At 36.9% G+C, this 144,179-nt stretch overlaps 4 protein-coding genes and 1 long non-coding RNA gene across 15 annotated transcripts in view; 1 reads left to right on the forward strand and 4 right to left on the reverse strand.

Annotated features, from left to right (window-relative positions):
• Nucleotides 1-506, reverse strand: part of LOC141350362 (uncharacterized) — a 6,496-nt gene extending 5,990 nt beyond the window's left edge. The window contains exon 1 of the long non-coding RNA XR_012358471.1: nt 370-506. This is a non-coding gene — a long non-coding RNA (uncharacterized lncRNA). The remainder of the gene's footprint in view (nt 1-369) is intronic.
• Nucleotides 507-10,396: 9,890 nt separating this feature from the next.
• Nucleotides 10,397-94,227, reverse strand: col12a1b (collagen, type XII, alpha 1b). The gene is made up of 77 exons (XM_073856431.1): nt 94,067-94,227; nt 92,600-92,702; nt 89,467-89,583; nt 87,630-87,773; nt 86,250-86,306; nt 85,077-85,340; nt 83,739-83,903; nt 83,351-83,524; nt 82,982-83,272; nt 82,295-82,897; nt 81,937-82,215; nt 81,561-81,836; nt 77,016-77,285; nt 73,663-73,929; nt 73,299-73,491; nt 73,069-73,193; nt 67,478-67,627; nt 67,207-67,326; nt 66,959-67,123; nt 66,620-66,766; nt 66,354-66,496; nt 64,896-65,025; nt 63,200-63,345; nt 60,694-60,823; nt 60,467-60,603; nt 58,938-59,067; nt 57,149-57,288; nt 56,902-57,036; nt 56,736-56,754; nt 55,880-56,019; nt 54,361-54,490; nt 53,937-54,085; nt 53,451-53,580; nt 52,418-52,557; nt 50,830-50,959; nt 49,576-49,715; nt 49,002-49,131; nt 48,788-48,927; nt 47,108-47,237; nt 46,894-47,033; nt 46,592-46,724; nt 46,360-46,499; nt 46,133-46,262; nt 45,905-46,044; nt 45,686-45,815; nt 44,064-44,206; nt 42,387-42,516; nt 42,016-42,158; nt 41,647-41,776; nt 41,437-41,559; nt 41,123-41,271; nt 40,927-41,038; nt 38,489-38,638; nt 38,331-38,405; nt 37,359-37,498; nt 36,936-37,059; nt 36,266-36,409; nt 35,776-35,940; nt 35,624-35,662; nt 35,399-35,537; nt 34,964-35,106; nt 33,823-33,932; nt 26,641-26,799; nt 26,282-26,359; nt 23,037-23,123; nt 22,817-22,870; nt 22,631-22,726; nt 19,470-19,523; nt 17,874-17,927; nt 17,698-17,751; nt 17,507-17,578; nt 16,432-16,467; nt 16,277-16,343; nt 15,953-16,135; nt 14,112-14,189; nt 12,722-12,892; nt 10,397-11,184 (listed from the first exon to the last, which is right to left on the reverse strand). Exons 2-77 carry the CDS (start codon nt 92,667-92,669, stop codon nt 11,078-11,080), a joined length of 10,668 nt encoding a protein of 3,555 aa, XP_073712532.1. The 5' UTR covers nt 92,670-92,702; nt 94,067-94,227; the 3' UTR covers nt 10,397-11,077.
• Nucleotides 94,228-96,579: 2,352 nt separating this feature from the next.
• On the reverse strand, nt 96,580-100,038 carry cox7a2b (cytochrome c oxidase subunit 7A2b). The gene is made up of 4 exons (XM_055186034.2): nt 99,894-100,038; nt 97,123-97,212; nt 96,956-97,040; nt 96,580-96,723 (listed from the first exon to the last, which is right to left on the reverse strand). The coding sequence occupies exons 1-4, from the start codon at nt 99,909-99,911 to the stop codon at nt 96,665-96,667; spliced, it is 252 nt and encodes an 83-aa protein (XP_055042009.1). The 5' UTR covers nt 99,912-100,038; the 3' UTR covers nt 96,580-96,664.
• Nucleotides 100,039-101,329: 1,291 nt separating this feature from the next.
• filip1b (filamin A interacting protein 1b) lies at nt 101,330-134,196 on the reverse strand. Of its 6 annotated transcripts, XM_073856433.1 has the most exons (8): nt 131,180-131,622; nt 117,272-117,532; nt 114,464-114,637; nt 114,166-114,344; nt 106,227-108,954; nt 105,996-106,060; nt 104,688-104,745; nt 101,330-102,529 (listed from the first exon to the last, which is right to left on the reverse strand). In XM_073856433.1, exons 2-8 carry the CDS (start codon nt 117,524-117,526, stop codon nt 102,509-102,511), a joined length of 3,480 nt encoding a protein of 1,159 aa, XP_073712534.1. In that variant the 5' UTR covers nt 117,527-117,532; nt 131,180-131,622; the 3' UTR covers nt 101,330-102,508. The 6 variants fall into 6 exon arrangements, with proteins under 6 accessions (XP_073712534.1, XP_073712537.1, XP_073712533.1 ...); XM_073856436.1 differs by lacking the exon at nt 105,996-106,060 and having other exon boundaries at nt 101,331-102,529; XM_073856432.1 differs by lacking the exons at nt 101,330-102,529; nt 105,996-106,060 and adding an exon at nt 134,125-134,196 and having other exon boundaries at nt 104,222-104,745; nt 131,180-131,450.
• Nucleotides 134,197-136,525: 2,329 nt separating this feature from the next.
• hmbox1b (homeobox containing 1 b) overlaps nt 136,526-144,179 on the forward strand; it is a 12,355-nt gene continuing 4,701 nt past the window's right edge. For 4 of the 6 annotated variants that reach the window (XM_055186491.2, XM_055186492.2, XM_055186490.2 and 1 more), the window contains exons 1-5: nt 136,527-136,698; nt 141,351-141,872; nt 142,006-142,091; nt 142,199-142,309; nt 143,315-143,468. In XM_055186491.2, the coding sequence (XP_055042466.1) occupies nt 141,352-141,872; nt 142,006-142,091; nt 142,199-142,309; nt 143,315-143,468 (872 nt within the window). In that variant the 5' untranslated portion in view covers nt 136,527-136,698; nt 141,351. Of the gene's footprint in view, nt 136,699-141,350; nt 141,873-142,005; nt 142,092-142,198; nt 142,310-143,314; nt 143,469-144,179 lie in introns of all 6 variants that reach the window. The other 2 variants (XM_055186488.2, XM_055186493.2) reach the window with 2 other exon arrangements.

The raw sequence follows: 144,179 nt of genomic DNA on the forward strand, positions 1-144,179 counted from the left end.
ACATATTAATGCCTGATTCTGCAAAACCTTATTCTACATCCTTAACCCTCCCCATTTCTACCAATACTCAAAATTTATAACTTCTTTAGTATTAGTTGTTGGAGTATATTGAGGCAAAAGTAGTTAATAGTTAGTTAATAAAGAGAATTGGACCCTAAAGTGGGACCATAGTAATTGATGTACTTTTATTTATTCGAGCCATTTCAAGCCTATCCTTGTATCATGTACTAATAGGATTTAGCAAGTAATAAGTAATAAGTAATTAAATACTTTTTGGAGAGAGTAATTTGTAAAATAATCTAATTACATGATTGAAGGTGACTAGTAACTAGGTAACTAGTAATTAATTACTTTTTTTGAGTAACTTACCCAACACTGCTCACAGCACAGCGTCAATCCCAAAATCCACAGCCTGATAGGTCGCAGTGGGACGTGACGATTGACGCGCGTTGTTACCACACGCAGCAAATTACTGTCGCACGCGATCACGTGATTTTATGAGGCGAACAGACCGAACGGCATATGACGTCAAAGTAACGCGAGAGCGACCTGAGAGTGGGCTGCTTCCGATGCTTTTGAATCGTTCTCGCGGTACTTTGACAAACACATAATAACTGCACACACAAACGCTCTTCAATACAAACAAACATCAAACACTGTACACAAACTCTCTTCTTATGAATAACTGAAGCATTTATCTAAAATTATGATTACAAATTATGATGATAACAGTTTGTGTACTTAGTATTTTTAATTTATTTGATAAAAGCAAACACAATCAAGACAAAAGTCATAATATATCATGTTGTAGATATTCTGTGTTCTTTGGCCACAACATTAGACACAATAAGAAATCATGTGAACAATCACGTTATATTTCTGTCCGCTCATAGATCTGCATCACAGTTTTGTATGAGACCGAGGCTTTCATAATGATTACCAGTAAAGAGCACGCATGGGTTTTGCGTACAAAGATAATGAAGGGATCACATGGGAACAATCGTTCCTTTAAAACTGTGAAACTTTAAACAAAACCCCAGTTTTTTATACGATGAGATTATAAAGTCCTGAGAAAATTCTCTTCCCACAATGCACCTGCATACAGCTGTGCCTACACATCAATTTTTCATGCCAAATTATGAACATAAATGCAGGATAATGACACAGGGGAAGCCAGAGTAACATGAATAATCTTACTGGAATGACTTCACGTTCCCTGCTGTTCCAGCTTGGGTTTAAATACAATTTATAAGCAATCAGTGGTAAAAGCGAGCAGGTGTTTTGATGGCACATGAGTTTAATTACAGCTAAATGACATCATCACTTTAAAACCATTTATTTTTGACAGGTGCTGAAGTCTTAATGAGGCGATGACAGAAAGACCATTATAGGCCAGTGGTTCTCAACCTTTTTCGGCATGCCGCCCCACTTACGGTGCGGTGCATCCTTTTGTGGCCCCCACTTAGAAAATGTATGACATAAACAGTGGGGGCTGTGAGTGTGACTAAAATATGTGTTCGGAGTGTCGTGTGTGTTGCTCGTGTTTTCAAAATATGTGTTTGTTGCGTCATGTGAACCATGTGCACACGTGTCGAAAACATTTATGATAGAGGCGCTTCTGTTCTTCTTCCAAGTCGTGCTAGGGACATGAAAAACTATTTATAGAAATTCATGATGAGTGACACGAAAAAAGGCAGAAAATCATTTTATAAATGAATCAAAAATTTCATGATTATATCACAAAATGCCTTATAAAGAGCTAAGGGAATTTATGTAAACAGTTTTAAAACGTTGCTATGTGGTTGCTAGGCTGTTTTGAATGATAACTGAATGAGAGTGATGAGCACTTTTTAGTTCAAATTAATACTAGAAAACAACAATAATGATGGTTGCTACCATACCAAAGGAAAAAGTGCACGAAGACAGAATAAAAAACATAAATTTGAAGAAGCAAACGACAAACAGATTGTGAGAGTCTACGATGAAGTCCTCGTTCTAACATAAATGAGTTTTGCCAAAGTGCAAGATGTCAAGCATATATCTTCATAACAAGAGTAAACATATAAATAAAAATATTACTGGGTGACATTTAGTGGGAGTGACAAGTAATTGAATCTGGCTTTTTCTTTTTCTTTTACGACATTGTTTTCCAGAATTATTTTAACTCAGACCGGCATATGGACCTTGTTATGAAGCACTTGGCTCAATCAAAATGGGCCAGTTGTTTATTTACATATAAGAGTTTTTTATCTGATGATATATCCCAACCATTTTAAAAGAAAGACTACCTTGGATCAAAACCTAGCGAGCCGCCTACAGACATTTAAATGAATACTAAAAATAATTTAAGTTCAGTTTTTTATAACTCCCCAAAGCCATGAAATGTAAGTAGCGATTGACTTATTTTCTCTGTGGTGACATACATACAAATGAAGCGGCTTCTGAAATGATAAAAGCAGTGTTTGAATTATGTCAAAGAATATGGGGTCCCCTAGCTAAACCTATAGCCACCCCCCACCATTATAGGTTTTTTAAAGCCCCTAACCCTGAAGATTACTAAAGATAATAACTAAAGATTCTTATGACCAACGAGGTGAAAATAAGTCACACGCATTAACTTGTCTGTCAATTTCTCCAGAAAACAGTGTGAGGCAATTTGGTGAGTCTTTTGGATTAGTTTATTGTGAAATTGGGACAAGTAATAGACAGTATTTAAATTTTAATAAAAACCAGTGGACCCCCCAATTTATATTTTTTATGCTTTATAGGGCGTTCCTCAATGCTAATAGGAGGTCCAGAACCACTCCAGACCCCCTTAATTCAAACACCGTATAAAACGTAGGGCTGAACTTGAATTCCTCCACTGAGAACTGATTGGATCCTTAGAAGTTGGTTCACGTTTTACAATTTTTAATTTCAATTTTATTGCAACTTTAAAGAGCACCTATTTCATTGCTTAAAACAAGGTTATTTTGTGTATTTGGTATAAAACAATGTGTTTGCATGGTTTATGGTTTAAAAAACACATTATTTTCCACATACCGTACATTTCTGTACCTCCAGATTTATACTTCTTTCCTCAAACCCACTGATTGTTACCATTGACTTTCATAGTAGGAATACAAAAAATATAATGGAATTGAATGGGTACCATCAACTGTGTGCTTACACTCTAAAAAATATTTAACCCAGGGCTGGGTAACTATAGGACAGAACACATTTCTGGGTTAAAATGACCCAAAAAATGGGTTGTTTTAACCCAACTGCTGGGTTATTGTTAATCAACCATGTTGAAACAACCCAATAGTTGGGTTAAAACAACCCATTATTTGGGTCATTTTAACCCAGAAATGTGTTCTGTCCTATAGTTACCCAACCCTGGGTTAAAAACAACCCCGTATTTTTTAGTGTGTACCATCATTTATCAAAATATTTTCTTCATCATTTATCACAATACTTCCAAATATTTTTTCCTACTATGGAAGTCTATGGTCACTTTCTGCTGTGTGTTTACCAACATTTCTCAAAATATCTTCTTTTGTATTAATCAGAAAAAAGGAATTCATACAGGGTTAGAACAACATGAGGATCAGTAAATGATGACAGAATTTTCATTTTAAAGTGAACTATCCCTTTAACATGTACTAATACACACATGCTTAAACAAAATAAACAACCTTTAAACATCATTTTGTGAGTGTTTATAGATTCTGGTTAAACACCAAGGCTGCCCACTACTTTCCAACATCAATAAAATATCACATTTTCTGTAATCAGCAGTGATTTGTTAACTCAAATGATACGATGACATTCACTACTGAGTTTATGGGTCTTAAATACAGCACTTTAACACATTTAATAGCTCGTATAGATGCTCTTCAGGCAGTTTTTTTAATGGACCATAGCGAAGAGTAGTTCAGATCATTATTCACCCATCATTAGTGCATTATCACACATCAGTTTCTGTTTAAATCAACCCTTCAAAATTACTACATTTACCATAAAATGACTACAGTATTAAAGCCAAACTCTGCTAATGTGGGCTAATCTAATGAGAGATGATTGCTGCTCATGTTTTGTTATAATAAGAGTATGATGAGTTAGTAACCAGAAGTTTTCACACATAATGTAAAACACCCAATATAAAATGTTAATAGAGATTCATTCATGTTGACTTGGACCAGCAGCCACAGCCAATCAAATTGAAGTGTGTGATATTCTGTCATTTCAAACAAGACCCTCATCTCATTGTTACAGGTGTGTGTGTTTGCTTACATTGTCTATCATCACTAAATAAGCCATGTCTCATTCGCTCACAGTATAACTTTCAGCAATTCTGTTATTTATCATCATCTGATGTTGAGACAGTGAAGGTCAGATGACTCTGAGAGCAGACAGCCCACAAAAATCCAAATTTGATCAGCGTTCATTTATTATCTCCCATGTGCGTGCATTTGGTTGTAAATGGCTTTCACACATCCCAGATGTTAAGGCTCATAACAGAGAAGAAATCCTGCAGGTCTGTTGGATGAAGAGTCCAAAACAGGATGACGAGGAAATGAACCCTGAGTGATTTCATTGAGACGGGATGTTATAGACCACCCATCAAACACCAGAAGCACGGTTAACTCCTAAAACCTTCATGACTTCTTTATTCAGCTTCTTTTTAAAGAATTCACACTATTCCTAAACTTTCATGGTGATCATGAACACAACATTTCGTATTTTTGTAACTTGACAGAAGCTTTCCTGGGGCTGTACAACATCACGCCACCAATATGTCAAAAAGACATGCTTAAATATATAAGATGCATTTTCTGCTGTTAGATTGTCTTACCTCATGTAGATGTTAATGTGTTTTTACAAACTGAGCGACAATTCTAGATGATTTCTGTTGTAATCGATAGCGTTGAATCCAAAAGATTCTTTGACACTTTGTGTACTGTAAGTGCAACCCAATTGAATTATATTACATCTATTTTAATTTGTGTTTTACAGAAGAAAAATGATTGTAAAGCATTGTTCATGAACACAGAGACCATAAATGTGTATTGAGTAAGTAAACAGAGCAGAATTTGATTATAAATCTGCTGCTCACACCAGTGAATCATTCATGATCAATCTCTATGACAGCTATCAGTTTCTTTAGTCATTTTAAAATAACCACAAAGCCATTTCTCAGACAGTTTTCTTTTAAATGAATGCTTGTTATATGTGTGACCTCACTGTTCTGCTACTGAAGTCACATTTTTCAAATTTTAAGTTTGGTTTATTTCTAAAGCTCAAACAAACATGTGTTGAATATATGATATATGAATATTCTTTTTGCTTTTCTGGACCTCCCACTTGTCTTTACTGATACAGGTATGTTTTAATGTAAAGCTGCTTCTCATCGATGCCAAATTGTAAAAAGTGCCACAGATGAAACTTGTACTGAATTGAATCCCCTACAGTCACCCACCAGCACATTCAATTCACACGAGAGAGAAAATCTGGGAAATGAATTGATGTTTCTACTCCTTAAGTACACAGTCTCAAAAGTCTCATTCACACTTATCAGACAAATGCCAACAAGCCTTAAAGGTGCCAAAGAATGCATTGTAATAATCGGTTCAATTATTCTCTGACATAGAAGGTTTGTGACTTCATTAAGTGCAAAAATGATCCAGAGTCAGTTTTTCATGTCCATATAGGATTTGTCTTTATAATGAAATGGTCTATTATTACCTTATTTGAAAGGGTCATGAATAATAATGTTGAGCTCTGCTCTGATTGGCCGTTTCTCCTTCAGTAGCTCTCTGTGTGTGTGTAAACAGATCTTATGTTTGAGTCTGTATCAGATTTTGAGGAATAATCAATTGTTTGGAGATTGTTAATGGACGTTTCTGAGTGGTAAGTTTGTGTTTTTTTAGTATGGACCTGCAAAACGTTAACGTCAATAGTAGAACTTCAGCCTAAACCCTAGCATATAGCATTAACTAGCATATAGCATTAACTAGCATATAGCATTAACTAGCATATAGCATTAACTAGCATATAGCAGTAACTAGGGGTGTTACAATTAATTGTGCAAATGCGCATTTTCTCAATGAATGAATTTTAATGAATTACGGTGAAATCCCGGCACATCCCAAAGTCAGGGGGCGCTCTCGTGCAGAAAATTCCTTTGTGCCACAGAAGAAGTACCATTACAAATGCTATTCCAGGAAATGTCTACAGGAATATTTATATCGCTGTTCTTCAAATTGTTTCAGGTATTTTCATGATAATAAAGAATATTTTGAATGATTTTTTTTAACAATCGTTGCTTTTTTAAATGCACTTTATAATCAACTCTGACTCATAATGATTTTAGATTGATAAGGACTTCCTATTAAACAAATGCCGTACTGTAGTACACGCACAAGCTATGCAAGAAACAAAGAATCGCAGCCTTGCGATTCAGAATTGATTTCAGACAGGTATTTTTAATGGGACACACGATTAATCGTTACAGCCCTAGCAGTAACTAACATATAGCATTAACTAGCATAAACTAGCATGTAGCATTAACTAGCATGTAGCATTAACTAGCCAACTCTGTATAACAAAATTATGTACCTATAGTCACATAATTTTGTGAGTGTTTTCCGTGACACTGACACATTTTACCACCTTTTCCGTGAACATGTCACTGTATTTGTTACTCAACTGTTTTGTCCTATTTTCAAACCATTGACGCTTCGGTTTCAGATGCTTTAATGCTTATGTGAGTCTCTGAGGTAATTTAAAGGAAGAAAAAAAATGAAACAAGTTTAAGATTGTTTTACCCCGTATCGCTACTGTCAGTCCAAATGGCTGAATCTGAGCCCTTTTGTAACCCGTTCAGTCAGTTGTGATGATGTTTGCACGGCAGGAAAGATCTCGATCCACAATGAAACATTGGCAGCTAATTGACCGTAAAGCCGGCTTCTACGTTTAGGTACTTTTCCTGTTGTGTAGATTGTGTAACTCTTGGCCTTTGAAGTTGATGATCTCGCCCACCTTCATTCACCTCTCAGTGTTGTGCACGACATCTTTAAAAACGGTAAAATTCACATTGGAGAGAACCCCACAGTGAAACTAACGGTGCGGATGTTGTGTAAATGATCGTAGCTGCCAGATATCTTCTATTCTTTCCATGAACTCATGTTTGGCCTTTGCATCAATTTTGAACAAAACAAATAAATGCCTTAAAACTAAGAGAAACATTTATTTTGTCCACAGAAAGCATCCGTCATTGCTAAAAACTCTCTGCAGGAGTGCCTTCATATTAAATATAATGTGTGGTGTTCAGTTCATCTCCAAATTTACTACAAATGCTGGGTATTTTCAACCCAGCGTTGGGTCAAAAAGGGACCAATTGGGTTATAATTTAACCTATGCTGGGTTGTTTTAACCCATTGTTGGATCAAATATAAACATCTTCTGGGTTCATTTAACCCAAAGGCTGTGCTTGTCATTTTGATCCAACACTGGGTTAAAAATAACCCAGCATTTTTAAAGCGTCCTATTTGCTAAAATTCATAGAAAGTTTGGAACAACATAAGGGTAAGAAAGTTCATTTTGGGGGGATCTGTTTGATCATGTTTTGTATATTCATGTGGTAAAAGGAAGAATGGGGACATCCTCATCATCTCATGATGTTGTTTAATTCAGCAAATGTTCAGCAAATGTCAGACTCAGATCAGATGTTTTATATTTTGACATTAAAGGTCAAGTCCTCTCTTCCAAAGCATTCCTCTGACGGGCACGTCTGGATGAACTTCAAAGTGCATGTGTGAGAGAAGTCCACTGTCCTACCATCAGATTCTGATTCATACCTTTCAAATGAAATTCCAGAGCAGCGCTGCTGACGATCAACAGTTATGAGGTTCTCCTTTAAATCACTGAAATGAGCTGCTGAATGTGGACACATATTTTCTGTGTGTCTGAACCAAATTAAGTCAGTGCTATTGTGCAACGCTTTGGCCATAAATCAGTGAAGTGCCTCACAGAAGCTTCCCTTCGTTCTTCAAGCGGTTCCTCGTGGGAGAAAGGCGTTTTTTCTACAGACGTATTTAATATTCGTAATATGAAAATTAGTTCTCGGTTTGCGTCGACCACAACAAATCAAAAATGAGCAGCAGATGAATTTGTCCCTGATCAGATCAACATACTTGAGTAAAGCTCACAGCATTACATAATCTACCAACTTAAAATAATGAGTACCATTGCAGAAATACAAAAAACATTCAAATATCAAAATTATCTGATGAAGTCATTCATAAATTCTGCCAAATAGTCTTCTTTCTTAAATCTATAGCATTTAAATGGGGGGGGCTATTTCATGCATTCTGTCTTATTAAAATAATTAACTATGCTAAATCCTCATGCTAAACAAATGCAAAGTGTTAAAAAAGCAGTTGAAACAGAGTATTTCTGTTTTTTTTAACATGGTTAACTGTTATGTATCATGGACCCCTTATTCCTTTTATGGGCACTTCACCCACACGTCAATCAGAGTGAGAGCGCTCATCATTTATACAACTTTATACATACACAACTTTGTTATATATCAAGAATTAACAATGGCACACAAAGTGTGTTTTTGGAAGTAAGGAGAAGAAAAACCTTATTCAGCTTTCCAAGTATCTCTGTCTTAAGACAACAAAGGATGTTTTTTCCCCAGACAGCAAGGTAATTGTAAATGGGTTAATGTTTGTTACCTGCATTTTGGAGACGATTGCTTTACAAACAATGCCCAGTTTGATGCCAGATTTGTTCATTGTTAAAATACCCTGTTCAGGAGTCAAAACCACAGGCGGTAAGTAAATCAAAATCAAAGTGTTTTGTTTACAATCGGCACATAAGTGCATATAAACGTAAATGAACATATAGCTGTGCTGTCCTCATAACTCATTATCTCCTCCCACCATAAGCTTCCAAGAGTTCGGCCTTTTTCGGAAAAAACTGAAAGGCTGTTTTGTATTTTATACAGTCCCTCCAGAAAAACGCAATTACTGTATGTGATCGCATGAATCAACGCATAATCAGCCAATTATTCGGGGGCCGCATTTTTTTCAAATACGCTACACTTTCACAGCATAAATTGCAGATTTCCGTGCACAAAATATGCGGGGCGTGCATGATTTTATAATCCCCGCATTTTCATAGCAAGAATCACATATATCTTACAAGAAAGTGGAAAAATTTTGCATTTACTTCACACAAGCGCAGTCATGTCCCCTGTTGAACGTTATGAAATGACGTGAACAATTCAACATCATTGAAAAGCTGCAAATAGTTTTTGCAAGTTGCCGCAATTTCATTGCATTTTCATTACATTTTTGCCCGCAACAATCACAAAAAAACTGTGTTTTTCTGCAAGGACTGTTTATAAATCTTATAGCACGAAAAACTCATGGACATATGAAGGATGAAATACTACTCTATAGGTACTCAAGATTAACATGAGATTGGCAGAAACTGTGTGTGTTATGTGATCTTTAGCATCTATAATCAGCCTTGTAAGAAAACTGATAACAGCCTGACAGATATCACTGAAATATCACCTTTCTGTCAGAATGTAGCCCCACATAAGTGCCGTTCACACTATGCACGATAACGATTAAAATATAGCTTAAAAAATATTTCTATATTGAAGAGAATAACTATAAATATACAATGAACGATATCATTGGGGTGACTTTCGAATATTTTTTTTCCCAACTGATGAATGATAAACATTGACAATCAATCAGATCTATTTGAATTTAAAGTGCCTTGCAGCGAAATCGATTATGTAATGTTTTATTGTACTACATTGACTACACAAATATATAAAATAGTAGTTTACACAAACTAGATTCACTGTTTAGAGATACGCAAAGCACAGCACATCTGCTGGTTATAGCCGCTATAAGTACACAATATTATGAAATATTACGGATGTTCACAATATTAGTTAATGCCATTAAAGGTAAATGATTTGCAGCGCACAAGCAAATTAACAAAATTATCATAATCATATTGTGGGGTGGACGCTAATATAGTTATCGTTATAGTTAACATTATGGTTATGGTTAAAAGCGGAGTGCACAATGTTTGAAAGCCAATGTTGATATTTGAAATCACCTAAACATACACACCATTACCCCAATAGAATAGACCCGCCCCACACATACGCAACCCCGGCAAGGATGTTGGTTAGTAGACACGCCCCTTACTGCTGATTGGCTAGAAGTGTGTTTTAGTAGTCGCCCGACTCCCTTTCCCAAAGTGTTTTTCAAACATTGTGCACTTCGCCTGTAAAGTTTGAACTGCGCTTTATAAATCTGGGTCATTTGTCACATTGGCAACATACTTTTTAAATGAAAAAAATAAATAGCAGAAACCGTTCTATTTTCAGTAGTTTTATTGAAAAATGCCTCCTCTGATTCAGAAATAAATAAGAAAATAAGGCTGTGGATTCACAATGTGCAGTAATGAACATAAAGCAGCAACACTATGTCTATAGTCTTGCACGCATATTCGGACTGCATTTGATAATGATAAACAACAATTATAACAACTATATTCTGGATTAAAAAAGAAAAAAACAAACACACTACAATTCAAATAAAACCAAAACATCGTAAATATACACCACAGACATGCAATTCCACCTTTGGTAAAATCAACTGCGCTGTGAAATCAAACGTTCATCCCATACGATCAATATTTGATTTACAATACTGTGATGAAGAGCAGATGTTAAGAAAACAAGAAAAGCTTTCAGCTAAAGACAGAAATGAATAACTACGGTGAGTTTGTATGAGACATAAATGAGGATGAAGAGGCGATGATCTTCAGAAACCCTTCAATGTTAATAAATTATCAAACACCTTTCACCTGCACGCAGATCAATGACTGCAATCTGACAAACGTTCAATGCCATTTTACAAGCGATGGAGTACAAACGTGAAGCTGTGAGGTTATGAGATTCATGCCAAGGGTTAAATGAACTGTACAGGACACTGGAACGTCAAGAAACAAACGACATGAAGCCAATGGATTTTGCCCTTCATCACACTATCCTTTAGGAGCCGGTGTCTGTCTGTGATCTCCTACGCCGCTGGTGAGGGGAAATCTCGAAATCTTCTCCGGAGACGGGATCTACGCGCTCGGCTTCGGGTGGAAACTGTTCTGCTTGGGAATACGGCAGCGACCAATCGTGTATCAGTATCATTGTGCAAGTAAAATATGAGCGTTACCTTTCTGAATACAATCAAATGAGGGGAAGTGCAAAGACGAGGAATTATAAAGGTCAGTGTAGATCATACAGAGGGATCCAAATCTGAGACCAAAAAAAAAACTTTCTATATTATCAACATAAAGTCAAAGTTTAACTAAAAAATTTCATAACATCCTGGTCACCAATGAGCTTTAATGATGACATTCAAAGGAGCTCTATGCATATTTTTAAAATGTTTTAAACAGCATATTGTGCGTTTCAATAAAAAATGCCCCAAAATCCTAAACCTCACTTTTAAGTCTCAGACTTTTTGGACCCCCCCTACAAACACACTGACATTTAAGAGAAACCTTCGTCTATCAAAGCTAACAGCCATGATGTGGTTAAATTCTTCTGTAATGTATAACACCAACATGACAACTAGAATGAAGAATTCAACCACAATCATATGAATGCAAAACATTACTTACAGTCAAGTCAAGGAGAAATGACCTCACTGAAACTGATCTTAGCTAATGGAAACAGACAGAGAAAATCTCCAAGGTCCGACGTATAAAATATATATATCGGCCCGGAGCAGCAGATTACTAAGATCGGCAAGCAGAAGAACACACAAGCTCACTACAAAGGGTTAAAAACTACCGGCTTTAGTGGTCTAGGGGTTGATTTACTATGCATGATTAGTTTATTTACAGATATACAGAAACGGTTGACTTAACATGCTTTTCTTAATGACTGTCGCTCTGGCTACACATCCACCTGGTTAGTATTTGTTGTAGGGTTTTATTCATGCGTCCGGTGGACTGCAGCAGCTCGTTCGGGTCGTTCTGGCTGCCGTCACTGATGCCCGTGGCTGTGAGTTGTGGTTAGTACCATCCGCTCGTAATGTCTTTTAGCTGTTTGGGTTTGTTTAGGTTTGTTTGTTTTCATTCAATAGCGTTGCTTTATTCATCTCCGTGGAGGTTATCCGCACACAGAGCCCAATAACATGTGACTTTCTCAGGATTTCAAAGTGTAAGCAGCACAGGTGCTTTAGAAAGATTATGAACCTGGAACAGTTTGAAAACTGGGGGTTAGAATTCAAAGAGCTTCCAAACGGTACAGAAACCTGGAAAATGAGGTTAAGATGTGGCCGGTAAATAACCGTGTCCTAACTGGAGACTAGCCAATATAGATTTTGTTGATTTTATAAAAGATACACAGAAATAAATCAATTAATTATGTCTATATTGAAAGGATGATCGCAAGTTATGTAAAGCAAAGTGAACGACGTTGGTCGTAGTCGCAGTTGGAATTGATTGATCAAGCCGAACCTGGTTAGGACACAGTCATGATGCCATCTAACCTCATATTCTTTAATGTATCTCTAAGAAATCAGAAACCAAAGCTACATCTGATACAGCTGAATTCATGCACTATGTTACTCTACCGCATGCCATTAATGCTCAGTCAATAGCAACGGCACAGCTGGAACCAAAAGGGACGTACCTCTGTATCCCTGACCGTTATAGGGAATGCCGACACACTGCGAGGAGTCACAGTAGCCGGAGGGACCGGGCGGACCTCGTATACCAGCGACACCGTTGCGACCGGGTGGACCGCGATTGCCCGGAGAACCGGATGGACCTGGAGGGCCGGTTCGCGATTCGCCTGGTGGTCCTGCAGGATTGAGAAGAAAGTTGGTAAGCTACTGTATACTGTAGGGACAGAAAAAGGTTTTTTAAAAGGTTCCCACGAGATCCCCTCATCTTATTTGTTCTGCATTGCAAAACAGAAATGTGAAAAACAGAAGTGAAGTTTGCCTTAGCACTTAACACTTAATAAGTCTTTTATAAAAGCTAAGTAAAGCCCAATTCCATTTCTACCCCTACACGTCCCCCTATCTGTCCGTTTAGCGTGTCCACATAAAGGGCTAGCGATTTCCCAATTATCTTTTAGTTGCGTGCCGCACAAGCCTTGAAAAGTGAAGCCAAAACGTCTCGACCCAACCAACAGTTCTTAATTAGTTATTTAATGATATAAAAATGGTGGTGTGATGTCATGATTGACAGCTGTGAAATGTGCATTCTATGAGAGCGAGGGCGGGGCCTTGCTTCCGCGGCTTTACTTCCTGCTCACTACTGCGCAGGACTGATCCCGAAATCGCTACTGCGCAGACTCAAGACCCAAGATGTCAGCGCCGTATCGGGACACTGACGGCTTCACTTTTTACCAATGGAAGAGAGCAAATGGGCGTCGTCCATCTTTTTTTTTTACAGTCTATGCTTCAAACGAAGATTTTTCATGACCTCACTTCAAATAAAAGAAGTAATACATTTTCCAAAATAGCTGCTTATGTGAGTATAATTCAAGTCATTTAATAAAGTTTTTAATGACAAATAATCATTTGTTTTGTGTTACATTTAATCTTGTGTTTATATGTACAGTCATGTAATTAAAAGAAAAATCCGCATAAAAATCGCTAAAGTTTGCAAACATATCCCACGTTACTAATTGCACAATAGTACAGAAACATAGACAAATGTTAACCTCTGGAGCGCAATTGCGTCCCTGTTCCCACACTATGATCGTGTCCTGGTTCAGAGGGGTGTGTGGTGTACTGCTTTTGGGTTTCCAGGGTAACTTTTTAAGGGTGTTACTAAACTTTTATGACCACAGGTGAAGTTGGTATTTTTTAAGTTTGTGATAAGCATTGCATCTACTTTGACGTAGGACGTATATGATGTCATATGACGGTGCAGTAGTGGTGTTCCATTACTTAGCAGAATATTTTTAACTTTTCCCCTTTCACTCTGTTTCAAGGGGCAAGGGGTGAGGTGTATAAAATAGAATTGGAATTGGGCCTAAGTGTCTCTTTGTTTGTTTTTGTGAAACACACCGGGTGGCCCAGGAGGCCCTCTATGTCCTCTCTCTCCAATGCCTGGACTCCCTCGATCACCCTTCTCTCCAGCTGGTCCTAATGTAAACACACACAAACACAACAGTGTCAGCACAAAGACGAGAGTGCACACACTCAACTCACAATACAAAAGTGCACACACTCAACACAAAAGAGTGCACCCACTTGCACTCAACACAAGTGTGCATACACACGCACAACACAAAAGTGCACACAAACAACACCATAACAAGTACGTAATAATATGACTTTTCTGAAGTAACGAGTAAAGTAACGCATTACTTTATAAATGTACACATTAATATTTGAGTTACTTTTTTAAAAAAGTAATGCAAGTTACTTTTCAGTTGAATTAATTGGATAAAAAAGTAATGTACTGAATTAAACTGAAACTTATACCACGGGCCTGTTGACTGCTTTATTCTGATTGGTTGAGAAATGTTCCATGGGTGTTCATTATTTTTTCGCACACCTGACCTGTCAAATGTCTTAAAAATAGGCACCAGAGAGATGTTTGTGGTAACCATGGTATAGGAGAATAATTGACTCCAGTCCTTATGCAGTGTTGGGTGTGCATTATTTTCTAATAATTCAACGGCCCGTTGTCAATTATTCCTTACATATTAACGTAGAATTACACACACTGAGCGTCACAGCTAATGGGCTCGTTATAGTTGTGCGTAGGTCCTACGGCGTAGGATCTGCGTCGGTTTTCATTTATACTTTTGCGTCGTCGTCCACGTCGACGTGCCAACACACGCCCAGACCGCTGGTAGGCAGTATCCACGCGTGTAACCACAGTAGCAGCACGACCATCAATGAAGAAGCGCTTGGCAAGTTAACCCACAAACGAAGAAAAAACTGCAGATTGTTGTGTGTGATTTGAGAAGACCAGCAATGATGGACGTAAATAAACAGCGACTTTTATTGCAGTTTGACTTAAATCAATTCTCAACTTGGCTCATTTCTGCACAGGCTACGGATAACCTACGGCGTAGAGCTTACACACGACTATAAATCATTTTAAGTCAGAAACAGAGATGGCAGGGCAGAGCTTGACATTTTTGCGACGGAAATATGCAATTTCTGAATGCAAAACTTCTCTCAAGCCTCAGCCTAAGAAAAAGTAATGCAAAAGTAACTTAAAAGTAACGTAAGCATTACTTTCCATGAAAAGTAACTAAGCAACGCAAATAGTTACTTTTTGTGGAGTAACTTAATATTTTAATGCATTACTTTCAAAAGTAACTTTCCCCAACACTGCACAACACAAAAGTGCACACACACACACACACACACACACACAAGATAAAAGTGCACACAATCATTTAGTTGATTTATAAGCATGAATTCTTGTAAATCATGCTAACACTCATGAGGTGTGTCTCAGAGGCTGATAGACGTTGTAAGTGAATAGCACTGTTTCTCATTAATGGCAATGTGGGCAACATGATTACACATGATTACACATGTTGCCCGCATTTTCTGAACGATTTCTCAATGCGTCCTGCAGACGACTAGAAGGCTGGAGAAACAGTTGATGAACTCATCGGGGAATAAACAGAAAGATTGAATCACGTACCTGCAAACTCTCTATTGCTTGTGCACATGATTCACTTTAAGAATTATGCAAATCACATAACGGTGCAAAAAGATCTTACCCATCAATATTTCTACATATGTACTAAAGTATACAGTGAGGGCAGACATCCAAACTAACCACAGCTCCGCTGAGACATGAGGGTTACTGAATAAAATCTCACAGCTGTTTTTGGCTCGGTTAATGTTTATGTTATGGTTTCGGTTGTTCTTTCCGGTACCTCTTTCTCCCTGACTACCGGGTAAACCTGGATTCCCTGGAAGACCATTTCTGCCTATCCGACCGGGCTCTCCACGTGGTCCCTCGGGTCCGGGAGGTCCGGGAGGGCCAGAAGGCCCTGGTGAGTTGCTATGATAGTTATTGGGGATCTGGTTTATCACTTCATTAAATCGACCCATTTGCCCTTTAGAAAAAATACAACATGAAATGTGGATTATTATAAAATGCATCGCACTGAACACTAACTGTTACAATAAAACAATACAATAAAAACACAATGAATTCATGAGGGGTTATTGTAAAAAAACAGTTTGACCCGAATTACCGTTGACCAGTTGCTCGCAGACCTGTCGTGCGATGGATCTCATCATGCTCTGAGACGCAATGTCTCCCTGACAGAAGCAATACAAGACGTCAATCTAAGTCTGTTTATTGTGAAACGATGAATACATGAGTACAGAGAAGACAAAAATCACTCACTCTTTCTCCTTTATCTCCTTTAACACCTACAGGTCCCTGCAGACGTACAAACAAGATTTCTCTTTCAATAGGCTGGCATACATCACATACATTTTGTCCTCATTTATGTTTGAAAGCACCCCATACATTTCAATAAGTAAATATTTATTAGGGCTGCATAACGATTAGTCGCCGCAACTAATCAAAATGATTAATCGCAACTTATCGTTTGAAGAACAAAAGTTTTTGTTTACATCTTACAGTATGTGTGTGTTGTGTAAAATAATTATGTATATATAAACACAAACACATACATAAATAATTTTAAGAAGAAAAAATTTATATTATAAGTATTCATATTTTTATACAATATAAATATAGAAATGTATATACACATGTAAATATTTCTTAAATACATAAATCCATGTGTATGAGTGTGTTTATATAAACATACTTATTATACACAACATACACATACGATATAAATAAAAACAATATGTCAATATGATTAGTTGCGATTAATCGTTATGCAGCGCTAATATTTATCCAATGACAAACAGTGTGGAGTGAGAATTATCTCTTTGTTGTTAAACTAGATTATTTTAGGAAAGAGAGGTCAATAGTAGGGTCGAGGTGTGTTTGGATTAAAACTGCTGTGTTGGATTTGTTGACTAAAAACTGTTAGTCTGTAAATTCATACAGAGAGAATAACATAACAACTATTGCTGATAGGTCACTCAACGAAGCTCACTTTTATTTTTATAATTACTATTAAATATTACGTTTGTCTAAGAAATTCTGAAATGATAATCCACAAATTAGTCAATTGTTATAAGATTATCGTTTTATGCCATGAGAAATGCTCACTTAAGTTGAGTTGAATAGTTGGAACGCTCCAGATAATAGACGCACAAGATTACCACGGTAAAATCTTAAAATATCCATTTGCTTCCATTTAATTAACAATTGAGATATTTGTGATTATCCTTTCTGACGGCTATGTTTATTTTACCGCAGATCTTTTTATGTGTGCCATTGAGATGTATGTCTGATTAACCCACAGGTCGCACAAAAACCCCAAGCAGAGTGTTCTTACCGGAGCACCGGTATCTCCAGTATTTCCTTCTTTTCCAGTGGGTCCCGTCATTCCAGGGGCTCCCGGAGGTCCCTGAGCAACAGAATGAAATCTCTGATCATCACAAGAACAGATGTCTACAAAACAATACAGTGTCACATCTGAGCAAAACCAAACCAATTTAACACCACCCCAGAAACTGAAGAACATACCATGGGTCCTTGAGGGCCTCTGGGTCCCACCGGGCCCTCCTTTCCTGGGGGTCCCTGCATTAACAACATACAGGCACATTGATCTCATCTATAACATTTTCAGTATAATGGCTGATTCGTATAAAAGCGTGTGATTATGTGTACAGTATGTGCGCTCAAGTGTCACCACCACTCACCCGTATACCAGCGGGCCCAGCGGGTCCGATGTTACCGGCCGGTCCCGGTGGACCCTAAGAGAGAAAATAAGAGTCAGACTTACAGCAGTTTCATATTAGCACAGGTTGCTTACCTCCGACTAAACAAATTAAATTACTTGACACAAACAATTTCCCCCAAAAAAGATCTCTCTCTCTTTCTCTTCGTATGCTTTGATGTCTTGGCATTAAATTTACAGGGTACTTAATTTATTCCAGATCTGTTTTACTGGCCGTTATAAACCTCGACTGCATTCTCTGCAAGTCATTAAACGCATGTTGTTGTTATAGCAACGCGGTCACCTGCAGGGCCGCCCGCCCGCCCCTCTCAACATGAACAGATCAAGTATCACCGTCTCTCCTGAAGAAATGATGATGAAATAATAACATGCTGTATATTCACAACACAAGTGCAAACATGTATATCTAAAATGGAAAAAGCAAAGTCATTGCCAGTCATGCCTGGTTAAAAAAACAAAGCCTTGTGATCTTCTTTTTTTTTGAGGAACACATCAGGAGAACTTCTGCAGAATCTCAATACACATCTAACTTTATAGAAAATCACCTCAGGTTAAACATGGGTCCTTGTGCATCTTATCATCACTGACGCACTATATAGTATTTAAAGGATTACTCCACTTTCATAAAAAATGATTTACTCACCCCCATGTCCTCCAAGATGTTTATTTCTTTTTTATTTAGTCAAAAAGAAATTAAGTTTTTGGAGGAAAAACTGTAAAAAACAGTTTAGAGTTTCAATAAGGGTCTAGTCTAACAAAGCGATCTTGCACCAGCCATGTGCCCCGCCAGTGTGACCTACATATTACGTAATCATGTGGAAAGGTCACGCATGATGTATGTGAAACTACCAGTTTATTGTTTACAATGGTCTGCAAGTGTGCGTTTCACATATGTAATGCGTTTCCACGAGATTACGCAACATATAAGGTCACGCCGGCGCAACACACGGCTAGCGCAAGATGAGAAGTTGTGGTTAAAAATACCAAAATAACAATTGTTTCGTTAAATAAGACCCCTTTGTCTTGGTTGGGATCGTTTAGAGCCCTTAAAGTTGCATTGAAACTGAAAACTGGTTGAGGTCCACTATATGGAGAAAAATCCTGGAATGTTTTCCTAAAAAAACTTGATTTCTTCTCAAAGAAAGATATAAACATCTTGGATGACATGGGATGAGTAAATTATAGAGATGAAAGTGGAATATTTCTTTACATATGTACCAAATATTGTTTCTGTTGTTTTATTTGTAGCAGTTATTCCAGTATGAATGAAGCTTCAAATAATCAAATGTGCTAATTTGCTTTTTTAAGAACAAAAACACTCCAAGCCATTCGCTTCCCAAGCTCTCCGAACCCAAACAGAAACCAGAGAGTTTAAAGTGTCAGAGACTTGTGATCTACAACTATAGTTTAAGCTGTGCCTCTTCTCCAGCCCGAGGACACTGAATTACGACCTAACATTAACCACATGAAGCTCATCCAAATGGGTAGCAAAACAGGACACAAATAATCCTCCCGTCTCCCTCCCAAAACACAGACTGAACTCCAGATCAACACTTACTTTCTGTCCAGGTAAGCCAGAATCACCCGGATCTCCCTTTGGACCCTGACGACCCTGAGCAGGAATAAAACACAGAGAAAACATCAGTTTGGATCAGCTTATGATTAAGATGATGAGATATTTATACATTTGCGATGCATTTTGGGAAAACCCGTCGGATGTCGCGCTGGAACATTTTCAGAAAAATAACTAAAATGTAACTTTTTTATCAAAATTGGATTTTCATTCAATTAATATTCTATAACATATAACATGTCTATCATCTCTGAAAATATTTAGGCAAAATTCGCTTGTTTAGTGCAAACAGCGATTTATAGTGACAAGCTGAAAAGACCGCGTCTTTAACACACCTGGACCACCGAGGTCGCTCATCAGTGTTGCCAGATTGGAAAAGTCCAAGGATTGTACCAGAAGCTCAAAATTGTGGAATTTGTGAGAAAATTATCGCACACAAGTCAAATGTGCAGAATACAGCTATTTATCTACACAAACAACTTTTGATAGCCTGCAGATTTCCCCAGTAGATAAATAACTAGATGTACCTTAGTGGGAGGGTCAAAACAACCATCTAGAAACTACTGACCTAAGCGGCGGGAATGTTAACTCTTGAGAGAGAATCATTCTCCATGATGATTGACCGAGAAGACGTAATGTGAAAAGAGATTAAGTAGTGGCTATAAAGGATACAGCAACCAACGAAATCTTGTGCAATCTTGCTGGGTGAGCGTTGTTTTTATCCTAATCCTACCACCAAACCTAACGCTAAACCCAACACTTCATGGGATTTCGGCCATAGCTGTATAGCATTTAGTCAGGACCGCTGTTTTCAGACTAATCCTACCCCCAAACCTAAGCCTAAACTCAACATCTTGCGTGGTTTAAGTTGTAGCTGTATCCCTTCTAGCCAAAACCAAGAGATTGAAGACTTGTGTAAATGCATTTGAGTTCTCCTCACAATTGTGATTGTAGACGTAGGATTCACAGCTAGATCAATGAGTATAAAAGCACTATGATATTGAAGTGTCAAAAAAATCAAGAAATGATTGTACATTATGGGATTATTTTCATTATTGATTGTACAGAAGTCAAAATTATGGTACAAATATGAAAATTATTGAACATCTGGCAACACTGTCGCTCATTGCTCTCTTAACACTACAAAAACAGTTCATATATCAAAATAAACCACATAACCTATAGACTGTAGAAGGTGTAACAATGCACAACTTGACCAGTCGTGTAGACTATGGCATTTTTTATACAAAGTAAACATAAGACTGCGGAGCACACAACGAGTCTAAACTAGTAGCTGTCTAATCAATCCTGATGATGTCAGTGCCCTAAACAATGTTATAATGGACTATTTCACATCAAGAGATGAAGGATCAGAGACTGAAGAGGAGGAGTCCTGATGAAGATACCCTAGTTATGTTACTGTCATGCTGATAATGTGATGTGTTTGCTATGGAGGACAATGAGACAAACAGACCCAGTTCCGGTAGATGTGAAAGTCGGCACACCTCTGATCTACTGGCCGTCCTTCAACGTGATGCCCAGCTGATGCCTGACCAACGATCACCGGCAGAACCCGCTTAATCTCCTTATCCGTTTATATGTGTGTGTATATATATATATATATATATATATATATATATATATATATATATATCTCAAGGGTTTTACCCTCCTAGGACTTTTTTTCCTCGGCTAAAAAGCCCGGGTTTTTTTTCTCCTAGGGGTTTTTTTAACTCGGGGAGGCAGCCTTCTTGGGCTTAACTTAGCTTCCTCTTCTAGACGTTACATTAGTAATACGCTCGCTTATAATGTTGAGTCATAGCAGCAGCAAATTTAACTGCTTATGCTATCGTGTATTTTGTTGTGCTATCTGTCGTTTTTCTGTGCTTTCCACTGCTTCTATTAATGTAAAGCTGCTTTGAAACAATTAACTATTGTGAAAAGCGCTATATAAATAAATTGAATTGAATTTAATTGAATGTTTGTAAAATAGTCATGCCATCTAAACATTAACAGTACATTCACCCATGGGGAAAGCGTTAATGCTTCTCATTTACTTTTAATGGGTGACGGTATGCGCTGCCGAACTGAATTGTGGATCCGTCAACTTTGCGTCAGTGCCATTGCTCGCGGAAGAAGTTGAACATTTCTCAACTTTAAATCCCTAACGCGTGCGTCAGCCAATCAGATCGCCTTATGCAAATAACCTTCTGCGAACCAGACAATTATGTTTATGCAAGACCAGAGCATGTGTTGGAAGCCTTTTGTCACGCTTTCCCCCCGTGTTAAAGTAAAACTTTACTAAAAGTAACAGTAAAATACAATAAAAGTCTATAGATGCGGTGCAGACATTATAATAATAATGTTAAAATATTTTCAAGTGTTGCATTTCTCAAAGTGACCATTTTGTATCTTTAACAACATGTACTGTAACTAATATAAGTCTTATACCACAGTAAAATGACCTTTACTTGTAACACTTGACTGTTGTGCTTTATTGCCTCTCTTTAGACTTCAGATAGCTATAACTTTTGTTTTAGACAAGTTAACATTTTTGGAAATGGCTTGAAGCCAGCTTTCATATGGTATCAAAATCTAAAATTGGTCAAATGACACTATGTGATGGGTTTTCCTATTTTCTGAAGAGATGCTGTTGCTAGGTGGTTGCTAAGGTGTTCTGTGTGGTCGCAAAGTGAATGTTTTTTGGCTCTAGTATAAACAGCTTGGAAAACAAGTTGCATAGTTTGAGGTATCGTCCGTGTTCATAGCACGAGCGTAAGTAATGAGGTCTAAACGTTTGGCCGGCCATTAGTTCAAATCCCCAATGGTGAGAACGATCAGATCCTCAAAGTGCTGCTCGCCGGAGGAAATCCAGAAAGATTTGTGTGTTAGCAGCAGGATCAGGCAGTTTATGAGAGGTCTGATGAGCGTAAAGCTCCCAGATGTAAAGGAATGCTGAATCCACAGCTCGCTGCCATAATTATGCCTTCACCACAAACCTCCCGGGATAATAAATCGCCTCAATAATTCCTGTTCAGTGTGTGGAGGAACCCAGGACTGATTTATGGTCAGCTACTGACATCTGACTGTGAGATGACATAACAGATATATAATGAAAACACAAGTAAGATGTTATAGAGACTTACAGCTTCGCCTGGGATGGAACGCCCGCTTGGGCCCTGTGGTCCTGGTGGGCCCATCGGACCGGGCAAACCCATTTCACCCCGCGGTCCTGCTGGACCCTGAAGAGATGTACAGAATAATATCAACAGCTACTCGCGTCTTTAGATCTACAATGGCTTTAATAAGATAAGTCAACAGTAGGTACTCACAATCGAACCGCTGTCTCCTTTTTCACCTCTTGGTCCTTTGCTTCCAGGTGCACCCTGGGAAAGAAAACGTGTCAAGAGATTACAGACACAACTTCCACCTGTCAATCAATCAGTGGCGAGGAAGCTACTGTGAAACTAAATTTGAATCAAATAATAACAATCATTGCTCAGATGTCTTCGTAATCGATTTGAACTACATAAGTTTGAGTGATGTACTCACCACTGGCCCCTGAGTGCCCGGAGGTCCTGAGCTGTCTGAGGTGCAGGTGCAGGCATTAGGAAGAGATGGACACTTAGATTCATCTCTCTGAATCAAAGCAAAACAAACAAGAGAAGATCAGAAAGAATAAAAATCCTTTGAAATGTACAGACGGATTGGACTTTTATTACAGAAAGAAATATATGATTTGAAAGGCATTTAAAGGGAATGAAAATCTGTTTAGTGTTTAACCAGAAAAAAAGCCTGAAGACTGAAGGATCTGAACCAATGTGAAGTGTTTCATAGACTATAAAGATGACTATGAGCTAAATAATTGATTATGAAAGAAAATAAAGCTGCGTTTTACTAAAGCTTTCACTAAGAAGCAGAATATTATATTTCTGTTTACATCTACATCATTGATACCGATGTCAAATCCGAAGTAAGTTCAAGAAGGTTTTGACCTTTATGTTATCAATCAGTCATAGATCAGACAGTCTGCATCTGATTCCTCCTTATATTTAAACGCAATGATGATTGACAGAATAAATCATCCCTTACGAAAATTATTTGGTAACATGAACTGTAAAAAAAGACTTTGTTTTGCAAGTCAATTCAACTTACTATTTTAAGTTTTGACCTGTGAATAGTTGACATAACTTATAAAAACAAGTTGAAGTTGTTTAACTTATATTTTTATGCTACTTTAACTTTAAAAAATTATGTTAATTTGACAAAAATGCTGCATTATTTTACAGTGTGGTTTTACAACAGTAACTGCATGGTTAATTTTCATTCGGGATAGCAACCTTCTGTTGTCTTGTGTGGTTTCCATTCACTGCTTTGAATGAAATATTACAGCGCGTGCTGACATGGGCACCGAAAATATGTGACGTGAAATCGGCCTTATGTTCTGCAATTTTATTAAACCACTGTATTGGCTCGCAGTGTTGTCATGTTTACGACTTTTTTGGCTTAACCAAGTGACGCTCATGAAGTGGTCAAGTTTTTGTTGTTATTAAAGTAAAAAGCTGCTGGTTGCAATATTTGAAGGTAAATCATTTGGATTGATTTGGTTTATTATGAGCTAGGTTATTATTCTTCACTGGCAATTATGCAATTTCCTGCACTGTGCATACAAAAGTCATTTTCTCCATCTAGGATTTTTATCAGAAGAGAGACCTGTCATGTCTATGATGCATATGGAAATACCTCATAAACAACTAGTTGTTCAGTTTTGTACACACTACGCAGCGTTTCTGCAAATGCGGTTAACTCAATAATAGATTGTGGTTGTCACTCATGTAAATGACTCAACTGTGTGTGTACAGGACATCAAAAAGTGAAGTGACAACCGAATTGAGCTCAAGTGTGAGGCCAGAATGAAGTCAATTATCTGTAAACTATAAAGCATTGAGGCTGAAGGTCCAGCTCTTTATGTAACCCAATGGGAATGTTTTATTTTTAAATCTCTCATTATTCACTAACATTTCTGTTCCTAAATCACATTGACACGATACAGTATTATTTTATTGCATTACTATAGAGAAGACTTATGAGAGACTGTACTGTCTGTGGTATTAAACAGAGATTATCAGCCATAAAGAAAAGCCTTACTAAGGTGGAGCAAACTATTGTAATGAAGGATTATTAAAACAACATTAATACTCTTGGAAATAACATGCACTGATAAATTATTATGCAATAAAGGGTCTATTTTGTGTTGATTTAGGGTTTTGCTAAAGCAAAGTATTATTTTCTTCCAGACACCATGTCTTTGATGACTTATAAACTTCATCGGTCTGGACATATTGATGCCTCTCTTCGGCTTTGGGTATGTGGGCAGAAGACTCGGTTATAAACACTCAATGTGTTTTGACTGACTAAAATCCCAAGAGTACATTCAAAGACTTTAATTATTTGCTTATGGAGACTAAATAAATAAAAGAAAGTCTTTGAGAACACAGCTGTCTTCATGGTTTGCATCAGTACATGCATGGTTTTTTTTCAGTCGTGGGAATCTTCGCTGTATTGAAAACACAAAGAAAACCTCTGACTGTCGCACCATTGCACCTTTTTAAAATAGAGAGGTATAAAGAGCAGTGTTGGGGAAAGTGACTTTGCATTACAATATTAAGTTGCTCCCAAAAAAGTAACTAATTGCGTTACTTAGTTACTTTTAATGGAAAGTAATGCTTACGTTACTTTTTAGTTACTTTTGCGTTACTTTTTCTTGGCTGAGGCTTGATCTCTTTCAGGCCTTGCAGATGTTTTTTATGACTGAAAAGTTTTGCATTCAGAAATTGCATATTTCATCACAAAAAATGTCGAACTCTGGCCTACCATCTCAGTTTCTGACTCAAACTGCTCCCACACAGCATAATGGTACTACGTTTAGTTTAATTGAGTCCAATTAATAAAAAAATTAACTTTTTGAAAAAAGTAACTCAAATATTAATGTGTACATTTAAAGAAATAATGCATTACTTTACTCGTTACTTCAAAAAAGTAATATTATTACGTAATGCACGTTATTTGTAATGCGTCAATAGTCTGGCTCCGCCCTCCTACGTTCTTCCGCTTAATTTTCATTTTGCTTCAGAGCAACATCTGGGACTGTTGTGTAGAGTTTCGTTTTCTCCAATCTGCAGGTCCAATCAGCGAACAGCGGGGAGTGGCTAAGAACGCAGACGTTGAGGTCGTGCGCCAGACTGAGTGACATACGTCACGACCAAATTGGTTATGGCAGATTCAGAGTGACTCTGGGCAGATCCAATAGTTTTAAACTTCAACAGAGGACCCTCCTTAACGGAAGTAACGCTTTGCAATGGAGCGTGGCCAGACTCTCTGTACAAATGAAATGAATGTACGAGAGTCTGGTTGCACCAGGCTAATGCATTACCCCCAACACTGAGTGCAATGGGAAGTGAGCTAACAATAGCAAATTGTTTGTTAAGCACATTACATGTCTTGTTTAAATGTGGTAAACAGAGATGCATTGAATACATCTGGATCAGAAATGTACTGCCACATTATTTGTAGATGTTGGAGTCTAACATGTACACAGTCATCAAAAGTGACTGTGTACCGACCTCTGGAGAAACCCTGAAGGGGTCGAGCGTCTCCCTTAAAGCCACACTGATGAAAGACGTGGTGTGAACCTTAAACATCAGTGTGGTTTCCACAGGTCACCCCTACTTGAAATTTAACCCAATGTTTGTGCTTTTAACACTGATCTCTAGATCTTTCTTTAAGTAATTTCTTACCATTGAAGGAAGGTCACAACATCTGTCTCTGCTGGTCCAGCCGAGACTGCACACAATGTCAAACATCTGGAGTTGGAACTGATGACCAGAGAGAAAACGGATGTTACACGTGTTTTTCATAAATGCTTTGCATTTTCAAACAATACGGGACTCAGGCGCCCTACTAAAAGGATCCAGGCTAGAAAGACCAAAAGCATTTAGCTCTCAAATCAATGTAATGCATGTTTTGATAGTTAAATACAAACAAATTTCTGTTGTTTGGAAATGTCTGTGATAATGTGATAAATCTCATTGGTCCACTTAACTGTACATCAAATATCATCTAATGGATTAAGTTCATGTCATTAGTTTGAACTCACTGTTGCCGATTCCCCTTTAGGTCCAATAGATTTGGACATTTTGCCGAGCGTTTGATATCCATCCGTCGATGTGTTTCCTCTTGGTTTCATCTCTTTCTCAGCCACTTCCTGGCAGTCCACATTTAGTTTAACACTCTTGGGAGACACCAGGATGTGAAGCTGAAAGAAAATAAAGATTGTTCAATGTTTTACTAATGTATGATTTGCTGGGGGATGAGGAGGATTATCCTTCTTTGCTCTTTACTGTACATGCCTGCCTCTGATTATTTTTTATCCCAGATGGGGACCAAATTGATCCTCTCATGATTATTGATACATGATGATTTAATATACAGTAAGTAAAAACACTATCACGCAATAGTGCAAACAACAGTAAAATCATGAAAGGAGTATTACTGTCAGCCCAATAGATCATACCGAGTCTACTGTAAGTTATGTCATAATCCATTTATAATCCTTGGCCGGATTTTCTTAATGTCGCCAAGCATCAATAGTCTATTTCAGCGCGAAAACAGCCAAATAATGAATGAAATGGATTCCAAGCAGCATATCATATTTAACAGGTCCGTCACAAAACAAATCTAAGAAATATTACTATTGAGATTGAGACAGCAGAAACTAGGATCGAGGGGAACTCCCAGGATGACACAGGAAAACAAAAAAGAGGTCAAAAGTCCATCACCAAACAGACTATTTCCTAGGCTATATATACCTACTTAGACAAGATGTCAGACTATTTATTGTTGTATTTTCAAATAATAAACCTCACTCCTCAACCTTAAGAAGTGCTCTAGCGACAGATGTTAAAGCTCATGGGCTTTAGCCTTCTTGTTACAGCGTCCGAATTTCATACCGTACCACAGCGGTTCCAACAGTGGCGGCTCGTGACTGCTCATCCGAGGGGCGCTAATTCAAAATAAGTGTTCAGAGTATCATGTGTGTGGTTCCCTTTTCCAAAATATGTGTTCTGCGTGTTGAAAGATCCTGTGTCAAAATAAATGACCGCTGCATACGTGTCAAAACTGTTTATGATTAAAGAGACACTATATACAATATACACGCAAGACACTCCCTTAACAGTAAACTTTGATTACGCATGAGATTATGCGAGTATATGGCAACAGGGTTCCCACACCTTGTTAACTTCAAATTCAAGGACTTTCCAGGTCTAATACCCTCAAATTCAAGGACTAAATGTGGGGACACATTTCAAGTGAGAGCAAGGTTACATTGTGTTACCTTTTAAGATACATTGTTACAGTTCCCTTTTAAGGGAACTCGTGCTGCATCACTGCAGTGACACTTTGGGGACGCCTCCAGGGGTAAGTGCATCTGAATGTGTGTATCAAATTCAACCAATGGTGAGGCTTTACGACAAAGACAGGGTGACGCAGGAGCCAGAAAGTATATCACTATCTGAAATATTGCCAAAGATGGCATTACATGGACGCAGGAAGTATGGCAAGAGAGACGCAGCGTCTCGTTCCCTTCTCAGGGAACAACAGTTACATACGTAACCCAAGATGATTTCATTTGGAATAATATGAATTTTTTTCCAGAAAACTTCTTGTATAAAATAGATTCAAGCACTTTCAATGACCTGTATCTATGTAAGTATATTATCAAAAACTTCCCAGGGCCCTGAACCCCCCCCCCCCCCCCCCCAGATTCACAAACTTTCAAGGATTTCAAGGACCCGTGGGAACCCTGTGGCAAACGCAAGCGTCTCTTTTATCATAAACCCCCTAGACACTTCTGCAGCAGGCACTCACCTTGTCATGACACGCGATGCACACACGATCCCCCAAAGCGCAGAACACATATCTTGACCACACACATGACAGGCTACATACGTACATGTTGTGACGAACTTCATATCGAGCGCCCTTGAAAAAAGAAGTCACCAGCCACCACTGGGTTTTAATCTTTCAACTGCTAACATATATATTACAAGAAATAGCTTAATATGCTGAATAATCAATATTAGCCAGTGGTTCGTAATTTATCTTCATAAGTAAAAACATACCCTCTCTGATATTTTTACAAATCGCACGCTGTGTATACCCATTAAACATTAGAAGTCTGATGGACATGCAGCTCATGTCTATATTGCGTCCGTTGGTCCAGGACCGATTCTGGACGTCTACACAACGTGCAAACTAGGTCCGCTATCTGAACGTCTAACCATGACCCCACTTGGATGTCAATATGCAGTTCAACATTTAAACGTCTGACTAGGTAACTTTATTTTGATGTCTAAGACATGTGCAGAAAATTGACATTTAATGCTGTAATGAAGATGTTGGTCACATGACAACTGGTGACTACTCACATGACTGAATGAATGTTAACTGCTTTCACCTGTTCTCCCTGAGAAAGGCATGGGCCGAAACACATTGTAGAGTTTATATACCTTTTTTATGTAGCCATCTAAAATAAAGTCTTTTTAGTTTAAAAAAGTGCCATGGTCTTTCTAAGTTTTGTTTGATGGACTAAGATTAACCCCTGAGAACTTTGACATTATATTCTTTCCCCGATGTGCTCTCTTTCATTTGGCTTTCTAAAAAAACAAACGGTGCTATATAGAACCAAAACAGTTGCTTTGGATCGTAATCATAGAAGAACCGTTTTTAGTGCCATATAGCACCGGTGAAGCACCAGTGAAGCACCTGTGTAGAACCATATAGGTGCCATATAGAACCACTATAGCACCAAATATGGTTCTACATAGCACTATATGGTTCTACACAGGTGCTTCACCGGTGCTTCGCCGGTGCTGTGTGGCACTGGAAACGGTTCTTCTATGATTTCGAGCAAAGAGCCACTTTTGGTGCTATATAGCACCTTTTGTTTTTAGAGTGTATAGTTTATTTGTGACTGATTATTCAGCATGCCGCCTTCTGAAATGGGACAACAGTTATGCACAGAGCCTAGAAAAGGTATAAACATGTATAAAGGTCTAAAAATTAAAAATTTCATGTAGAAAAGATGTCCACTATGAGCGCATTTGAATTACAATTAGCCCAGAGGTTCAGTGAAAGTTAATACTGGACGTTCGGTAGACGCTGGAAAACAGACGTTGTGTGGTTACACAATCTGCACCTTTAGGAGACTAAAATTGGACGTGCAGAAAAAAAGCACAAAAACGTTGTTTTAATGTGGGTAATAGACTCGTCCTGTAACTACGAAGATGCATTCGACTCATCTTCAGTAAAGCAAATCATTAAATACACCTCAGTGGTTTTCAAGCGTTTCGTTGATGCCAAGAGCTTCAGGACACAATTACAGATGATGGGAGTCTCTGTTGTGAAGGGTGTGTTACAGCCAGAGGTGCTCATAAAAACATTAATTATCAAACCCATCCTGACATCCTCGAGGAGGCAATAACAGTCAAGCTAATTGTAAAATACTTTTTAGAAGAGAATTGGGGAAAAATCAAGTACAACGAGCCTGTTAAATCTCCCACGCAACATATTTGTTTGTCATGGTGCATGGAGATGAATTCACAAATGTATTTCAGACAATGCTAATGAGGCTCAATGATGCTAAAACAACACAGAGATTTTTTCAATATTTACTGATAGTGATTCCAGATGTGGTCTCAGAATCTCACAGAGAAGAAGAGCTTCGAGTGTGGATCAGAAACGCGTTTGTGGTTCAAGGACAGAAGAGATTATCATCTGAAAGACCACAATGAATTGGTCAGTATGTATAAACATGGCATGCTGCAGGCCTGAGATACATCGTTGTTTCTGAAAAATCCCAGTAAACTAGAGTTCAACCGACATGATATTCATTAGAATGATGAACTGGTTAAATTGGAAACAGACCAGCATCATCAAAGCTGTTGATATGAACCAAATATGACATTACGAGATGTTCACCTGACTCATTAAGCCAAACTTCTAACGCAAGCCTTCAGGTCTTGTCTACATTGCCAAAACCTGCCCACATCTCCAGAAAGTCTGCACCTTTGTTTTCAAAAGAAAGACATCCAAAATAAATGAAGTAATTCAAACAATCGATTTTCAATAAAGGTGTTTTGTTGTATATACTGTAAACATCTAACATGTTCAGAATATAATACTCTACAGTTTTGTCTGTGGATATTTCACCACAACTATTCAAAACACTTTTTGTTAACTTTTGTTAAACTTATGCATATGTTTTTTAAACTTTCTGTGTATAAAGTCAGATCAGATCATCTGTAGTCTGTTATAATCTGGCTTCATTGTTATATAAAGTGTTGTTGGAAATGATTAAATTCCTTTAATTTCTTTATTTTGAAAAGATTATTGTCAGCTGTCTCCTTTAAACTGACACCTGTTGATGTTCAGACACTGAAGATTTCTTACAGATTTCCTTTAAACTTCATTCAAATACCCCAAGTACTGGGGGATATCTGTAAAAATCCTCATACATCTGTGCGAGACTCACTGAAACACGCATCTCATTTCATTCATTGCTTGATCTGAAGGGCAAAAATCCCTCAAATTTAAATTCTGTCACTGTTATGCAGTGCTGGGCGATTTGGCAAAAAATTAAATCTTTTTGACTGAACATTTGACTGATTCACTCGATTTTCATTTTTTTCCTAGTCAACTTAAAGTGTAACTACAACAATACTGCAGTAACTTCTCTTTTAAGATGCAAGAACATCTGGTTTAAGAAATTAAAGTTTTAATCCCAGTGAACTAAAGGAGAGTTTTTAACATGGTGTAAATATAAAATGAATTCACTTTCTTCTCTATGCAGAATTTAAGCACTGTTAAGAAATATAATGGTAGCCTAAATGTGAAAACTAGACCTGAAACCTGTGTTCAGACATGCTTATAATGTTCTTGTATTTGATTGTTTAAGTACACAGTCAAAATCTTACATCACATGTTACACGAAACAATTCAACTATTATTTCTCTTTTAGGTCTTCATAACATTCTCCCATGCTTTGTTTAAAATTTGATTCGATTTTTCATGAATAATTTAGTCAATAATTTGGATAATGCTTGCTACGATTAACTTTTTTTACCATTCTTTAAAATTAATCTGTTCAAAAAAGTCATCATTAGTTTGGTAATCATACATTTTTGGTCATGCTGTTCACCTTGCCAACGAGAGATAATGAAGAGGAATAACAACGCTTTGTTACTTCTCCCACAGCGTACAACAAACAAAAGTGCATAAACTAATACAATGTTAGCCCAATAGGCTTTATGCCCAGCTGCACTACTTCCTGAACTTCAGCCAGCTCCTTGTTTCCTGTTCACTTGCATTGCATGTGAACGGCCCCTACGCTAATAGAATTCTGTTTTTCTTTCCCTGTCTCGTCCTCGACCACGAGGACCATGAGACAAACAGACCCAGTTCCGGTTGCTGTGAAGATCATTGCATCACTGATCCACTGGCTGTCCTTCAACGTGATGACCAGCCGATGCCCGACCAACGACCACCGGCTAAACCAGTTTAATTCGCTTACCCGCCTCCTATCCCTACCGTTTCTATATATATATATATAAATATATATTAATTCCTCCCAAGGGTTTTTGTCCTTCTAGGACTTTTTCCCATTGGGTTTTTTTCCTAGAGGGTTTTTAGTCCCAGGGAGAGTCAGACAACTTTGGCTTAACTTAGCACTTTACTGTATACGTTACATTATTAATATGCTCGCTTGTACGGTTTAACCGCTTTCTCTACTTCTTATATTATCTATTGATTTTCTGTGTTCTCCTCTACATCTTCTCATGTAAAGCTGCTTTGCAACAATTAACACTTGTGAAAAGCTCTATATAAATAAAATTGAATTGAATTGAATTGTTTCCTGTCTGCCATTATTGGACAAACTGATTAATCCAGGTGTGTCTGATTATTGTTGTGGTGACTACTGAGGTCAGGCACACTTGGATCAGTTTGTCCAGTTCTGAAATGTTGCCTGGGCGGCTGATGTTTCATTTTCAATGCAGTATAACCCTGCTGTGTATTCAGATGATGTCTGCACTTTGTAACAAACTTCCATTTAAAATCTCCATTCCCCGATTAAAATATAATTAATATTGCTTCAAAATGTACATCTGAATTTTTTAAAAAAAATCTGTAAAATCCCCAAGTTATTCTGAGCCCATACCATGTATGACTTTCATTTTAGTGTACAGAAGAAGATATTCAAACGGAATTTAATTTTTAATGGACCATCCATGCAAAAAGGAAAAAGCACCATAAAACTGTAATCCAAGACAATTTACATCATGTTTATATATCTAGAGACATCTGCACGAGCACATTAAAAAAAAACACATTGCTATTCAAATATTATTTATTTCTTTCCAAACAGAGGAAATCTGTAGTAAAATGCTTGAAGGATTCCTCATGCCCAAAGACTAAATCATAAGACTTAAAAGACTTTCACTTTGCATACCAGTGAAGCTCTCTGTTTTGTTTAACATGAACACATGAACAGTATATCATTACAAAGAGGAACAATATATATACATCATACACCTCTGTGGTAAATAAAAGTGCCTGATGCCATGTGTGCACAACTAAAGACTTCCTCCTACAGATTCAGACTGACAGATCTCACCGCAGGGTTTGATCGAAGGAATCTCAGAGGCCAAACCACAACAAACAAGCCACCACACCTCCCATTCAAACCACAAGAATTTACCCTGTGGTCGACTTTGACAGACACCCACCAGGATCCAGGCCAGATAAAGAGAAACCCAATGAAGTTAGATAATAAAAGAAAAGAAGGTCTTCATCTGATCCTCTTTCTGATGTCATTGTTCGACACAAGAATCTATGAGCCAATATTTTCCAATTTCATCTGCCAGAGAAACGTTTTTACAGGACTTATAGATTCTTGTGTTATTGATTTTGTGAGTCACACCCTGACTTCTTACTCTGCTGTTTAATGGACTGTAGTAGAGTTAATGTGAGGTGATCTCAGCTTCAGCTCCCTGAAACATATTATGGTCCTCAAGAGTCCAAAATACTTGCAATACTTGCAGATCCAGTAATAATATGAGTCAGGGCTTCTTGACCTCAGGTCTGGTGTGAACGTCTACAGAATCTTCTCCAGGAAACCCATGCTGTTTTATTATCATCTCATGCAAAGCTTAGTTGCAGCACACCGTACAACATCAACCAGTTTCAAACACATGGACATGGACTGAAAAAAGAAGTTTACCTTATGGAAGCTTCCATGGAAGATTTTCTTCACTTGATCGTCTTTAAACGTAGCACGCTGGATCTCTCCGGTTGTGTCCTTATTGTAAAACGACACGGTTTGGGCAGAAGCTAAACAAATGAAAGGTAGAAAGACAGAATGTCAACCCACATTCTTAATAAATTGATTGCAAACACTTACCTCAGGGTTCCCACCCCTTAGTTAACTTAAAATTCAAGGACCTTTCCAGGTCCAATACCCTCAAATTCAAGGACTAAATGTGGGGACACATTTTAAGTGAGCGCAAGGTTACATCGTGTTACTTTTAAGATATATTGTTACAGTTCACTTTCGAGGGAACTTGCGCTGCGTCACTGCGGTGACACTTTGGGGACGTCTCCAGGGGTAAGTGTGTCTGAATGTGTATATCAAATTCAACCAATGCTGAAGCTTAACGACAAAGACAGGGTGACGTGGGAGCCAGGAGGTATATTGCTATCTAAAATATTGCCAAAGACGGCATTACAGGGACACAGGAAGTATTGCAAGGGAGACGCAGCGTCTCGTTCCCTTCTCAGGGAACAACAGTTATATACGTAACCCGAGACGTTTTTATTTGTCAAACTATGTAAAAAAGCATTTTGGTATGAATCAACATTCACATACAGAAGATATAAGCATTTAAAGCAAACAGTTTAGCATGTGTGCTTAAAAAGTCTAGAATTTTTATGATATTATCTTACACTACACAGGGAATAATATGGAGTTTTTTCCAGAAAACTTCTTGAATAAAATAGATTCAAGCACTTCAATGACCTGTATCTATATATGTATATTCTCAAAAACTACATTAAAACTATTGATATTGATGCTATGACAGTATGTTCAGTCCTGTTACCTTGATCATTTCTTTGATGTTATTGGTTAATTTTAAAATAAAATAAAAATGATACAATTTGCAAAGTGTCTTCAAGCTATTAGCACATATTTAATGCAGCTATATTTCATGTATTTACTAGATCTATGCTAAAAAATATGTCCTGTTAACAAAATGCCTCCATCCTCCATTAAGAAACCATGTTAAAAAATAAAATAGTTACCCGCGTAAACATTGTGGGGCATGGTTCCAATCTTAGATTATAATAGTTTGAATGAGACTTACGATCAATAGTGACACCAGTCTCAGGTTTGTAGTTTTTATCTGACACCTGCCAGACATCGAAAGCCTCTGTGGGTGAGTCGGGCAACAGACGAAGCGTTAGAATGATGGTATACGTGTAGGGCAGACCATCGGGATGAATATAACTGTAAAAATCAAAATGAATAACATCAGTCATATCCAGAAGGAAAAAGCTTATTCCTGCAGACATCAGCACCGGCGTGCACAAATGACAGGACTGATGTGATCCAGTATTTCTTCAGTGATCTGTCTGGTATCATCATTAGGAAGTGTGTGGGAAAAACCTGGCATCTGAAGAGTTTTACAAGCTCTACAGGTTACCAGGACAACAACCAAACTCAAGCATACTGCCAATGTCAGATTAGCAAGAACTGATGGAGATATCAGAAGAAGATGTCTGATGAAGACTGGACTCACGATGAAGGCTGAGTCAGGAGAGCATTCTTGTGCAGCCTGTAGGCGGTGTAACTGTTGAAAGAACCGGGCTCCATAGAGACGCCCTTGGTGCTAGCGTACATCTTCTCAGTCAGATTAAAAGCCTCCAGCATTCTAAATCCTGTGAAAACACACAGATGTATGTCAGTAGTCTGCATATATTTACACAGAGAGATTCAATTATACAGGCATGTATTACGGGCCTACCTGGAGATGTGAATCCATTTACATAGATCAGAGGACAAGCTGGAAAAACAGACTAAAATTAACTTCAGGCCTGAACATTATTGCTTCATTTGATGAAGAACAATAAAGATCTGAGTTATGTGGAGAAAAACATCAGATGCCATCAAACTCACAGGATGTTGCAGTTTCACAAATGAAAGTGACCAGGTTGTCCTGGATGGTGGAGAATGCGTCAAAGTCGTCCACCACAAAGACGTGACGTTCGCTCGGTTTGCTGGCAATGTGCTGCAGCTCGACGAAATCAACATCGGCCACACCGATCACAAAAACGCTGTAACCTGAAACGACACATTTTCAATGAGAACATTTATTATACTGTAAAGAGGCCAAACTCCACGTGGTATTTTTAACCAAAAGCTTCTGTCCTAATTTAGTTCTTGCCAATTTGCCACAGTTTGTATTCAATAAAAATCAAACCCGCTAGTCTCTCTGCTATCGGCATTGTCCTAAAACTTTGACTATTCATTTAGTTATTGAAAACAAATGTGACATGTACATTTGCAATACTGCTGTATAACTTGCAGACCTGTAGCATTACTAAGTGTTGATTACGCAATTCAATCAATCAGCAGGTTTTGCGGATGTGAATGATTTTGGCCGTACCAGCATGTTGTAGTTTGGCAGCATTCTTCTTCACTTCATCCTGAGAGCGTCCATCTGTTACAGCAACCACAACCTTTGGTACATTTCGTCTCATTCCGCTATCAATAGTGAAGACTTTCTCGTACACGTGCTTCAGAGCCACACCTAAGAAACAAACAGACAATAAAACGTGTGTTAAAAGAGTTTAAAGAGTTTATACACAATGTTTCTGTGTTGCTCAGTGGTAGAGCAGTTTGTTAGCAACGCAAAATGTTATGGGTTCGAACCCAGGGAACACACAAACAAAAGACCTTGTATACCCTGTATTATTTGTTCACTCTCAGATCTCAAAGTTCTTTACAACACATTAGATTTGTCAAAAACATTCTAATCAAGAGCCATTACCCAACATATACAACATATAGGGTTCTTGATTTTCTGGCTTCTTTAAAGAAAAGAAAAAAGAAAGTTAGTTGGTTTCTGGGTTCTTTAAAGCACCAGTATATAGTTTTCTTAAAAAGTTACAAAATCTTTCTTTTCTGGTCTAAATTAAATCTTGATTTTGAGAAGTGAAGCTTTTCAGAATTTCAGAAGCTTCAGTAGTCATTGCTAACTGAGATCTGCATTATTCAACATGGAATAAAATAGAATGGAGAATTGAAGTGGAAATGTATGCGTGTATAAATCTTACCTGTTTTAGTGTTTCCTCCTCTGTATCGGATGAGTTTAAGAGCGGAAAGCGAAATGCCCTTATTATCATATGAGTTGAGATTAAACTCTGTCTTTGCACTGTCGCTGTACTGCACGAATGAGATCTGTTAAAAAAATACAGAGAAAGATTTCATATCAACTGACAGAATAATGGCATATATGATTGATTTAACTCTATATTGTTTACTTAGATCCTGGCATTTCCTAATGAAAAGATGTCATGTGATTTGAGGAATTATTTATATATATATATATATATATATATATATATATATATATATATATATATATATATATATATATATATATATATATATATATAATTTATTTATTGTAGCAACAATGTTGCAGGATAAAGTTATGCAGGTAGAATAACTTAAGTTGCCTTGGTGAAGTAAGTTACCTGCATTCCTGATGGGCCGATGACGTCAAACGCTCCGACGACACTATACACAAACTGTACTACTTTACTAAAGCTGTCATCTCCAATACTCCAGGATCCATCGATGAGGAAAACCACATCTGCTTTGGCCCCTTTACAAACTAAAAGAAAAAAACCAACTCTTTAAACGGATATCTTTCATTTCTAATCAACTGAATCATTACAGAAGAGTGGAGTCATCATGAAGCTTTATATTGTGATTACTCTTGATCCAACAGTTTGGTGAAATTAAACAAGATTGAGGCACATATGAAACACAGAAGAGTTATTTAATGTTAATAATCAAACTTTCAATCAAAGAAATAATGTTATTATGAGCCGACTTCATCCGTCTCACCACAACAATGTTCTCAGCTTTGTGAAAAATAACTTTACTAAATGAAAATCTCAACACTTAAAGCCAGCTGACTTCTGTGGAGTGGAAATTGGCTCTCGTGAGATAAACAGGATTTGAGGACGGTCCAGCCGCAATTTTTTATCGTTTTCAGGAATTAAAGATGAAAGAGACTGATACTCATATTTCTTTGATTAAAACCAATATCAAAGAGCTCAAATCTAAAACATGTTGGCATGCATGTGGCCATACAAATTCTGACACTTTCTTCATTGCAATCTGGTGATTAACTATAGTTTATATATTTTCCAAACAAATGTGAGATGTCATGCTCTTGCAAAACTCACAGCTATGACTCTGTGGCTATTTGCCATTACAATTGCAAAGCAGTTGTTTAAACATTACGACTCACATAATAGAGTAAGTGGACTAACCAACATTTATTGGTGTTTTTCATAATATATATATATATATATATATTAAAACAAATCCAACCCCATAGATGTCCACCGCAATAATGTCGTCACCATAAATTCCTTTGGCCATGATAATCGTGTAGTGAAAGTCTACATGTAATATAAGTGACTGCAGATACATACCTGCCCATCCAGGAGGAATTGTGGGTGGTGGAGGAGGAGTGGGTGCTTTTGTTGGCACAGGTGTCGGTTTGACCACTAGACAAAGCAAAAGAAAAAAACTGAGATGAATGTGTGGGTTTTCTTCACTGAAGGGGTTTCAGAATCAATCTTGAACTTACAGGTTCTTTCTTTGGTGCTGACTCCAGGTCCTTCTAGATTGGGGGTCTGGACAAACACAGTAGCGCTGTAGGGAGAATCTGGACTCAAACCATCGAAACAGTACTGACTCTGAGGGGCGATGGTGATTTCCTGCTGACCTCTAGCTGATGCTGAAAAGAAATCAAACAGTACTGGCATTATTACAATAACCACAATATATGTTTTTACAGGATACACCGAGGTACAGTAGTTCAAAAAATAATACTGCAGGTTATATTATGGTACATGTAAAAGAAGACACGGTAATACCAGGGTAATGTTTTGTTGATGCTTTCATGCCCCTGTTCCACCAAGACAGTTTGAGTGCTAATTTCAATTTAGTACTTTCTTTTTCGACACCCAAACCACAGTCTCTGAACCATAAAAAGTGGTTCTTAAGTAGCTCAAAAACATTGCTGAACTGATTGGGGGCGGGGTTACTGTGACATGAAATTAGAAGGGTAGCTACATGCTAAGGCTAACAGTGCTCTGGGTACAATAAAATTAGAGTGACCATACGTGCCATTCCTCCCGGACGCGTCCCGGCCAGGATTTCGGGGCGTCTCCTGGAAGTCGTATTTGTTGACCGCATACGCCATTCAGTTTAAAACATAAGACATACAATCGTAGTTTCATTCTTACCTTAAAATGTAATGGTTGCTTTTCTGTAATAATAATAATAATAATCCTCTATGACATATGTGGTCAACAAATATGACTTCTGGAAGACGCACCCGAAATCCTGGCCAGGACGCGTCCGGGAAGAACCGCACGCATGGTCACCCTAAATAAAATGTATTATGCCCATACTGTTATTTTCGATTGTAACCTCAGTTTATATATATTACGTAGAGCTGCACATACACGTTAATTCACTGCATTTGGATGTCAATGTAGTTAAGCAATAGCCTGGTTAAAACCAGACCATTCTCAGTAGTAACTGAGTTATGGTCTGGCAAAGCTTCATAGAAAAATCATTTCCAAAGGGGCGTCAGCATCGGACGTCTCTTAAATGACTCTGTGTCAAATTGGATAGACCTAATACCAATCACAGCGATGAAGGAGATGATGTATGCAGAGCTATATCAGACTTTTGCCGGATCTTGTCGGTAAGACACTGCTAACATCTCTTTTTAGATATGAAGGCTTCAAGTGTTGTTCCTTGCTCAGGTTTTAATGAAAGGGAAAAGTTTAAATCACTTAAAACAAACGCGATAGCTAATTCGAATGAGTGATATTCCACGGCGGCATCCATCTTTGTAATGTACAAAATCTGCTTCACCGTCACTGCGCTGTCGTCACCGTTTAAAGCCCGTCCCAACGTTTCTGGTTGGTGTCGCGATTTCTCGGCATTAGAAATGGGCTTGAATGGCCTCTTTGCCAGACTACTTGCAGAGCAAATATAAATTTGCTGGAAGTTGTCTGGGTTTTCCCAGGCTAGGTAAGCAAAGCCGTGACCATTATTAATTATGCAACATCTGACTTTGTTGATGGTGTGCTTGTGTTTGGCGCTGCCACGCTAACATTGCTGAGAAAGATTCAATGTACACTATGATGTAAGACTTGGCTCTAGCCCATGGAAAAGCAAACTGGTTCTTAGAAGGCTCGCCAGGCGACCCAACATCGAACCAGCAACAGCACTAACTCTGAACTAGCACCCGTTTCTTTCTGGTTAAAAGGGGGCATTATTTTGCTTAATTTTTAAAACACTTGGTTTTCCTTTAGCTCGATTGGTAGAGCATTGCATTAGCAACACAAAGTTCACATTTTTAACTTCCGGGGAACCCACATGCTGATGTAGCATTGAAAGCACTGGAAATTGCTTTAGATAACAGCATCTGCCAAATGCATATAAAAATGTATTTAGGAACATGGGAACTATGTGGTAATAGGTTTGATTCGTGTTTAAAGAGTTTCTAGGGGTTTTCTGCAAACTGATGTAATTCATTCTGCTGAAATCCAATGGTAAGGTTGGTTGCATGTTAAATGTTATGCATCATTCTCTGGCAACATGAAAACAAAAGCTTTAGACAAACAAACTGATAAGGGTTTGAGCGAGTAAATAATCGGTCATTCTCATGGAATGATGCAAGCAGGGTGGTCCACTGTTGTTACCACAGCAAATACTCAAAGCAGTTATTTATACAACAACAGAAGATAAATGACACATCATCGGGAGGACATCCGGATGAAACTCCTACTGTCTAAACTTTCATTCATAATTCTCTCATTCATCTTCTCATAACTCTGCCCGGTTTAATTATTTACAGAGCTCATCACAATGCATTCTGGGATTTCCTTAAAAGACAAGTGATGCTGATATGTAACGCTGCTTCGGTTTTAGGCTAAACTGAGATCTGTATTCACATGATATGATGTCTCATAATGTTTTGAATTAGCTGAATTCAAGTTGACTTACGGTCCAGAGGGTTTAGCTTAATTCTGTAAGAAGTGGCGGCACGGTGAGGCGTCCATTTAATGCAGAATTTGTCATAGCCGACGTCATAAGACTCGATGTTGGTCACATTGAGGTACACTGAAAAAAACAGTCATACTACATCATCGTACTGAAAACACCCGAGTAAAATAAACATTGTATGAGTAACCGTAGAAGCGTACAGTGTTGTTCCTTGTCCCATGAGAGGTTTGCTGACACCGCCATCATATTGGGCGTACACCTGAACATCGTACGTTGTGCCAGGCAGGAGGTTATGGAGAGTAAAGGTAGTGACATCACCAACAAACACCTCCAGAGATTCGTCCCTATCTAAAGGACATTCAACACATATTTGTTAAAATATCAACTTATGAACACACAATTCTTTGGATCTTGACTCTCATTTGCATCTCAGACATTTAGTAAATATTCACTGAGAACAATAACAGGGTCAATCTACAATAGTTTGGATGATAAATCGAGATGGATCTTTATCTGTTGGCTGGTAAACCAGCTTGTAACCCATGACTGGAGACGGTGCAGGGTCCCAGGACACACGGAAACGCGTGTACCACTCATCTGACACCCGAAGATTCTGAGGTTCAAGCAAGCCAACTGAACACAAGAGAGTTAGTTAGTTTAGTTTGCTACCACTCAAGACTGGTTATTTGTGATGTTAAATTTGTTGTCGGCTTCACTGACGTGTTTTTGCATTTCCGTTCAGGGATCCTCCAGGTCCTTCAGGATAAACGGCCTCCACTGTGATGTTGTATGGGGTGTCAGGCAGAAGGTTTTGAAGGATTGCATTATTTCTGTTACCAGGAACAAACGCCTGCAGAAAAAATGTAAAATGATTGAATAACATGTTCATACAGACAACATACAGACTTGGGGCTTGTGGCAATGTCCACTGTTTTCTATTTTAATCTCAGAGACGCACATACAACAGTATACTGCATTTATCCAATCTAAATAACATTTACTCAATGAGGATCAGTTCATCTTCTTCCAAGAATGTTCTGACTGATGCAACAAATCGTGTAGTTTGGTTGAATTTGACTGGTTACTCACAAATTCAGTGATGGGGTCTCCTTTCATTGGTGCATATGAGATCTTATATTGCTGTACAGGACCCTCGGCATGATCCCAGCCGATGCTGATGGTGTTCGTGGTGGTTTCAAAGACTCGCATGTTTCTGGGTCCACCCCGTGGTACTAAAACACGAGATGAGATTACTGATGCTGGTCCCACAAACTTAACACAATGATGTTGGCGGTTAGAGACGGTTGCCAGATCTTCACTATGATTTTATTGTTTATTTATGATGCACAAATATTGCAGCACATATTTTATATGAGTGTTTATTAGTAACAGTAAGTATGAGCAATATTAAGATTGTTCGTGTTTTCTTTCTAATCATTAACTTCAAAGATATCACTTACATGTTTTTCCTTTGTCAGTGATTGCTGGACCTTCTCCGTCCGCGTACACGGCCAAGACGCTCACTGTGTACGGAGTATCAGGAATCAGTTGATCCAGGAAAGCGTTGTTGGTGTTGCCAGGAACAAAAACCTGAGGAGAGAATCAGTGTTTAGATATCATTCAGATTCAGCATTTTAACAAACATCCAGTGTATAAAAATACAGCTCAGATGTTACAAACCTGGCAAATGAAATATACATAATGATGTCACTGTTAAGCCCCTGTTTAGATTACCAGCACAAGATAACATTTCCAAACAGATATGTAATGCAAACAGATGTTCTCACTGGGTTAAACGTTACATAAATACTGTCATCTCAACGGGATTGATCCCTGGAGAGCGAGGGTCTGCTGGAGAGACTGAACTAAAGGGAAACCCGTCAGCTACCTGTCATCACCCGTCAGCATTATCATCACATCTGCTCGTTTGTTTCTCATTTGTACATCACGATTGGAGGCTGAATCTCTGACTGAAACTCATCTACATCAGACTGATGGGTTTGCAGTACTGTGTGTTATATCTGAAGGTCTCTCTTCAGTGTCCCAACTTGCACTTGGTCAAGAATGCAAAAGTATAAAGTTGCTAAACATTCATCTGTCTTTCAAAAACTTCTTATTGCCTTGAAGGAAGAGATTATCCAAGAATGACAATTCTGTCATGTTGAATCAACACTAAACCCATCTGACTTATGTTCCTCCTGCTGGTTTTTTACATACAATTAAAGTTGGAAGTGACCACAATCTATTGATCTGGGAAAATAATCAAACAAGTACTCATGCAGATTTGATGGGGTTTTATTACAGCTCATGGTGACTTGTTTGTTTGGACAATAAGACTGTGAGCATTCCTCTAAACATTTTTGAAAAGACCGGGAACTTTAATGGTGCATTTCTGGAGCTTCACATTCACATTACTGAAAAAAACAGCTGGTTAAGAGATAATAAATAGCATCCCAGGTGAAAAAGGGGCACTAAAATACACTTTTAAATACACTTAGTATATGTACTTTTCCATGTACTAATTTACGGACCTCTGTGACCTCATAGCTGGCTACGGCCAATGTTGGCTGGTTTTAAGTTTTTAGTACAAATATCTACAAAATTCTTAAATCTAAATGGATTTTTTATGAGCGAAATGACACAAGACAAAAAACTAAATTTAAGTGAATTTGTGCTCAAAACAAGCAAAAAAAATCTGACAATGGGGCAAGAAAAAAAATCTTGAACTATTTTCCTAAACACTTAAAGATAATTTCAGGAAAAATTGCTTACCCCATTGGCAGATTTCTTTGCTTGTTTTAATTCACTTAAAGTGTATATTTTTCTTTAAAAACTAGACTGATTTTCTTAACATTTATAGATGTAGGGGAAAACACAGAAAAATCGATAGATAATATAAAAAGCAGAATACAGCAGCTAATAATAAACCGTACAAGTGAGCTTAGTAATAATGTAACGTGTACAGGAAAGTGCTAAGTTAAGCCAATGTTGGCTGAATCTCCATGTGATAAAAAAAATACTCTAGAAGAAATACCCTGTGGGAAAACTTCTAGGAGGAGAAAAACCCTTGAGAGAGATACATATATCTAGAATATATAGAAAAGCACATTACTGTCGTGTGTTTGTGTGTCACTCACCGATTGCAGCGGTCGTACACCAGTCAATGGAGAATATTTGACTCTGTACTGCTGCACCTGGCCTGAGGCCGGTTCCCAACGAACATTCAGACTGTTGGTGGTGGGATTGTACACCACAATGTTTCTGGGTGGGAAACGAGGAACTGAGCGGAGAAAGAGAGAAAGCGAGTTAAAAGAAAAGCCACTAAGCAACAAACTGAGAAGAAGTAAAGAACAGCACAGTAGGAAACTCAGTAAAACTGAGGAATGAATGCTGATTGAAACAATTGACAAAACCGCAGACAGGTTTTACGATGAGAAAGTGCCAAAAAGAAAAGTCAGGTAATGGGGAGGGGCATTAACGGTAGGGTTAAACTGCTTAACATGCTTTTAAAGCAGATGTGTATAAAGCCCGGAGTGTAGTCGTTTTTTTACACAGCATTGCAAAGTATAGTTTATTTGACTCGTACATGTAAATAAACTAACCTAACCCTAACCTAACCTAACCCTAACCATACAATGTATGCAGGGTTTTTTTAATCCGGCGGTGTGCATACAGTACACGCTTACATTTCTGATAAAGAAAACTGCATCACACACACTGTCCGTGAAAAAAAATTGGCTATACTAACACTTAAATTGTTTTGCTTCTATTAAACGATTGTAGCATGCTTAAATAAAATTTATATGAAGCATGTAAAGTATAAACATCCAGAAATTGTGTGAAGTAGGAATGCACTGATACAAAATTTCAATGCCGATACTGATATTTGATTACTTCCAATGACACCGATAGTTTTACTTTTACTCCTTGTTTCAAATTGTTATGCCATGAAATCCTAGAAGTGCAGAGCGGACAAACTGTAATTCTGTTGTCATTGTCACATTGTCAATTCAAATAATCACAAGTTTGAGTTGTGATGCATTTTTCTGCCCTTTTTTATTCCAATAATATATCTGTACTGATCATCAGCTGCTTTTAACCCTTTAACTGTCACCCAGCCCACTGTTGAAATATTTATTCTAGAGGCTTAGACCTTTCCAACAATACATAGTTTATCATGACATCATTTAAATTTACATCAAAAATATTGAAGTAAACTCTTCATTCTGTATCCTGTATACAACATGGTGACAGACTGTGACAGTTAAAAGGTTCATCTACAATAACGTTTAGACAAAACTATATTTTTAATTTTTTCAATTCAGCAATAATCTTTTAAGTGCTTCTTTCAAATGAGACCAACCTTATGTTTATATACCAAAGCGTTCATGGATTATTTAAGTTTGTATAGTGCATTTTCATGAGAAAGAGGGGATGTCCAATAGTTGGATAAATATCTTTTACGTGTATCTGCTGATACTGATTATAGGCCGTACATTGGTGCATCCCTATTATAAAGTGTAGTTGTCTTGCCCTGAAACACTGTGGCAAAATCTATGCAAAATAACCTTAAAAAAGCAAGCAACCCTACAGTCCTGTACTGAAAATCCTCTAAAATCAACATCCTAACCAAAATGACTGATTCAGAATGCTCTTTACAGGAAGAGCCACACAAATAGCTCAAAAAACCCAAACCTCCAGTTTGTTCGAGCAATAGTGATTGTAATGTTGGCTTTAGAGATGTTTAAAAACAACTCACGTGTCTTTCCTTTCTCAGACAGACGGAGACCCTCTCCCTCTGGATAAACAGGAACCACAGTCACCGTGTAGGGCGTGTCTGACAGAAGGTTCCTAAGTATGGTGTTGGTGGTTCCTCCAGAAACTTGCTCCTGTTGACACACGACAGTTAAACTGAGACTTTGAGAAGATGGGTGGCACATTAAGAAAGACCGTCAAGAGACAGTAGAGCATCTCTTACCATGTCCTCAGCACCACCAGACACTGGCACGTAGAAGAGTCGATATTGGCGGACGTTACCCTCAGCAGGCTCCCAGCGGACATTCAGTGAGCTGGTTGTGGGATCGGTAACCTGCAGGTTCTTAACTCCACCCAAAGGCTCTGTGAATGGTCAGAATTTCAATTCATGTATAGGCTCGGTATACTGCATGAGACAAATATTGTATTTCAGTATTTTTTTGCTACGTACTTGTCTTGCCGTTCTCCGACTGTTTCTTTCCTTCGTCGTCTGGATAAATGGGCACAACAGTGACTCTGTATTCTGTGTCTGGCTGCAGGTTTCTCAAGATAGTACTGGTGGACATCCCGGACACTTGTGTCTGAAGAAGACATCATCATCATCATCATCATCATGTTCACACACATTTACAGACAAACTAACCAAAAAGATGGAGATGGGACAGATGGATCTTTTACCGTGCTCTCAGCACCACCAGCAACAGGCACGTAGAGGATGTTGTACTGCCGGACATCTCCGTCTGCGGGGTCCCATCTAACCCTTAAAGTGTTTACGGTCGGGTCTGTTACCTGCAGGTTCTTCACGGCTCCCAAAGGTTTTGTGTTAGTAAAACAGACATGATGAACTTTTCACAAGCCATGAACTGAGATCGCTCCAAACAGACCAGAAATGAGCGGTTTCAAGACTCACTTGTCTTTCCATTTTCAGCCTGACGTTTTCCTTCAACATCATTCTCATACATGGGTAACAGTGTGACCTTGTACATCGTGTTAGCATTGAGATTACGCAGGACGGTGCTGGTTGTGCCTCCAGAAACAAGTTCCTGTTTATTAAACAAACAAATCAAAGGTTAAAAACCATCATCACAGATCTAAGCAATCATCGTTTACATAATTGCAAATCATTTTTAAATCAGGATGAAGGATTTAGTTAGAAACACAAGTTTGCTTATGCTAATGTTATTTATAAACTAAAGGTTAATCACATCTTACCATTTTCTCATCATCTCCAGGCTCTGGGACGTAAAACACTTTGTAATTTCGAGGGTTTCCGTCTGCGTGCTCCCAGCGAACGTTCAAGGTGCTGCTTGTGGGATCAATGACCTGAAGATTTCGAACTCCACCCAATGGTTCTGAAATATCAGGAATTAATCAATTTTCATTTTTTTTCCTTTTTAGTGTCTTCAATATCCACCAATAAACTCACTTGTTCTTCCATTCTCTGAAAGAGGTATGCCCTCCATCTCATGATAAACCGGCACTACAGTCACGGTGTATGTGGTATCCGGCTCCAGACTCTTCAAAACAGTCGAGGTGGTGCTTCCAGACACTTGATCCTGATCACACAAAAATCATGCAATCTAAAGGACAGCGGCTATGTTTACATGCACAAAATGTTGTCAATCCGATTGAATTTAATCTGATTGCAGGTTATGCCGAGTTCAGACTGCACGAATTCAAAGTAGTCGGGTCACATATCTTTTCATACTGCATGACTATCTGGGGTAGCATTCAGTCACTGCTGTTTCACACTGCACAAACAGATCGGCAACAGGGGGTTTCACCAGCATGACTTTACCATAGGAAGAATCGCTGACAACTTGGTCCCGGTCCACAAACTACGTCTCACAGCCAAACACACGCGAGAAGTGACAAGGAAACAACAGATCTAACGTGACACTGCGGATTATAATTAAAAATGGTAGCCCGCAAGAAGCTTGCCATAACGGCATGTGCACTCATTTGTAGCGAAAAGAAAAAGAAAAGAAGCCCTTTTCTTAACCAAATTCATGCTTGCTGATATTATGGGCTGTACCTTCCTAACTCCTCCCTGAACTTCCAGCTGTCCTGTATGTTGCTCTCTCATTGGCTGTAGGTCATTGCCGATGTTATTTTCAGTCATGATTTTAAATCGCCCGACAGGTCCAGATATTTAGCATGCCAAATATCTCACGGGTGTCGGCGACTTGTCTGCGATTCTCTCAGAACGCGCTTTTGATAATTCACACTGTGTGATTGTCACTCGTGTGCACGAGCACCGATTTGGCTGTGATTTCAGGCATTTGTCTGGGATTTCTCAAAACCTGTCGGTGAGTCAAAATCAGGGCTAAAATCGTGCAGTCTGAACTCGGCATAACTACAGTACAGTACAGTTTACATGCACCCTAAACATTGCAATCTGATTAAAATCTTTGTTTACATGCACTTTCTATATAATTCCAACCAAACGTCTGCGCAAGTGCACAGCCAGGGTTGCCAGATTGGCGTCTCAAAACCAATACATGAATGGACATTCAAAATTAGCCAAAAAGCATCCCAATGACTATTCACTTCCCAGAAACAAAAAATAATTTTGGTGAAACATTTTGCAAAAAAGCAGAGAACTTGACAACGCAGCACACAGATAAATGTCAAAGTTGAAGAAAGTTGTTTTATATAGGCAAATAAAACACACTTTTTAAAAGGCAGACGCTTTTTTATTGCTTTTATGAAAGAACACATGAACGCTACATAAAGTACAGCACGTGACCTCATTATGTTAATAATGTGTGCTGTGTCATTGCCTTGCTATTGTATGTTTCTGTGTCAAGAATCATGTGATACGTAAATATGAGGTAAATATAAGACTTAAACTTAAGCACAATTCTTCTGCAAATGTGCACAAGGTATTTTTGTGTCTGATTGAGAAACTACTATGATTCACAGGTTTGCATGCATACTTTTTTTCTGCTGATCGGATCACAGATGGTGGACTACACCACCACCTTCAATACGATCAAAATTTGCATCTGATCGACCTCAATTGAGCCATCACACGATTACAAACTGATTATTTGATTGCATGTTAACATACCTAGTGAAATTGACAACTTTAAAGATTACTCACCACTTCTTTATCTTGTCCACCCTCAGGAACGTAAATGACGATGTATTCCCGCACGTTTCCTTCTGCCGGCTCCCAGCGTACGTTCAAGGTGTTGATAGTCGGATCTGTAACCTGCAGGTTCCTCACGCTACCCAGAGGTTCTACAGAGACAACACTCATCATGAAGTCTTGACATGTTTTTCTGATTATATGTGTTATGAGGTGTAACACTTACTAGTTTTTCCTCTCTCAGTGAGTTGTGGTCCGTCTCCTTCAGCGTACACCGGCACTACAGTCACTGTGTACATGGTGTCTGGACTGAGACTCTTCAATACTAATGTTGTAGTGCTTTCAGACACTTGCTCCTGCAAAAACAGACATGCTTTAAAGGTTTTTAGTTCAGGACAGTCCAAAGTGTAGTTGCCCATTTATATTATTAAGAGTGCCTGAAGGGATATCTGTCATATCTGTGATATCTTTAAACACAGTGACATGCCTTCGTTCATTCTGACAGAAACTGGATGCACGAGGTCCTCTTAATCAAATATGATAAAGTTAACAAAACTTTGAGCACTATTTCTTTGTGGCTTGCCAAAGAAATCTTTTAAGAGGCTTCACAGTTTACTCCAGCTCAGTCTAAACATTGGTATTCCCAGTCGAAAACTTTCTCAGCAGTTTCAAGAGTAATGAGACGAAATCTCCTTCGTCTCTCTTCCTCAGGCGATGATCCCATCAATAAAAATACACATCTTTCAGTAACCCATGTCATTAGATTTTTCACTTGTAAATTCAGATGGAGATAGAAGTACCATGATCTCAGCTCCCCCGTCGGTGGGCATGTAGATCACTTTATAACCCTGAACGTTTCCACCTGCCGCTGCCCATGTGGCGGTGAGTGTTGTAAAGGTGGGATCGATAAGACGAAGGTTTCGAACCCCTCCAAGAGGCACTGGATACAGAAAGACAATATGCCATTAAAGAGAAAAACTAAATACAGTGACTACTGTTCATCATAATATCTGGAACAACATTAACTGGCAGACATTGAAGTGGTATTTATATCAATGTATCTGTATTAGCTTGTGTCTCTCAGCTGGAGGTCACTGGGTCTCATTCACTAATAATTGCGTACGTTTTTTCGTATTTATACGCACACTTCTTACGAAAACTTTCCGCCTAATTCACAACACGTGCGTACGCACATGAATTTGTTCTTATACTTGTTCTTATGTTACTTAATTTGGAGTTTTCCACATGTACCGCTGAGTGCACGAGGTTGATAATTTGCATAAAACACGCCCAAACCAGCTCCATATAAGGGTTTTCCGTAGCGCAGCGCTGGTCCACAGAAAATTTTAGAGCAGTTTCTCACGGAAGTAAAGGAGCTCAAAAAGAAATCCATGATCACATTTATTATCGGTAAAGTTCTGTTTTACTTTGCCTTTTTTATTTGGGGTGTTTTGCTGTCGTTGAGGAAGCCAGTGCTGTCCACCAACCGAAGTAACATTAAAGTATTAGATGCGTTAACAAATAAGACATTTAATTAATATGATAGAGATGTGCATCTGTATCTAAAATAAAACAGACAGGAGATTGACGTTTGGACTTCTCATTAAATTTACATGACGTTTACATTAGGCATTAAGCAGATGCTTTCATATAGAGATTAAAAAAGTGAGGAAGGAAAGCGTGAAGATTTGTTATTACGCGCATCTTCTTTATATGTGTAGAAAAAATAAGTAGACTATAATAATGTATAATATACGTGTATAATAATATAATACAGAAAATATAATAATATAAAATATAATCATGTTAATTTTATATATCAACATTATCATACACGTTACAATTACAGCCTAGTATTTGATTATAGCGTACGTGATTATTGTGTACGAGTGGTTTTAGGTTTTCTTGAATTTTTGCATACATTTAGAAGAAGTTTTGATACAAAAGTTTTTGTTCAATCACGATTTATTTGTGAAAACATTCGTAATTTGTGCGTACGCATGGTTAATGAATGAGACCCATTGACAGACATACAGACAGAGGTTTATACGTACAAGTTCTTCCATTATCAGACTGTCGTCTGCCCTCCGTGGCGGGATAAACTGGAACTACAGATACTGTATATGGAGTATCAGGCTGCAGGTTTCGCAGGATTATGGTGGTTAGGGTTCCAGGTATTTGTTCCTGTTTACAAAAAAGTTATACATAAACCAAAGCACAGAACTGAGATAGGAGACAGGACTCATGAGGAGTGACCGGCCGATATATTGCAGTGTCTGATATATCAGTCGATTTTATTTTTATTTAATTTTTTTCGGCATTGCCCGATAAATAGACCCCTTCACAGTTCACGTCACAGGCGGTTCCCACTGCGCATGTCGGGGTTAGAAAAGTCATTACAGCAGGTTGAGTTGTGTATTATTCGGTATCGTCAAAAATGCCTACTTGGGTCTTGGGCTTTGAAAGTCGCACCAGGTCTGCCGTTAAGTTTTTCGGGATTCCTGCAGAATCTCAAAAACAAAAAATCCAACATCCGTGGCTGCAAGCAATAAAACGTGCAGACTGGGACAATGCAAAGATTTTGAGAGTGCTCACTTTATTTTAGGTAAGTCATCATTTTTCAGCCATGTTAGATTAAACTAGAAAGCCTTAATGGTATGAACAGTTTGACCCCATGCTGCGCACGCACCCGATATACATTCAATGTTTACAAACCTTGAAGGGGTCTAGTTTCAGTCAATTAAAGATGAAACGTTATGAAAATTTTACAGCACAGTTATAGTGACCAAAATCACCACAGTTATCAATATTATCATGGTTTTGTGAACAATTTCTAGAAATATAAAAAAAAATCGTGATTCAAACCAACATTCAAATTGATTTTACATGAAAGCGCACTTTTGTTTGCATAAAAGTCTTATAAATAACATCAATCATGGCACATTTGGGGTCGTGAGATAAATGTTTATCTATAGTAGTTCAGATAAAACACAAGTGAGCGAGTCATCTGTCTGCGTACATTGTAAAAACTTGGTGTGCTTTATGACCCACGAGTAAAGCTGCACGACAACCTGCGCTAACGGCCATCGTGAAAGAAACAAAGTAGAAAGGAGCTTTAAACTCATCCGATTACATCATTTTTTGGAAATGAATAAAAAAGATGGATTTGTTTAAAAAATGTTTTAAGTAAACATGTGTCAGTACAACTCAATTTTCCTAAATGTAAATTTTTTTGGGGATTTAAATTCATCACAAACACATGGGAGCAGACGTGAATGAATGTGTTTGTCTCACGTTATTGCCTAATTTGGTTGATGCTAGACAGGGGCTTTTGAGCCGTGACACTGGTACTTAAAAAATGATGCGGTAATACTAACCATTGGAATTTTTTATCGCATTTAACCATTAAACTGGTAATCATGACATTTTTACAATCGATCAATAAATCTTTCTTAAACACTCATATGTAAAGCCAAAGTCTGACAGACAGTAAAATGAATCATTTTATTTTTATACTTTCACCAATTTCTCATTTGTTATATCAATCTCATATTAGCCAATCAGCAACATTGATTTCTCAAATCAGTATTACTTCATGAATTGTATGCTGTTATTGAATAATTATTAGAAATCAAGCCTAACCATGTCCTCATTTCCTCCAGCTGAAGGCACGAAGAAGATCTTATACTGACGCACGGCTCCATCAGCAGGGTCCCATTTCACATTCAGAGAAGTCATGGTTGGATCAGTGACCCTTAGATTTTTCACACCGCCCAAGTACCCTTCAAAGAAAACCACATTTGACGGTTTTGGCATTAATTGTATGACATAGTAAGAACATAGAGTTTCTCAAGCTTTCCAAAATGTGTGTTGACTCTTAAAAATTAAAGCCTTTGAGAGTTCTTGCTACTTGGTCATTAAAGAGATATTTCACCAAAAAAGAAAAGAAAATACATCATTTACTAATATACATTTCTTTAAAAGTCAATGGTGCCCCAGATAATTTGAAGCATAACAAAGAAATTTATACAAGAATATATACAGAATTTTCTTTTTTTTTGTGATTTTTAATTTTTTTTGTAAAGCAGTTGTAAATGAAAGGTCACGTTTTTTCCTGATCCCATTTTTAAACCCTCGTTAGTGTGTAATGTTGCTATAATAGCATAAATAATAGCTGTAAAATGATCAAGCTCAAAGTTCACTGCCAGGTGATATATTTTCTTTAACAGAATTCACCTTTCAAAGCCTACAGCGAATGGCCGGTTTGGACTACAGTCCTCTACTTCCTGCTTTAATGACGTCACTAGAACAGTTTTTGACTAAAATCCGCCCACAGCAATAGGTCAGTCGCCAGCTAAGCTCAAATGGCTCTGCTAAGCTAAGCTGCTGTCGAATCACAACACACTAAACAAACGACACAATCAGAACTCAATACGTATTTCTGTAGGAGGGACTTCATAAAACAAGAAAGACATCAGACCGTTTTTAGGACAGTAAAAACAGCAGCATAGAGTTTAGTAAATTAAATACCGCGTTTTTTACACGTGAAACATGAACACATGTTATATTGTGGACTGTAAACACAATCATAGCTGCAAGGACCTTTAAATGCTTCTGCTGTGGTATCAGACTGTAAAACCATTTTATGTTCCAGTGACATTCATGAGAAACTCACTTGTTTTTCCATTCTCAGAATTTCTCTGCCCATCTCCCTCAGCGTAAACGGGTATTAAAGTGACGGTGTAAAGCGTGTCTGGTTGAAGGCCTCTCAATACCGTGGTGGTAGTCGTTCCAGATACTTGCTCCTGTTTCAAGAAATAACACGTATGATGTCCATTAAAGACGTCACAATTGTAGTTGCGCTGCCAGTTGGAAAAGGATTGGTTATTTATCAGATTGGATTATCAAAACTTTAACCCTTCTCTCGGCTTTTCTTGTAACAACCACTCAAGCTTAAGCACTTAAACTCTTAAGATCAGTTTGAGATGATCATCATTCACCCGCTGGATTCTGTTACAGCACAATCCAGCATTAATCTCTTTAATCTCAACTTCATGAAAGAAACTTTCTCTACATCACCTTCATGTCACGTCAACATCAATCGGTTGGTTTACTACAGTATTTAACTTGTACTAGAAGGATTAGGTCCTACCAGTCCTACCAGTCCTACCATGCTTTCCGCCCCGCCTGCCGCTGGCACGTAGACCACTTTGTATTCCTTCACTTTTCCTTCTGCCGGTTCCCATCGGACGTTCAGTGTGGTCATGGTTGGGTTCAAGACCTGCAGGTTTCTCACTCCTCCTAAAGGTTCTTCAGAAGCATCATATAATACGGTTACGTAATACATCTGATTTTCATTACATAACTTCTCAAATCATGCCCACAGACGCTGGCTAAACGCCTGACACTTACTGCACACAATGCTGGAAGACACTTTATCCATCCAAAATAAAACACTCTAATCTGATTGGTTGAGCTTACACAACTAATGGTGCACAGGTTTTTTCAATGTACTCGATGGATTTTCCACAGTTTTCTGAGTTTATTTCTTAGCTTTGGATTGAATTTCTCTTGAAGACACTTACTCGTCTTTCCTTGACCCGAAATGTCTTTGCTTTCTCCGCTGCGATAAACGGCCGCCACCGTGATGGAGTAGGGTGTGTCAGGGTTTAACTTCTGAAGAATAACACTGTTCTTCTTTCCACCAACCTGAACCTTGAGGGAACATAATGTCAATGCTTGTGAGGATTTTCATGAAAGAAAATCAAAACCTCCACACAAACGCTTTTCACAACTGCTTATGAACTTTTATTGTTAGCTTGCTATTGTATGTCCCAATCTGTAAAATATCTACAACAACAGCAGTGTGTCAAATTATTGATCCACTTACTGAGCAGTACAGAAAATAAACTATGAATAATGACAAAACTTATATAAACACACAGTATAAATGTTGTATCTAGAGTGATTTGATCTGACGTGAAATGATAACTTTATATTTACAGTGCAATATTGGCGGAGACGTTTGTATTAGTTTGGCTCCAGAAAGTGCCGTATGTATTTGTAATTTGGTCTTATAAAATGACATTAAGTATAAACTTCAGCAGTGCTTTATGCCTTCAGAATTGTGCAACACAACATCACTTTTAAATTGAACAGGACTGTGAGTGAACATCGGTCTGCAGGTCTCAAAGGACTCAATTAGATTTGTTTTAGCAGTCAGTATGAGCGTCCAGTTTAAGAGAAAAGAAGACTTTTTGTTATTTTTATAATAAAGCACATGTGAAACACTTCTCCCTGTAGTGTTGGGAAGTCTGGAGTTTCATTGTTCGTTTCAGTAAACTGGTTTAAAAATCCACATTAAGTGAAACTGTCACGAAAGTTGGCCATACTGTAGCTTCAAGTTTGTTTATCATTGAGCAACAACAATGAATTTGCCAACACAAATCTGTGTATCTGTGCTGTATTTTTGTTGCTTAATGTCAAAAATACAAAATTTATAAAGGGCCAGAAAACTATTTTATGAGCAAAATCACAGGTGTTAAATGTACACTGCTGGTATATGATATGAAAGCCCATTTCCGCCACATAAAAAAATCATGCTCTGGTAAATCATAATTATGAGATAAAAAGTCATAACATTTCAAAATTTCAACTTTTTATCTCATAATTATGACTTTAAAGTCATAATTTTGACTTTTTATCTCATAGTTATGATTTACCAGAGCATGATTTTTTTCTTATGTGGCAGAAATGGGCTTCCATAGTATGAGTCTCACCGCAGATCTGACTAAATCCAGCCAGGTGTTACTGGGATAACTACAGAAGATTTGCACCATCGTTTAGGTTTAACATAAAGCAATTGTCTATGATATTTATCCTACTTTAATGAAATCTGTAACAGAAACTGTGAGCTCAATGACTATAGTGTTTGATTTCACCTTTCCAGCAGGTACTTACTGCTAAATGCCTTAAACTTTATAAATGACAGATATTATGATAATCCAGCCATGACAAATTCTGTCACCCATCATAAATCAAGATTTACTCATGCCCTGACTTTAAACATCTCAATGGAGGTTAAAAAGAGGAGAACAAACTTACAGACAGAGGTTTTCCACCCGCGGTGGGTTGATAGGTGACTTTGTAGGTTTGAACTGGACCCGGCGCATGGTCCCATTTCACAGTAAGTGTGGTAGTGGTGGCATTGAAGACCTGAAGGTTTTGTGGTGGTCCTGTGGTCACTGGAGGAAAATTAAATCTTGATTGAGTCAAATCTGTCATTTTGGCAGTTGCTCAATGTGATCATTAGGAATGGGAATCTTGGGATATTTAACCATTCTTGAATCTCTGAATTACAGTGCAGAAAATGATCATGAAATCATTCAGCTCTGACATTTATTTTTCAAATAAGACTTTTTTAAAACATTATTTTCTGATTCCCAAACCTATTCATTGTGTCAGTAGCATGGACATGGCTGAATGTAGATGAAGAAGCTGGATGGAGTGTTTGGCATGAAGACATGAGAACCCATAACAAAACAATGAATGCAAAATTTGTGCATGCACGTTTATGATCGACAGCACATAATGATGATGATGATGATGATGATGATGATGATGATGATGATGATGATGATGATGATGATGCTGATGATAGTGATGAAGGAGCAATGATGATGAACTGATGAGTTTCTGATAGAGATGGGCGGTATGTCTATCACAGATGTTTTTGTTATGTAACAGTACATTCTCTTTTCATTTGTAACTTTATGGATGCAAACCTAAAAATCTGATTGTATATCCATACTAAACCAGCTTTTCTCTGGTCACATGGTATTTCTAATCATACCGCCCAGCTCTAGTTTCTGCTCCATCGCTGGTGGAACACAAAAATGCACATGCAGCGATTTCTTTCAATTCTTTACACTTAATAAACATTTCATCCGTTTTAACATACCAGGTTTACTGGACTTTGACACTAGGAAGAGATGTAGGACAACAACACATTATTGTACATTAATATCAACAGATGTTTTTTCATACTGCACGTGTGTGTATATGTATGTGTGTGTATATGTATATATGTGTGTGTATGTGTTTGTGTGTATGTGTGTGTGTGGTCTCAATGTGCGCTGGTCTCCCATCAGGTCTTCACTCTCAGACTCATCAGGATAGATGGCTGTTACTGTGACCGTGTACAGTGTGTCCGGGTCTAAATCCGTCATAACATTTGAAGTGTCTTCACTACTCAAGATTTCCTACAAAAGATCCAGGAAATCCCAAACAACATGCAACGCCAAATCAGAGCCTTTTCATTAAATAAATGTACAAAATCGACGGCGCTGTTTAAAGACCTAGAGGTAAACGTACATATTTGAAGTCCGTCTCCCCCTTCTTGGCCCATCCCACGCGATACAATGCAACATCTGGAGCTCCGTGTTCCCATGTGGCTCTAAAGGACGTCTGTGTCACCTCAGAAAACCTCAGATTCTTAGGCGCAGGAACCACATCTGAATGAATGAGACATACAGATACTCATAGACAAAGTCAAAGACCATCGAGTGACTGAAGAATACTCGTGATACGTTTCTGTGTGAAGTGATGTAAGTGTCAGAAATCATTAACTGGGATTGATATAGAGACTTTAAACAAAGACATCAACCTTTCAACTCCACGCACATATATATGATAAAATATATGATATATTTAATAATATTCCTGTTTTGTGTTATCTTTCGTGTAAAGCTGCTTTGAAACAAATGCAGTATTTTATTTATGAATAAATTTGATATGACTTTTGATATTTATTCACTTTAGGGCAGCATAACAATTAGCTAAAAAGGAATTTGTTCACATCATATCACTCAAAAAAATGATTCAAGCCCTTCTTAGAAATGACACATTAAAATTGTGTTCAATTAATGTAAAACACCTCATTAAGAGCAATAAGAATATATATTTAATTAGTCTAACACAAAATTAATATGTACTATAATTTATTGATTTATTTTTAATTGCGTTAACACAATTAGTTTGAGTTTGGGTTCTGGAAAAAGAATTTCCCAGCATGCTTTGCATGCAACTGCTTTTGGAGAGTAATTTTTTAAATAAAGTGTTATTTTATGCATTTTTAGGTAAAGAGAAAGACTTAATAGTGTTTAATGTCTGTTTATCTTATTGATTTAGAAGCGTTTGTGTTATATTTTTTCAAATTGTTTGGTTACCATCATGCAGAAGAGTGGCAATTGTGGTTAGGTTGTGGATGTGACATATTTCTCTCAATGAGCACTAACTAGTCTCTCCTCACATGCTCATCCAAAGTATCATATGTTGTTGTTATTATTATTAGCATGCTAACATGTGCTTATGCTAATTACTATGATACAAAAACGTTTTATATAAAATAACAGAATTGAGTTATTCAGACCACACTACGTTGAGTTATTCAAACTACACTAAATTGAGTTATTCAGACTAAACTAAATTGAGTTTAGGCAATTAATTGAGTATTGCCATTTAATTTCAATCGAGTTGGACTTACTCAATTTATTTTAGTTGTGTAAAGCAATTTTTTATGAGTTAGGGGTACACATTCATATTGGATGGAAATCCTGCCCACAATTTTATTGAGTTTATCCAATGAATCATTTTTTTGAGTGCATGTGTGTGTGTGTGTACTATATATAAAAATGATGTATATAAAAAATACACACACATTCATGTATGCATTTAAGAAACATTTACATGTTTATATTTATTTATTTATTTATTTAAAATAAAAAATAATATATAAATATTTTCTTCAGAAATGTAATACATAATAATTACACACAGTACACACACATATATTATGCAAAAACACACTTTTATTTTGTATGCGATTATTCGTGATTAATCTTTGCCCAGCACTAATAAATGCGCACACATGCATGTATATATTTAATATAATTATTTTTATATATCATTTATATTGCATATAAATACTTAATATATACATATACTTTTTATTAAAATTATACATGCATGTGTGTGTGTTTATATATACATAATAATTATACGATGTAAACTTTTATTCTGCAAACAATTAGTTGTGATTAATCATTATGCAGTCATAATTCACTGTCAGCCATGTGATCAGAAAGAAAGATTAGCCGCTCACCAGTTACTCCATTGCCCAACACAGGATTTCCTGAACCCTCATCATACACAGGAGTGACAGCGACATCATACTCCGTCTGAGATCGGAGATTGGTCAAAACCCGGGTAGTGATGTCACCGTTGACCTCGACCTGTCAATCAAGTCCATCATCAGCAGCATGTAAAGGTTATGGGTGATGAGTGTCTCTGTAAACCTCTTATGGTGCGTTCACCCCAGTTGCGAATGAAGCATTAAGCGCGAGTGATTTACAAGTCAATGCAAAGATGCAATAGACATCCTGTGGCGTGATTCGCGCAAATGAGGCAAATGGAGAGTTTACAGGGTTTGGCGCATAACGCGTGATTCACGCAAATTTTGCGAGTTGAAAAATATTAACTTTGGCGGGTATTCACGCCTTGTTAACCAATCAGGAGCTTGATCTATTAGTGATATGATTACCACGTAGCAAGTTGAGGCAGAAAAACAAAACAACAACAAAGGACAAAATCATCGTCGCTGTATGTGAACGGATAGAAGCAGGAATTAAAGGATCTTGCTTTAGAGAAAGTAAGTGAGGAGGTCGAACAATCTGGTAAGTTGTAAAAACGCTCTTTACCCAAAATATATTGAGATGGCAAGCTAGCTTAAGCAGGCAAATTGAGCGTATTCGGATCTGAATTTCACGTGCGGATGACGCAAATTTCATGCACGAATAACGTGAAATAATCCAAAATGTTCAAGCGTCCAACCACACACAAATAGCGTGATTTATTCGCTTCAATCGCGTCTGGTGTGAACGCACATTCAGCTACACATCAAACCGAACCAATCTCAAACTTATGAATGAAATGTTAATGATGAAGTATTTTCATGAATGATCAATGCTGTCCTTGAACAGATTGGAAAATGGTCAGAATTGTGAACGCCTCTTTTTTGAGGAAAAGGTCCCTCAGAGAGGTCATCTCTGAACAAATATAAAAGGTCAATTTATATCACATCAAAAATGTGTAGTACAACATTTTTCAGTGTATTCTTTACTTACACATGGTTACATGAACAACCAGTCAATGAAAACACTGAAACCTTAATAATAATTTAAAGATAACGTTTCAAGCCTTTAAACTTTTCTATGTGAATGATACACTGTAATAAAATATTTGTTGGTTTAACTTAAAAAAAAAATGTATGTTACCTGGTCATATAAAAAAGTAGTGCACTACAAAAATGACTTTTTTACTATTTATTTTTGTTCTGTTTTCAGTACAATTATCTAAAAATTCTAAAATCAAGATGCATTTTCTTGATAAGCAAAATGACTTAAGAAAATAAATCTAGTTTTATTTTAAACTTTTATTTTCGTATCAAAAACATGCATCTTGATTTTTAGATTTTGCACTGAAAACAAGGCAAAAATATTAATTAAGAAAGTCATTTTTTGCAGTGTGTCAATTAATATGTTTAAGTTAAATTAACTAAAATTTTAAAGGCAACCAGGTAACTTACTTTTTGAGTTGAACCAACTTGTTATAGTTTAATATCATATGATTGACCTCTTTCAGCTCTCCATCCTCTCGTTTGTAGGTGATGATGTATTTCCTGACGTTCCCAGGAGCCGCATCCCAGGTCAGACGCATGGAGCTGTGAGTGATCTCTGTGACTTTCAGCTTACCGGCCGGCGGCAGAGGCACTTTAAACAAATACGCATGATAATCACATACACACACACAATCATTACTACTGTAGTTATACTCGTAATATTAGTCCAAGATAAGCGTACATGTGACTCCTCTGTCGATGAGGGGCTCGCTGGCCGTGTCTCCGTACAGGGCAGACAGGGAGACGGAGTACGCCGTGTTGGGAAGAAGCTTCGACAACTCCACATCGTTCACATCGGCACCAACTCGCATCTGTAGCGGACATGAGGGATGATCATTTTCATTGCTCAAACATTACTCTTTCATTATGTAGGACACTGATTAATGAATCCTCTGTAAAGTTTTAACTTTCTCTCAAACTTCCCAGCAAGCAATAGCTGTCATTTCACAGTCTAGGTAAACAATAGACCCGGCTAGGAGGAACCCACTTCTAGCCAAAATAAACTTGAATTTGGTTACATGTGGCTTTTGCCAAAATAACTTGTGGGATGTCTGATATTCCATCATGTAAGCAAAGTCAGCAGTGATTTCCAGCTGTTTGCTTTCATTTATTGATTTATTTTACTTCATTTATTTTTGGCCTATGCTTAGACGTCTATAAAATTTTCACTGACAGACTACATTTTCCCTAAATGTCTGGACTGTTTTTGGACAGCTACTAGATGTCTTTTAAGCCCAAAATTACTTTGCTGGCAATAAATGACAATACAATTAAATGTGATTTCTTACACAAAGTAAGAGTTTAAAGTTTTGACAATAATATAGATAGCATAGAACAGATTATTTACTCTTAGATGAGAAATACACTGCAAAAAAATTATTTTCAAGAAAAACAATATCCTGGGGCCTCATTTATCAAACGTGCGTACGCACAGAAGTGTGCGTAGGAACAGTTTTACGCAAAGTGTGGAATTGATCAAATTGCACTTATACGTAGAAATGTGTGTAAATATACGCACACCTCTGAGTATGCGTACGCAGAGCATCTAGTGGTAGAATAGCGATACTACATATAGGACCCTGTTCCAGTGAGTAAAGAAGTGTCTATTTTTTTATCCACAAGCAGGTGTTAAAAATGATTAATGTCAGTATGGTAACAGCAAATAAGTATAATGATTTATTTGTGATATGTATCTGTATCTGTGAAAGCTCTACATGTGATTTGTATAAATGAAGTCTTCGACAAATGCTTGACACAGTACAATGGCTTATCTTGCGTTATTGGAAGACTTGGCAAATAATCCATTCCGCCGGTAGCGCGTTTTCAAAGATCGCGCCAATGATGCTGGTTATATTATATGCTGCTGTCCAAGGTGGAAAGTTGTCCTCCTCCAGTTGGACTCGTTTCACGTCGGTGTCCTGTGACGCGTTTTTTTTTTTGGCTGATAATTTAATGTCAAACGACTTTTTTATTTCTAAAAGTGTTCTCATACCCAACGGAATTAAACTCACTGTAACATGTTCCCATGTAGATTTGTTTTCTTTTGTTAGTCATTCCTCCCGCACTAAGTAAACCAAATAGGATGTGTTATTAGGATTTAACCTCATCCAGCAGTAACTCAATTTCTGTGTCTGTAAAATTCCTCTTTTACGCTCTCTTTGTCATTATTGCGATGAGGGAAAAAGCACAACCACGTGACATATAACGGGAGGTGTTGTCACCATATATGGTTCATTGGAGGCGTTTCGGAATGCAAATGACTATGAACGTGCACGAGCATGGTGCTTAAGAACAAGTGGGATTTATCATCAAGGATTACTTACTGATGTGCGTATGAACCACGTGCGCACGTTTGATAAATCCGATTTTTTTGTACTTAGGCACATTCTAAATTTCATTCGTAGGTACAAATATAGAACATTTTCTACGCAATGTTGATAAATGAGGCCCCTGGTATTTTTGTCTGGTTTTCAGTAGAAATATCTAAAAAAAAAATTAAAATAAGAGGCTTTTTCTTGATTAGCAAAATGACCCAAGAAAATAAGTCTAGTGTTTAGACCAAAAATATCAAACGTAAGAGATTTTGTGCATAAAACAAGCAAAAAAATCTGCCAATGGGGTAAGCAAAAAATCTTTAAAAAAAATTCTTAAACACCAAATTCAAGAAAAAAATTGCTTACCCCATTGGCAGATTTATTTATTTATTTTTGCTTGTTTTATGCACAAAATCACTTAAATTTTATATTTTTGGTCTAAAAACTAGACTTATTTTCTTGGGTCGCATCTTAATTTAAGAATTTTTAGATATTTTTACTGAAAACAAGACAAAAATACTAAGATTTTTTTTCTTGAAAATCATTTTTTGCAATGTATTCGAGTAATAATAATAAAAATTGAGATTATCTGTTATAACTCAATAAATTCCTGATGGATAGGGCTTGACATTTCAACTTGCTACAGTAAATATTGTATTTCACTTGTGAATGCATACAGAAGTCAAAAAGGTTTCAAGTAAAAATTTTCTTTCCCACAGTAAACAGTGGAGTACAGTAAAGCGTGGCCATCTGGATGTGTTACAGTGCCTGTTGGCAGAGTTTGGTTTATTCTGCCATGAGGTCTCATAAAGCAGAGCTGGAAACTGGCAGCGAGTTTTTCTGGAGGAAGGCGTCAGGCTGACGAGAGCTCACCTCTATATTTCCAGAGGGCACGCTGGCATTGAGGCTGTAGTAGATGAGAAAATACCCGCTTGCTCCGTTCACCAGCTCCCACTTGACCCTCATGGACGTCAGACCCTCGTCGTAAACGTTCATGTTGGTGACGGCGGGCAGTGGCACTGGAAATATAGACACATATCAGCATATTCACCACCATCTCATTAGTATGAAAAACAAGATCATGTGTGAAGTGGTCAAACTGTATAAAAAGAGGAATAAAATAAAAGCCATAATCACGATGGCAGATTCTTTATTCCAAATGGCCTTTGACTAAATGATAAGCTTTTCTTCAACACATGGTCCATCATAAACGTTATAATGAGACCTTCAAAGCAAACTATAAAGTGAGATTGCTCAATTAAAGTGTTGAGTTTACTTTTGATCAGCGTTTACTTTGTCGCTTCATAATCAGACCAAAATTAAGCCGTAAAGACAGACCGCAGTCTGTTTAAAGCAGTGTACTGTAAAAACTCTGAGGTTTCCTACTGGATCTGCTCTGAACCCCAATGAGATGTCTACATAGACTTCTGACATAAAGCATCTTCTCAAATGATCCAGGACACACAATGTGGGTTAACATTTAAACTATCAGTGTATTAATACTTCATTAATAATGCATTTGCATAATGCACTACAACAAATTCAGCAAACAACTACTCAACGGGGTTTTGAAAAGAAATGCAGTAAAGATTTTGCCGCAGGGCCGGGTTTAGGGGACTGGGGGGGTGGCATTGCCAGTAGTGCCAGTGCCAGCCGAGCGCTGATGAGGGGGCGTCTGAAATACTGAGAAGGGGGGATTAAAAATCCATTTAAATCTACCAGCTAGAAAATACATGTAGCTTTTGTAAATTACGTAGTTTTAACATGTTATAAACAAACATATTGCTAATTTAGATTACTATTCATTCTAGGAAGACAATATAGGAAAATGTGATTTTATCATTAAATTCCCATTCAACGTTAATGGTGATTTGAGGGGGCGGGATAGTGCCAGTGAGGGGGTGCCAGCTCTGATTGCCAACCATAAATGAACAGAGTTTCCCTTTACACAAACAGGGTCACTTGTTGGCAAACATTAGTTAGGCTATATCAACTCTTACTCAATACTCAGCAGTATTTAACTCATCCTAATCTCTACAACGGTAACTTAAAGAAAACACATTTTTAATATATAAATAAAAATACATAAATACATAAACGTAATAACACAACACATATTAAAATTATTTTTTTAATTGTAAAAAATCCCCAAAATAGCCCCTAATCCTTTCTTAGACTCACCTATGAATAAAAATATAGCTATCACATATCATTAAAAGCATTTATTTTTAAATGAAAAAAAATTTGAGAAGTGTAAATAAAGTGTCAACATCTATCGCATTTGCTGTGCATCTACATTTAAAATGTTGAATTTGAATGTGCAAAGGATATTTGAATGGCCCTTTATTACAATACAGATGCAAAATAAATTGGACTGAAACATCCATCATTTTAGTATATGAATCATTGTGGTGGAGAAATGGCTGCCCACCCAAAAATCCTGACTGCCCCCCAGCCCAGCAAGCCGAGTACCCGGCCTGTTTTGGCATATTAGCCAAGTCATTGGTAGACTGAAGAACAGGCAAAATATGATGCAGGCTAAATAAAGACAATCTAGAGTTGAACTTACATGTGGTTTCAGTTCCTTTCAAAGGTTCACTGCTCTGCTCACCGATCACACCAAAAACACGGACAATGTACTCTGTCTTTGGGGTTAACTTGACCAGTAAAACTGTGTTTTCTTCACCATCGACAAACATCTGTAAAAACATCATCAGAAGTCATGACTGTATCTGCTGAGCATGTTTTACATGAGATGAAGTTGAAAGGGTCATGAATAATGATTGGTTGTTTCTCAGAGCAGCTCTTTAAACAGATCTTATGTTGGAGTCTGTATCAGATTTTGAGGAATAATCAATTGTTTGGAGATTGTTAATGGACGTTTCTGAGTGGTAAGTTTGTGTTTTTTTCAGTATGGACCTGCAAAACGTAACTTTAACGTCAATAGAAGAACTTCAGCTTAAACGCTAACATATAGTATTAACTAGCATATAGCGCCAGCTCAGCAGTCACAACTTTGTTTTATAGCATTGTAACAACATTGTAATTAATTGAATGTGTCATTTAATGTTGGGGTGTACATCTCATGAGATTTGACGTTATCGATGTGCCACCATATCTGATCTTACTGTTGATATTCAAAGTATCGATGACTAAATAAGCTCAAAATATTAATTGTTTTTCAAACAATTTATAGTCATTACTTTCAGTGAAACTTCAGTAAGATAAGCTACAGGCTACTTGTCAGTTAATGTAGTTAAACCATAGCCAAGCTAACTATCTAAAAAAGTAGTTAGCTACACTACAAGTTACTATATAAAGTAGCTGGCTAGATTAAAACTACCAGATTGTTTTTACAATAACATTGTATTACAATCAACTGAACAATTGTTAATGAAGAATGTTTTAAGATAATGATTTGTGGTTTAAAACAATGCAACATAATCATACAATCATGATTTTAGTGTTGTGTTAGTTTGTAAATAAGTAGTTTACATCACTGCAGACAGACACATCTTTGGTTTGCACAGATTACATACAAATGTATAAACTTTACTTTTTGTTTCCTTGAAAAGACATAAAATTGGACAAAATCGGCCATGGGCAATTCATCTCGACATCACCTCGACCTCGCGTAATGTAGCGTCCGGTCGTGCTATACCGCTACTTGCTTGGAAAAAGTATTTAACTACTCTTACATCTACACTGAACTACCATCAAGCTACAGAAAAATGTAGATAGGTTAGTAGAATCGCTACTTGTAGTTAACTACGAAGTTACTTGATAGATGTTTGTGCTTTTTGGAGCTTCACCATGTTGGCATCCATATAAGAGAACATTAACTTTACAAGTTGTTTGCGTTTAACTAAAGAAGTGAAGTCATAAACATCTGTGGGTGAATAAATTATGAAAGATTTTATTTTTATTTTGGTGAGCTATTCATTTATGGTTTGGCAAATCTTGTGACAAATCGACCTCTAATGCATGAATTTTCTCAACATGTTGAATGAATGTTTATATTGCTCACCACTTCAGTTTGTCCTCCAGCAGCAGGGACGTATTCGATACGAAATTTCTCCACCGGCTCATCGGGTGGCATCCAGGTGGCACGGAAAGAGTAATGTGTGACTTCTGATGTCACCAGGTCAGTCGGTGTCCCAGGGCCACCCTCTGGTTTAGAAAAAACAATAGAAAATTATGATCTGTGCTCCCAAATCCGTACATACAGTATATATCAGTTTGAAGTCTTTCTGACTCTTACTATTTTAAATACGGACTCAAACATGACTTTACCTCCGCCTTTAACGCTGTTACAGAGGTTGTTAGTGAGATCGTCAACAATGTCCATCAGAAAGGAGAAGTCATTGACATTGTACATGTGAATCTCATCAGGGTCAGAGGCAATGGATCGCAACTCATTTTCATCAGCGTTCTTCACACCTACAAGCCAAAAACACAGTTGATCATCACAGTCAGATCTCAATCAGCTGAAGGACTGCCAGATGAATCTTCTGTGATGTTTAAAGACACCCTGCGTCCTTCTGAAATGAACCATTTCATTTAAAGGTCTACTTACCCATAGGTTTCGGGCAAGATGTGAGAGAGCAAATGATATTCAAGAGAAGATCTTACCGATGGCATACAGTTCGATTCCCGAGTCACGCAGACTTTGAGAGCTCTCTATAATGTCATCCTGAGATTTGCCGTCGGTCACGAGGACTCCGATCTTACGCGAGTCGGGTCTCAACCCCACATTGGGTTTGAAGTTGTTCTGAAGGATGTACTTCAATGCCATACCTTTAAAAAAACAGAGTTTATACTGAAAATGCTTGAATGAGGACATCATTTTCAAAATGTCCAAAGTCAATGCACTTGGGTACCCGTCTTGGTATTTCCGCCTTTGTAGGGTAAATTGGCCACAGCCTCTAAGAGAGATTGTTGGGTGGGGTGAGTGTTGAGATGCCATTCAGTTTTGGGATCCCCGCTGTACTGAGCCAAACCTGAAGGAAGCGTGTGACATGTTTAATGCCACAAGTGAAAATTCTTAGCAATAACTCAAAAAAAAGTAGACCAACATAAAGCTCACATCTGGTGTCCAAATGCTGTCATGAAAACACACATCTAAAAACATGTAGTAAAATGAAGACTTGCCGATCTGAACCCGGTCTGGGCCGATGTCAAAGACGCCCACCATGCGGCCAATAAAAGCTCGGATGGTTTTGAAGTTCAGACGGCCGATGCTCCAGGAGCCGTCGACCAGCAGGACGATATCGGCCTTGGCTGTGGTTTTACACTTTGCATCTGTGAGTAAAAGAGAACAGAATCAAACGGCGAGACACGGAGATCGGTCATCGGGAGTCCATCAATGGAAAGAGCCATGAATCTATAAATATGTCTACACACTCACGGCATATTAAAGAAATCCACACACACTTACACCACAAAAATGACCATCACACTTTTTATTGAAGTCTTTTATTTCTTTTCTTTTTTTAGAACGGCTTTTTCCACAAAGATTTCTAGCTTGTTTTCTCTTTTCAACCTTCAGCCTCGTATCCAAATCCCCTTTGGCGTTCAGCCCCGGGGTCCGTTTTCCTGGAATTGTCACTGCTTCTGTTCTACAGAGCAAATAAAAGCAGCTTGTATTGTGACACATGAAATACGAGCATCTTCTCTCTTAACACTTTTGTGTAGTCTGAGGATGCTGTCGAGTTCCAGAAACCTGTGAGAGAGCGACAAGAACTGAGACTAGAGCACAGATGATCGCTCTGCGAAATGAAGAAGATTTAGTGAAATTGATTTATAAAACAATGAGGAAACAGGTGGAGTCGGTTTGATGCTGTTAACTGAAACTTTAAAAAATTATTTAACTTTTATAAAAAAAATCTGATAATTTCCTCAGCCCAATGTCATCCAAGATGTACACGTCTTTCTCTGTTCAGTCAAGTTTTTAAGGAAACAATCCAGGATTTTTCCCCATATAGTGGACCCTAGTGGACCTCATGCAGCTTCAAAGACGATTCCAACCGAGGCACAAAGGTTTTATCAAACGAAACCATCAATATTATCACCAATAAAATAAAAATATGTACTTTTTAACCACAACTTCCCGCCGTGTTGTGCCAGCGCGACCTTACATATTACGTAATCACATCGAATGTTCACACATGACGTATGTGAAGCTACCGCTTCAGTGTTTACAAGTGTGGAGGAAAAGAAGCATTCAGATGTTGTTGTATGTGAGCTGATACTAATTAATAGGGATATTCCGATCAATGCTGATCTCCACTAAAATATGTGGCCGATCACTATTCTGAATCGGACAGATGATCTTATTCACAGCTATTTCATGTTTTTCTACGGTTTTTGATCAGTAAGTCCTTACCTATATGAAATCGCTGTTAGTTCGAATCGATTATAACATGCATTTGAAAAAGCAACACTCGTCAAACATAATTATTATACATATTCTTTATTATCGTGAAAATACCTGAAAAAGCCATTTCCTTAAGCAATTTCCTGGAGCTGCATGTCATAGGCAGTGTTGGGAGTAACGCATTACAAAATATAATATATTACAGTAATATATTAGTTTTTGCTGTAACGCAGTAATATAACGCATTACTCGTAAAATTTTTGTAATATTTTACTCGTTACAGTCTTAGTAACGAGCGCGTTACAACAATGCATTTCAAAATTAGACCGTGTTATTTTAAATTTTTATTTTTGACCAATGCGCGCGACCAGCATCCACACATGAAAAAGCTGTGTAAATGGCTGCGTCCCAAACCGCATACTTCCATACTATATAGTGGGCGAAAAGCACTGCTTCTCGTACTCTTTGCCTACTATATAGTATGGAAGTAGGCGGTTTGAGACGCAGCGTATGTCTATTTCCACGTGCTGTATGCAACAAGTTCTTTAACTTTGTATTTGAAATGCGATTTGGACGCGGTGCGCGTCAAATATAGAGATGTTTCTTAAAGAGCCGAATCTGGGAAGTCCGCGGCTGTATTATAAGCATTGACTAAAGTGGTCGCAATCAGGTCCGGTAGCGCCGAACACGCATAATTTTGCGAATAAGAGCACTAAGAGCAACAGAAAGTTTCTATCGGTCTCATGTACTGCTTGAACCTCAGATGTAAAGAGACTTTTACATGTTGCCATTAAAATCCATATCACACCAGCAATGACAAGGTAAGCTTTGCTATCATTACAGTGCTAGGCTATTCCTATGCTATCTACAGTTTTATTACAAACAGCAACCTAAACTACAACATAACATTAGTGAAGACTTAAACATGGTTATCTAAATAGTACATTTAAACATCATTGTTTAAAGTTTTTACCAGCCTTTGTATGGGAACCTATATTCATTGTTTGGCAAAAAACAGTGCTCCTCTGTTTGTCTGTTTTATTAAGCAATGATATGTTAGCCTACATGTAATCCTATTGGACTGAAATGAGCTGTATTCCTTGAGGCCTAATCCTCCAATAGGACTTTTTGATAAGTTGTGTCAACCCAGTGCATGCAAGGTTTGTGCTGTGAATCTGAATTAAAGTGATCAAAAGAATAGAAATGAAAAGAGGTTGCGTGTCTTACCATGTTATTAGGCTATAGGTTGCATTATAGTGGGCTCTTTTACCAGATAATTTGTCTATGTTTATGATTATGACAGTAATTGTTACTGTATTTTGCCATAAATCTTCACTTTGCCTATTCAAAGCTCGAGGGCCAACACATAACTTCTAGATTTATAAGCAGCAACAAACTACATTTTAACATTTTATAATGCCTAGTCATACTTCTGTTCTTTTGATGAAAGTAACTCAAAAGTAACGCAAAAGTAGTGTAACTCATTACAGTTCAGAGACAGTAATATTGTAATGTAACTAATTACTTTCAAATGACAGTAATTTGTAATATATAATGTATTACACTTTGGAAGTAACTTGCCCAACACTGGTCATAGGTCCTGTCCCAAATGGCACACTCCGGACTTGTGGTCCTCCTCAGAGTCCACACTTTGATGACATCACGTAGTCTAGACTTTAGGGACCCTTAATGCGAGTTCACGTGGGTGCAACGGAGTCGTATTTCTACCTATTTCACACCGGAAATAGGTAGAGAAGTTGCCCGTCAGTGTGAGCTCCCCCCTTCCGTCGTCTGATTGGTCTGATTGCTCTTTCGCAAGGACTTCTGGGTTGGTAAAGGCTTCGCTGAAGACCGCATCAAGGGGGGAAAGGAGGCGCTGATGAGCACACTTCAAAGCGTAAAAATGACAGATGGGACACCCTACGGACTCGTGGACTAAGCGAGCACGCGCAATTTAAGGCCACGAGACCGAAAGTCCACATGAAGTGTGCCATTTGGGACAGGGCCATAGCTGCATATGTAAATGGTTCTTCATCTGCAGTGCATATTGAGTTTCTGTACGAGAGCGCCCTCTGGCTTTTGGATGTAGTGGCATTTCACCGTAATTCACTGAGAAACATAGCAAGCACTATCAGCTGATTGATCGGAGCATTCCTACTAATTAATGTCTTTGTTTCAGTTTATAGTTTAGAATGGTCCGCAAGTGTGCATTTCACATACGTCATGTGTGACCTTTTCCACGTGATTGCGTAATACGTAGGGTCGTGCTGGTGCATCGAACGGCTAGCGCAAGACAAGAAGCTGTGGTCAAAAAGTACACACCTGTATATTTTTGTGGCGAAACAACGACTGTTTCGCTAGATAAGACCCCCACGCCTCGGTTGGGAATGTTTGGAGCTCATGAAGCTGCATGGAAAACTTTAGTTGTGGTCCATTAAAGTCGATTATATGGAGAAAAATCCTCAAAAAACTTAATTTCTTCTCGACTGAAGAAAGAAAGACACCAACATCCCGGATGACATGGGGGTGAGCAAATGATCTGGATTTTTTTTATAAAAGTGAAATATTCATTTAAATCTGCTGCCAATGCTAAATGATGACTTTCGATGGTATCTAGCGGGTTATGAAACTAAAATATACAAATACAGAAATGTGAAATGAATCACAACGATTGCCAAGTTATTACTGTTGATGGAAGATCACCAAGACACACCAGAACAATTCATTTATAAAGTAAACACTGTCCAGTTTAATTTCATGTAGACTTGAACACAGACTGGATGTTTGAGCTTAAATAAATTGGATGTGTCATCTCGTAAAGCAAAACTGGGACCACAAAGGTCATACGGGGCTAAGTGGAAAAGACTGCACAGTCGACCATTAATCTCATTCCTGGTAAACGCTCTCTCTCTCTCTCTCTCTCTCTCTCTCTCTCTCTCTCTCTCTCTCTCTCTCTCTCTCTCTCTCTCTCTCTCTCTCTCTCTCTCTCTCTCTCAAAGAAGCAAAGACGTTTTCCATAAACTCATCCCTCAGGATTGAAACAGAAAAGTGTCTATTAGAGGAATCAAATATTTCACAAAAGACATTTTACATTATACAAATATAACTGATTGGTATATTATGAAAGTAAAACATGTTGGTTAAGTCCATAGTTAACTTATAACCTGACCTTTTAGATCCAGTAAAATCGACAAATAAAAACTATTATTCTGTTCTGAAAGCATTCAAACATTACTGTATTTGTTTGCAGGTGACACTTGCTATTATTTATTTTTACTATATCTAATCCAACTAACTTTATACATTTGTAGGTTTGTAAATACTTTTGAGATCTTTTGACTTTTGAGAGGATTAAAAAGAAAATTCTCTTTAATATGACTTAAATAATATAACTACCAAATCTGTGTTTCATTTGCCAATAAAAGAAAACTTCAACCAAATCCTTCATTTGATCAGGGTCTGTTATAAATGTTTAGTTTTACAGCGGTTTGTCTGTTTATCTTCGAGTAGGGTCATCTCCTCAAGATGTTTTAAATGGCAAATGAATTTTACTTTAATTTTGTATTTTTTACTTTTAGTTTCATTTAAAGGTGCAGTGTGTAAATTTTAGAGGCATCTAGTGGTGAGGTTGCGAATTGCAACCAAACGACTCAGTCCACTGCTCACCCCTTGTTTTGAAGTGCATAAAGAAGCTATGGTACCCGCCACTGGAAAAAACATGTAATTGATGGAGACAACTCAGTACAAAAAGTTTGTCCATTAAGGGCTTCTGTAGAAAAATGGCGGCACAAAATGGCGACTTCCACGTAAGGGGACCCTTTGTGTATGTAGATAAAAACGTCTCATTCTAAGGTAATAAAAACATAACTGTTCATTATGAAAGGTCTTTATACACCCCTGATAATATAGTTTTGTATATTATTTTGCATTTCTATCAAGAGATTCTTCTAATAATTACACACTGCACCTTTAAAAGACATTTGTTATAAAAAGTGGTCAACTTGTTCAGCTTTCCATCCACACTGGAATATATTCATCTCACAACTAAAGTACTGCAGATATTTATTCATTCATACTTTAACTGTTCACTTCCTAAAACTGTCTGCCAATAGCAGCCATGATCCGGCTCAGATTTGGCACACATTACTTCAGTCCTTCATCAACTTCACCACATCCAGACACTTCTTTCCTAAATGCAACCTGAAGTCTCACTTACAGAACAGAAGCAAAGGTCCAAAAAAACATCCAAAATCTTCTGCATGTTCTCATTCTGGACAAAACCTAAAGTCACATCACTACTTATAACAACACAAGATGAACAGATGACGTGTACATGTTGTCTGTGTGTGCTGTGCTCATATTGTACCAGAAGGTTCAACGGGTGGAGGCTCTGGGGCATCAGAAAGGGTGGTCTTCTCTTCTCCAGCCAAAGGCATACTTTGACCTCCATCAAACATTCCAAAAACAGCTACGGAGTACTTCGTTCCAGCTCTGCAAATGACAAACAAAACTCAAACCATATGTTTCAGCTTTACAGAGTACCATGATTCGCATCTTTATGATGGAAGTTCAAATGCGAAACATCACAGGATCTACCTGAGTTCCTCCAGAACAACGGTGTTGTCGTACGGTCCAACGAGAAGTTCTCCCAGATCAATATCTTGGCCACTGGGATGAAACGTGACTCTGTATCCACGTACATCTCCGGGAGCGTGATCCCACGTCACACGGAAACTTGTCTTAGTGGGTTCGGAGGTCTGCAGGTTTCTCGGAGCTTTATACGGTGACACTGCAGAAAAACAGACAGTAATATCAGTACACGCTAATGATAACAAACACTGAAGGTGTTTCTATAGATCAGTGGATTGAAGGTCAAATCCAGGTTGCAAAAGTATTAGCGATGCTTGTTGTGTCTGTACAGATCTTTGACTCATGGGCTTTGAATTATTGGCCAACGTACGTGTGGTTCCTACTCCTTGCCTTGCTTTTCCTTCTCCTCGTTTGTAGATGGGATGCACTTTGATGTTGTAGGTGGTAATGGGCTGCAGTTTCCTCAGCATGGCGGTGGTCACATTGGCAGGAATTTTCATGATCATGTCTTTACCTCCAGCCTGAGGGACATACGTGAGCTTATAATTGACCACGGGTCCCGGAGCGGGTTTCCACGTCACGCGCATGCTCCTCTCTGTTTCATCGAACACGACTAGATCCTTGGTGGACGCGGATGCTACAAAATCACACAGAGAAAAGAATGGTTATATGAGAACCTGACAGCTAAAATGGAAAGAGGAATGTTCAAAAACATCAGGCTTAAAGTAAGCAGAACGCATGCCTTATTCCAATATTTTCTAAAAGCTCACACTGGTGTAATTTTCCATTTGTATGCTTTGAGTTGTGTGTCTGTGCAGGGAATATCCTTCAGCCAGCGTCCCAGACCACATACGGCTCATATTATACGGGCTGCCCTGCACACATGTATTTCTTTAAAATGGCTCTTTCCTGCAGCGGCCGGTGATGTTCCCTGCACCCATGCTGTGACCAGCTCACTTTTTCCACTTAGGGGCAAGTGACTACCGCATAGAGCTTTAAAACTCAATTTATCTGCCAGGATTTAATGCCAAGCATTAAACCACAACTTGAAGAAGTCACGCTAACATTAAATATTTTTCTGTCTCGCTAAGATCCAAAGGTTTTCTGTCTTCTCTCGTGCTATCAAAAGGTTGTTGATTGATGCACTTTTAACAGCTGAGCCCAAGGCACCGACGTACATGTTACATCAAGCCTGAATTATTTCTTTCCTTAAGAATCTTGGGTGTATCTAAAGATGCATCTCCTCAAGGTAAAAAGGCATAAATGATTTTCAATCTCCCTTAACCTAGCTTGCATTTTACCATAATTCAACCTGATCTCAACCTTTAACCAACCTTCTGTTCCATTAGGATCTATAAACCCTTTAAAAATCGTGGGTGTGTCTAAAGATGCATATCCTCAAGGTACAAAGGTGTAAATGATTTTCAATCTTCCCTTAACCTAGCTCGCATTTTACCATAATTCAACCTGATGTCAACCTTTAACCAACCTTCTTTTTCATTGGGATCTATAAACCCTTTAAGAATCTTGGGTGTATCTAAAGATGTATCTCCTCAAGGTAAAAAAACGTAAATGATTTTCAATCTTTCCTTAACGTAACCTGCATTTTACCATAATTCAACCTAATTTCAACATTTAACCAACTTTCTATTTCATTAGGATCTATAAACCCTTTAAGAATCTTGGGTGTGTCTATATGCATCTCCCAAGGTAAAAAGGCAGAAATAATTTTGAATCTCCCCTTAACCCAGCTCGCATTTTACCATAATTCAACCTAATTTCAACCTTAAACCAACCTTTTATTTCATTGGGATCTATAAACCATTTAAGAATCTTGGGTGTATCTAAAGATGCATATCCTCAAAGTAAAAAGGCATAAATTATTTTCAATCTCCCTTAACCTAGCTCGCATTTTACCATAATTCAACCTGATTTCAACCTTAAACCAACCTTTTATTTCATTGGGCTCTATAAAACCTTTAAGAATCGTGGGTGTATCTAAAGATGCATCTCCTCAAGGTAAAAAGGCATAACTGATTTTTCAATCTCCCTTAACCTAGCTCGCATTTTACCATAATTCAACCTTAAACCAACCTTTTATTTCATTGGGATCTATAAACCCTTTAAGAATCTTGGGTGTATCTAAAGATGCATATCCTCAAAGTAAAAAGGCATAAATGATTTTCAATCTCCCTTAACCTAGCTCGCATTTTACCATAATTCAACCTGATTTCAACCTTAAACCAACCTTTTATTTCATTGGGATCTATAAACCCTTTAAGAATCTTGGGTGTATCTAAAGATGCATCTCCTCAAGGTAAAAAGGCATAAATGATTTTTCAATCTCCCTTAACCTAGCTCGCATTTTACCATAATTCAACCTGATTTCAACCTTAAACCAACCTTTTATTTCATTGGGATCTATAAACCCTTTAAGAATCTTGGGTGTATCTAAAGATGCATCTCCTCAAGGTAAAAAGGCATAAATGATTTTCAATCTTCCCTTAACCTAGCTTGCATTTTACCATAATTCAACCTGATTTCAACCTTAAACCAACCCTTTATTTCATTGGGATCTATAAACCCTTTAAGAATCTTGGGTGTATCTAAAGATGCATCTCCTCAAGGTAAAAAGGCATAAATGATTTTCAATCTTCCCTTAACCTAGCTCGCATTTTACCATAATTCAACCTGATTTCAACCTTAAACCAACCCTTTATTTCATTGGGATCTATAAACCCTTTAAGAATCTTGGGTGTGTCTAGATGCATATCCTCAAGGTAAAAAGGCATAAATGATTTTCAATCTCCCTTAACCTAGCTCGCATTTTACCATAACTCAACCTGATTTCAACCTTAAACCAACCTTTTATTTCATTGGGCTCTATAAAACCTTTAAGAATCTTGGGTGTATCTAAAGATGCATCTCCTCAAGGTAAAAAGGCATAAATGATTTTTCAATCTCCCTTAACCTAGCTCGCATTTTACCATAATTCAACCTTAAACCAACCTTTTATTTCATTGGGATCTATAAACCCTTTAAGAATCTTGGGTGTATCTAAAGATGCATATCCTCAAAGTAAAAAGGCATAAATGATTTTCAATCTCCCTTAACCTAGCTCGCATTTTACCATAATTCAACCTGATTTCAACCTTAAACCAACCTTTTATTTCATTGGGATCTATAAACCCTTTAAGAATCTTGGGTGTATCTAAAGATGCATCTCCTCAAGGTAAAAAGGCATAAATGATTTTCAATCTTTCCTTAACCTAGCTCGCATTTTACCATAATTCAACCTGATTTCAACCTTAAACCAACCCTTAATTTCATTGGGATCTATAAACCCTTTAAGAATCTTGGGTGTGTCTAGATGCATATCCTCAAGGTAAAAAGGCATAAATGATTTTCAATCTCCCTTACCTAGCTCCCATTTTACCATAATTCAACCTGATCTCAATCTTTAACCAACCTTCTGTTCCATTAGGATCTATAAACCCTTTATAGAAGTTTATGGAACCCTTGAAGAAGTTTTTATTTGCATTGTACCAGTGCATGAATGAACAAGGAAGGCTTTACTTTAACCAACAGTGCTAATCTAATAAAACATCAAGAATCTTCTGTGACCTTATACACTGATAACGGCTCTTAAAGAACCAGAGATCTTCCATCAAACCAATGAAAATCTAAACTTTCATCACAAATAATGAATAAAATAATCCGCACCATCCGTGGTCTCTTCCCCTACGAGCGGTCCTCCATCTCCACTGTCGTATGATGCCAACACAGACACCTGATAGCGTGTTTCAGGTGTGAGGTTCTCCAACAGTGTGCTGGTCATATCAGCAGGTATCGTCTTCTCTCCAGACTCCTGTGAGAAGAGAGATCTCCAGCGGATATGGTACCGTCTCACCCGTCCCGGAGCGGCCGTCCATGACACCATAAAACTGGTGTCAGTAACATCGCTGGTTATCAAGTCTCGGGGAGAGCCCAACTCTAAAGGGTACACAACAAAAACACTTCATATACAACTGGCAGGCAGAATATTTAAGACTTAAGATTTATTTTAAGTAGATGAGTGGTGTCATGGATAAAGCTTAGGGCTAGTAGGTGTATATACTGTATATATACTATATTAAATGTCAAAGTTGATTTAAAGAATTTCATGCTCAGCGGTATATAACTACATCAATCATCAGATCAGCATGAATTCCATGAAGATCATATCTCTGATGGTACATCAATCTGGCATGATCAATTATAGACCTCAGGTACTATCACATCATTTAACTCAAAGAATTTTGTTGACACGTAACATATAGAAACCCATAATGCATAATCAGGTTGTGCGTGACTTTAAGCTTGAATGAATGATCTCACGGGTCAGAAAGCTTTCTAAACGTAAATGGCGGGTTACATAAGATAAACCTTAGGGGTAAAAAGAGTGTGTGTGGTTGAGTTTATGAGCGGCTGTTAACATTTGTTTCACCTGAATGAACGAGTGCTCACTGCAGTCTTAACACACCTGCACAAACCCGCCAGAGACATCATAACCCATCTGCCCATAATAAATAACACAAATTCATGTGTAGAGAATGGCCCAGGGTAAAGACCCTGCCAATATACAGGAACAGACTTTAAATCTTCCTACTTATTTCGTTATTTTAAGATATTAACAAATGTGTCTGAAGATGCTACTACACATCTGCTATATCCACATCACACATTCTCTGTTGAAATAGGATTTTCCAAGACCTCATCTTCTCTGGCAACGAGTCAAACATTTTCCTCTCCTTTTTTTAAATCATTGCTGGACTGTGAGATTCTGCAGAGGAGTCTGAGGACAACCGAAAAGTGTTTTTACTGCTCCATAAACTCTGTAAAAAATATTGTCCTTGAATGTCTGAGATCTTCTCAAAGTCATTATTCATCTCTCCATCCGTCTCTGTTTCTGTTTCTGTCTGTTGAATCAACACCTTTCCAGCGCATGTGACTTGAAATTCATCTGCATTTCTCAGAATTTTTAAGCAGCCCAAGCAGCTGGATTTTGTTTGACTGTGCCTTTGAAAGAGCCTTGAAATTGAAACGATCTTTTGTATGAAGTTAAAAACCGAACTCTATTCGCAAAGCCAGTTTGACATCCCGTGCCGTTCAGAAATCCAAACCCGAAAACGAACCACATGTAGTAAATTTTCTCCGGGGTGCTTTTGAAGTTAAACGCCGTGTCAATGACCAGGAAAGTGCAGGTGCTAGAAGAGCTTCAACTCGTCTTCTTCATCTGAACGTTACGTACGTCTCTGGAAAGTTAACGAGCGGGACAGAGAGCAGCTTGAACGCATTACGTACGTTCACAGATGGCAAACAGGAAAGAATCACACAGCTGCTGCAAACCTGGAGCAGATAGCCATCTTTTGGCTTGTAGGGTTTAGCTGATTGAGACTTGATTTTACATTCATATCCACATGTAACACTATAATGTCGTCTGCAATTCATCTTCCTTCAAATGACCGTGTGCTGCTTTGGCCAGAACTAGAGAAAGGTCTCTTCTGAAAACCTGGACAGGTAATGTTTTCCACATGCACGTACCTTTGAGTTTGCATGACAATAACTCTGCACGTCACTTGACTTGAAGTAAAAAAAAGTAAAAACCCTTCGATTTTATTTTTTCTTCTGTGAAGAGCGATAAAACGGGACATCTGATTTTAGTTTCACGGTCTTCATCCAGTGAGATCATCAGAGCATCGGCTTTAAGGTTACGCAGAAAAAACTGCTTTACAAACAAACTGCGTTTATTTGAATCATAAAATATTCATCTTTAAAATCTTAAGATGTTTTTCTACAAAAAACTCCGGTCTGGAATGCCACTTTCACCATCCAATCAAATTCCGATGGAAGTCCTGCACAACATTTTATTTCCATTGAATATTCTGCTGCATTACGCAAGCGAATGTCATTTTATAAATCGCCACTCTCAATTCAACTCAACTAAAAGTAACATATAACTTACGTACGACATATGGGAAGAATTATAGCACCCGTATAACATTTCCCTTTATCCGTCCCAAAGCCTCAAGGTCTTTTCAGAGTTTGCTGGAAATAATTCAGTTTGCCATTCATTAAATGTATGCTTTTTACCAAACTGACAGAATGATTTCATTCAAAATGCACGTAGACAATTGGGAAATCTTTTCAGATTCCTAACTTGCATCTCTTGAGGATGCATGAGACAGACCGTGCATTGGGATGTGATTTGGAAAAACACTCTGATCCTGCATTGTTCCTGCATTATGTTTCTATCTGCAATTTTCATTTAGCCCAGCTCGTCTCAATGGATGCACGAAGGGAGTGAAATCCCAATCTTAGATCTTTAACTGTGTGACATCATCCCAACAACAAAGCCAAAATCTGTGGATAAGACTTTGGGATTCTAGACAAATCCCCACATGCTACCCAGAGGAGGTTGACTGATGGGCTTTAAGCTTTGACGCTCAGGTTCGACATTAGAAGTTTAATGATGTACGATTACTGGAAATCAGATTTAGAGTTCATATTTAATATTTAGACAGACCCGGACAAGCACTGCTTCTGGTAATTTCATTAGTGTGAAGGATACTCTCTAGCCATGTTATGGTTCCCTGATGTCCCAAAAGAGCTACAGTATGAATTATATCTGTCTGACAGAATCAGATTGGCTATGTTTAATATACTTAACAGGAGATCAGGATGAACAAAATGTCCCAGATCTTTCCGATGTATTTTTGCAAAGATTAGCTAAGGATATTTATTAGGGGGTCAAAATATTAATTGCGATTAATCACATACAAAATAACATTTATTTTTGCATAATATATGTGTGTGCACTCTGTGTAATAATTTTGTATATATTAATACACACACATGCATGTATGTATTTAAAAAAACATTTATATGTATATACATATTTATTAAGATTTTGATATATTTTATATTATATATAAATAAATTAGTGCTGGGCGATTAATCGCATACAAAATAAAAGTGATTTTTTTTTGCATAATATATGTGCGTGTACTGTGTCTAATTATTATGTATATTTAACCACACACACATTCATATATTCATTTCAGAAATGTTTTTTAAATTTATATTTAATATAGATTATATAAAAATATAAATAAATATATATAAACATGTAAATGTTTCTTAAATACATACGTGAATGTGTGTGTATATATTTATACATAATAATTAGACACAGCACACACTCATATATTATACCAATAATCACTTTAATTTTGTATGCGATTAATCGTGATTAATCTTTGCCCAGCACTAAAATAAATATAAAATATACATAAATAACATTTTTCTTAAATTTATACATGTATGTGTGTATTTATATATACATAATAATTATGCATAAAACACATACAAATATATTATGCAAACACAAACTTTTATTTTTTATGTAATTAACCACAATTAACCACGATTAATCGCAATTAATCACGATTAACTGCGATTAATCGTGATTCATCGTTTAACAGCCATAATATTTATGTGATATCAAGATAATTCTTAGTGCTAATGTGATAATAATGTGCAAACACGCAAGTTAATAAGTTAAGATAAGAGTTGGGATCAAACCAGAAATCTTCTCACTACCATCACTATGCTTGACCCAGAACACCACACCACCCTAATAAAACATATAGATGACATTTGACTTTCTCATGATAATGTACATGTATGTGAGCTGGGTATGTTGTTGGAGATGTGTGTCATACATATCAGACAGAGAGAAGAACCAGAACAAGAGTTGGAGAAAATGAATCAAAGACATTATGAAACTGAACAAATGAGTAACTTCAGGACTGCTGCCCAGACAATCTCAGACAATTCAGACTTGAATATTTCACTTCACTTGCTGACCTAAACATTTTAATATCAACAGATTTGATCATATTAACTTTAACATCTAAATATCATAAAATCTTTAATCCCAGTTATGTACACCTCATCACAATGATTTTTAAGTGTCGTGATGCTTACATGAGCGCTCAAACATCTTTATACAAATAAAATCACCAGTTGCTTTTGACTAATAATCCTGCTTGGACTGGACTGCGATGACCTGGGTAAATGTAAACCTTTATAAACACTTCCTAAGAAATGACATCACAAGCTGCCTGCTCTCAATTCTCACTTTGAAAGCTTCCAAGTCATCGTCATCGGGTGCTACATCCCCAAATATAAACCTCACTAACCGGACGTAAGATAAGCTTCATTTACCTTCTTTGGTCGTCCCATCAATCTGCATCTGAGGCCCAATGGATGAAGGGTATTCGGCTGACACCGAAACACGATACGTGGTGACTGGGAACAGTCGTTGGAGGATGATGGTTGTCTCAGGACCAGGTGTCGCCGTTTCGAGCAACCCACTATCCCCTCGTACAGGGACGTATGTCAGTCTGTAGCGCAACACTGGACCTGGAGCCGCTCGCCACGAGACGCGGAAACTGTCGATGGTCTCCTCGGACACTCTGAGGTTGCTCACAGTGCCTTGTTCTGCAAAACGCCAAGGATTGAAAAAACAGCAACATTGAGTCCAACAGGAATGCCAATACTCAATAGCTTACATCACAGGTGATTGATATACAAGACTCACCTTCTAACGTGGTCTCAAAGTCTTCGAGGGGAAAACTTTCTCCCTTCGCATATTGGGCGTAAACCTTGACCTCGTACTTGGTGACTGGAGTGAGGTGAAGTAATACAGCTGTGGGGGTGTCGCCGGGCACAGAGACGGAGATGTAGTTGGCATCCGTGTCCGCTGCAGGCTTGTACTGCACCAGATAAGACTGCACATCCACAGCATCTGTTATCCACGAAGCCCGAAAACTTCTGGAGGTCACCTCGGAAAAGGTCAGAGATCTGGGCGCGACCAAACCTAAAAGAATCAGAGAATCGTGAAAGATCTAAATAACTTCACTTCACAATCATGGTTTTATGCTATATACTTTACTCACTTCTCCTCTTGATGTTCAAAAGCTCCTGCTCAATTCGTAGACAAATGGATTGAGTTAGCTCATCGGAAATCCTCTGGAAAGCATCAAAGTCCTCCACCGTGTACACATGGGTCTCCACCGGAGGATTAGCGATGGCTTCCAGCTCGGAGCGGACGGCGTCTTTCACACCCACTGCGAAGATCTCCACATCTGTGTTCCTAAGCTTAGCCGCCGAATCTTTGAAAGCATCCGATGACTTTCCGTCGGTGATGAGAATCATAACGCGAGGTACGTTCGTGCGAGCGCCTCGGTTTTGAATGAAGATCCTCTCTCTCACGTACGCCATAGCTTTGCCCGTGTTGGTGGAGCCTCCTCGGTACGGAAACGTTCTCACGGCTTTGACCACGCCGCTCAGATCGGCGTGTGTGTTTAGGTAGAACTCGGTGTGTGGATCTCTGCTGTACTGGACCAAGCTGATTTGAACTTTGTTTGGCCCGATATCAAAAGTGTTGACCAGGACTTCCAAGAAGGCACGAACTTTAGCGAAGTTAGCCAGGCCGATGCTGTACGAGCCGTCGACCAGGAGAACGACGTCAGCTTGGACGTCCACACCCAGAGAACATTCTAGAAACCAAAACAGAGCTCGTTTAACAGTCAGACAACATTTAAGTAAGTGAAAGAAAAGTTATAGAGCGAGGTTTTCCTCACCCAATGACACCCTAAGCGGTTGGGTTTTCTCCATCGCCATAACCGGCTCGCTGGGCGTCAGACCGTTGAGTGCAAACAGGCTGATCTCGTATTCGGTGTCGGGTGACAAATCTCTGACGTTCACCGAGGTCTGCGTGGGCCCGACGTACAGCTCTTGTCGTTTGCAGCCGGCCATCATGGGAACCAACTGCACTTTGTATCCGGTCACCTCTCCTATAGACGCATCCCATGTTATTCGCATGGACTTGGATGCGACCTCGGAGACGTGTAAGTTTGATGCCGGTTCAATGACTGCAGAAGGAGAATAATACCGGGGGTCATATTTTGATGCTTGGGTTTAATCTTTAATGCTAATTTTGATCCGTTTACCTTCCTCGCCGCTAATCAAAGAGTTGAGTTGATCTTCCACGCTGCTGCAAACCTGCGTAATGAGAGATTTCTCTACGCCTTTGATCATGTCAAAGTTTGGCACCGTGTACACGTGTGTTCTGTGGGGCGTGGACGACATTTGTTTCAACTCTTCCTCGTCTGCTTCTTTGATTCCTGAATAAATGCAACAAATGACATCATCAGACATTTTCACTAATTCTGTGCAGATGATAAGAGCCTCTGACTAAAGCAGCCCTAATCGAAACAGTAACTCTGCATTCTGATTGGTTGACAAGAATCTGATTGGTCGGTTCCAGAACCGACAAGAATGTTGATTTAGGAGAAATGTCCTACTTGGTAAAATCACATTCACCAAAACACAACACACCCAGAGTGAAGAGTTCAACTCCAGCATTCTTCAGCTTCTTGGCGTAACTTTCAACAGGGTCCTGAGATTTTCCATCTGTGATAATAACAGCAACTTTGGGGAAGCCCTGACGGGCGCCGGCGGCCTCCGTGAATGTGTTTTTCAGAAGATGGTCCAGGGCATCGCCTGCACCAAAAAAAGGGAGGCTTAAAACATATCTTTGTTTGATAAAACTATCGTCTTCTGAACGATACTCAGTATTTCTGTAATAAATGTTTAAGTAGTGTATTTGTGTAGAAAAAGTCACTACTTTGATTTTGTTTTAGCACATAACAAATAAATGGCCAGTCTTCAGTAAATGCTCTTATAATGTATGTAATTGCTTTAACTTTATGGTTTTACAGTAAAAAAAAAAAAGTCTGATGTGTATCTGTTCCTATAGCTAAATAAGCACACTACAAAAAATAACTTTCATACTTAGTATTTTTGTCTTGTTTTCGGTACAAATATCTATAAATACTTAAATCAAGATGCATTTTCCTGATAAGCAAAATTAACTACGAAAGTCTAGTTTTTAGACAAAGATGTGAATTTAAGTGAATCTGTGCATAAAATAAGCAAAAAAATCTGCCAATAGGGTTAGAAGTTTTTTCCAGAATTAAGTGTTTAAAAAAGTTGAAGATTTTTTGTTTAACCCCTTGGCAGATTTTTTTGTTTGTTTTATGCTCAAATTCACTTAAATGTGATTTTTTTTCTAAAAATAGACTTGTTTTCTTGGGTCATTTTGCTCATCAAGAAAATGCATTTTGATTTAAGTACCCATACTGAAAAATCCAGCTAAGACCAGCATAAGTGGTGGGCTGGTATTAGCTGGTCTCCCAGCTTGGTTTTAGCTGGCATTGCTGGTGTAGTAAGCTGGTCTTGTTGTGTTTTGGTCACTTTTTAAGCTGGTCAAGCTGGACTTAGCTGGTCATGCTGGAAGACTAGGTGACCTACTAGCTTGACCAGCTTTGCCAGGCTGGGAGGACCAGCTTAGACCAGCTACTGCCACCTTAAACCAGCTACCAGTCTTTGCTGGATTTTTCAGTAGGGTTTTAGATATATATATATATATATTTTAGATATTTGTACTGAAAACAAGACAAACATACTAAGTAAAACAGTCAATTTAAAAAAAAAATTGTAGTGTAGGGCATTGTGTTAGCAGCACAAAAGGTCATGCGTTTGATCCCAGAGAACAACACACATAAAATATAAATGCATACTTCTGTAAGTCACTTTAGATAAAATAGTAATGCATAAGACTTATACTTCTCAAACATGACCAGATATATTATATCGTGTATATGAATTTGTTACCTGTCATGGTGTTGCCACCCTTGTATGGCAGATTGTTAATGGCTCTGAGGAGCTCGCCCCGTCTGAAGTGCTGATTCAGATTAAATTCGGTTCTGGTGTCTGTGCTGTACTGGACTACACCAACTCTGGTCTTATCTTCTCCCAGTTCAAACGCTCCAGCCATGGCCACCATGAAACTACGAATGAATTTGAAATTATCTCGCCCGACGCTCCAAGAGCCGTCCACCAAGAAGACCAGATCAGCGATGGCACTAACTGAGCATTCTGGGAAAAATAAGTAAGATGGCACATTCAGAATTGAATTCATTACATATGAGTACTTATAAAGACATATAAACTCATGCAGTCTGTCTGTGTATTGCGCAAATAAAATATTTCTGCATGCAACGAAAATCCCTCATTGCACATTCCTATTTTGACATATGGATTGGGAAATGAAACTGGGTGTCTCCAGACGTCAAAGATCTTATTAGGCGAGTTGTTACTAGTCTTCGCTCTCTATTGAAATCCATTAATTTGTATCCTTCAAGCGGTTGGAAAAAATTCCTCTCTGTCCAATCACTTCTGTCCTCAACCACAATCTGAGGAATTTGCCATCTTCTAACGGATCGAGTCGGGTACGTCTGCAGACGATACAGGACGGCCGTTTTGGACGTATCGCAGCTTGCCCGCCTTTATTCGAGTAATTCGATTCATTTATTTTCCACATGCTCCAGCAGAAGGGAAGCGCTGGAGCGCAGACGCTGTAAAGCACAGCAAACAGGACTGGATTCTGTTAGCGAGTCGTCAGCAGAAGCCACAATAACTAACTCTTATGGTATTCGGAGGAGGGGGGTGGTGGTTGTATTTTCCACTTCTGCTTAATGTAGGAAAGGAAAAATAAATCCGTTCACCTTCATGTGTAGGAAAAGGCCACGGTGGTGCTCTTGTAAAGAGAACGGCTGTAATGATTTCCACACTCAGCGCTGCGTCGCTTTCAGCTTTTATTTCAAATCGGCCACAACTTACAAACCCGGAAAGCTGGGAACGCCGACTTAAAAATGAATGACAAATGTGCTTCACTGTTGTTGCCAATAAGCTAAATGTTATCAGGAATCATAAATCCAGAGAGAAAAGGTTCAGAGTGCAAAGCAATGGAAAAATCCTAATGGGAGTTTAAAGTGAGATACTTACGAACTGAATCTGAGACCTGAGGCTTTCTGGTAGCTCCTTCAAAACCACTCGATTGAACTAGAACACAATAAAAGATTGAAGAAATAGTTAGACAAATATATTGTTATACCACTGGGCTGTTGAATGCTTTTCTGATTGGTTGAGAAATGATCCAACGGTATGCATTATTTTTCAATAACTGCACACCTAACCGCTTAAATTTCTTAAAATAACCACCATAGCAATGTCTGTGATATAAGAGGAATAATTCACTCTGGTCCTTTAAATTATTTGAATTTTTTTTTTCAAATAATTCAATGACCCGTCGTCAATTATTACTTACTTAATGAACAGAAATACTGTAGAGCTAAACATTAACTGCACAAAATAAGTGAATCCAACACCATATTGAAAAGCCTCAAAGGTTTAAGATTTTTAAACAAGGTAAAGAAACCTTACAACGTGAAGAATGAACAACTAAGATTCACAAAATATCAAGAAAATATAAGAAAATAGTTAAAGAAAAGTTGCTTCACGATGCCATAGAGGAACTAAAGAACCTTTAACATCTCATCTCTGCAAGCATGAGAAAAAATAGCTCTTTGAAATGTGGCTCCCCTTGTGATGTCATAAGGGGATCTTATTATAATAATACAGCCCCTTAATCTGCACTATCCAACCACAGCACTGACATTTATCACAGAGATCAGCTCATTTGCATTTTGAAGGACACATCCAAAAACAGCACATTTTGCTCACACCTACAAAGTGTTAATTTTAACATGTTATAATAAATTATCTGTGGGGTATTTTGAGCTAAAACTTCACATATATACTCTGGGGACACTAAAGATTTATTTGACATCTTAAAAAAGTCTTGTGAAATGTCCCCTTTAACTCTTTTCCTGCCACGGCTTTCCATAATACTACTATTATCCACCAGGTGATCTCTATAAAAAGTCCTTCACGAAAATGGAATTCAGTTTTTTGCTCAAAATTTGGTGTTTTTGAAGAAACCTACCCAAATTTGAGGGAACTAATAAGAATTAATGAAGGTAGGATGAAACTGTTTTTTAAGCAGAGGGTCTGTTCTTTCATTTAATATATTGTATGTTTATATATTTAAAGAAGAACATTTTCTGGAAGGCATTAAACTTTTGTGAAAATCATGAAAAATGCTGGCGCTGGCTGGCAACTTTTTAAAAAACCGCTGGCAGGGAAAGCGTTAAGAGTGTTTTTACCTCCTCTGAATGCAAGGTCAGATTTTCTTGGAACACTGTAATCATATGCTGGGAAAACACGGATCTAATGTTTTTCTATTCCAATTCATTTGTACAAAATGAGATGATAAGAGGAGGAATGCAAAACAGAAGAATTTTCATTCATTGACTTGGCACTTACTGGTAATTTGACCAGAGATCGGTATACTCTCTTCAGATCCAAGATATGAAGTTATAACAACATTATAATCCACATCAGCGGTCAGATCTTTGATGGAGGTTTTGGTGGAGGACGCAGACAGTGTGAATTCTTTAACTGGCTCCTCTACAGACAGAATTAAAGAAATGTTAAATGTCATATAATGATATACATTCTGCATGAAGATAACATAAACTAGGACTATCATTTCAAGTAGATAAATCTAGTTCAGACATACAAGAGTTGGATTAAGGAAACATTAATGACTTCCCAAGACATTGAATAGTAACCGTGTGCGTGTGTAAATCACATGTGATGGACGCGTCTCAACGCAGTCTCTACTTTTGCCCATGGCTGTCGTTTACCAGATGCGCTCTTATCTTAAGAAACCTGCAGTACCTTTACTACAGAAACAGATAGCCTACAGCACACTCTATAGGGTTAAGTACTCAGGGCCAATATATCAATGAAGCTTTGAACTGGACACGGCTTTAATGTCAAAATTAAATCAACACTATTCTGTACCATTCATCAATGTACATAACACCCACTGCAATGACTTTCTTTCTTTTGTATTTTTGTCTTGTTTTCGGTGCGTTATCTAAAAAAATTTACATCAAGATAAGACAAAAAAAATACAATTTAAAGGGGACATATCATAAAAATCTGACTATTTCCATGTTTAAGTGCTATAATTGGGTCCCCAGTGCTTTTATCAGCCTATAAAATGTGAAAAAGTTCAACCCAGTAACTTAGTTTTGGTAAACCATTCTCTGCAAGCATGTAGAAAAAATAGGACATTGAAAATTTGTCTCCCCTTATGATGTCATAATGGGATCTTATTATAATAATACCGCCCCTTAATCTGCATTTAATCGGTGCCATTTAGTGCAGAGATCAGCTCATTTGCATTTTAAAGGACACACCCAAAACCCTACAAAGTGACAATTTTAACATGTTATAATAAATGATCTATATGATATATTGAGCTAAAACTTCACATGTACTCTGCACTGCAAAAAAAAAATATTTTCAAGAAAAAAATTCTTCGTATTTTTGTCTTGTTTTCAGTAAACATTTCTAAAAATTCTTAAATGAATATCCTTTTTCTTGATGAGCAAAACAACCCAAGAAACTAAGTTAAGTTTTAGACCAAAAATATCAAATTTAAGTGATTTTGTGCATAAAACAAGCAAAAAATCTGCCAATGGGGTAAGCATTTTTTTAACACTAAATTCAAGAAAAAATGTGCTTACCCCCTTGGCAGATTTTTTTTGCTTGTTTTATGCACCAAATCACTTAAATTTGATATTTTTATTTATTTTATTTACTTATTTTCTTGCGTCATTTTGCTTATCTTAATTTAAGAATTTTTTAAAGAATTTAAGAAAATACTAAGTAAGAAAGTCATTTTTTGCAGTGTGGGGACAACAGAGATTTATTTTACATCTTTAAAAAGTTGTGAAATGTCCCCTTTAAGTACATTTGTGCTTAAAGCAAGAATTTTTCTTGAATTAAGTATTTTTTCCTAAAACCCCATTGGCAGATTTTTTTTCTCACTTGTTTTAAGCACAAATTCACTTGAATTATATGTTTCAATTAAAAGTATTTATTACATTTCAGTAAATTAATTTTCTTAAGTAATTTTGCTCATGAAGAAAATTCATCTTAATTTAAGAATAATTATATATTTGTACTAAAAACAAGACAAAAAGACGAAGTAAAAAAGTATTTTTTTGCATTGCACATCTTGAGCAAATCTTGATCAAATATACTAAATGTGTTAAATATTGAATTGTTTTAGTTGTTTTTTACCCACCTGTATGTGACATGACTTGTATTCTATAGCCTTCGATTCGGGATAGTGGTTGCTTCCATGTCATTTGTACTGTGTTTTCATTTAAAATCTTAAATCTCAAGTCTGATGGAGGCATTACTGTGGAAAAAGAAGGTGAAAGTTATTTCCAAGAAACCCTTCCAGAGCTGTATTTATGAGAGGAGAAACAGATTTATGGACGAAACGAAGTTCGTCGTTGGGGGAGAACTCGAGACGACATGAAACAAACGTGAACGGCGGCCATTTTGGGTCAAAATGACATCTGTTTGAGCTGACCACTCAAGCATAGACAAGTACAGAACGTTCAACAGAGACCTCAACAAAATGTGACATGGGGTTATTGACCCCTGACCTCCGGTCATGACATGTGACCCGCATGCAGTGATCGTTGAAAGGGACCCATCAGAGTTAAATGATGAGCTGTGGTGTCATCACAAAGATATAAATCGTTGACTTCTGTATTTAACACTTAATAAAAGTGTACACTGATTTATTTCACAAATGAGATAAAGGACATTGACAAACAAATAACTGTGAACACAAAGAGGTTACGTCTACTGGAAACTCATGCACTTGTACATGAAAAGTTGTCTGCAACAACTTGTGGGACTGAAAGGTTTCATGTACAAGACGCACACGTAGAGGAAATATTTTAAAGTGATATTCTTGAGGATTTGTTGCGTGTGTGTATGTGTACTCTCGTTGGGTCTTATTCGTGATACACAAGCAAAGTCATTCGTCCTTGTTGCACTAAATTTAATGAAACAATTTTTCCTAAGATTGTTTTGTTCTACAAAATTACATCTGCTCGTGTTTCATGAATAAAGCCCCATTGTCTTTAAAAGATCAGAATCTGTGTGGAATACATGTGCAGACGTGCTGGAATATCACGATAAAATATTTGTGAAGCCGTGGCTCTGATCAGATTTTGACCAGGGCTTAAGCTTGACCAAAACAGACTCACCAAAATCATCAAGATTTACCAACCTGGCTGACCAGATGTACCAATCGGCTCCGTTTCGGACTCCAAATGGGTCCAACCCAAGAGCTACCTCACATCTCCACAAACGCACAATTAAACCAAACGCTTTCCAAAACTTTCTTTTGTTTCTGTCTGTCCGATCGGTGTAGCTTGTGAAAATGTCAAGATCTTTGAAACAGCATTTAATGACATTGAGCTCGCTGCACAGAGCCTTTTGTCATATTTTGGCTGATTTGATGCATTAGTGTATCTGTGTATGCGCTGATGTAAGCCAGCACACACTGGTGTTTTATGTTATTAGTACAAAACGTCAAAATAAAGACCTTTACTCGTTTTTCCATAGGTTAACACTGACAAGGAACACAATTACCAAGAACTCGCTGTCATTCATTACCAAGAAAATAAGAAGAATTTAAAGCTCATTTTTGTTCCCTTCGAGACAGGAAAGGGAAACTTGGCTTCAAAATGGAGATTTTTCGGTGTTCCACATATGCACTTTCCATTGTAAATTGTCAATGTGTGCTGTGTGTATTGAAGGATTTGATAGGGTTATTTCACAGTTTTACTGCCCTAGACACAAAGCCGCAGAAGATCAGCGTTACTGAAACATATAAAGACTCAAATAAATGACAGAAGTTTTTTACTTAAAGTTTAAAGTGAATCTTTCTGTCTGAAAATTCTACCCAGTCTCACGAGGTTTCGTGATATAGTCAACTTAATTTTTAGATTTTTTTTCATGATATTATCACGAATTTCCGCGTTTTATCATGATCATATATTGAATTCCTGTTGTGATTATCATGTATTGGTTACTCAACTGCTTTTTCTTATTTTTAAACCATTGTCCCTTCGGTTTGGTGTTGCGTTAGAATTGCACTTTATATATTGGTTTATACTATTTTTTCTGATTTATTTTTTATATGTCGCCTGGCGTTAGGGTTAGAGTTGGGTTTGGGTAGGGATGTCATTTTATGTAAATCTAACCCTAAACTGAAGCGACAATGGCAAGAAAATAGGCCAAAACAGTTGAGCAACCAATACGTGACAATCACACAAAAACAGGAATTTGTTATACGATCACAAAAAAATTGTGATGATATCACGAAGAAAGAATAAAAAATCACATGACTACATATCATATTTCGTGAGACTGGGCTGGAAAATTCTTAAAACCTGTTACTAAAGATGCACTGTAAAAATGCAACATTTTTGTCAAATCAACATAATTTTTAAAGTAAAAGTAAAATAAAAGTTCAACAATGTAACTAGTTTATACATCAACTTAAAATAGAGCTTGAATTGACTTGCAACCAAGACTTGCATTTTTTTTACAGTGTGGGTCTGAACTTGGATTTGAAAGTGGATTTAATAAAACTTGCATGTGCAGAAGAATGGAAATAAAAAATTGCTGAATGGGATCTAATTCAAACTTTTACAATTTAATTACAGTTTGTCCTCTTGTGTTATTTATGACATATATTCATGGTTTGTTTTTTTCACAATTGTTTCAGGACAGTTAAAGGGACAGTTCACCCAAAAATGTTGATACAAACCTGTATACACCTCCATGTTCTGATGAACACAAAGGAAAACACCCTGAGGAACGCCTGTAACCAAACCAATCATGAGCCCCATTCACTTCTACGGTAGGATTAAATAATACTATGAAAGTGAATGGGGCCTATAAATGGTTTACATACACACATTCCTCAAAATATTTTCATTTGTGTTCATCAGAACAAAGACATTTACACAGGTGTGTAACAGCATAATGACAGAATTTTAATTTTTGGTTCAACTATCCCTTTAATGTCCTCTTTCACCCCTAGTGTCTGAAATGAGGCATTACACACAAAACGTTGCATCTTTATGCACATTATTGAGATTTTCCTCATCTCATTTAATGCATTTTTTGTGAACATTTTCAACAGATGTAAAGATCAATGACATTTAAAATATAAGCACTGATTAAAATATAACAAATGGTTAAATAAAAAAAAGAATACTTTTCCTAGACCCTCACACTTTGATTTTATGCATGTGAATGAAGTAACTAAGATGGATCTAATGAAGTAAAAGAAGGATCAGATCAATTGTTTTGTAATAAAGACAGATGTGATTTGGCTGTTTTACCTTGAGCATTGACTGAAGCCAGTACTGCAAGTGTTATAAGGGCAGCGGCGGCCAAACGCCTCAGCAACATCTTCTCTCCAATATTAACAGAACATCAATCAATCTGAAAAATAATACACACAGTCTGATCATAAATCATACATATCAGCCAAACTACTGCACAAATTCATTTTTTTTTTTATTAATGAACTTTTCATTCAAATTTGAATATTTTATTACTTCTGTTTCTCTGGACACTAAAGAGGAAAATGTTTTCCATGATTAATACTCCAAGCATTTGAGAAAATGTGCTTTAAACCAGAGCAATAATTACTATCAATTACTGCTGATCTCCGGAAACTTTTACAGTTCACAAACATTATAGACTCGCTTAATGCTTATATACTTAACCTTCATCTGTTTAACATCGGAAACTGTGAGATCATACACTTATATATGCAATGGTCTGGACAGTTGCCTGATCTGAGATCTGCACATCAGGGCTGGAAAAAGCTCTCAGAAGAGTTCTTGCGCCTCCTGTTGAGCCTCGACAACCACAAACTTTCTCTTCTGAAACTCATGCTGATGGAAACTGACTACTCCAAACTCTTACAACACTTTATTAAAGTCTCAGATGATATGAGACACTGCCTGGGAAAACTCAGCTCAAGTCGTTTGATTGTTTTCTACATAAAAGCTTCCTACAAGAACATTCTGTAAAAATATCATCATTTTAAGATCTTTAATATTGACTGAGACAAAGATTGAAATCATAATGAAATCAAATTTTGATGACAGATTTTTGGACTTTAGCCTGTTTTTCACAGACAGAGTCACATCACAAACTAATTAGTAGGTTTGTTTATCTTCAGCATTTTTCCAATTTCTTTATTGCACATGACTCATATTAACTGAGAGACTACATGTTTAAAAAGGAATTTGTCTTATTTTAAAATGAAATCAATGGATAACAGCCTGGAGAACAAGAACAGGAAAATATTTACACATTTAGGTCAAATGCGATCTAAAATCCTAAAAAAAGTTTTGAATATTTGTCAAACACACATATGTAATGCAAAGTGTGACCCCCCCAAAAAAATTAAGATATTGCATGCATATTCTAGAAATAACAATGATAATGAGTGAGACTTTAACTAATAAAGTTAAACACAAGTTAAATAAAATGAAAAATTTAAAATTACACATGAATGAGGTAAATCAAACAAATGGACAAAGAAAAACCTTTAGATTCCCTAAATATGTCTGAAACCCCCAAACAAAAGAAAATCTCTCATCCCTAACTTTCTCTAAATAAAGAGCACAATCAAGGGAGGGGGGCTGGAAAATGAAATCACCATTCAAACGTCTATGGAAAAAAGTGATCAGACAGCAGAAAATGGGTCAGCATTCACCTCACAGAAGAGCTCACATTCAAAACTAAGAATAAAATGTGTGAATTTTGATTCATAAAAATCCACATGGACTCACCAAACTCCTCAAGTGTCCTAAAACTCTCTCAATACATCACAGAACTGCTGGATGAAGGTGATGTCAGATGTTTAGAATTTCTCCGTGATGAAGAATGTGATGAAGATCATCCACAGCTCGTGAAGGCTGCACCCAAATGAACACGATCTCACACCAGCACGCGCTTCTTAACAGGGGGCTGAGCCCGAACCCGCGGCTCTGACGTCACACCTGCAAGCGAAGTTCAATGTGGAGGGCTGAGCTCGAACCCGCGGCTCTGACGTCACATCAGCAAGCGCTACTTAATGTGGAGGGCAGAGCGCGAACCCGTGGCTATGACGTCACACCGACAAGGACGTCTTAACGTAGGCTATGACGTCACACGCGCTTTCATAACGGAGGTTTTTTTATACGTTTCTGAGTGGAATTGTTTTTTGATTTGGCATGAAGTTGTATCATTACAACCAAAACATAACAATCATTAGGAGTAATATCATAAGAGAAAAAAAAACTAAAAGTATACTACAATTAAAAAAGGAAGAGTGCATTGCATAAATAAAGAAAAAATCACAACTTAAAAACATTGAAAATATTATAAGTCGTGTGAATTGTACAAATTATACATGTTCTGAGTGCATTTTATCCAAAAATAACAATTTTAGGACTCACAAAAAAACTTTTACAATTACTTTCATAACGAAGGTCCGAACTAGATCCCGAGGCTGTGACGTCACACCTCTAGGACGTTGCTTTCGTCATAGCTGCAGCGTGTTGATCCTCAAAATGTTTGCTGTTTAGAGAAAAAAAAACTGGGGGAAGTAATCGTGTTACAATACTTCAGTTAATATTTGGGTGTTATTCCATCTAAACGTTCAAATAGGACATCTAAACTAAACTATGAACTTTCACGAGATTAAATTTCTGTCGCTAATAATTTAGCTACACGCTGTGGAACTCAAGATACGATCTTAAACGCTACAAAACATGAGAAAAAAATACAAAAAGTGATATATTATGATATTTGATGTCTTGTAAAGTTCACGCGCTGTTCTGCTATCGACAGGTAAACGGGGCTTCGCTTACATGATGAACTTCATTAATGTGAATCTGGAGCCCTCTAGTGATCAACTCTGGTAACACCACTAATCTAATCTTATATTCAAACAAAAATGTTAAGATGTCTACATAAAACAACAGCTGTGTAATACATCTAGTGTTCATCTGATGAGAAAACGTTTAGACATATGGGTGCCAAATGAGGATCATTATAGCGTTTGCTTTCAGTTCAACACAGTGCACCTGCTTTTAATTTGACCAATGTCATGAGAATTGTTAAATCTGCAAATGGATCTATGGACAAACCTATTCAATCTATAGGTAAGAGATTTTACTTCATAGATTCCCTGTATAATACATCATACGTACATTTACAGTATAGTTTTATGGTTAGCATCAGTTATTTACATACACAAATGACACACAGTGCTGTTTGTAATGCATGTTACAATTCTCATGCAAACCTAATTATTTGCAAAAAGCAAAAGCAAGCCAGTTAAAGCTTAAGTTTTCCTATGTATTTTAAACATCCAGAGGGAATAACAATTTTCTGATGTACACATGCATTTGGAAACTGTACTTTATTATAAGACATTGTTTTGAAGTGCAAAACTAAGCCCACATTGCCCATCAAAAGAAATCTTAAGAACCACAGCATATCAAAAACATACACAAACCTCCTCTAATTTACATTAACTTGAAACATTTTATACACATCTGGGTAGCAGTTGCTTAGTATCAAAGGAAAGACTGATTCTTTTATTTTGATGCACTACAAACTTACTGTCACAATGATAGGACTATGATATTACTCTACGGTTACTAGCATGAGAAAGAGATCCTGATGTAAACACATTTGTAGTGTACACATTACAAAAAAAATGACTTTCTGTACATTTTTCTCTTTTTTTAGTACAAATATCTAAAGATTGTTAAATTAAGATGCAAAATGAGCAAAATGAAAAGAAGAAAATGAAACATATTTATGATTAAAACAAAAGTAAACTTGTGCTTAAAACAATAAAACAAATCTGCCAACAGGGTAAGACATTTTTTCTTGAATTAAGTGTAAGATTTTGTGATTTTTTTTAACTCGATTAAATTGTATTTTTTTCACCTAAAAAAAAATAGACTTTTCTTAAGTAATTTTGCTTATCAAGTAAATACATCTTGATGAAAGAATTTTTTGATATTTGTACTGAAAACAAGATAAAAATACTAAGTAAGAAAGTCTTCTTTTTTCCGCCGTGTAAATCTATACGATTTTTTTCATAATTTTATAAAAAGTATTTTCCTCAAAATTTCCCCTTGGCAACTTCAAGATTAGATGCATGAGTTATGTCTGGAGCACGAATGATTCATGACGAGTTACATCCCACTTTCCAAAACCTTGACCTGTAAGTAATCTTATCCCTTAAATACCTGAAGAGGAGCCATATTCTCTTGGAGCAGGACAAAACACAGTCATCAACTATCTGTTTATTGGAAACACTTTATTTCTTTCCAAAAGTATAAACATTTTCTAAGAAAACCATCTTCACATTTTAAGTGCAGAAGTTGAAATCATTGATTCTTCTGAGGGACGGCTGCCTTTACCAGCTCATATACAGCAAACGCTGCTCCTGAAAACAGACACGTGAATGATTAGTGATCGTCTCTCATGTTTCCATCATGTTCACATATAAAAGTGAGAGAAGAATCTCAATAATAGTAATCAACAACCAATATATTTGCTCAGGTCGAATTAGTTGGCTGATATTGAACTATTTTAATATTATTAGCCAGCCTGTTCCCGACTAGACCTTTAAGTGGTCATTCCAGGAAACAGGTTAAAGACACACTGGCATGTCTTACCCAGCACTGTGAGTCCCATAGTAGCGCGGTAAAGCACGGTATCACCGAGTCCGCCCTTCAGATGTACTGGCATACCATTAGCTTCCTAAACAGCATAAAAAACACACATTTTCAATCAAATTTTCAAAGCAGGTCGTTGTAGCTCTAAAAACTGTGTGACATCTCACCTGAAAGATCTTCTGTTTCATTGGAACCTTGTTCTCTAGTTGTCTCCTGACGCTAGCAGAGATCTGCCGTCTAAAGACCTGCTGAAGGCTCTGACAGAAAACATGGTTAACTAACAACTAACACAAGTAACTTACTACTAACAATACAGTCCATTCTGTCTGATTAAATAAACTCTTTATATGAACACCAGAACATGAATGCATTAAATAAATACCTTTGACATTCAAGATAAATATACAACTGAAACAACTTCTAATAAAGGGACTTGTAAACATCTTAAACACAATTTTAAATGTCTCATAATGTTTTGGTACATTAATGCACTAATTCTGTACAATTGCCGGCTGTTTTCAACATTACATTTCATCATGTGTTTATGTCACATTGATCAAAATGTATTATACGGGCTCTCTGTTGAATCAGCCCAGTCTCATGGATTTAAAGGTGCAGTGTGTAAATTTTAGCGGCATCTAGTGGTGAGGTTGTGAATTGCAACCAACGGCTCAGTCCACTGCTCACCCCTCGCTTTTGAAACACATAGAGAAGCTACTGTACTCACCACCGGACAAACAGGTCATTGTCGGAGACAACTTAGTAAAAAAGTTTGTCCGTTTAGGGCTTCTGTAGAAAAATGGCGGCACAAAATGGCGACTTACATGTAAGGGGACCCTCTGTGTATGTAGATAAAAACATCTCATTCTAAGGTAATAAACACATAACGGTTCATTATGTAAGGTCTTTATACACCCTTGATAATATAGTTTTGTATATTATTTTGCATTTCTGTCAAGAGATCCTTCTAAAAATTACACATTGCACCTTTAACTATGGTCCTAAAACAAGTTTTTGTTACACAAAATGACAGCTTAACTCAAACCCAATCGACAATGGTTTAAGAAACAAAAAATAAAGAGAAACCAATACATAAAATGACACAAAAAGATGCGGTGTATAAAGTGAACGTGAAGGACCGGCATATCATATGCACACAAAATTGGAATTTTGTGCATGTATTGCACGATTTTTACACAGTGTGCCATTTATACGCACTTCATAAAAAAATGGGTTGGTTAAATAGTCTTACCCCTCAAAAAGCATTGAGGCATTAGTTACTTGCATTAGTCATCAAGCAGACTTTTATAGCTCCTAGTTAAATCCAATGATGGATTTGCAAACAGGTTGTTTACTTAAAGAGATTCAATACAAACAGTAAAGATCATAGATATGTATTAAGGCTAGATGTCTCGTCTGCGCTGCTGGCCAATTGAGTGGAATGTCCGAATTTGGCGGCCATCTTATGACAGGGCGCTCGCTCACTCGTAGCACCGTGTCCCAATGGAGCCTGTACCTTTAAATGACCATAACTTGCCCAATTCTCCACCGACTTCCAAACGGTTTGGTTTGTTATAAACGTGAAAGACATACCTATGACACGGCATACTTATACTAAAAAAATAAATAATTTTCATGAAACATGTTAAAGCATCCAGATTTATAGCCACGTTAATAGCGTTTGTAAGAAACCAAACCATTTGAAAATCAGTAGATAACTGAGCAAGTTATGGTCATCCAAAGGACATGCATCACTAAAACCCAATGGTACGAGTGAGCAATCGGCCTGCGGCAAGATGGCCGCCAGGTGATGATGTTAGAGACTCCGCCGTAACACATCTAGCCTTTATACATATCTATGGTAAAGCTCATGACACAGATGATACAGATACAAGATGATTTATTAAAGTATGTGGTAGTTATTGTGAGTTTGTAAGTGAAGATATCACAACAGTCCAGATCAGGAGGTGTAGACAGACACTGTCATTTCTATACAACACTTGTAAGTGTAAGTGCTGTTTCATACGTGTACCTGTCAAATTTTCCAGCACATAAAAAACTTGTTATTTTCTTCTCTGTATCATAATAACATTGTAATGTAATATCTTGACAGACCAACAGTAAAAGTGTAAATGTGAATCCTGTGAGACACCTGGATGAACTTTTGGACAGACAAATACTGGGCGATGTTTTCTTGGGACAGCTGCCAGCTATCTGAACATCACTGTGGACTTTCATGTTATGTTCCCTGCCGGTGCTGCTAACCATTACCAACCGGATAATGCATCATGCACACTGCCAGAATCATCAAGGAGGGTTCAAGGAACATGAGGGGGACTTTCTGTTAATGCCTTGCATTGGAAAAGTGGGTTTGCGCTACATCACATTCACCACCACCACCCCGCAATATAAAGAAACTGGAGGACATTAGGCTTAAAAGATTGCAAGAACCGACAAGAAGATGACGTCAAGATACCGCGAGAGCGATCGAGAAATCATACGAAGAAATCAGCTTTCAAATGGCTCTCGCGGAACTTTGACGTCATTCGTGTATCGGTTCTTGCACAGCAGCATATTAAGTAAAAACTCAAGGAAACCTATCGCCACCTTGTCAAATCAATACGCCGCCTCATAGCTGTTGTTTTGTTGGCTAAAGAGAGCACTACATAATAGGCAGGTGGTCATAATGCAATGGCTATATGTTCATTCATTTTGACAGAAGAAAAACTTAATTTCCTGAATAAGTTTAAACACTTTAAATGGTAAAACTTTAACTCTTCATGACTTCCTGAGTTCAGCTGTAGTAAATAAACCCTCTTTAAAAACATCTGTAACCTTTGATTTGCAAGTCAAGCCAGCGCATTATAGATGACTTATAAACTGTCACACATTACATGACTTAAAACAATCAATAACATGAACAAGTTTTAATAATTACCGTGATGTGTCTGAACATCTTTAACTCGTGTTTGAACACAGAGAGAAAATTCACAGTGACGAGAAGCTGAAGCGCCACCTGCTGCTCTGGAGAAAAACTACACCGATTCTTCTTCTTGTAGTGTTTAATGGCGGTTGACAAGATAACTTATGTTGCATTACCGCCACCAACTGGACTGGAGTGTGGAGCGTTATAAAGGTATTATATTCTACCTTCCAACCTTGTATTTCTGAGATAACTAAGTAATTCCCATTTTACTATGATTGTTCTACTGTACAAGTCAACAAATCTGAAAGAATGACATTGGTTTTAGTTTCTTAATTTATTTAGTAATTCTTCTCTTTCTCTATTATATTTCCTACATTGCAGTATTACATGCTCAACAGTCTCAGCAGTAAATAAGAAATGAAAAGTAGTGAAGAAAATATAAAGTCACCTGCTGAATAACTTGGTTTTATTTGGTAAAGTGGAAATGAATGTCATTGATATGAGTATAATGCACTTTATTACACACTAAACTGCTCTTTTTATTTAAAGGCTTTGCCCTATTACTCATCACATTAATATCAACAAGAGCAGAAAATTACACCTCTTAGCTCTTATAAAGCATCCACAAAATATGCTCAGAGACTCACCTGTGAAAGATCTCAACCTATTTTACTTTGTGATGCATTTCTGAGTAAAACAAATATAAACACAATGTGGGGATTGCCTTTATTTTAATGGATCATAAACAGACATTCAGAAGAGAATCAGATCTAAATTTTAAGTTTGCAGTTGATTCAGTGTTAACCCTCATTTTTTTTAACCGCAAAAAATAAGTATACTTGCCATGATTGAGATTTCTGTGATGAGGTCTTGTGCGAAGTTGAAACCTTTGCTTTACTTGATGTTACCTTTAGTTTGCAGGTTTTTTGAGAGGTAAAGATTGCAGAGTTCTCTTTCCCATATGACAAAAATATATATTAAATATATGGTAAATACATTTTATAGAAAGTTATTTTCAATTGAAAATATTTTGGTATTTGAAAATATATTTAACTTTAAGCTTCATATTTCAAAATGTATTTCTAGGGCTAGCAAATACATTTCTAATTTTACATCCCATATGGCAAAACTGTATTATTTATATTTTAATAAAGTATATTTTTGAAGTTGAAACTATATTTAATTTGAACCCATTTAAAACAATTCAACTTTCAATGCAACGTAAATATATTTCCTTGGATTGAAATATATCAAGGGGCTAAATATAATTTTTTAATGCTTTAAAATTAATTTATTTTTAAATTAAATAAATGTATTAAAAATGGCCAAAAAATATATGGGTGAAAAATATATATTTTTTAAACATATTCCAAAATATATTTCTTGTCCATTTTTTGTATATTTAAATTTTTTTAAATATATATATTTTTTGCCATATTAGATTTTTTACAAAACTGTTAAAATAAGATGTGTGAAATAAAGTTTCTTATACTGGTAAATGACCATTTGTAGGACAGGATGTTATGTATAACAAAATGTTTTGTTAATCTAACAAGAATATATTGTTGGAACGAGACATTTTATGTTCAGTGAATGAAAAATTTTAATTCTTGTTTATGAATCTAGCTTAAGTAGATCTAACTTAAAGTTACTTGTGTGTAAAACTGTCATTTTTAGGACAGCGAGTTCCCCTGTTTTTAAGTTGAATTAACTTGTCTGTGCTTACAGTATTGTGCAGGACCCCATAAACCTCCTCCAGAAGATTTATCTTTACATCCTCCAGATCATCTTTACATATGTGTTTCACTCATTACATTACATATTAGCAAGATGAAAACATTTCTTAAAAAGCAGCAACTGAGATTATATCATGATAAATTATTATCAAAACAAACATTTCTTTTTTTAGATTATGCGCTGATGAATCAATCATCCACAATAATATGAATAAAGTAAATATAGGGTCAAGTCTTAGAAATGCAAACTAATGAGAGGTGAGACATTGAAAGTATTATAATATTAAAAATGGTTAATGCTTTTGCAACATCTACACTATAAAGAGTGAACAGTTGGATCAACTTAAAAAATACTTCAATTTGTAAAAAACCCCAAAAGTAAGTTTTTTCAACTAAAGTGAAACTGAAGTAATATTTTAAGATGATTTTTTTATCCAACTTTTCACTTTTTACAGTGTATATGTATTTAATCCTATCGGCCTCTCAAGACATTATAGTGATAAAATGTGGATAATTTGACCAAATTAGACTCAGAAAAGGGGAATTTAGCTGAACAATAAGTAATTTGCATCAAGCTAAAGCAATGTGTCTATCAGAATCCATACAAACATCTGGCTTTCTCCTTCTAACATACTCTGGCTTTTCACATTGACATCATCTTGACCTCAAAGTCTCAGTTCAATTTTCTGTAGCCTGTGTTTTAACACTTGATCTGAGTCTGACTCTCATAAAACATCAATGTGTGATGTGGAAACATGCACACGTGCCACCAAACTATACGGGTCTTTGTGCTTCCACCGTGCGGGTTTGATGGATCTACATCACAGTGATGTGCAGGACTCAATGTCGCTCTGAACTCATCTGATACAAACTCTCAGCGCGCCTCTCCATTCACATGGGGCACAACATTCTCTGTGGATGAAAACAGAGAACGTGAGCATACTGACACATTACACAGAGATCTTAAAATCCAACATTGACTTCATGGAAAGAATCGCTTTCAGATTCAAACTCACGTATGGTGAAAATATCAGAAGGATTTTATGACGGATTTCTCAGAACTGGTGAGTGATGTCATTAGCTAGTCATCAGAACTTGTTATTGTACATCAATGGATTAGAAAATGAATGCAGGCAGATTATTGGCACTGCGATGAATATGGAATTAATCAAATTAAGAGTCATTGATGTTGATACACAAAGCAGCAAACCTTCTCACGAGAAACATCTGCATTACGCTGAATAACAAATAAGAATGAGAAACAATGAATGTGCCAAATGTATGTTTTTCATAAGAGAGGTGTGTTTAAAACACTGTCAATCATTTCATTTTAATGTATTTCTAAAAACTTACGGATTAATAAATGAATGTGTGTCTCATCTTTAAATCTTTAAGAGCCTTTAATAAAAACAAGTAAACATGTGAGACAGGTTTTCATTATGAATGAATAGTTTCAGAGAGCTCAGGAGTAACATCTTCCCTCCTATCAGATGAGTTAAAGTCCTTCAAAAATCATCCTGTCATGATGGATATTGAATGATTTTGCAAAGCAACTAACAAAAGTCAATCTTTTCTCATTTAAAACCTCTTCATTAAAGAAATGTTCAAGGTGCATTATGTTAATGTTTGTACAAAACAAAACTTAAAATCAGAATCAGACTCATATACGGCAAAAAAATATCTTAAATATATGCACAAATACTACTTAAATATATTTAACATTCTGTAGAAAGTAAAGCTTAATTAAATATATTTTTGTAAAATGTAAAAATATGTAGTTTTAGCCATCATATATTAACATATATTTCAAAATGTATTTCAGGGGCAACGAATAATAAACAACATTTCAATTTTACAACCCATACGGCAAAAACTATATTTTCCTGGCCAAAATATAAAAGTTTGTATAAAATGTTTAAGTACATTTTAGCAGTTGAAAATATGTTTAATTTTAATTTTTTCTGTTATGTTTTAACAAGTTTTTCTTTCAATGCCATGCGAAAATAAATGCTTTAATATATATATTTATTTTTAAAAATATACAAAAATGTCCTAAAAATATATTTGTGGAAGATACATTTTTGTAAACATATTTCAATACATACAGTATATGTTTTGGCCATTTTTCTTTTGCACAATTTTATTTAAAATTATATTTCAAAATTGATTCAAAAATGGTGCAGCTCATTTTCATATATGTTATGCTATTTTAAAACATGTTTTGTTCATTAAATTAAGATCATATATTCAGAATACTTACTTGAAATGAAATCAACACTGTTTTGTTGTTATAATTTAAGGCCTAATATAAAATTAAGAAGAGTTGACAGTGTTAATAAGTCAGTGAGTATTGATAATGCGGGTCTAGAGTCGATCGACTGAACATGCTGCACATCAATATGCTTTAAAATGTTCTTTACATGTTATGGAGGTTTCCTGATTGATATTCAATACCTCTGATAAGATGATGACGTCATGGGTGCAGGTGCTCTGATGATGATGATGATGATGTAATGCAATAATGCGCTGGTGATCAAAGTTCACATCAGGCTTGGGTCATTTTCAATTATTGTCCAAAAACCAAAATAACAATAGATCAGTGTGTATTTTGAAGGCAGAAGAATATTTATTTAGTGGAATCACAAAATGCAATCTGTGACGTGTGATACAACGCATTTTCAGCCCTCTGGAAACCTCCACAAGCAGCTTGGCAGAGTAAAACATTAGTGAAATGGTAAATGAAAAAATAAATATGAAAAGAAAACAACAACCAGTTAGTGATACGTGCGAAGATGAAACACGTTACATGTGTTACATGTGTCTGTACAGTACCTAAAGTCTTATTTGACATACATTTAATATATACACCAGAAATATTGTGATTCAGTTCAGAAATGTAAGGCTCAGTGTGAATGATAATGCGGTGTGGTGTATTAACATGAACTCTTTCCTCCTCCTGTGACTAAAGAGCTGCAAACAGCAGATTTCCTCAGTTCAATTTTCATAGATTGACTCTCAGATCGTGATGTCGTGGACAGGCCTATAACCGCTTCTTTCCCTGTTTTCATACCTTTTGACACAGGGATTCTTGTTGTTGTGGAGCGAGATGACTGCACATTCGTTCCATGCTGCAAAAAGACAGAAAACTTGAGCTTATATTTCGCCAGTGTTTACAATGAACTCCACTTAACATTTTAACACAGTATTCGTGTATTTGCAATATATAAAGTCTAGGTAATTCACTTATCTATCTTCTATTTTTGAAAATGACGTTTTTCAGACTTGTAAACATGGAATTGTTATCAAGCAGTTGCGGCCGATGACTTTTCTTACGAGGGCACACGATGCTTAACTCGTCACAACATGTATGTAACCCGTCATGTACGTGGCTCGTCATTTCAAAATATGTGTTCAGCGCATTATGGAAACGTATGTGCATCGCGTGTCATGTCAAAATACGAGCCTGCGCCAGATGCTTCGAAGGGTTTATGATTAAAGACATGACGCAAAAAAACATGACACTACGAACACATATTTTGATTTCGTGAAGAAAAGTCACACGCCGCCACTGTCTACAAATCTACAAATATATACATTCTTTCATTTGTAAATATAATTAATTTAGAAATAAATAACATGTTTGTAAATACATTTGATTGATTTATAAATATAGGAAAAGTAATGACCCCATAGGTAGTTTGTGCAAGCTTATTATGACGCCGTAAAGTGTTTTAGGGACAAGCGCCCTCTAGCGGACAGTAGCTTATTACAACCTGTTGCGTTTCAAGATTGTTCGCATTATGCGTCAGATTAGATGCATTAAATTATATGCATTTGTAAAAGTACAAATATTTAGTAAACCCATATTTGGGGGAATCAGCAAACAATCAGTCACTGGAATGGAGGATATTGAAATAAAATACATAAGATGCATTAGTTAAATATAACTGAAATGTAAACACAAACAAATAAAATATAAATGAAATAATGGGACAAGGGTGGCCATCCACATAAAGAAGACAAACATGATGCCTTTTTCATAAAACTGCCGACAACTTCTCTTTACAAACAGCTGACATCTGTCATACAGTATGCTGTCATGCATTTGACCTTTGCTTTGGTTCTTATCATTGCTGTTTCATTTAGTAGGATGTGCTAGGCAGGGATAAGCAGGTTAACCCAGTGACAGTCACACATAATACTAAAAGGTGGGCTAGGTATTAAAGCTAAGATGTGAGATATAAGGGTTTGTCAGGCGGAGTTACTATCTCAAGGATTTTTGACAATCTTTCCCGGGTGGAGAAACACATCAATACATTCCAGTGTTAGTTGGAGATCATACAGTACGTAGTGGGGAATGTATTTGATTCATCGATACCTTGAAAGAGAGTTATCTAGGGAGCAGACACCCCCTGATATCATTTTGAAACATTTCAGAAGCAACTGTAATATAGAAGATTGAATGTTATAACTTTGTTTTTAGCGACACAGAATCATAGTATTAATTGTTAAATGACTATTTAGGTTCGCTATAATGGCAAATATGCCCACTCATTTTAGACAAATGTACACCGGGTCCACACATTAACAGATACAGAAATATACTCACTACAGACTGAGTGGATCTCGAAGGAGCCGAGGTGATGGGAGTTATCGTGATGCTGCTGGTCATCTTGCCGGGGTTCCCCAAAATAGCAGAAGTCTGTCGAGGAGAACGCAGAACTGTTCCCGTACACACGTCCTTACCGTCTGAACTTACACCATTAGGCCAAACCGTCACTGTGCCGCTTTTATCATCCTGAGATTTCTTGAACCCAGGTGACCCCAGGTGGATATGAATCTTGTTATCTTCTGTGGTGATTATATTGGAGTTGTACTTTCGGACAGGCGTTGGAACGGTTTGCTTTTCAGGAGTCAGCTTGAACACAGCCCTGCCCATGGTCATCTCCTGTGGTTCTGGGGAGATGGACGCCTGGGAGATTGGCGTTGCACTAACAGTGATGATGGACATAGGAGAGGCGGGATGCTCCATCAGCGAGCCTTTACCTTTCTCTGGAGATTTAGCTCTGGAGATGGCTGTGATAGTAACTGGGGACTTCATCCGCTCAGGTCCTCCATTGCCCTTGGACTTTGGCAGCATAGAGGTAGGAACGATAGTTATCCGAGGCTTCTGGAGACCAAGAGTCGGGATGATAGTGGTGCTGGCGAAGAAGTCCTCAGCACGTGGACTGGTGATCTCCAATGTGGCCGTGCTGTTCTGATGGTCTGGTGTCACCCTAATATGGAGGGGTCGACCTGCTTTCGGAGACGTGGTCGTTGTTCCGTTGACCTGTTGGGTTGTTTTGCCTGACGTAACCTCTTGTGTGATAGTTACTGCTTCTTTCTTTTTCATCCAAGGGGTCCATGGTTTCCTCATTCCCACCTCTGTGGCTGCTGGTGGGTATCGCTCCAGCACTGTCGGCTTCTTGAGACCCTTTTGCCTCAGATTGCTCATAATATGATTTTCCTCTTGGACAGACTTCTGAATGAAGACCGCCGGAGTCTCGTCCTCAGCGTGTTCGTTGATGTCCACGTCGGTCTGTACTGCAATGGAAGTAAGAGGAACATCCACGATTCTCCTTCCATTCATACTGGGTCTAAGGGCACGGCTGTATCGCTTGGTGGCTTCTAGCTCTTTGGTTAGTTTAAGGACTTCTTGACTCATGTTTTTCTTTTTATCCTCCTCTTCAATGAACCGCTGTTGCAGAATCGCATAATCCACCTGAAGCTGGGACAGTTGGTCTTCCTTGTTCATGAGCTCATGAATCTTCTCCTTTAGAGCTTGGACATCAGTCTGAAGATCTCTCGTTCTGGCCTCCTCCATTCGGCAACGTAACCTGAGTTCGGCTTCTTGGCTCACCAACTCTCCTTTCTCTATGGCTTTGTTCTTGGTGATCTGTGTCTTCATTTCTTCCAGGAGCAGGGACAGGGCATTGGCTTTGTCTTGCTCAGTTCGAAACTTCTTCTCGAGTATGTCGTACTCATCCTCTGTCTTCAACAAATCACCCTCCACAACCTCGAGCTGTTTAAGGCGATTCCTGAGTCTTTCGATCTCCTGGGTCAGCTCCTTAACCTTGTTGTCTTCTTCGGAAAATCCCACCTTATCCTTGACCTCCTCCTGCTTGTCCATTTTACTCTGCATCTGACAAACCTTCTCGTTCAGATCCTTCATTTTCTCTTCTCTGTTTGCAAGTTGAGACTTCAGGTCCTCTTTTTCCTTCGTAAGAGCGGACGCTTTCGTCTCCATCTCTGACTTCAATTTAAGAAGCTTTTTACTTTCCTCGATCAGCTTTTCGGTGACGTCCGTGACTTTGCATTGCTCCGCTTTGAACATTTTACTCAACTCTTCACTTTTCTTCTCCTCTTGTTTAATTCGCTCAGCCATGTTCTTCCTCTCGTCCATCAGAATCACAGTGAACGACTTTAGTTTGGTCAAGTCGTCTTTTAAACTCATCTCAACCTTTTCCAACCTCGATTCTGAGCACTCGAGATCTTTCATGTGGTTTTTAACCGTTTCTAGCTCAGAGGCTAAGTTCTTTGTAAGCGCTCTTTCTTTTTCCAGGTTGGTGTGAAGTTGAGCACATTCAGATTTGCTCACATTAAAAGCTCCCTCCAGTTTCTCCAGGTCCACCATTCTCTTCTGCAGTTTTTCTACTTCTAGTTTCAGCTCACGGCTGTGGTTCTCCTCATCCTGAAGCCTCCTCTTTAGCTCTTTGCATTGCGCCTCAGTTTTCGTGATCTCCTCGTCTTTGCCCTCCATCTCCAGCACTCTCTTCCGAAGGTTCTCCAGCTCAGCCATGAGGCTCGAGTTTCCACATTCACCTCTGCTTATTTTGTCCCGCAAGTCCTGAAGGTCTTCCTCAGATTTCTGCAGGGTACCATTGGTCTCCTCCAGCTCCTCGACCTTGCGTGACAGGCTGGCCAACTTCAGACGCAGCTGTCGGCTTTCAGATTCCTGCTTGGCTAGTTTGGTGGTCATCTCCTCATGATCTTGTGTAAATTTGGAGGTCTTATGTTCAAGGTCCAGCTCCAACCTCTGGATCTTCTGGCCGTCTTCTTTAGCTTTGCTGTCAGCAATCTCCAATTGTTGCTCTCTTTCATGCAGCTTTTCGCTGAGGTCTTGGACTTTCTGTTTCTGCTGGTCAATCTTATCAATGTGAAGCTGTCTTTCATCCACCAGCATTAGTGCAAATGATTTCAGCTGGACCAGCTCTTCTTGAACTTTCTGAAGACGTTTGCTGTGATCCTTGTCCTTGCGAGCCTGGAACACCTTCTCTTGCTCCAACAATCTCTTGAGTCTGGAGAAAATACAGAATAGAGATTGACGTGGATTCAATTTAAATGAAAGCCATAACACTTCTCCCTTATACAAATGAGATATACAACATAAAGAGAGTTGTTTATTGAGATTCACTTGATGTCAAATTCGGAGATGTATGTTTCTGAATAAAGCATGATAGTAAAGAGCACAGATTATATTAAGAGAATGTTTGTGTTATTGTCAGTCGCTGAGTATTTTACACTTATAGCTCCACTATGTAGTTTCCATGTAAAAATGACTTACAGCTCCCCCATGTGGTTGAAAAGCGCAACAGTGCCTTGTATCAGACACTCTTCTGCAGGCAGGGGGAGGGGCGGGGCTGTGTTTCCTACCCTCCACCACCACTTTCAGGGTGTGCTTGTAGCAGCTAGGAGACTGCTCAGGTTGCAGCAACAGTAAAATTTGTCCAGTTAAAAGTTGTTCTATCATTTAAATAATTTTAGAGACATTATTTAAATGTAAAAAAACTACATAGTGTTGCTTTAATGATCATAGCATTACAACAGCTTACCAACAGCCTGGCACATCAATAGGAAAAAGTGTCCACCTGGCAAAAAGTCACAGCACAAGAGCGGTGCCAACAATGGGATTTAAAGAAATGTCTACGGTGTTGGTAAATGTTTACACTGACCTGCTCTGCAGGAGTCTACTTAACTAAGACTAACATGACCATTAGAAAATAAGTGCCAGACAGCACAAAAAACACAGCGCATTTGATTCAGATTTCCATGACCTCATTTCCTCGCTTTTCATAATGCACATTTGAGAATTTTACGACAGATCCGCACTGATCCAAGCTTACTGCTCCTTTGCATTCACTTCAAACAGTTTTCAAACTCACACCGTCTAGCTGGGAAAGAGTCCAGGTCTCTCCTTCATAGTGCACAGCTTAAGCTACTCTACAGAGACGCATCATTCCGAGTTCTCCATCACATTCCAAACATGTCATCAGTGGAGTGAGATGTGAATGTGGTGTGAAACTCAACCTCTGATATCATCGTTCCAACACACACACAACTCTACTGCCCATATATGGTCAGAGGAGGAGGAGCTACAGACAACATTCAGACTCGTTTCCCAGCTTTTCTCTCTCTCTCTCTCTTTTTCTCCAAGTCAGTGTATTGTTTTAGGAAGCAGTCAATTAAACCGCTGGCCAATGCACTAAACCTTCTGTAGCATTTCAAGAGCTCACTTTCCATCTCACATAAACTTCAACAAAATGACCCAATTACTGCAACTCAGTGTTCCCATGGGAACTGGGAACAATGCCGGAGAAAAAAAATTGTTTTCTGGGAGAACAATGTCACGCTTTCTCGGTTCAGCTGAAGCCATGTCACTCACAAATGCAATGAGGAAGTATAGCATATTTAAACAACACAAACTAAAATAAACAAAAGATTAAAGAAAAGATTAAGGTTTAAAGATTATGCCCATTAACTGTAAGGTTAATAGAAAGAAGTTTGATTTTGTTGTATAGTAATACTGACTTGACATTACTTAAGTTGAATGTGTCAATGCTATTATAATAATAACACCACACTAATAGTTTTTCTATTACCATTACATCAACAACGTCATGCATGGATCCCATCCTTGAAAAGATAGTCTTTGTATTTATAATGTTACATTTGTAAACAGAAATCATGTATCTCATTGTATTTATGTTGCCGGGTGATGGTTGGGACTTTGTTTTGGGATGTTTTGGACTTGTGGATTACTATTATATAAATAGAATAAAGGAACACTCTAAAAATGGCTGGGTTATTCCCGACCCACAATGGGTAAATACTGGACAGAACCCATGCTGGGTTGAAAATTACCCTGTGCTGGGTTAAAAATAACCCAATGTTGGGTTGTTGTTATGCAACCATTAATTATAATAACCCAACAGTTGGGTTAAAACAACCCAGCATTGGGTCAATTTTAACCCAGCGGTGTGTTCTGTCCAATATTCACCCACCATGGGCTACAAATAACCCAGCCACTTTTAGAGTGAAGAACAAAAACATTGTTGCTTTATTCTCCTTCAATATAAAAAACCTTCTTCAAGTTTAATAATATAATTGGCACGCCTCAGAATTTGGATATGGTTGAATACATTTTCATGAAAATGTCGATTTGATCAGAATGACTGGAGAAGAGAGAGGATTATAAATCATCTAATCTGTAATTTAATGTTAGCATCTTTTAGTAGCTAAAATATGAATGTGATTGTTTTTAAAAATTCTGATTTAAAGGTGCAGTGTGTAATTTTTAGAAGGATCTCTTGACAAAAATGCAAAATAATATACAAAACTAAATTATCAGGGGTGTATAAAGACCTTTCATAATGAACCGTTATGTTTTTATTGCCTCAGAATTAGACATTTTATCTACATACATGGAAGCCGCCATTTTGTGCCGCTATGTTTCTAGAGAAACCCAAACTTTTTTACTAAGTTGTCTCCAATGATGACATGTTTGTCCACCGTAGCTTCTCTATGTGTTTTAAATGCAAGACATGAAGATTAATCACATCACTTTATCTGCTTTGTTCAGCAGGACTTAAATAAAAGCTTGTGTGTAGCTCAGTGGAAGATCATTGTGTTCAAACCCAGTCTGCCAAATGCATAAATGTAAATGCAAAATGTAAACACTCGAACTGTTTAGTAGATAGTTAACGTTGAATTTTGTTTAGTTTGCTAATAGTTGTTGATGATAAATATCATCAGTATGTTTATCAACGACCTTCTTCCTGTCTTTCTTCAATAAAGGACTTCATGAGAGACAGAAAGAGATGCAGAAAAGAGAAAGAGAGGTAATTTAAGGAGGAAAGACATCACAGATGTTTTGTAAAAGCTGAACACACAGCAGTTTTATATTCCTGTCGGGATTTCCCATCACGTTCATTCACAGGTGGTGTGTGGTGGTGATAGCGTGACTTCACCTGTTATGAATCTGTGAAATGAGACAATCATAGAGGAATGTGCTGCTCGCACACATCGCCTCCTCCTCTAGATCACTGTCATTACAGCAAAACTAAAGCAATCAAACATTTCACATATAGTTTTTGATCAGTTTCATTGCTTTTATGCTCTGGTTTAAATAAAAAAATATCTAAATGTTTAGACAATGATTATAGATCTTGCATAACAGTTACTGGTAAGACTGGTTTGTTAATATTAGTTAATGCATCATCATTTTAAAATCAAACGTTGTAACTGTTCACAACTTTTAATGCACAAAGAACTGACATAAACCATTATATTGGCATTAACAAAGATAAATAATTGTTAGTTCATGTCAGCTAATGTTAGCCCCTTTCAATCATCCTACTTTTCTTAAGTTCAGGTGGGTAAAGATTAAGTGAGAGGAGCGTGACAGAGATAAAGTACCCTTATGAGGGTCTCATGAGACTGAGGATGAATGACCTCATTATCTCATCCTGAAAATTGTTTGGATTTTGCAGGTATGAGTCACCTGATTTTCAATAGATAACATAATGTTTAATAGTCCTATTAACCAAGGTTTTACTACAGTTAAAACACAAAAAAAATTATATAGTAAAACCATGGTTTTTTCAATAGTATCAAACAGCAGCTTTAATATCTTTACAGGGCTCCAGACTAACTGGGCACAGCGGCCCCCAACTGAAAATTTTAGGGGTGCAACCAGAAAATTTAGGGGCACACACTGTAAATCAACATGCTAACCAAATATTCAAATTTCTACTAATTTCCACTGAATTACTAATAAATACTATAATGATAGATGGAGAAAGTACAATGTGCTGTTTCAAATTCAGTGTCACAAAAAAAGGTCAAATTTACTGGTCGCACATGTGCGACTGGATGTAAAATTTAGTGGCACACTCTCAAATTTTGGTGGCAGTCTGGAGCCCTGACTTTATATTATTGTGCCTTTGCAATGGCACATTTCACATGCAGAAATCTTCAGTTCAAATCTACAGTATTTAATTTTCTGTAAAGTTTAATGTACTGTCTAAGCGAGTAACAGAGGAAGGTAGATGTTAAATTCCTTGTGAACAGGACGTTGGCGTCGAATTTATTGTGATATATTTTCAAGTGATCATAATATCAGACGAGGAAAAGGCGTAGCTTGGGTTTTCCACTGTGATTTGATTGGATATCGAAAATGAGGTGTTTCATAAAGTGCCGCATGATGATGTATACCGTATATATATATATATAGGAAGAGTAACTTTTTAATTCATATTCCCATAGACTTTTGGATTATCTCCAAAAATAAACTGTGTTTAACAAGAGTTTATGACATTTATACGTTTTGTCCAACAAGTTAATCTTGACAGATGAATGAAAAAAAATCATGAATTTGGAGATGTAAATGCTTTACTAGTAATATAAAAAAGTGGACTTCATAAAAGTTGTGTTCATCTGTGCAGACTAACTTGTTGGACAAAACGTCTAAGTGTCATAAACTTTTGTTAAACACAGAGATTATTTTTGGAGATAATCCAAAAGTCTATGGGATAAATGAATGAGCTTTATGGCAAGAGAACCAGTGTCCCGCTAACTTCCGGGTTGGCCTACAAAAATAAGTCATCCCTGAGGCAGTCTATTCAGAACAGGGGCGTAGCTAGAATTTTATTTTTGGGGGGTCCCATCTTAAAATGAGGGGGCAATAGCTTAAAACCTATAAATAAATAAATGGCCAGCTGCCATTGTCACCGAATATTAATGAACTCTCATGCGAAGATGACAGCATAAGTTACGCACAACAACACATGACATAAGATAATCCAATCAAGTTTGAAAACCGCAGCATTTTGATTGGTCAATCTATCAATCAGACTAAGAAATCAACATTTTCTTATTGTATTTTAAGCAATTGGAAATCTGAGTGGGCGGATATGTAAATGAGGGGGCCAAGGCCCACCCAGGCCCCCTCGTGGCTATGCCCCTGATTCAGAAATGTCCTTCACACCAGACTGACAGTGGGAGGGGGCGGAGTTAAAAGATGATCCGCCCAAACCATCGAGTTGATGTCATCAGAGAAGGATCATCACAAGAGGGCGTTTTAACAGTTTATGAGGGCACATGAAACTAAAAATGACCCGTATGGATAAAATGTTTATAATGAACAGTGCAAAAATAAGAATAGTCAGTTTTGATTTGACGGGGACTTTAATGAAGAGTCTACAGTATGATACACAAAAGTTTGTCCTCACCGTTCTCTGTCCTGCTCCAGTAAGTTGGTGAAATCGTCGCTTTTAGTCATGAAGTCGACGTGTTTGCGTTTCTCACTCTCCAGTTCGGCGACCGTCCGTCTGTGACACTTCTCTGCTAACAGAAGCTGTTCTAACATCCGTCTGTATGTGTCTCGATGTTTCTCCTCCAGACGGTCCAGCTGCAGACAGACATCATCACATTATATTCAATCATGACCTGTCATACGTCTGTTTTGTGATCCAGCATCACATGATTGTTTAGTTGTGAATGATTCTGAGCTGAATGAATGAATCAGACCTCTATCATGGGTATGTCATAGACATCATCTCTAGTCATGTCACCGCCGGTCATCAGACTGTCTCTCTGTAGAGCCTGCAGTGGTTGGATGGAAACCGCAGAACCGTAATGAGCCTCCAGAACCTCTGGCCGTGTTCTCTCAGACTGGAGCATATGGATAATGTCCTCACGTGCCTGATGGATATAATCATTACTTTAGAAAATTCATATTAATTATTTTTTATATGAATTATACACATTTACATAAATGTACATTAGGGACTTCAGATTATACCCTGCTATTACCATAGTAGATGTCCAGAAAACCACACTACTACATCAAAAAGCTCTTGTTCTGAATAATGCTAGGAATTTGTCACTTTAGACTTCACCAGCAGAGGGCGATCGATGCCACTAAACCAGAACAGTAAACATACAGTTTGACTGTGGGAGTGATTTCAGTGGAAAAGCATTCTGCATACGTCACATGGTGTATATTTCTTGAAAATGTGAAACAAGATATGTTTTTTATGTTTTATGCAAGTGCAATGCATTATGGGATAGACAGTATTCCATACATCCTACAGTATTTGAAATTACAATCGGTGTCTCCCAATTCAAAGTATGCTGGATGGTCGACTACTTGTATAAAAAGTCAAAGTGCAGATCTATGCACAATTTAATGTAGGGCTGCATAACGATTAATTGCAACTAATTGTTTGCAGAATAAATATATCACATATGTGTGTGTACTGTGTTAATAATTATGTATGTTTATATAAATACACACACATGCATGTATATATTTAAGAAATATTTACATGTGTATATACATTTTTATATTTATATCATTTATATTATAAATAAATACTTAATATATAAATATATTTTTTCTTAAAATTATACATGTTTGTGTGTGTATTTATATATCCATAACTATTATACACACAACACATATATGGTAAACAAAAACTTTTATTCTGCAAACGATTAGTTGCAATTAATCGTTATGCAGCCCTACATTAATGGCTAATATTATACTCATGAAGAAAATATATTTTATATTAATATATATAAAAAAATCTTAAAATTATACATTTATGTGTGTGTATTTATATATACATAACTATTATACACACAACACTTATATGGTAAACAAAAACTTTTATTATGCAAACAATTAGTTGCGATTAATTGTTATGCAGCCATACATTAATGGCTAATATTATACTCATGAAGAAAATATATTTTATATTAATATATATAAAAAAATCTTAAATTATACATTTATGTGTGTGTATTTATATATACATAACTATTATACACACAACACTTATATGGTAAACAAAAACTTTTATTATGCAACCGATTAGTTGCAATTAATCATTATGCAGCCCTACTTTAATGTCTAGTATTATACCCATGAAGCAAACATATTTTATATTAATATATTTAAAAAAAGTTCTTAAAATTATACATGTATGTATGTGTGTGTATTTATATATACATAACTATTACACACAACACTTATATGGTAAACAAAAACTTTTATTCTGCAAACGATTAGTTGCGATTAATCGTTATGCAGCCATACATTAATGGCTAATATTATACTCATGAAGAAAATATATTTTATATTAATATATATAAAAAAAATCTTAAAATTATACATTTATGTGTGTGTATTTATATATACATAACTATTATACACACAACACTTATATGGTAAACAAAAACTTTTATTATGCAACCGATTAGTTGCAATTAATCATTATGCAGCCATACATTAATGGCTAATATTATACTCATGAAGAAAATGTATTTTATATTAATACATAAAAAAATTCTTAACATTATACATGTATGTGTGTATTTATATAATACATAACTATTATACACACAACGCATGGTAAACAAAAACTTTTATTCTGCAAATGATTAGTTGCGATTAATCGTTATGTAGAAATAACATTAATGGCTAATATTATACTCATGAATGAGTATTTTCATGTGTATGATTGTTCATGGTCTTGACAGCAACGTTAACTTCTATTACGTGTTTGTATGTACCAATACTTGCATACTATTTTAAAATGTATAAACTTTATCATCACTGCAGGAGTACATACTTTTAGTGCATAGTATAAGCAGGCAAACTATATTGCAGTGTTTATATTATGTTGATGACTGTGGCCATAAAATTACTTCCATACGGCAAAAAAAAAGTAAAGTAGAAAGTAAAGCTTACGTTAAAATATTTTTGAATTTGAAAATATATTTAGTTTTAACCTTCATATACGAGAATATATTTCAAAATGTATTTCAGGGGCAACACATACTTTCCTAATTTTACAACCCATACATCAAAAAATATATTTTTTCCTGGTCAAAATATAAAACTTTGTATAAAATGTATAAAGTATAAGTATAGAATGTATAAGTATGTATGAAATATAAAATAAGTAATATATAAAATGATGAAATATAAGTATATTTTTGCATTTGAAAATATATTTAATTTGAATCTTTTCAAACCTGTTTTTTTCTTTCAATGCGATGTGAATATAAATGCTTTAAAATATATTTATTAAAAAAATATATTTAAAAATATTTTTAAAATGGCCCAAAATATATTGAAAATATATACATTTAAATATAAATATATTTGTGTAAATATATTTCAAAATATATTTCAGTAAATATATTTTTGGCCATTTTTGTATATTTTGAATATACTTAAAAATATGTTAAAAAATAAATAATTTTGCTGTATGGGCTGTAGCAAAACAATATTTTGGAGGAAACTACTAGTGTGCATTCAGTTCTCACCTGAACTTCTCCTTCCATGACTCCTAGAAGATGAATGAGATCTTCTTTAGACAGCTCCAGCAGTCCGGCTTTCCTCTGATTTTTCTCACAAGGTTTCTTCAGTGTACCAGAAACAAGAACTTTCTGCTCGCTGCTTTCCTTCTGACCTTTAGGTTTCTTCTTGATCTGCTCCAGCATGCTTCTCTCTTTCTCTGTGTTGTGGATTTTAGCGAGCGGTTTCTCTGGTCCCTCCATGTCGCTGGTCCTTGACCTCATCTTCACCTGGACATGCAAACAAGAGAGAGAGATAAGCATGAACAGATATACGCGAGACATTATCACACAACATTACATCCAATCTTCTGTTTAAGTTCGGTGCACTTTTACAACAAAAGTTTTCATCAAACATATGTTACATAAAATATTGTTTACTCTTTTGATTTTAGGGTGAATATGACCCAGTTTGTTCTTCACATTTTGTGACATTCACCCATTTGAAATCTGCAGTTATTTAACGGTCTGTAATATTTCAATATGAAGTGTGTCAATGTGCAATAGTTTCTCATGTTTCTCTCTGTAGATTTAAGAGGGGGATTTCTCTTTACGTAACCACTGCTGAGCTCACTATGACATCAGGATTTGTGATAAACAGCCTCCCTTTATGATCTCACACCAAACCTCATCTACACATATCTACACTCATATCCCACAACCCACATGTCTCGCAGGATCCATGTTCCCATCAGAAAAGCATTTGGAAAAAGAAAATAGTGCATGCACCTAAAATTAAAACAAGATGTTCAATGTGTTGAATTCGTTAGGTCAGAAAGTTAAATAAAATCAACACACATGTAAGTGTTTGAGAAGTGGGATTTTTCACCTGCGCTGTTGTCCACCAGGGAGAAATCAGAATCAGAATCTGATCACTGAGAAAAATATCATCATACTTGATTTAAAGAATTCATATTTGTAGGCAAACAGCGTTTAATACTTCAGGGTTTCTTTCTAACCATAAACACACATTGAATAATCAGCCTGGTATTGACAGAACATTAGAAACAGCATATACAAATGCATATAAACACCTGCAGTCACTTTACACTTTTATAACAGAACACAGCAATTGTACTTCTGATTTGTCATCCTAACCATTATTCTGTTTAATAATACTTAATTAAATTAAAATAACACTTACATACTGAACAATAACATCAACAACAGGACTGGTATGGTAACACTTTACTTGAAGGGGTGTTCATAAGACTGACATGACACCTTCATAATCATGACATGACACGTGCTATAAACATGAAGGAGATTTTATGGATGTTTATGACAACCCTCATTAAGTGTCACTTGTTCAATTATGTCATTTTTAATGCAAAGATGACATTGTTTGAGATGTCTTTGACTTGACATTAACATAACAACATAACTCACCACTTTGTACCAGTGATACAAATATAATTTGTCATTAAAATGTCATTAAGTGTTATAATAGCGTCATTGATATTTTTCTTGACCTCATCTACAATTGCACAAGTATAATTTTGTCAGTAAAATGTTATTAAGTGTTAATACTCTTTCAAATAGTTTTTTTTCTTTCCTCCATGTATTTAACAAATAAAATCAATCATTCAATAATGGTAAATGAAAACAGACCTATGGCCATCCAAAGCACTTTACAATTTGCCTCACATTCACTCATTCACTCACACATTCATACACAGACGGTGTCAGCCATGCAAGGCGCCATCCAGCTCGTCGGGAGCAGCTGGGGTTACGTGTCTTGCTCAAGGACACTTCAACACTTGGTCCGGGATTGAACCACCAACCTTCCGATTTGCAGACAACCTACATGAACCACTGAGCCACTGCTGCCCCAATAATAATAATAATAATAATAATAAATATTATTAAATATTATAATAAAATTATATTTCATTGCATTTGGAGACCGATTCATCTGAAATGAAATGAAATGAAATAAGTACAATAATGGGTAAAGCCATGCAGCATTGGGTCCATATTGTTGCAAAGTTAATTACAATAAATTAAATTACATTGATTAAATGTTTTGTTCGTTTTTTTCTTCTATGTCAGAAAATGTCAGAACCCTCTTTGTGAAAAAGATAAAAAATTATTCATTCAATTTACTCAATTTTTTAAGGTAAGTGGTTGCAATCAATTCATTTAAGCTACATTTAAACAAAAAAATTTTTAGAAAGGCAAAACAAATCAAAAAAGTTTTGTTTAAATGTAGCTTAAATAAATTGATTGCAACCACTTACCTTAAAAAATTGACTAAATTGAATGAATCATTTTTTTCAGTGTAGTTGTCAGTTTTTATGTATTGTGCACCTACATAAAGTTAAGTATAATCTTTTGATATATATAAATTATATATATAAGTGACATTATTAACACTGAAAGACCTTTAAATAACAGTTTAATGTAATATTAACCCATAAATCTAGGTAGTTTCTTAAGTTTGATCATTATTCTGCTATGTCATGTTTCTGACAGATTTATGACGATATTTAAGATTTAAATGAGATTTGAGATTTAAGTTATGATGCACTGGTTAATGTCAAGTTGTCATTACAAAGACAATTCAAACAATGTCATCTTTGCATTAAAAATGACATAATTGAACAAATAACACTTAATGAAAGTTGTTATAAATGTGAATAAAATCTCCTTCATGTTTATGAGACTTGTCATGTCATGATGATGAAGGTGTCATGTCAGTCTTATGAACAACACTTTAAGTAGTAAAGTGTTACACTGAAAAAATTATTCATTCAATGTACTCAATATTTTAAGGAAAGTGGTCGCAATCAATTTATTTAAGCTACATTTAAACAAAAAAATTAGAAAAACAAAACAAAAAACTGTCGTTTAAATTTAGCTTAAATAAATTGTAATAAATTGAAAAAAATTAGTAAATTGAATGAATTTTTTTTCAGTGTACTGAAACTATTAACAGCGCAATGCTAACTAATATCCAGCAGTACTTAAGATTAGAGAGATGCACCGATATATCGCCCTATAATCGTATCGGAAGATAAAACAATAATTTCTCCCGCAATACGACATCTGCTGGTTGTTTAAAATCTTTGGATGATCAGGGCAGATGATATCCTGGGCAGAAAAAAGCATCAGAACTCAAACTGTGTGATTTTTTTGAATTGGGTAAAAATGAAAACAGAATTACAGTTTGTACTCATTGCACGTCTAGGATTTCACAACATATAATCATTTCAAACAAGGAGTAAAAAGCAAAACTATCGGTATCTATCGTATTGGTAGATGTCATTATAATCAAATATGTGCATTGGCACAAAAGTTTTGCATTGGTGCATCCTTACATTAGATATTTAAATCACAACACTCTCGTATGAGATGGGTGTATTTTTATACATCTGATTATGCCTGACAATTTTTGGATGACCTTAGTTCTCTTATTATAATAGGCCGAGGCAGCTGGTGGATATAAAAGTAGGTTTATCTTCTATATATTTACACAAGAATCTGTTCCTCACGTCTCATGAGCGTCTCCCTGGACACTGAGTCCAGCTGCTCTGTGCTGAAATTAAACCGTATTTATAGAGACAGACATCCACAGAGGACAACAGAAAGACTTCAATGACCGATCAGACTGAGACACATGACAAACACTGCTGAACTTCACAGACATATAGAGCTTTTGTTACGTTGACGTCCCTAGAGAAATTTAAATTGGTGTGAATGAAGTCGCTCTTGTGATAATTAATATCTCAGATTCTTGGAGTATTTTCAGCAGCACGCACACAGTGTTTATATTTAGAAATGAATGTTGCTATAGCTGGATGAAGTTATACACAAACATAAACACTCAAACACTGGCACATTCACATAACACTGCTTCTAAACTGGGATCACAAAATGAGTTTCATGCCAGTCGGACATTGCTAACATAACTGACAGGACTTTTAATTGTGCAGGACCGTCCTATCACACAACCTGAAACACTCCTGTGACGAACACACGCACACACACACACACACACAAAAACACACAGTCACAAACACACACAGTACTTGAGAAAGAAGTCTTCTAAAAGCTTTGATTTATTGATGTGGAGGATTTTGACTAAATAAGGAGAGAGAGAAATAAGTTCTTTACAGCATTAATGTTAATGATCTAATCACCAAGAGCTCATAATCATCCTGTAATCATTCAGAGACGAGAGATGAGATTTGTGTACTGTATCTAATATAAAGACATCTCTCGTTCTTCTAACATAGACACTAATAAAAGGATGGGAAACATTAACAAGCTCACATTTCTCAGATTGTTTGTTATTAATAATTCTCTCCATGACACAAGCAGAATCTAAACACATGACATAACTTCTCAAGGATATTCATACACAACTTCAGCCCTAACATCACACTCAACCCCTTTTTACTTTCTTGATACGCTTTCTTCATTTTACTCTCAAGTAGAAAAGCTTTACTTCTTATTGAATCATCTTTCATCAAAATGTAGGGGAGACCGGGGCTGGTTGTCTCACTGCTTATTACAGACACACTACATGGTGCTGTGGTACAATTTTGATATCAATTTGTTAGCCTTTAATAGCTTACTCATTTGCACTTGAAATTTTGCTAAGCAGATATAAAACATTGATGTTAGGAGACATTTTTTTATTTTTATGGGTCAGAGTAAATTTTCATGTTGGTGTTGTTTTTGTGTTGAGATCTTGTAGGATATTAGTCATTCAAAAACAAAACACTCATTAGGTTGGTTGTCACATGTGAGTATTGGACATGTAGACCTTTTAAGACTGTTGGTCTGCTTGTTTGTTTTTGTTTGCTGTTAAAATAAAATAAATAAAGCATTAAATAAAGAGGTTTTAACACTAAAAAATTTTTCATTTTATTTCTCAACACAGTAGACAATTCAAGTAACTGATCACCCACTTTAATCACATTGTTTAAACATAATGGGCATTGATGACAACTATCATAGGGGTGGATTCATATTAAAACTTATTTGAAGTTTCTAGCTTAAAAAACTAAAAAGATACACATTAACTTTTCAGATCTCAATTTATCACTGAAATCCTATTGAACCTCTATAGGGACAACCAACCCCGTTATAAACCACATTGTGTCAGAGTGTCTTTGATGGTTAATTACTTCCTGTTACAATACATTATAAAAGTAAAAAGTATACACATTTAAAGCCAAGACCCCAAGTTTTCATTTCATGTAGGAGTTACTGCTGAAAGATTTTTTGAAGATGAGCAATACATGCATTAGTAAAAATTGTGACAACCAACCCCGGTCTCCCCTACCTCTAAAATGACACGTCAGGATGGATTTAAGTACTTTAGGGTTTTGTGGAATTATTGAAAAAATACAACCAAATTAAACAGTCGGTTACCTAAAGGACATGCCTTATTTTATCACAAAGCATGGAAATAATGAGATGTGAGAAGATCCAGAACCTTAAACTAATAAATGTGAGCTGATATCACATATGAGATATGAGAAAGAGAGAGAGAGAGAGAGAGAGAGAGAGAGAACATGTATATTATAAATATATAAATATAAATAAGGAATCATTTACTGTTTACTTTGTATTAGGTTAAAGTTCAGATGTCAATCATACAAATCTTTGCACTTTACATAAACTCATTTATTTTCTGTAAAAAAGAAAGACACTTCAGATTCATGAGAGAATTGAGAAACTGGAACGGATTTTTAGGAAATCAGTTGTCAGATTAGCTTTCAATATACAAACATATTTTACCCAGAGAATGTCACAACTGTTCAATCAGTATTGTAATACTAGATTCTGATTGGCCAGTCACAACATTCAGTAGTCAAATACTTCTGAATAAACTTAAATAAATTAATGTCCATAAGTACTGTCTAAAAAACCATTCACACTTGAACGATAACCATAACGCTAAATAAAACGATATTAAACTATATTAGCATTCACACCACAGGATGACAACAATAACTTTATGTTAATTTACTTGTGCACTGTAGTACTCGCACAAATCATTTACCTTTAATGGTATTAACTAATATTGTTGATTTCCTTTAATAAAAACTTTTGCTTTTATCATTAAAGGTTTAAATATGCTGTTCTTGTTTACAGCGGCTATAACCAGCAGATGACCTCAGCAGACTGCATTTGGTAAATCTCTAAACAGTGAATAGTTTGTGTATCTTATCTCATAGTGTAATAAAAATATTATTTAATCAATTTCACTGCAACTGCACCAGCGCTGGATACCTGAGGTAATTTTATGTAATGGACCTCAGTGTTGTCTGCTATTTTAAATACTCAAGCACTTTAAATTCAAATAGATTTGATTGGCTGTGAATTGTTTATCATTCAGAATAAAAATAAATAAATCAAGAAAAAAGTTGGGAGAAAAAACAATCGCTACAAAAGTTATCCAAATGATATTGTTTCTTGTATCTTTATCCAGTCTTTTCAGAAAATCGTGGAGTTTTTTGTGATTGTTGCGGGCAAGAATCTTTGATCTCGCAGCACGTTTTCTTAAAAAATGAGATGGAATATATGCGGGATATTTATGCAATTTTATGCATGAAATTGCGTGAACTTGCAAAAACTGTTTGCAGCTCTTGCAGCTTTTCAATTATGTTAAATTGTTTCCGTCACATAATCACGTCACTTCATAACATGGCAACATGGGACATGGCTGCACTTGTGTAAAGTAAATGCAGCATTTTTCAACTTTCTGCTAAGATATATGTGATTTTTTTGCTACGAAAATGTGGGGATTATGAAATTATGCAAGCTCCGCATATTTTGTGCACGGAAATCTGCAATTTATGCTGCAAAAGTGCAGCGTATTTGAAAAAATATGCAGACTTTGGCTGATTATGCGTTGAATCATGCGATCTAATTGCGTTTTTCTGGAGGGACTGTTTATCGTTTTAGTTATGACGTTAACTTTGTTATTCTCTTAAATATAGAATGATTTTTAAAACTACATTTTTAGCATTGTCGTCCGTAGTGTGAACGGCCCTTTAATCAGTAAATCTATTCTATTCGATTAATGTCCACTTTCAATCTAAGAAAAAATTCAAAAAAGCTGCAATTTTTCCTGATCCCATTTTTCAAGCTTTAGTTAGTGTGTAATGTTGCTGTTAGAGCATAAATAATTCCTGCAAAATGATAAAGCTCAAAGTTCAATGTCAAGCGATATTTTCCTTTAAAAGAATTCACTTTTTAAGGACTACAAAGAACAGCTGGTTTGGACTACAACCCTCTACTTCCCGGTTGATTGACATCAATAAAACTATTTTTGACTAAATTCCGCCCACAGGAATACGTCAGTCGCCAGCTTTGGCTCAAACGGATCTGCTAAGCTAAGCTGCTATCGAATCACAACACACTAAACAAACTACACAATCACAACACACTAAACAAACTACACAATCACAACACACTAAACAAACGTATTTCTGAAGGAGGGACTTCATAGAACAAAGAAGACATCAGCTCGTTTTTAGGACAGTGAAAACAGCGGTATTGAGATAAGTAAACTGTGTGAAAAATAATGAATTTTTTTACACACAACACATGAACACATGCTATATTGCACACCATAAACACAATCAAAGCTTCAAAAACACAGGAGGGAAGGTAAAACTGTATTTACAAAGGCATAGATGAATAATAGGAGTTCATGGTAATGACATTATGGTTGAAGTTCTACTATTGACATTACAGTTACGTTTGCAGGTCCAAACTGAAAAAAGACAAACTTACCACTCAGAAATGTCGATTAAAGGGTACCCATTATGCCCATTTTTACAAGATTTAATATAGGTCTCAGGTGTGTCCAGAATGTGTCTGTGAAGTTTCAGCTCAAAATATCCCACAAATAGTTTATTATAGTATGTCCAAACTGCCCCTATTTGGGTGGGACAAAATCATGTTGTTTACGTGTCTATACCTTTAAATGCAAATGAGCTACAGCTCCTTAAGAGACTGTGATTGTGAATCCTGCGAATGCAGTGTCTCACTATTGAGAAATGATGGACAGCGTACAACTTGCTAAGGGTGGAAACTATAGTAATGCAGGGTTGTCAGTCAGTGGCTGTGGGCGGGGCTTTATCAGTGTGATGTCACATTAACAAGAGAATCACAACAGCATGTCTAATGAGCTTTTGCTTAAGGGGGATTAAAAAAGGAGTGGGTACATTTTTTATTCACACACTGCCAACACACATTTATGTCCAAACACCTTGTCAAAGTGGATTTTGCATAATAAGGTAGCCCTTTAACAATCTCCAAACTATTAGACGTTCCTCCAAATCTATATCTTCGACTGATACAGGCTTAAACATTTAAGGACTGTTGTGAGCTACTGACATCATGAGCCTAGCTGCGAAACAGCCAATCAGAGCAGAGCTCAACATTATTATTCATGACCCTTTCAAATAAGGTAATAATAGACCATTTCATTCTGAGGACAAATCCTAAATGGACATGTAAAACTGTCTCTGGATCATTTGAAAAACATGTACTTAGTAAAAAAGTTTGTCCGTTAAGCGCTTCTGTAGAAACATGGTGGCACAAAATGGTGGCTTCCCTGTAAGGGGACCCACTGTGTCTGTAGATAAAAATGTCTCTTTCTAAGGTAATAAAAACATTACGGTTCATTATAAAAAGGTCTTTATACACCCGTGATCATATAGTTTTGTATATTATTTTGCATTTCTGTCAAGAGATCCTTCTAAAAATTACACACTGCACCTTTAATAAGAAACAAATATTCTGTGTAGATATTAGAGAACAAGATTTCTATGCATTATTTAGCACCTTTAACTATAAAAATCATCCTGAGAATGACCCAAAAAAGCTCTGTTTTTTTTCTCAATATGTTTTTCCTCCCTCATGAATACTTGTGCTATCTATAACATATTTTCCACTGCACAAATGGTTTCCTTCAGAAAGAGGTTTAGTAGTTTGTTAGATCTGTTGACCCAGAACGAGAACTACATTTTGTATTATAAGCTCAGCGTTTCATCCATGCTTTATACAAGTTCACTCTTTTCTTTGGCCCGGCTCTGGTGGATGAGTACATGTTAGTGATAAACTCCTGTTTTAATCTCCACATGGTTTCACTCAGATTCCAGCATGACCTCAGACCTCATGCTTTTCTGATGTGAAGATGATGATGTCATTACTCAGATATACAGTACAGTAAGGAAAGACATGGAAAAAATTACAGCTGTGTAGTGAGCACAGTGACCAACAGATATGTTTAATTATTAAAATTAAATAGTAAAAGATTTTTTTAACATTAATTTTATCTTAATACGACATGTCTGTTACCACTTCTGTACCGCCCACTGCATTCTTTAAGTACTATGTACTTTACATCACCAGTAAAGTATCATCAGTATGCAAATGGCAAACCAGCATTAAGTTAAAAAAGTAACTTTATATATACCATTTTATGCTAAATGAGGAATGTGTGTCACAAATTATCTATCAAAAACAGAAATCTGCACGTTGATTTGGAAGAGCAGGGAAAGAATTTGGCCGTCAGCGACTTTAAATCTCTCAGCGGCCGTCTACACAGTAATGCTTTTGGCTTAAAGCCACAGTTGTTTCGGACAATAGGTGTGGGCTGCAGCACAGAGATGACTTCATCGGAGACTCTGTAATGATATAATGTTCATTCTGGGTCCCACGGCTGCTGTGGCGTTCATTTATAGAGACTCACACCCTTCCTGAAGGGAGTGTTCCCCTAAAGTACCAACAGGTGAAGAGTTTAACACTTTACATATGGCTGAAATTATTACTCTGTAAATATACCTACGTAACTTCTGTGTTTACAAAAGTACTGTCTTTTAAACCTAAGAAAGCCTGCAAAAGTAAAATAGTCATTCATTACAAAAAAGGACTATGGTACAATAATACTGTACTTCACCAACTTATCGATCAAATCGATTAAAATCAATAATGAAATTCGTTGTGAAGACTCGATTTGTTTAGTTTATTTATGTTTTGACATTTAACGATGTTTTACTATTTAAAAGCTTCACAAACTTTTTTATTTAAGGCTTAAAATATTAAAATCAAAAGGGTTATGTTAGTAAAACTCTATTAGTGTGTGGCTTTTGCACTTTTAAAAGTACACTTACACATGAAGAGTATAATTTAGTGCCTTATTTAGCTATAATAAGTATATTATGTTATATTATGTTATATATTATGTTTTTATCCGATTAATCGAAAAAATAATCGCCCGATTAATTGATAATGAAAATAAACGTTAGTTGCAGCCCTATCCACGGTACTTCAATATATGCTATCATACTAATTGTAACAGTTCCAGTGCTTGATTTTGATTGGTCAATAGCTGTGGTTTATTTATGATAAAGCACAGCTATGACGGCTGCACCCTTAGTAATGTAAACATATGTGAAATATTCTCCTACTGTTCACAGTCGCTCAGGGATTACATGAAAGTTAATGAAAGTGTTAAAATCTTTAATATTTGTATGTGTGCTAACTAACTGTTTTATTAAAACAATAAGGTACTCGAGGCTGTGCTGTATCATGAAAAATTCACAACTGAAATGGTTGCATTGACACAATTAAGATTTACAATTAAGTTGAATTTACCTTAAAAACTTGGAGGACAGTTGTTGCCCGTAAAAAATGAAGTAATGTGAACAAAAACAAGAGAACATTTAAAGGGGCAATAAGTAGGATTTACCCCATCTAGTTGTGAAATTGTATTTTGCATTCAAACGAATAGTACTCTCTAGCGCCTTGCTTTTCCAAATGTGTGTTGCAACTACGATAGCCGTTATGTACTCACTGATCTCCTTGTCTGTTTCATGTAGTTCACGTGTTCTGAATGAAAACGCGTTGTGGAAATGCGTTGGTAGGCTAGTTCTTTTTGTCCCTCTCTGCTATTATAGTTTATCAATATTGCAGAACGTCATGGAAGCCTCCTTGGACTTACCCTTTCAATGTAAGTAATGAGAAGAAATTCTTAGCTTACAAAGAAAAGATCACTGGCAGAGGTCATTGGACACCAACGAGGACATATTTATGAATAAAGACATTTTGATTAATAAAGCACTTAAAATTCTACTTACAGTCCCTTTAACTTAAAATTTCTAGAACTTCCAATATAATTCAGCAAGTAGTTCAGTAAACTCAGTAAAATTGCTCTGTAAAAAGATTCAGTTCAAAGTTTTGCTATTTTTAATTCATTTAAAGGACAAGTTTGGACAAGTAGTGTAAAATACCAAACTTGTCCTTTAAATTACTTTTAATGTCATAAATAGTGGCGGCCGGTGATTTCTCTTACGAGGGCTGTGAATTCAAAATATGTGTTTAAGCGTCATGTGAACCATGTGTATCATGCGTCTTGTCAAAATAAGTTCCTGCTGCACACACAAAATAAGTTCCTGCTGCACACACATCGAAAGGGTTTATGATAAAAGAGACGCTCACGTTCACAAAATACTCGCAAGACAATAACTTAACACTAAACTCTGATTACACATGAGTTTAAACCAGTATCTAGCAAATGTGAGCGTCACTTTTATCATAAACCTTTATTTTGACATGATGCGTGAAGCACATCAGTTTACATGACGTGCCGAACACATTTTTTGATGAACCCCACATGACGGCTTTGCATCGTGCACCCTCGAAAAAGAAGTCACTGGCCGCCACTGGTCATAAATAGTGTTATAACAGAAAATTCATGACTGATTATAAGTTATAAGTTAATTTCACTCAAATGTTTAAGTTTAATGAATTTTATTCACTTAAAAGTTAAATGAACTAAGATTTTTTAAGTATGTCTAAATCTTCAAAATATTAATTGATGTTTACTTCATTTGGTAAATAAAGACAATATTTGGGTTAATAACAGTGTTATAGCTTACATATACTGACATGGTACTTTTAAAAGTCACTGCAGTAAGTAAGTGTGAGTAATAATTCATAATAAACTCAAGAGCGATATTGATATGATCTGTTTGGAAGTTAAAAATAAACTACGCACATAAACAAGCCAACTTAATAAATAAACAAACAAACTCTGTGTGTGTGTGTGTGTGTGTGTGTGTGTGTGTGTGTGTGTGTGTGTGTGTGTGTGTGTGTGTGTGTGTGTGTGTGTGTGTGTGTGTGTGTGTGTGTGTGTGTGTGTGTGTGTGTGTTGTTATGACGATGTTAAGGACAGGCAGACAGTAAGAGTCTCACATGGCCGTGCAGAATTAGCGCGCTGATGTCATGATCTGTGTTTTATCAGTCCTGCGGTGACATGAGTGCTAACTGCAGTCCATGATTCAAGGGAAATGTTTGGCTAATCATTCCGATGGGAACGAGAGAGGTGTGTGAGAAATCAGAGACTTTATTCACAACAACTGTTGCTACATGGGTCACCACCACTAACTAGAATACTAAAGTGCTGATCATTGAGTCAACACCGAGTCTGATTAAAAAAAAAACGGGATGTTATTTCTTAAAGCTGGTGTGTTTAATATCACATATCAATAGAGAAGCATCTAAACACATTTCCGCAAAAAAGAACAAATTTGTCAAAAGTCATCTTGAGCTATTGAGCCCCACCAATAAAATGACCCATACTGATGCTTTGATCTAAACCCAACTTGATGGCAACTCCCTGCCAGCGCACTACAAACTCCCAAAACATGCAAAAACATTTTCCTTTTATCTTTCATGTTTCTGGATACTTGCAAACCATACAATGAAAAACGTTCAACTTTCGACCTAGCGTATAGTGATGATTCAGTACTGCAGTCATTTTTAAAGCCTAACATGATTTAAATTCCAGCTTTGTTTGTAAAGTTCATCCTGAATTTAAACACATACTTTATTTCTTCTATTACCTCCCATGAGAGACATATGAGCAGCAGACTCCTCGTCCTTCACAAATTGAAATGTTTACACAGTTCTCCGAGGGAATATTAGGTCACACCGGCTGATTTAGACATCATGACAGTAACGGTGAACTTCAAAGGGCTTTGGCTTTGTCAACATCGCTGTTCCCCAGAGATCACAGTCTATAGGAAATGATATCAACTAAAAGTGCAATTATTTCCTGAAACTAACCCTTTCTCACAATGAAGTCACACAAGAATCTTCTATACACTAAAAGCGCATGCCGATGGATGCTGTCCACCTCCAAAAAGACACAAGATTCGTCCAAACAACTTTCTCTGGAATATAATATAAAGCTATCATTGATTCAAGAAGATTAAAAACAAGGAACAGAATGAAACTAAAGATCTTTGATCGAAAGAAATTCAGTATTGATGGGCAGCATTGAAACGCATCACTGTCAACATTTACATCCAATGCACGAAATGTTATTGGCTCCCATGTTGCAATGATATATATATTTTAAAGGTGGCTTTTTTGTCAGTGCCCATCATCAGTCACATCCTATAAAGTGAAAACATGGATGAGTACATTTTGACCTCTCAGTAAATCTACCCTTGAATAAACCTCTCACGTTACACTCAACAGTCACATTGTCACCATGAAATAAAACATATCCTATGGCAGTCTAACTAAAATATTTACTCTTATAAACATTCATAAATCAATTCTTCACAACAGCTTTTAACTATAGGATTTTTATGTGTATAAAGTTTCTGAGTTCTTTAGAAACTCAAAAGGTTACTGATGTTAAAATATAGTGACTTCAAATCATTGTATTCGTTTCTAAATCCTCTACATCACAACTACATGAATAAATTTAAAAGATCTTTCGAATAAAATAATTTGTGTCCAGGTACACAAAATGTCACTTTAGTAAAGAAACATCAGATTTGAATACAAATGTGCTGATAAGAAAATCATTCGATGAATTTTAATAATGTGACCTACCGTTTGTGATCAAGTGGTCCCAAGTTGCAGATATCAGCTCAATGAAGATGACTTTGCTTCAAAGTCAGTGAAGTTTTTAAAAATATGTCATCAACATGAGAAACGTCCACCAGAGCTGAAGCGTTCCTGTAATAAACCATCACCGAGAAACACTTTCTGTCTTCTGCCGATCGATCTTCTCGTCGTCGTCTTCTCTTACTGTCAGAACCGAGACCGTTTGAGTGCTTTTGCACTGTGCTGTCCAGTATCCAAATGTGAGCGAGCACAATGACTTGATAGAGAGAAAGAGAGAGAGAGAATATCAGACTTCACTTCTGTTCTCTTCTTTTCCTTTCCAGCGTTCTGGATAAAAGAAAGACAGACAGGAGAAAGAGTTTAGACAGTGTGAAGAGACCCAGCGCTCCTTTATGTTCTCAACTGTGAAGTAGTTTGTTGACTAAGAGCTAATTTTAACCCATGCGCTCAGTCTCTCATAGCGTTTAGCAGCTGAAGGGGGTTTGAAACAGACCTTCGTGAACCCTGCTGACAGCTGGACATGGTATTCTGCCAAATGAGGAATAGACTGTCATAACTAGTCAAAGCAGTTGCTGGGGTAGAAATGACGGTTCTGTGTCTGGAAATTTAAAGTATGCAGGTGAATCAGATAGGGATAGTTGAAATATTTTTTATGAATTTTTAAATATTCATGCATTAGTGTGGAGCTACTTTACTGAAAAATAATGCACACCCTTAGAATGTTTGTCAACCAATCAGAATGAAGCATTTAACAACCTCATGGTAAGGAATAATTGACGACAGGCCATTGAATTATGCAAAAATAATGCACACCCAAGGTGGTAATGCTGCATGATGATGCAAAGCAAAGTGCTGTTACACCTCGGATGTGCATTATTTTTGATTATACCACGGGTCTGTTTAAAGCTGTATTCTGATTAGTTGAGAAATGTTCCATGGGTATGGATTATTATTTGATAACCACACACCTAACTTGTCAAATGTCTTATAATAACCACCAGAGCAATGTTTGTGGTAACCGTGGTATAAGAGAAATAATTGACTCCAGTCCTTTGAATTATTTGAAAATAATGCACACCCACAGTGTAACGGCATTACCACCTTCGGTGTGCATTATTTTCTTATAATTCAATGGCCCGTCGTCAATTATTTCTTATATTATTCAAAAGACCAGAGTCAATTATTCCTCTTATACCATGGTTACCAGACATTGCTCTGGTGGTTCTTTTAAAGGGAAAATATCCTGAAAATCTGTAATTTTCCATATTTAAGTGCTATAATTGGGTCCCCAGTGCTTCTATCAACCTAGAAAGTGTGAGAAAGATCAACCCGGTAAATAAGTTTTGGTAAACTTAAAATTCTCTGCAAGCATGTAAAAAAATAGTCAATTGAAATTTGGTTCCCTCTGTGATGTCAGAAGGGGGTCTTATTATAATAATACCGCCCCTTAATCTGCACTATCCAACCACAACACTGCCATTTACTGCAAAAATCTGCTTATTTGCATTTTAAAGGACACATTACTGCATAATATTACATAAAAACAAAAAATGTTTTGCTCACACATACAAAGTGTCAATTTTAACATGTTAAAATAATAAATTCTACTTCACATATGTACTCTTATGTACTTCACATAAAAGTCTTAAATAATAAATAAAATCTACTTCACGTATGTACTCTTATGTACTTCACATAAACGTCTTGTGAAACGTCGCCTTTAAAACATTTGACAGGTCAGGTGTGTGTTTATTGAAAAATAATGCATAGCCGAGGAACATTTTTAACCAATCAGAATATGGTATAAAATAAAAGAATGCAGAATTACCAGATAAAAATGGTAATAAGAATATTGAGGGAAAATCATCAATAAGTGTTGCAATGTAAAAACGCTATTATTATTTTCCCCCATTCTTTTGTGCAAAGTACTTACAGTACTGTAAGATATTGTGTTTTATTGTTGTTTAAAATGTTTACTACAAGTTTATAACATGTAAACAAAATACAAGTGATCACAGATCTTTTACTATGAGAAACACTGTAGCCTGAAGACAGTTATTGACTTTCTTGTGGTCTTGAAAAAGTGTCACAAACATGACAACAAATACCAAACACTGACAGAGAGGTGTTAGAAATGACATTGTGTTTTTCTTGTGTTTATAGTTCTGCTTCCATTGTAAAGATGTTTGACAACAAGACTTTAGTGTTGCCTTTAGGTGTGTGTTCATCTGCAAAACATTTATTATAGGAGGGACATTAAAGATAGCAATAAAATACTGAAGGACAGACATGAGACGTAGAAAAGCACAACAACAACAACACATTCACATACAGTATACGCCTATAACCACCAGTACAAGTTGATTCAAAAATGAGTTTAAAATTTAAGTTCTGTCATCATTGATGTCATTGCAAACCAAAAACACATGTCATTGTTGTAAGGTTCATTTTTTCATGTAAATATGTAAATCTTGGTAAGATAAATGCTCAGTTTCTTTAAACTTGACGAGTTTTGCTGGTGTGGTTTATGTCATACTGTAGACAGCCCTCAAACATTCATAATATTACATTAATACACGTTATAATATATGTAGATTAATGTATGGCAATGAAACAGATTGTTCATTCATTACAGACAGAGATCAGTGTTTATTGTGTAGTCAAAGAATTTAAACCCCTACACACAGTCCAGACAATACAAACAGACTCTTACTATCTATTTACCATTATATTCATTTGTCACGTGACTGAAACATCCATAAGTGAACATATGCCGAATAACATCACATTTAATGGTGACAGACAGTCAATGAATCTTTCTTTCTGGTGTATGAACCTATAATAGACTCTTAGACCAGATAATAAACCACTAATCTATCATCCGATCAAAGTTAACAATGTAAAGTTCATCTGTGCTTTATTTTACTTACATGGATAGCGTCCATTTTCTCCTCTGTGGTCATATAAGTCATTAAAAAGCGCCCTCTGCTGACAAATAAACATACCAAGAGATGCATGATTTGATTTTTACAAGGATTATAAAATATTTACACAATCTTTCGTTTGAAAGGAACCAAATGTCCCAGTTACGGCACCTGTGATATTTTCAGTAAAACATAATGGAGATATCCGTAGTGGAGAAACCTCACGTGTAAAAAAATCAAGGTGAGCCAGTCAGAGCTATTAGCCAATCAGAAAACACTTTCTGCGCTGTCAATCATTTTGAATATCACTTTCTGTGATTCTGAGACTGAAACAACAGTACATTTGTTTTTTGACTGTTCAATGCTTTAATTTAATTTTAATTTAATTTTAATTGAATGTTTAATGCTTGTTGGTCTGGTATGAGTGTCTTAAAGCTCTGATATCTCATTTCTCTAAAAATGATAAAAATTTTGGTACACTCATTTCTTTTGAATAATTTGTTTATAATGGGGAAATTTGACGTGCATAAATGTAAATATATGAAAATAAAGCAAATGTTTTCTGTTTCAAAAATAATTTTGGATTTACTGTAATTTTTTAAGTAAAGCAAAACTGAAAAGCGGTAGAAGGTTATTTAACCCAAAGGACTTGAAATGATTAGAAGAAACTTGATGTCTGCGTTTTTATTTTAACTTTTTGTTTATGTATTTTTTTCATGTTTAAATTAACCATGTCTTTTGTGGTAAAGTAACCATGTTTTTTTTTTTTTTTGTATTGATTACTATTAGCAAAACCCTATAGTAACCATGTTTTAACAATGGTTTTTGAATACAATGGTGTTTTGGTTTTAACTGTAGTAAAAGCATGGTTTATTTTTGTAAGGGTACTTTCTTAAAACTGTGATTTGTTCATTGAGACTGTTATTTTACTTTATATTATGTTTCTGCCTTATTGTAATTGTCTGTTAAAGAGCACCTATCGTCCGATTCATGATTTCATACATTTCCTTTGGTGTGTAAGTGTGTATAAGTACACGTTAACAACAAGCAAAAGGTACAGATCCCAAAGTAAACGATGACGCCAATTATCGTCTCCAACTTAAATCTCTTTTCTTGGACTACAACACGGATTGTAAGCAACAGTTTACTTCCTGGGATTGGTGATGTAGACAAGACCGACATTATTATAATTCCTCCCACTTTAGACTCACAGCCTGTAAGTTAACTTCTGTTAGCATTACATTGTGAGCGAATCTTTCAAACATGGTAAGGAGCGGCACATTTCAAATCCGTGCGTTTCAGGAAGAGAGTTAAAAAATTTACAGTATGTGGAAAATAATGTGTTTTTTAGCCATAAACCACGCGAACACAATGTATTAAATCAAATACACAAAATGTTTTTAGCAATGAAATAGGTGCACTGTAATGCACAATAAAAAAAAAAAACTTGCTTTGACAAGCGGGGTCAGTTTGTGTTTGACAGCAGTGGATCCAACCTTTTTTGACAGTTTAAGATGTATATTCGTTAAGAAAAAACCTTTAAGTAATCATATAATGCTTTTAGTTGTTTTAGCTTGTTTTAATGCTTCTTGGTTTTATTTTTTTGTCATTTTATGTAATCTCAAGGCCCCCTTGGAAGTTTGATGAAGCCCATGGCAGTGGTTCCCAAACTTTTTCACTTCAATGCCCCCTAGTTGCCCACAACAATATTTTTCTCACATAAAATTAAATAGAACTTGGAATAACTAGACAGATATATATTTGCCTTACTGAAAAATCCAGCTAAGACCATAAGTGGTCTGGTGAGCTGGTTTTAGCTGGTCTCCCAGCTTGGTTTTAGCTGGTTTTGCTGGTGTAGGAAGCTGGTGTAGCAAGCTGGTCTAGCTGTGTTTTGTTCACTTTTTAAGCTGGTCTAGCTGGACTTACTGGTCAGGCTGGAAGACCATCTGACCCACCAGCATGACCAGCTTTGTCAGTCTGTAAACCAGCTAGTGCCACCTTAAACTAACTAAACCAGCTACCAGCTTATGCTGGTCTTAGCTGGATTTTCAGTAGGTACTACTACAATGCCAAAAAAAGAGAAAGAAACATCTTAACTTTTGCGCGTATTAGCTCATTTTAATGATTTTTTTGTCCAATTTTTAATAATTTTAAAACCCTTGAAAATCTGCTAAGGTTCCCCTGTGGGCCCCGACCCCCTGCTGAGAAACACTGGTCTACAGCATTTGATTAAATAATCAATAGAGCTTTCACACGTTTGTCAATTGACTTTTCCTCAGCCCATCTCTCCCTTGGGTTACTGGGGAAAACCTTTGCGTCAATAATTAAACAGCCTATTAAAGAGCAAATGATCAGAACTTGATTAACGCGTGAATGTAAATTGACGAACTTCATTTCCCATGAGTCCGTGAAGCTTGCGGCGTGACGTCAGCGCGGCTGCTGTCAGTCAGACAAAGACCGTCAGTCAGTCAGGGCGAGTCTTCCACACACAACATCACATCAAATATCATCTTTATCACCCAACAAGAGCGCATTAAATGATCTGCTGCGCTGACATCTTGCGTGTTTTACTCTTTAAAGGTAAGAAATGTAGTTTTATTTCTGAGGCGGGTCAGTTTGTTTTAGCTCGTGCTAAGCTAACTAGCCGCCTGTATAATTCAATGTTTGTTTATGTTTATAAAAACGCGCTATATACCTCGACATATGTCACTTGTTTACACGCTAAAGTCTTGTTCACATTTCTGCTTTGTTTAGTTAGTAATGCAACACACATTTGTTGGATTATTTTGCTAGTTAAACCTTAGTTAAAGTGATGAACGAGTGTATTTATTCATGCATTTATGCATATCGGTCATATGCATGAAATGATTTTAATGAGGAATCGCGTGAATAACGTTTTAGGAATTGCACGTGCATGTGTGCTATTATTTAAAGGTCGTTTGGTATCTGTTTTGCAGAGGTCAGGACAAATGAGTCATGCAAAACTTAAATGAGTTTAAACTTATTTAAATCATGTTTAATAAGTGCATGTGGGCATGTATATCTAATGCATGTTGAGTATTTTTCATGCATTATTTTTTATGCACACTGGGCGTGATCAGTCATCTTATGACATACATGTAGATTTTTTAAATGATACATTAGGTATTTTCCACATGTAAAGTGTGTGATCTGTCAATAATCTTCATTGATCATGAGTTTGCTGCAGTAGATGGATGTCTGATCTGTATTCATAACTTGAGTTTATAGCAGGCATTCAGATACTCCACCCTAAATGTGCACAGATATAGATTTTCTTTTTACTGAGTAACACACTTTCATGTACATTAGGTGGGATGCTCTTGATTTTAAACTTCGAAAGTCTGTAGGAGTGCATGTTTGTATAGGCTTCCTGTTAAAATGCTCCTTTTATATTTATATTACACTTTATTATAGCGGTTAGACATTCTGTTGACTATGCACCTACATGTCAGCAAACTCTTATGAGACTATTAGTTGAGTATTGGTTGACCGTTAGGTTTAGGATGGGTGTCAGGGTTAGTAGAAAAAAGTTGACATGTACTTGCACAGTCAGTATGATCATTGAGTGATCATCACAATAACGTCTCTGATGACAGTTAGTTAACATGTAAGTGTAATGTTTTTTAAAGTCAGGACCATTATAATAATAATAAAGTGATACATCTTAAAGTTGAATACATCTGTGATGTTGCATAAAGTGAAATTGCAGTTGATGCACGTGTGCATGGCGCATTGAACTGCATCCTTGACTTGCAGTCTGTCTCCAGCTGTGCCCTCATAAAGATCCCTGCAGTGAGTGCCTGCAGTATTCAATGCTGTACTGCTGGGGGTTTATGCGTTTATAAGCAGCACATGGGCAGGGATGCAGCAGTGCATGCTAAACAATGCCAATAAGAGAGAAAAATCAGTGCATTATGAGGACATGACTCTCATTTCTCTGTCATGGTGCACGCTCACATTTTTGTCAATTTCTATTTGTGTCAGAGCCTTACTGTGATGTATTTTTAGAAAAGCCGCAGTGGCTGCCACATTCCTATTTTAGACTTTAATAAGGCTCATCTGATACATATGTGCATGCAATTATAGTGAGATTACTGCGAGTCAGTTTCAGTGTCGAATGCTTGGGTTCCAGTTGTGTAAGGTTAACGGTTAACTAGTGTAAATAGAGTTTGTTTGGAATAAACGCTAGACTGCTCCTAACCAGATGCACTTTTGGGATGGTTAAGTTACTTAGTTGCCACTCTGGGTCACTAGTCTGTTATTAACTTTTCCATCCTATATCTATTTTTGGGTCCCTTTTAGATGTATTAGTGGTGATTGTTAAAGCAAGCATCAGTTTAACATACTCATGTTTCTCTTTGTGATGTCCATCAACAGTTTCAGAACATGATTAAAATGTAACCTGTGGGCTGGTTATCTATTACCGCCTGGTAGTTTAGTGTTACCATTAGCTATATATTAAACCATGTGCTCTAGATTAGGATGTTAAACAAAACTATGCTTTACATGTTAGTGTATATAAACAGCATCTTCATCTGTCAGTTTCCCTGACAACAGTTGCAGTAATAGCAGCGTTTGCTTTGCCGCTGCGAGTCGTCTTGAATAAACAGAATTTTAAGTAGGTCAGATGAAAGTAATTCTGCTTTTATCATCATAACTGCACTCTTTTACATTTGATGGCTCATGGCTGTATGCTTGAAAGCAAGATAATACACTTGTTTATCTTAAGATCTGAGAAGTGACATCTGGGTTAAGTTCAGCTTTCTGGATGCATAATGTGCAGAGAAAATGTGCGACCAGATTCACTAGGAACAATAGTGTGTACCACAATGCAGTGTGCTTCACCATTATTATTATAGTGCACAAATGGTAAAACTTTAAGGGACATTCACATTATAATGAAAACTATAACTATAAAAATATAGATGCAATGAACGATATTGTTGGGATCACTTTCGGAGCGATTTTCCCCCCAACTAATGAACGATAAACCATTGATAGCCAATCAAATCTATTTGAACTTTAAGTGCATGACATTTAAAATGACAGATGACTCAGTGGAGAAGCTCATTGCTGAGGTCTATAACATAAAATGACCTCAGGTATTCAGCGCTGATGCAGTTGCTGTGAAATTAACTACTTAAAGCTCACATAACGCACGCAGTTTCTGCATTTCTGATGTTAATCTGGAGTACCTTTAGAGTAGTATTAGATCCTTTATACCCCCGAAGAGTCTTTAGTTTAATCAGATTTATAAAAGAAATATTAGCTTAACCAATTCTTTCCGATAACGTACGAAAAAATGAAGAAGGAAGAGTTACTACCGCGGGTTGTTCTCCTTAAATCCAAAAAAATCCCACTTCTTCTTTCGTGCCATTTGAAATTAAACAAAGCTGTCGTGTGATGTGATGTTTGTAAGTTCTAGCGTTTCCCGCTGATTGACGGGTGGGCGGGGTTTTCCGGGGGAAGTGCCCATATAAAGAAGTGATGCATATAAAAACCCATGTAACGTCAGCTGGACCTGTTTTTGAAAAAAACTTTCCGAAACTTGTAGGAACCCTGACGAAGTGCATTCGACACAGAAAATCTCTGTAACACGCCCAACTGCTTTTTATACACTTTGCCTACATTTAGCATGTGGAAACAACTCTATAACTGTGTTAATAAGTCAGAATGCATGAAATACCATTGAACCACCATTAAATGCTTTTTATTTTACTACACTGACTATTACATCAAAAGGTAAGATATAAGATTACACAAACTACTAGCTTCACTGTTTAGAGTTGAGGACATCTGCTGGTTAAACCCGTTGTGTAAATGCAGCAAGAAAAACATATTTATACCATTAAATTAGTCCTCTTTAATGACATGTGAACAATTACAAGCATTTTTATTAAAGGAAATATGTAATATTGGTTAATAAAGGTAACTGATTCGCGCGAGTACTGCACCTCAACAGCGAAATGGCATAAATTTAAACGTTATGGCCCGGTGGTGTGAATGCTAATATAGTTATCGTTATAGCTAACATTACTTGTAATGTGAACAGCCCTTTACTGTATTAGCAAACATTAGTAAATGCATTAAATAACATAACCAAACAATGAACAATATAGTTTTGCAGCATTGATAAGTTCTTGTTAACTCTTTCACCGCCAGCTTTTTAAAAAAAATTGCGAGCCAGTGCGTCTGGAATGCATTAAACTTTTGTGAAAATTTTTAAAAATGCTTTTAAAATTTTTCACAAAAGTTGAATGCCTTCCAGAAAATTCTATTCTTTAAATATATAAAAATACAATATATCACATAAAAAAACAGACCCTCTGCTTTCATCCTACCTTCATTTGTCCTCATTTTATCACCTCTTAAGTAAGGGTAGGTTTCTTAAAATTTTGAAGATAATTGTGTTTTTATAAAGGACTTTTGTTAGAGATCAGATTCAAAACATACACAGAGTTTTAACTGTTTTTGGATCAGTGCTTCAGTGTTTTAAAAGTTGGGTAAGAGCACCACCTAGTGGATAATAGTGGAAATATGCATTGCCGTAAAAACTCTGCGTTTTCTCTTAATTGACAAGATGGCGTCAATGGTGGGGAAAGAGTTAATTTTAGTTAATGTCAGTACAGTTATTAATGTTAGTTTATGGTGCATTAATGTATTAAAACACAATGCTTGATTTTATAAATGTATAAGTAAATGCCAAAATTAATGTAAAGATTAATAACATGCTGTAGTATTAGTATTAGTAGTTAGCTAATGCAGTAACTAATTGTTAACAAATGCAACCTTATTATAAAGTATTACCACACAAACTTTAATCTGTAATAATTTTTTGACACAAATCTGAGCTGATTTAAAAATGCAACCTTGCTATTTATTTGATAATTGAATGCCAGACGCTAAAAAAGCAATGTTATTGCTATTCATCAGTATCAGCAGATGTATTTTTAAGTAATTGAATATCGGTATATTCACAGAAATGTTGTATCGGTGCATCCCTAGTATTGATATATTGATTCATGCCTTGTTTTTCACTTATGTAGTTTTTATAGCTTCCTTTCATTAGTTTATTTAAAGGTTGCATGCATGTTGTTCAACAGCTGAATTTATTCAAGTTCTCATACTATAGTCATGCACATGTGATAGATGTGTTTTGTATATGATAGCATAATTTATTCAATAATAAAATGTCTTTTGTGTCCCATCAGAATGTCTCACTACACAGATGAGCCGCGGTTCACCATCGAGCAGATCGACCTGCTCCAGAGACTGCGGCGTACGGGTATGACCAAACCCGAGATCCTGCACGCCCTGGACACCCTGGAGAGACTCGACCGCGAGCACGGGGACAAATTCGGCCGGCGCGGCCCGTCGGACTCTACCGCCACCAACAGTACCACCTCCAGCACTACGCCCACCTCAAACAACGCTAACAGCACCACCGTGGCAACGTCCTCCACCACTTCCACGGCGACGCAGACGCAGTTTCACGGTAACTTGTCGCCGTCTCCCAGCATCAGTTACGCCACTTCTCCGCCCACGGTCTTACCCTCGCCGGTCTCCCTGGTCGCCATGACGCAAAACGGGCGGGACACGTCGGCAGCCACGCCCAACGGGAAGCTGTCTCCAAACCGTTACCCAATGAACAGTGCGGCGGCTGTGAGGTCATACGGGCTGGAGGGGTCAGAGGAGGACCTGGATATAGATGACAAAGTGGAAGAGCTCATGAGGTCAGTGTGGGTCAAAGGTCGATAAAACTTACCAAGTGTAGACGGGATGAAATGCAGAATCTATACGTGGTTTAGCTGATAATTTAGTAACCGTGTGGTGATGTTGACTTTCAGCTGTCATGTTTGTGTGCAGGCGGGATAGCACGCTGGTGAAGGATGAAATCAAAGCTTTCCTGGGTAACAGACGCATCTCACAGGCCGTGGTGGCTCAGGTCACAGGTAAGTTTACTTCTATGTCGTTCATGTCTTCTGGAATTAAACTCAATCTGGTCATAACAAGTGACGTTGTCTCTCTCTCTCTCTCTCTCTCTCTCTCTCTCTCTCAGGCATCAGTCAGAGTCGAATCTCTCACTGGCTTCTCCAGCAGGGCTCAGATCTGAGTGAACAGAAGAAACGAGCTTTCTACCGCTGGTACCAGCTTGAGAAGACCACACCAGGTTAATACATTTGGGTGATTCACACGAAATCCAGATTTAGAAGGTGTCCAGCATCAGATTTTTTTTAAAAGCCCTTGAAGCCAAAAATGTTTTTGCACATATGAGATTAAGGTCTTACAATAACCATTATTTTTAAAGGATTTAAAACATATTTCCTATAGAATTATTTACATTTTTTAGATTATCATTATCAAAAATTATCATTACCGCAACATGATATTACATTAAATATATGCATTTACAAACTCATGTTCCGGTAATGAGAACTAAAAAGTTGTCTAGGTACTATGACAAACAAAATTTCTACTTTTATCTGGAGAGAAAAAATAAGAACTGCTTACCTGGTAGGGTGACAGTCAATTATGTCCCTTACAACAATTTTTTTTTTAAATGTTAGTTCATTGAGGGCTTAAACAATGATTGAAAATTGTTGCGGAGGATGAGAAAATTGGTGTTGGACACATTTATATTCCTTATTATTGTCTCCATATTTATCAATGATCACCAAATCCCACATGTTTCTTTACTGTAAATGTTTATAGTGTAACATGCACTGAAGCTCTTTATTTTTTAGATTTTTTAATTATAAATATTTCCATGTCAAAGAACCAAAATCCAGTCATGGACACGTTGCGGTAATGAAAATTTTTCCCTTAAATGCGGAAAAAACAAGATTGGTTTGTATGATGTCATTTGAAATCATGTGCAAAATAGTACATGAAGAGATGTTTATAACTGTACGCTTCTTATTTTGATACTCTTACTTTGCATTTACTTTTTTTATCAAAATGTTTCATGACACCTCATAAGTCTAATTTCGCAAGAATCACCCATTTGTGTTTCTGTTGAAGAGAAAGAAAGTGCATGTCTGTACTTACAAAGTAAAAATAAATCCCTTTGCTAGTTCACAATTATAGTCTACTTGTAAATCAGTGGCGTGTTTGTGCTTAAACGCTCTTGACTGATCTGAGTACTGGCTAATTGTTTAAATGTATTTATTTTTAGGTGCCACACTAAACATGAGACCCGCTCCTGTAGCTCTGGATGAGATGGAGTGGCGTCAAACCCCTCCTCCTATAAGCTCCACCCCCGGAAGTTTCCGTCTGCGCAGGGGCAGTCGATTCACCTGGAGGAAGGAATGTCTTGCTGTCATGGAAAGGTGAGAGATAAAGAGGAAAACTGGTTTTCTAAACCTGTTTTTCACTGATGCCACTAACTGTTATCTTCCAGCCCCACCCTTAACTCACTGGACATTACAGGCAGAAACTTATACTGTAGTCCACTCGCACATTAAAGTGACACAGAACATATTTTCCAAAATGACCCCCATCACCAGGCCCAAACAGATTCCACACCTGCAGATTTAATACCCGTCATTGACAAGCAGTACATAAACCCTGAGCGTTCTGTTTGCCGTGACCGTTTTTAATGACAGAGAACACGAACCGCATAATATTTGAGATGAAATAAAACTTACCGTGGAGTTAAGGAGATCTCACTTTACTCTCTTGTCTATGTGACGTGACACTGATGATCATTTCAAATCCGTTTACTAGACAAGTGCTCTTTTTATGTTTAATATAAAGTTTGCATTGCGTCGTAAATAAGGGTGTCACGATTTTGATTTAAAATTTAAATCGATCGAAATTAAGTCTCGAACTTAACTTCGAATTAAAAAATGGAATCGTCAATGCTGCCACGCCCCCACGTCACGTCAGGTCAGCTTGCCAAGATTTTGTAGTGTAAACGCACATGTGGTTTAATGTGTTCAAACAGCCACACGTGACTGCCTTCTCTCCGCCCATTTATCTAATGTGAGGTACTCAACACTAAAGTGTTACGTCTTTTCTGACGTCTGGCACAAACCCGC

The sequence above is a fragment of the Misgurnus anguillicaudatus genome, chromosome 18 (genome assembly GCF_027580225.2).
Source record: "Misgurnus anguillicaudatus chromosome 18, ASM2758022v2, whole genome shotgun sequence".
Taxonomy (NCBI): Eukaryota; Metazoa; Chordata; class Actinopteri; order Cypriniformes; family Cobitidae; genus Misgurnus; species Misgurnus anguillicaudatus.

What these genes read in the sequence shown, in the direction of transcription:
- col12a1b (XM_073856431.1), bottom strand. Translation starts at nt 92,669, where the DNA reads ATGTTGCTGAGGCGTTTGGCCGCCGCTGCCCTTATAACACTTGCAGTA. An exon ending in GTCTGATAATGGAAGAACTT is followed by an intron (nt 49,716 to 50,829) that starts GTACGTATAAAC and finishes TTCTGTATCCAG; the next exon opens with TGCCTCTTGGAGGGGTTCGA. An exon ending in GGTTTACCAGCCAACAGATA is followed by an intron (nt 41,272 to 41,436) that starts AAGATCCATCTC and finishes GTCCTTTAGATA; the next exon opens with GGGACGAATCTCTGGAGGTG.
- filip1b (XM_073856432.1), bottom strand. Translation starts at nt 117,526, where the DNA reads ATGAGGTCAAGGACCAGCGACATGGAGGGACCAGAGAAACCGCTCGCT. An exon ending in ATGACATACCCATGATAGAG is followed by an intron (nt 114,345 to 114,463) that starts GTCTGATTCATT and finishes GTCTGTCTGCAG; the next exon opens with CTGGACCGTCTGGAGGAGAA. An exon ending in CGAGATCCACTCAGTCTGTA is followed by an intron (nt 104,746 to 106,226) that starts GTGAGTATATTT and finishes GTCTTTTTGCAG; the next exon opens with CATGGAACGAATGTGCAGTC.
- cox7a2b (XM_055186034.2), bottom strand. An exon ending in TGAAACAGAAGATCTTTCAG is followed by an intron (nt 97,041 to 97,122) that starts GTGAGATGTCAC and finishes TATGCTGTTTAG; the next exon opens with GAAGCTAATGGTATGCCAGT. An exon ending in TATGGGACTCACAGTGCTGG is followed by an intron (nt 96,724 to 96,955) that starts GTAAGACATGCC and finishes GTCTGTTTTCAG; the next exon opens with GAGCAGCGTTTGCTGTATAT.